Source organism: Orbicella franksi, chromosome 15 (genome assembly GCF_964199315.1).
Source record: "Orbicella franksi chromosome 15, jaOrbFran1.1, whole genome shotgun sequence".
NCBI lineage: Eukaryota > Metazoa > Cnidaria > Anthozoa > Scleractinia > Merulinidae > Orbicella > Orbicella franksi.
The window spans coordinates 3,548,958-3,667,058 of NC_138159.1; the positions used below are offsets into that span (position 1 = coordinate 3,548,958).

General features: G+C 37.9%; 13 protein-coding genes across 14 annotated transcripts in view; 6 read left to right on the forward strand and 7 right to left on the reverse strand.

Annotated features, from left to right (window-relative positions):
* The window catches only part of LOC145470542 (uncharacterized), a 12,598-nt gene extending 470 nt beyond the window's left edge, over positions 1–12,128 (forward strand). The window contains exons 1-15 of one of the 2 annotated variants that reach the window (XM_081454350.1): positions 1–47; positions 1,104–1,207; positions 2,028–3,110; positions 3,590–4,098; positions 4,694–4,915; positions 5,254–5,440; positions 6,075–6,365; positions 6,948–6,992; positions 7,254–7,286; positions 7,726–7,812; positions 8,210–8,314; positions 9,107–9,157; positions 9,418–9,459; positions 9,916–10,206; positions 11,192–12,128. The exon at positions 1–47 is cut by the window's left edge and continues 470 nt beyond it. In XM_081454350.1, coding sequence (XP_081310476.1) covers positions 1,147–1,207; positions 2,028–3,110; positions 3,590–4,098; positions 4,694–4,915; positions 5,254–5,440; positions 6,075–6,365; positions 6,948–6,992; positions 7,254–7,286; positions 7,726–7,812; positions 8,210–8,314; positions 9,107–9,157; positions 9,418–9,459; positions 9,916–10,206; positions 11,192–11,265 — 3,081 coding nt within the window. In that variant the 5' untranslated portion in view covers positions 1–47; positions 1,104–1,146 and the 3' untranslated portion in view covers positions 11,266–12,128. The remainder of the gene's footprint in view (positions 48–1,103; positions 1,208–2,027; positions 3,111–3,589; positions 4,099–4,693; positions 4,916–5,253; positions 5,441–6,074; positions 6,366–6,947; positions 6,993–7,253; positions 7,287–7,725; positions 7,813–8,209; positions 8,315–9,106; positions 9,158–9,417; positions 9,460–9,915; positions 10,207–11,191) is intronic. The other variant, XM_081454351.1, reaches the window with a different exon arrangement.
* A 113-nt stretch (positions 12,129–12,241) lies between these two features.
* LOC145470575 (high-affinity lysophosphatidic acid receptor-like) lies at positions 12,242–13,704 on the reverse strand. The gene has a single exon (XM_081454382.1). It carries the CDS (start codon positions 13,563–13,565, stop codon positions 12,648–12,650), a length of 918 nt encoding a protein of 305 aa, XP_081310508.1. The 5' UTR covers positions 13,566–13,704; the 3' UTR covers positions 12,242–12,647.
* Positions 13,705–15,498: 1,794 nt separating this feature from the next.
* On the reverse strand, positions 15,499–16,702 carry LOC145470569 (uncharacterized). Its single transcript, XM_081454376.1, has one exon. It carries the CDS (start codon positions 16,637–16,639, stop codon positions 15,683–15,685), a length of 957 nt encoding a protein of 318 aa, XP_081310502.1. The 5' UTR covers positions 16,640–16,702; the 3' UTR covers positions 15,499–15,682.
* A 19,567-nt stretch (positions 16,703–36,269) lies between these two features.
* Positions 36,270–37,322, reverse strand: LOC145470520 (uncharacterized). The gene has a single exon (XM_081454325.1). The coding sequence runs from the start codon at positions 37,320–37,322 to the stop codon at positions 36,381–36,383; it is 942 nt and encodes a 313-aa protein (XP_081310451.1). The 3' UTR covers positions 36,270–36,380.
* A 16,733-nt stretch (positions 37,323–54,055) lies between these two features.
* On the forward strand, positions 54,056–63,078 carry LOC145470589 (uncharacterized). Its single transcript, XM_081454398.1, has 10 exons — positions 54,056–54,437; positions 56,797–56,911; positions 57,360–57,473; positions 57,584–57,697; positions 58,265–58,378; positions 58,489–58,602; positions 59,171–59,284; positions 59,395–59,505; positions 60,077–60,454; positions 62,232–63,078. Exons 1-10 carry the CDS (start codon positions 54,063–54,065, stop codon positions 62,870–62,872), a joined length of 2,190 nt encoding a protein of 729 aa, XP_081310524.1. The 5' UTR covers positions 54,056–54,062; the 3' UTR covers positions 62,873–63,078.
* Positions 63,079–63,142: 64 nt separating this feature from the next.
* Positions 63,143–65,833, reverse strand: LOC145470571 (high-affinity lysophosphatidic acid receptor-like). Its single transcript, XM_081454378.1, has one exon. It carries the CDS (start codon positions 64,450–64,452, stop codon positions 63,514–63,516), a length of 939 nt encoding a protein of 312 aa, XP_081310504.1. The 5' UTR covers positions 64,453–65,833; the 3' UTR covers positions 63,143–63,513.
* A 655-nt stretch (positions 65,834–66,488) lies between these two features.
* Positions 66,489–67,990, reverse strand: LOC145470570 (uncharacterized). Its single transcript, XM_081454377.1, has one exon. It carries the CDS (start codon positions 67,854–67,856, stop codon positions 66,903–66,905), a length of 954 nt encoding a protein of 317 aa, XP_081310503.1. The 5' UTR covers positions 67,857–67,990; the 3' UTR covers positions 66,489–66,902.
* Positions 67,991–69,012: 1,022 nt separating this feature from the next.
* Positions 69,013–70,414, reverse strand: LOC145470574 (sphingosine 1-phosphate receptor 2-like). Its single transcript, XM_081454381.1, has one exon. It carries the CDS (start codon positions 70,119–70,121, stop codon positions 69,192–69,194), a length of 930 nt encoding a protein of 309 aa, XP_081310507.1. The 5' UTR covers positions 70,122–70,414; the 3' UTR covers positions 69,013–69,191.
* A 14,610-nt stretch (positions 70,415–85,024) lies between these two features.
* On the forward strand, positions 85,025–86,499 carry LOC145470573 (histamine H2 receptor-like). The gene has a single exon (XM_081454380.1). The coding sequence runs from the start codon at positions 85,273–85,275 to the stop codon at positions 86,206–86,208; it is 936 nt and encodes a 311-aa protein (XP_081310506.1). The 5' UTR covers positions 85,025–85,272; the 3' UTR covers positions 86,209–86,499.
* Positions 86,499–90,533, reverse strand: LOC145470563 (uncharacterized). The gene has a single exon (XM_081454371.1). It carries the CDS (start codon positions 89,582–89,584, stop codon positions 88,589–88,591), a length of 996 nt encoding a protein of 331 aa, XP_081310497.1. The 5' UTR covers positions 89,585–90,533; the 3' UTR covers positions 86,499–88,588.
* Positions 90,534–92,633: 2,100 nt separating this feature from the next.
* Positions 92,634–97,183, forward strand: LOC145470565 (uncharacterized). Its single transcript, XM_081454374.1, has 2 exons — positions 92,634–93,435; positions 94,911–97,183. The coding sequence occupies exon 2, from the start codon at positions 95,242–95,244 to the stop codon at positions 96,208–96,210; it is 969 nt and encodes a 322-aa protein (XP_081310500.1). The 5' UTR covers positions 92,634–93,435; positions 94,911–95,241; the 3' UTR covers positions 96,211–97,183.
* A 1,978-nt stretch (positions 97,184–99,161) lies between these two features.
* Positions 99,162–102,070, forward strand: LOC145470585 (uncharacterized). The gene is made up of 2 exons (XM_081454397.1): positions 99,162–100,394; positions 100,927–102,070. The coding sequence occupies exons 1-2, from the start codon at positions 100,049–100,051 to the stop codon at positions 100,929–100,931; spliced, it is 351 nt and encodes a 116-aa protein (XP_081310523.1). The 5' UTR covers positions 99,162–100,048; the 3' UTR covers positions 100,932–102,070.
* Positions 102,071–114,017: 11,947 nt separating this feature from the next.
* Positions 114,018–114,962, forward strand: LOC145470521 (putative G-protein coupled receptor 45). Its single transcript, XM_081454326.1, has one exon. The coding sequence runs from the start codon at positions 114,018–114,020 to the stop codon at positions 114,960–114,962; it is 945 nt and encodes a 314-aa protein (XP_081310452.1).
* The last annotated feature ends 3,139 nt before the right edge of the window (positions 114,963–118,101 follow it).

A 118,101-nucleotide genomic window follows, 5' to 3' on the forward strand; every position in this document is an offset into this window, starting at 1 on the left:
GGCGGATCATCGAACGAAATGTTTTGTCTAGGACGTAGTTACAAATGGTGAGTGATTTGTAAATTTGTATCAGAATAAGGGAAAATATTTGCGATAGTATCTTGTTTTGTCACACGGCATCAGAAACCATAAAGTTATGTTTGTGTCTAGTAATTACGACATTCACGATGCAAAGAAAATGTCATAATTATGAAGTGAATATGACTTTTTATCACCTATAAAGGGCTCTTGGTCCGGGTTTTTATGGTCTTGATTTATGCTTTGTAAAGTTAACTTATATTTTCAGTTAGCCATGAGTTACAACAAAGCTGAAGCAGCAGTAATCTAAAAATTGATTCCTGATCCAGTTTTAATGACAAATCTTACAAGTCATCTTTCCGTTATTCATTTGTTAATTAGAGTAAATCAGAGTTTGTAAGATTCTTTAACAGAATTATTATTATATGCTTTCCGAACTAAATCTACCTGAGGTTCGCAATTTCTCTGCACTGTGTTGATGCTGTGCAGATGAATATATTATATTATATTATATCTTTTTCAAGGTCAGAAGAATTTGTTAGTAATGATGCTTTTTCTTTGTGGGTAATTAAACCAGAGTGTTTCCAAAGAATAATTTGGAAGAAAAAATAAACAAAAATAAAGCGATATCAGATTAGGATCCGGTAAAAAAATATAGATTCCAATTTCCAAAAATACAGATAGTCAATGATTATTTTCCTGTGGCTGTTTGGTTTTCTCGAAGTGTCTATTGTATACTTTAATTCGACAATTAAATATCGCTTGATATTTGCTGAAACATGGATTTATATAATGACTCTACTATGGCGGTAAAAGGGAATAACTGGCGATCCTGTTTGCCTTTTTTCATGGTTTGTTGCTCATTTTAGCCGGGGTTTGCCATCAGATTGGGCTGGTTACAAATCCTGAAAATTACCACCAGTTCTGTTTGTACATGTTGACACGATCTGACGAGAGAAACCTCTTGGGATTACACGAAGATTTTTTTGTCTTTCATTTCAAGTTTGTTAAAACCAGGATTTATTTGTGCTTTAGTTAGGTTCCAGGTTAGCGTTTTAGAAGTTGATTGTTGTTTCTCTTCACAGGGCGAAAGCCATGTGAGGAAACGGCAAGAAATTATAGCTTGTGATGAATAATTTACTGGCCTTATTGTCCATTTTACTGGTGGAATGGCCTCTGACAACATCAGGTAAAATCAAAAATCCTTTCCATGGAAACGGCCAGACTAACGGAGAAGAAACACCAATTTTAAAAAGACGTCTTTGTAGTGGTTAGAAACATACCTGCAGTTGCGATTCCCGCGTGCAATGCAAGGATGACACTGGTACTGCTTGGCACCAATATAATAGTCGGGTTGCATGGCAACTTCCACAACGAAACAAACACTGTTGGCCAACAGGCTATATACAACAAAGGAGTAGTCAACGTCGCTCTATATAGAGAAACTAATTGATTAAGGGCCTCCACAGACTAGACATTTAGTTGTTATCCACCGTGAAAACCGTAGTGTGTGAGATGAGTTGTCGACCACAAAACGCTAAATTTTTAGCTCTCGACAACTAAACAATTTTCAGTTTTTGAAACGAGATACTGCTTTAGTTGTCGACAACTACGTTTTGACCTTTTTTCCCTTGTGTGGGAATCATTGGTTTAGTTGTCGGCAACTATCGAAACATGACGCACATTTAGCATGCGTGTTGTGTTTTGAGCACGCATAGTGAACCTTAGTTCCTAAGGTCTCGCTGACCTGACTTAGACATCGACAACTAACACTCCAATGTGTGGAATGCTCGCATCTAACACAATTAGCTGTCGATAACTAAAAGGTTGTTGGCTACCAAGCGTCTAGTCTGTGGAGGCCCTTGGTGGTTTCGTAAGACCTCTTAATAACAACGAGATAATTATTTGTCGTTTTAAGGCCGTAAGAGTGGAACATATATTTAAACTTTTGCTATTGGAAATCCAGTGCAAGAAACCACAATTAAGGAAATCTAACTCAATTTTTACAGCTTCACCACGTCTACAAGGATCATACAAAAGTCAAACGTACCGACCATCTCCAAGGGCCAAGGATCCACTGGCACCAAACCTATTTACACCAAGAATTTCAAGGAACAATTATTGGAGTCTTCATTATGTTCCTACAAAAATCCGTTACGGTGCCTATCAAAATAGATACAATTCTAAAAGTATTCCAAGCAAGGTTGTTCTCCCTGCAAGGGAAACAATGCTGAATGCTAAAAACTTAGCTGCCAAATCATATTGGTCACAACGTGCAAATGGGAAGACAACGGCAACATTTCCATTGGCAAGGAAACGTTTACTTGGTACGAAAGGCCCTGCACTTAGCAAAAGCGAGCAAATATCGCTGCGGCCCAAGACTACGATTAAAAAGGCAACTCTCTCTTCTAATCCACGTTGGGCAAGGAGTCGTGGAGAGCATAAAAAGAAAAAGCAGTTTATAGTTGCCAACTGGGGTGGGTTAGGTTTAGGGAATGGACTGGGATTAGGTTTAACAGGCACGACAACGGACAGTTATGGCACGGGGCTTGCAACGGGACTAGGGACAAGTTACGGGGCAGGTGGTACTTACGGGACGGGTCTTTCTGCAGACTATGGTGCTGGCGTCGGGACAATGCTTGCCACCGGGTATGGAACGGGCGGTACGAATGTATTGGGTTCTAATGCGGTATTGGATGCCAGGCACAACTTTGGTTCAAGTTATGGAGATACAACTGGCAATGGTCAAAGCCAATCAGCATTGAGCGATCTTTCCGCTGCGGGACTGGACTCTTTAAGCTCAGCACAAACAGGTGGTAATTCATACGTTGGTTTGAACTCTTATGTGTCAAACTTAGCCGGAGGAGGGACATCTAACTTGAATTCGTTAAACTCAGTGAGCGCATATCAGAATAACGGCTTGGACGTCTTGGGAAACACTGCAAACACTGCTTCGACAGGTTTGACCGGGCTCGATTCATTGACAGGGGGACTCTCACAAAGTCAGCAGTATGGTGACGGCAGTGACAATTTGGTAAACTCTCTAGAAGAAAAACTTAACATGGGAGGTGGAAGCAGACAAGGAGTCGGCGGTGGGTGCACGTTGTAATAACATTATAATCTGTCTTACTTTGTTTTCTTAAACTACCCAATGCTTTCATTGAACTCGTTAATTCAAATTATTTGCTTCCTGTAGTAGATAGAAGTTAACATACTTAGCATATCCAATTGCACTTCAGCAAGAGAGAATGTAGGGTGGGATCGTTAATCTTACATATAGGCTTTATCCGCCACACCATGACACGAAATAGTTAAAAAATGTTTTTCAGGCGATGTGACCTACAGTGGTGAGAAAAGAAGTCTCATTATCTGTCAATGTGTGAGTTAATGTGCTTTAGCAAGTACACTAACACATTCTTATTGATTCTTGGATGGTTTAAGATTTGTTTTGAACAAGCGGTAATAATAATAACTTAGGTTTGTCTGTATGGGAAACATCAACCCACTACTTATTGAGGAAACCAAAATATGATGATGTAATATGAAATGTGTCTTTGTCGTTTACTTACAGGAATGGATCTTGGGATGGACGATCTAGGTGGCAATGGGATGTCCGACAATTCCCTGCAGCAGCTTCTGGGACAAATAATGGTCGGAGGGGGAGGAGGAGGTGGCGGTGGTGGTGGTGGTGGCGGGGGAGGAAGAATGGGAGGTGCTGGTGGACGTATGAGCAACAACAACGATAACATGGGAGGAGACTTAGGCAATCTTGATCTTGGATCACTGGGGCTTAATCTTGAGATGGGGAATGGGATGGGAAATAGGATGGGAAATGGGATGGGAAATGGAATGGGGAATGGGATGGGAAACGGAATGGATAATAGCATGGAGGGAGTTGGAGGGATGGGAGGCATGGGAAATAGTATGGGGAATGGAATGAATGGTATGGGAAATGGAATGGGCATGGGGCTGGGGATGGGCATGAGCATGGGAGGAATGGGGCATGGGATTAAAATAGGTGGAATGAACGTCGGGGGACATGCTGCAGGGATGGGAAGTCAGGATGACACCAACCAAGAGGTAAGAAGACCATCCATGCCAATAATTTAATCGTAAGATTACAGTGCTAGAATGTGAGGGAATACTACTGAGGCTGGAAGAAGAATAGATAACTCTTTTAGCTCGGAGCTTAAGATGTCGATATTTTCTTCAAGTTAGATACAGCTCCCTTTTAGTAACTAAGCAAGTTAACACTTTATTTAGTGAGGGTACCACTAGATAGCTAAACGCTAATAAACCTGTGGCCCTCAAACAATCAAAACATGAAAATACAAATTTCTAAAAACAGATCTGGCAACTTCGTATTTCGGTAGAGTCATTTAAAAAGGGAATCAGCGATTGAACTGAAGGCAAACGCTTTCAGTTGTAAATAGTTGTCTGAGCGAAGGTCGGGATGAAGTTGTCATGGCGCATAGGGTCTCAGGTTCAATTCTACCCTCTGGTAATAACGAAGGGTTAAAAATTTGTGATCCCAAACTATCGCCTTTGAACTAGCCTCCTTCCAGGTCAGAAATTTACATTACTACTTTTTAACATTAAATATACACTACACTAACGCCGCAGTACTTAGTCTCATGGACAATTGACCACCCAGATTATCTTTCTTCTGTTCTAGATGGAAGATTCCCAGCCTTCTAACGCGCCAGACGAGCAAAGTGTGCCAAATTATATGCAACGTCCGTTGGCCATTGCGCCCATCGTACCGGGTCAAACTGTGCACGCGCACGCAAGTGACAAGCCAAAGCGACCAAGCTACTCCACAGCTCTCTATTCACCAGCCGAAATGGCACTGAAGGTTCAAATAAAGGCTAATAAAGAGCATCAAAAGAAACTAAAGGTAAAGCAATTTTCATAAAGTGAAATGCAAAACAACCTGAATTCTTGTCTTTTTTAGTGTGATGGTGTTGAGCCTTCGCAACCAGACATTTTAATAGCTAAGTCCTATAAAACTTGGAGAGTGGGCCTTTTCTATTCAGGGTCCGAGAACTACTCCGTTAAAATATCCAGAGGAAATGAAGTGCCGAATGTGTTTACCTTTGATTATTTAACTCCAACGTTTATTAGGTTGGCTCCCTAAAAATCAAGTTCAGTGTTTTTAGCTCAAATTTTCACATCACCTTTAGAATTGAAGAACGTTAAAATAACTTCACATAACTTTACATATTTTTTCACCAGGATTTAAAAATGAAATTAAGAAAGCTTCGAACGAAGCTGCGAAAATTAAAATCCGAGTACCAATATTCCGAGGACGAGGAGCAATCCGAGAAGTCAGAGATGGATACACTTCAAGATTTGAAGAGGGCGACGGAACAGGCGATTAGGGAGCTACAAGTTGAGGCCGCTAAGGCTAATAAAAGGAAAGGTGAGCACAAATCACATAACAGGCTTATCAAAGAGTAGAACGAAAAAACCTACCTTAATTTTCTTGTCTACCACATAAAGAACAGCCAAAACGTTTTCCTGGAAAGTGAAATCTTACGATTAATGGACTAGATAAAGGGAAGAGCTCGAGCAAGGCAAGGATGACAAACGATGGAGTGACTTTACTAACTAAGCAGACCTCCCCAGTTGGTTGAGGCACCCAATTCTTCCCCTGGTATAGCTACGTCTCAACCTCGTTTCCAGGTTCCTATCTCTTCTTCTTTCGAGAAAGGTACGTTCCCAAGGAAGGAAGAGACAGGACTCTAATGACGTCACTAGAAAAGATCTTGTCGCGCCTCTGATTAGCTGTAATTTCGTGTTTGCGCCCGCGAACAGAGTCATCAGTATGCTCAGATTATACTGACACTAAAACCTACAGTAGTAAGGGGAGTGGAAATGGATTGCAATAAACGTTAGGCTATCGTTTGACTCAGAATGCTGTGGAGAAATTAAATTCTTTTAGGTACAGGTTCCTTTGTGTAAATGTGATCCCATACTATATTGAAAGGTGGAATCTTAATTTTACGTTAAAATGTTAAATGAAAATTTTATTTCAATGTCTTCGTTTTACACAGGTGTCAAAAAGCTCATTTATATTCACAAATTTCCTGAGCCCGGTGGGAGCAAACAGCCCGGCAAAGCAAATAGTCTAGCGGACCTGGGCACGGACTTGCTAGCCCTTGTCGAGACAGACAAACCAAATTCTGCACCAGTGAGTCCTAAGCCCGTGACCCCAAAACCGGCTCCTCCGTCCACCCAGGACGCGCAAAAGAAACAGCCCATACAGGACGATACACCTTCTCTCACAGAACTCGAGAAACAAGCGGAAATGGAAGTTAACTTTCTTACCAAGAAAAAAGACAAAGGTATGGTATGGTTTGCCCATTTACTGGTGAGCATCACAGTTTTTGTTGCTCTGTTATATCATTTTGAACTGGCGTTGTCTCTGTTGCATTGGGTGATGTAGCAGCTCTTGTAAGATCTTACATGAATGGCTGATACCCTTCAGGGACAAAACAACAGAAACAATGGCTCAAGATCTACAATAATAACAGCTGCTACAATAATACGACAATACCATAGCTTCTTCACTTCTTGTTTGCACAGCGTGTTTTCAGTGTGTAAATCTTTCATGTGAACGAATGAGAGCTCTACAGCTCTTTTCCTATCCATGCATATCAAACTTATTTCCACACTAACTGTTTTGCCACCGAATCGTCTTGAGAAGCTCTGTGGCAATGAGCGTTTAAGGTTTTTCCTTGGTAATTTGGTCAACGAAACCGACCATTTTAAACATTTTGGCAGTTAAAAACCAAACTAATCGTAAATATGAGAAGAATTTTGGAAAAAATGTTTTGGTGCATTCTAGAGACATTCGAAAACCGTCCAAAACTCTCCTCAATTATTTTGATACCCTTGGAGATGATATTCTTTTGTTGATTTTACAGGTAAACAGAATGTATTAAATCCAGGATTAAAAATAAACATTCCAGGTCAGTGTTTTATTTTAATATTGAAAACCGTCTAAACTGTCCTTGTTCGTACTCAGACCTGAGTTTTTGATTGGCTTCATTGATGTAACGGCTGACCAATCAAAAGCTCTTCTGAACCTTAATAATCTTTGACATCTCACTCTCATAAGATGGAAAAAAGCGCGATTCTGACCTCTTTGATAGAAGAACGTTTTAAAGCCAGTCTCGTCTCTTTGGCGATTACCTAACAAAATTAAATTATTGTTATTGTCTACATTGCAGAGGCAGCCGCAATCTCACCAAAAGAAACTCCAGGTGAGAAGATAATTTATAACGATACGATATGATTGTACGCGTCCTTCGATAATTTTTTAACGAGGCAACGAGTTTTGTATCAAGATCTTTATTTAGTCAGTACTTTAGACTGCGAGTAAATAATTTGGAGGATTCTCACAACATCTCAGTCGCGACCACTGCATTAGCTAGTTGTAATTGTTTCTGTGCAGTACAATTTGGCATTTGATGAGCTCTATAACTAGTTCATAATGCCTGTGACACTAGTCTCGAAACAATCAGTGAGAATTCAATGCATTAAGAAAGAAAGCCAGTTACCAACGGGACACGTAAAACGGAAGATTATTGACGACTGTAATACAGTCAAGACTCAGACAACTGTATTGTTTTAGTCTTTATCTAACCATCATGTAAAAGATATACCTAAGCAACTGAAATGTTCCTTATCTTGTTGCCCAAGGTTCCAAGGGAGAGACACGCATGCATGTATTAGGGGCCAATGATATACCAGTCCCTGCCTTAAAAGAGCATGAAACGTCAACTCTAAGTATGAAAAATAAATAGCTTTCTGAAGTGTTGTCATGTGGGAAACGTAATGGGTCTTGGGAATATATAATAGTAACGATGATTTATAACAGTAAAACCGTGACACTATGTTCTTTTCGTCAGCATCATCAGTCCTTGTCGCGCCTTGAGACGCATAAGGTCTTCTATGTTCTTTTAAAAAAGTTGTGGGATATATAAAAGTAAAATTCCTAATCAGTCGATTGATACGTAATCAATCATAGGGGTCAAGGAAATGTAGAAAAAGATCATCAACCATGCAAAAAATGGCACGGTTAAACCCATTAATCAAGATGACCATTGAGCAGTTAGAAAACATTGTCGTTAAAAGTTCAACAAAAAAGCTTTCTTACTGACAAATGTTTACCTCTTTGCCTCAGCACCGCATTTTAATATGCCCGTGAAACCGCAGGTCATAAAAACGCCAGGTGGTCAGCGGTTACTCAATCCAATTCAGCTTAACAACTTGGCACAAATACTTCCAGGTATTATATTTCAACCATCTGCTTTTTGCGCCTAATCAATTCATCGAATAATAATTGCATTCTTTCCTACTCTCGTTTGTTTACATTACTTGCAAAAAAATCTCGGACGATATTAATTTCGGACAAAAAGAGGGTCCGAAAATAAAACCGTCTCAACTTTTTAAACGTCCGAAATATTTACAGTACAGTATAAAGCTTTTAAGTAGTTCGAAAGCTCTTAGTTTCCATTTTGGAGGAATTCTAGTTGAGACAATGCTTGAGATATGTAATGGCTTGATAGAATTTGTGCCATTTTTTCGTTGGTGCTTCCGTAAAACCTGGAAGGAGCAGTCAAACTATCATTTTTTCAGCTGCTGTTTAAGCTATGCTTCAGCAAAGTGTCCGAAATTTTTGTCTGAAATTTGTCCGAAATGAGATAAAAAGTGTCCGGTGTCCGAAAATTAAACGCCCAAACTAAAACGTCCGAAATTTTTAGCAAGTAATGTACAGAAGTAAATATACTTCCCTTCTCTTAGTGCCGCATAGGTGTTGGTTAATGAAAAAGCGTAGCGTTGTAGCTTCCTTTCTGTGTGGCAATATTTGTTTCTTCGTCCTTCCCTATCCACGTTTCCTCTTCGCCCAGTTTAAGACCTATATGGCATGCGTCTAGACCATCTATTCATTACTGACTATAAATAACACTAAGAACTTGTAGTTAATCTAAAAAGTAATCAATATTGCAATGAGGCCAGAAACACCGGCAGAAAAAGACTGAAAACTTGCTAAACTTGATGTTTGTTTTGTTACTCTTAGAACCCATTGATAATACAAGGGAAAGGAAGTTTCAGCCATCTCGCCCACATGGTAAAGTGACCTAAGGCCAATTTCTCCTCACAGTATCGATAATCTTATAAACATCAGGTTATGAGAATAAAGGCAATCATCAAATAGAAGATATCCACCCTATATGGAACGAGATTCTCAGAGTTAACCTTAAAATAAATATACGATAATCAGCCAGGTGAATTATTAGAGGACATGAACATCTTTAACAACATAATTGTAAACACAAGACTAGACCTCTATTGTTCACCGGCGTTCAGCATTAACAACGTTTTTTTCAGTTTTCTCCAAAGGTGGCATGAACAGAACTAAACATGCTCCAGGTTAGTAGCACAGCATAGATTATTAAGCTTAGTAAGCCATTGACTTGATGTCATTTCGAAGTGGGTATTTGTATCTGTCAATTGGGGATTGCCTCACAAAGACTCGACAAGTAAAAGAAAGTCATTGTATTTGTGCCTGCTGAGTTTTTTATGACCTAGGTGGGTTTTCCTGTGCCAGCAGCGGTTTTTAGTCTCGTGCATACGTACAGATGGTCCTTTTTGAACGGAGACCACGAGGGCCACCGACTTCAAACCTCAGTTCACTCGGTTTTAACGGTTTTCTCAGTTTGTATGGCAGTTTTAGTTGCGTTTTTCCCAAGGCCTATACCTGTGAAATGTTTTGGTGGGGCCTCGTGTATTAAAGGACAAACGGAATAAACGTTGAAATTTTACGTAGTTGTATATGAAGGGTTTTATGGTTAGCCGCCGTTTGTATTTACAGTACTTCTCCCACAGATTATTTTAGCATCGGCTGTTGGCGAGATCAACCCGAGAGAGCGCTTCCTAGTCTGGAAGGAATATTCCCAATGTTAGATGGAAACGACTACATGTTACGCAAATATGCAATTAAAAAATGTTCAACCATCGCGAGGGTCCAGGGATTTCCTGCCTTTGCTTTGGAAAATGGCGGCCAGTGTTTAGGCGGTAAGGATATTCTAGAAACATACAACATGTATGGAGCCTCAAGCGCGTGCAAGCCAGATGGAAGAGGAGGACCCTGGAGTATGGAAGTGTACAAGTTTACCAGTAAGTAAAAAGCTTCTCAAACTCATTAATAATTCATCAAGTTAAAACAAAGAAAATCACAACTGCGAAAGAGGTTTGGATACCCGGTCTTAATTAGCATAGATTTTGACGATTTTACTTCTCCGTTTACTCCTTAGTTTTTGTTTCGATTAAGAAGATATATCAAACACTCAAGACAGTGTTTTATCCAAACATCTCGAATTTCGTCAAAAATACTCCGCTGCGCGTCGTCTTTTCAACTCTCTTCTCGGTTGTTGGATATCCCGATGAAACACTGTCTCTCGTGTTTGATATAATACTTAAAATACCACCACGGCTAAAATGGTCTAACATAAGCCGGTTACCGCCTATTGGCAAACTACTGAGAGATAGGTAGCGGCAACCATCGCTCGATATTAAACCCTCAGAGAGCGAGCATGACTTTGATGCATTGCTGTTTGGAAAGACAAGACAAGACAAGATATCACGAGTTAAGCAAAAATGTGATGAAATCATCGGTAGGTCATATGTTTAACAGATCATCCGCTGAAGAGGCCCTTGGTTCAGATCCTTCTCCCTGCTACTGCATGAGTCTATGCTTGGTGGTATCAAATTCAATTTCGCCTCATTAAATAGTCACATGGTTAGTCTTCCACCAGTTGGGATCTTTAACAAGTTCCTGCTCAAGTTATAATATTTGTTTTTGCTTATTTTTAGTGTCCCTAATTAGACAGAAGTGCTAAACACTTCGACTCTGAAATATAGTGATTTTATTTATTTATTTATTTTCACCACACCCTTGAGTAACAAAATATTTTACGACACGTTAAATGTACAGTACATTAAAATGATTTTTTCCCAACATTTTGCGCGCCTTCTTTTAACACAAAAATACAAAAATACATCGTTTTACCATTGCCTGTGGGTCTTATCTCTTAGAGCTGTATTGTCTCTTGTCTTTTTCCTTGTTTTTAGTTTCTGCATGATATTTTATTTTCCCTTACAGAACACATACCCGCTCGTCGAGGTGGAATTGCTCGTCTTCCAAACCCGAAGCGTTTCTTGGCAGGAAAACATTGACATGTAACACAAAATTTTTGTCAGTGGTTAACATGCGCACGAGCATGCGGGATAAAGACATCCCTTCAAGGGGATGCTGAGGGTAGTGTACATGAAAACAACAGCCTAAAGAAAATTATTAATTGGCTTGGTTGGTGTGCACTATATTACTATAAGATTCCTGCGTCTTGAAAAAGACTTCCAGGTTTTTAATATGGTATCCTTTTGCGAAAATCAAGCGAAAAAGTATAGTCGTGGGTTTTGTGGGCAGTAACTTCGAAAGATACGAATCTAGCGCACGATTTGTATACATCTTGCAACAAGGATAAAACAGCAATAGATTTTCATTAAATTTGTGGTGTTTATCTAAGTCCATTCATATTTCATATGATTGATTCGAAAGAAAAACATATTGGGATAACGAACCGAAATCCGAAGATGTTTATCTAGATAAGAATTGAATGAGCTTTCGGCTTCGCAATTAACCCAATACTGAGTATGTAATAGAAGTAAACCAAATATTTCATCAAAATAGATGAAATGATCTTTGTACTTTTGAATAAACATAATCATTTTTAATCTCTTAGAGCAGCAAAAAAGGAAATGCATTCGGATAAATTTGCTATACTCGTGTACTTTTTAAATACGCCAACTGTAGATTAATCACCTGTCAATCATTTTTCTTTGTCACAGATAATATACAGCGTATAAGTTATTAAACAAATTGTAAAAAAATGCCTGTAGATGACATTTTTGATTTAAATAATATTGCAATATAACTTTAAAAGGCCTGGGTTGTGGTGAGTATATATCTTTCATCTGTTTTGTTAAACACACCTCTCTCTCCCAATTAAAAAAAACTGTGCTCATAAAGTAAATTATTTTCCAGAACAAAATTAATTTCAAGTTGTAGGAATCTCTACTATAAATGAAAAATAAAATAAAATAAAGCCGAGAATATGTACGCACGGCTCCGACTAAGGAAGATGAAGACGGGTTGTGAACGAGGAAACTTGAAAGAAAAACCGTTTTCTTCAATATGTGCCATCCCTGCTCCCCTTTAAAGGGAGCAGAGGCAGTGGCGAGAGCGCTTGCCTCCCACCAATGTGTTCCGGGTTCGATTCCCGGACCCGGCGTCATATGTGAGTTGAGTTTGTTGTTGGTTTTCTACTCTGCTCCGAGAGGTTTTTTTTCCGGGTACTCCGATTTTCCCCTCTCCTCAAAAACCAACATTTACAAATTCAAATTTGATCCTGGAATGCACTGGCATTTATGAACGAGTTCTTGTGGGCTCCTTGGTGCTCCGTGGGTAAACAAATTACATATTTACCTTACATACATTTTGCATGCGCCGTCCTTAACGGACCTCCATCAATACGTCTTTTCGGCGATATGTAACTGTTTCAAACATTCTGTTGGAATATTCTCATTAATAGTTGTCTAACCCTAACTCGTAAATCCCTTGTTCTCCAACAATAGAGAAGAGGATTAAGAGCAGAAGATAGATAATACAAGGTGGATAAAATGTTTGTCAGGATGATTACTTCTGTAGTGTACTGAAAATCTTGATAAAATAACGTCACTTGAAGGAAGATTGCAGAGGGAAGGTAACAAACAGAAAACAATGCTAAGATGTAAAGTAGCATTATCACCGATTTATTGTACTTTGCAATGTCGATTGCTGCCTGGCCAAAGCCTTGATTTGGTTGGGTCGCTTGAATTTGGAGTTGGTGACGACGAATAATCTGGAGAACTTTAAAATAGAACACTGATGTTATTAGGAGACAGACGAAAACCACGATCCCCTCTGCACCATCCAATTTGTTGTGGACACAACCATCCAAAGACCGAGCCAAACGGGACGTAATGAAAGGCGTCGGTAGCAGACAGATGACCACATACGCTTTGAAAATACGGTGCGTGGTGATTGCAGTAGACCTGCGGCTGATGAGTAACCATCTCTCAACAGACATGACTGTGATCACAAAGATTGCGGTAAAACCTAAATAGCTACCAATCCCATGTTGGAAAATGACCATAATAAGGCACAAGCTTGGCGACCCCTTCTTCATAAATTCAACCAATACGGTAAACACAACAGAGACTGGTAGAAGTAGGAGGCCTGTGAAGAAGTCAGTGAGCGCCAGTCCAGCAAGGAGAATGTAAGAAGGAGTGCGGAGGGATGGATTCTTGTAGATTGCTACCAAAATGAGAGCATTACCAACCACGGCCACAAGCGAACTGACTGCGTTGACCACACAGGCTGCAACAGATACAGAGCGCGAGACGATTGCTAACATCGCAAAGTGGAAGGAGTCCATAAGATTTAAATTCGTACACAACCAAGCTGTCTTTTCTCGACGACTGTTGACACTGTCCACTACTTGTACATGAAAGTAGATACTTTTAACAGAAGATGTGGGTCTGTCGAAGATTTATCAAGCGTAGGTGCAACGACAGGTGTGATTGAAAGCAACAATATCTTAGAAAATACTTTGACATGAAAGATATTTACATGAGATTAGTGAAATAGATGACAGTTCATTTCAGAACGTTATTTGCAAAAAAATCTGACAAAAAGAATGAAAAGTATCATAGCTCGGACTCCGTTCCGGTGAAAGTTCGAGCAATAGGTGCAAAAAATTATTTACCTTAAATTTACTCTCAGCAGGTAACTTTTCGAATACTATTTGAAAAATCTCGCTGTTATTCATTTCTTTTAGTGACCCATGATTAAATTGTCAAGCATTTTCGAGAAACGTAATGCCAAACCTCGTAAAAACTGCATAAATTTTGGGTTATTTTGTTTTGAACTGACGTCAAGGGTCTGTTTTAATTCAAATGTGGATAATTTCAAATTTTAGTTTTCTCTCGTGGGGTCAGCTTGAGAGCTAAAATCTGTATTCAAAATAGTACCATCCTTTGTGATTTTTAATAACTTTATTTTTGTCTTTATTGCTCGAAAGTTCAGCGGAAATCCTCTTAAACATCTGTTCTCACCCGATTCAAAGCAGAGGGTGAAATAGATATATCTTGACGTATTTGAAATCGCTAAACAAATAACACACCTACGGTGTGCACGGATAATTGAAATGTTCAACAAAATTGAGTTTTCAGTGGGGAGGTTGCTATTCAATGTGGAGGTTACAATAATTTCATCCACTCAGCAGTCAGCAGATCGATACAATACTGGAATAAAGATTCAAACAACTGAATTTTTGTTCTGCTTTTTTTAATAATTTTTTCCTCAAATGAATAGATGTACCTTGGTCTGTTAGGAATCCCTTCTTTTCCTTTTAAGAGAAATAGGAAAGAGAAAGCCTCTGCGACCAGGTGCCCGTTTCTCAAATGCCGTAAAGTTTTCGCACCCGGAAAGCCATAGCAAAATCTTAAATCTTATGATTACATTGCCATTTTATCCACAAATTCTTCATATGAATAGAGGTTCCCTTCATACAAGAAGTTTCGGGCGCATAAACCTCTCTGTTTTTAGGGTTAGGCTTTGCGGACCAAAAAAGTTTCCGGGGGTTTCGGGAAACGGGACCCAGGTTAAATTTATTGAAGAGTCTGGTTCTTGAGAAGCGTCTAAGCGGCTTATTAAGATATTCTGCACGTTTTAAAAGTTGTGTCCCCACTTTTAAAAGCACCGGAAGAAACAGGAAGACTTGGACGTATTTAAACTCGCTAAAAATAACGCGCTAAAACATAAGCAAACGTAAGGTCAGGATAAGTCATAATTCTGCTTATTTCCGGAAATCATCGCTGCGAAATTTTATCAAGAGTGGCTTTGTACAGCACTTTACATAGCCATTACACGATCTGTCTTTTGCCTTGACAGCCTAAAGACATTATTTCAGGCTAATGATATGACTGAGCAGGCTGTCACAAAACAAAATCCCTGGGGTATGAAGGGCAAATATCCCGATCAAGGGATCCAGTATAAGTTAAGCAAAATTGAGAATGAACTTACCCGCAGTACTTTATTTGTTTTGAATATTATTTCGTTCGCCACGATAAATCATAATTGTCCACAATTGTGGAACAATCGGTGGAAACCATTTTTAAGTGTGGCTTTTTGAAGCGGTTTGCATAGCCATTTTACGATTTGTGTTTTGGCCGTGACGGCTTCAAGACATCATTTCAGGCTAATTAAATGACTTAACAGTGATGCCATCCCATGTCATCCCTCCTCAGAATTCGTCTGCCATCTTCAATGATTGCAAACTCTCATCAGACTCCCACAGCCGTGCGCTAACCCCTGGAGGAGTGAGTGATGCATTTGCATACCTACACACTCGTAGATGCGTCGCATCCACGGGTAAAAAAAGTAACTTATATACTAATCTGCAGAAAAGTAAGCCATGAATAACACTCATTTCTTGCAAAAAGTAAGTAAATCTTTACTTAGATTTCTACTTGTAAGTTGAGTCTTATTCATCTAGTTATCTTTACTGAATATCCTTTTGACCAACTTTCTCACCTCTTGTCGAATATCTGTCATTCTCCACAAATAAAGAAGAGGATTAAGGGAAGAAGATAAAAATACAAGGAAAGTTGACACGTAAAAAGACAATAGCACCACGCTACAATTTGTATGAAAAACCAACCCTAACCCTTGAGTGATAGCCATCGGCAAGTATCCTGTATAAAATATAACTACAATATAAAGGATCGAGAACACGGATTTCTTATATTTCGCTAAGTTAATCGCTGGTTGGGCAAAGTTTGGAGACGATCCGTTGACGCAAATTTGCTGCTGATGGCGACGAATTATATGGAAAACCTTTAAGTATGCCACTGTAGTGACAAAAAGGCAAAGAAGGACAAATAAAATATTAGTAAATAGATAAGCAAAGTCATAGATCTCTTGAAGGCGGTAAACAACAAACGGGATTGGACTAAAAAATAATACTACGATAATTCGATGGAGGCGACGCACTGTTAGCAATGATCGCTGACTCATATGCAGCCATCGTTCAATGGACATAAGCGTCATAATCAACAGTGTTAGGTTAAAAAAGTATTCGAAACAACTGTCGGCGATAATTCTCATTGTAAAGTAAACCGATGGCCTCATGTTTCTACCAGATAGCTTGATAAGAGAGTGTACCAATTCATTTGCAACTAGAAACGGCTCGGAAATGGTCCCAGTGCAAAAGTCAGTCAACGCCAAGCCAGCGAGCAGAATGTAAGACGGTGTTCTGAGTGACGGGTTCTTCCAAATTGCCGCCAAAACCAGACCATTCCCGACTACTGCCACTGGTGATAAAATGGCCATTGCCACCAAAATTGGAATAGTCACTTTATAGAAATCAAAGCTGTGTGTACCACAGTAAAGTGTAGATGTGTTTAAGGCAGGCTGACGAAGAAAAAAAGTTGTGTTGTTGGTCGACATGAGCACTCTTTTCAGTGATGCGAATGGAGTTTATACTAGTTTCTTCTTATCAAAGAGGTTAATATTTTGGAAGAATACTCCTGTGAACCTTTACCCATTTGTGGCGTGGGGGCGGCGATAGCAAGAACTGATTTCCCGACCTTACTGTCAAACAGTTGTAAATAAAATCTACGCCTTTCGTGTGGAGATTAAATGGCTCTTCTTAGAGGGGCGAAAATCAATTTTATAGAAATTACCATTCAATCGAAAATCAATCAATCAATCAAACAAGCAGAACGCACTATGTTTTCATTGGCAACGTACCTCACCTGGCAACCTCGTGTGAGATTAGACAACATATGGTCTTTCTTATTTTCATCAGGTAAACATGATCAGATGTAACTGTAAATATTGTGCGGTCAGGAGTGCAATAAAGTTCGTATATGCCTCACTCATATTTTGAAACAATGTTTATTACTTGATAAGCAATTTTAATAATGCATTCGGAAATTGTGTGAATGAAAAGCAGACAACATTCTGTATAATAGAAAGTCTATCATTCATTTTTTAGTGATCTGTTCACTTATCGGTGGGTTCAAAGTTAATTTCGTTTTCTATTAATTAGAACTACCTCCAGCAAAGATCAATCCTGGAGATCTCTGGCTTTCCGTCTTTTGCTAAAAAGGTCGCATTTTTGGGGGTTCTCACGCGAGTCAGTAGAAACGTCAGTATCTAGCCATGTAACAAACAATTGAATAAAAGCAAAATACATGTCGAGATCTCTTGAATAAAGGGTAATATTGAATAAATCCGAGAAATAATGATTGAAAGAAGCTTATTTCATGATTTTTTTGATGTATTCCAATTTTAAGCAAACTATAAGAGAATTAAATGAGATTGTTCTGCCATGTGGATGAACCAATATAAACCGGGAGAGCGAACGATTCAAAAGTCTGAGTGACATTCGTGCAATCACTCCATAATTAATGTATTGGCAACTAAAATTTTAATTAATTTTCAGCCACCTTGTAAGGAGTATACAGCTGTATATTTTGCTGAGGAACAATAACCTTGTTTTGAACTAAACTTGGCAAACGAATTAACAAAGGAGAAAAGCTCGTGATTCATTTATACTTGGGGTTAATATTTCGGTTAATATTTCTATTTTTATTGTCAGTCTTATTGAAGGTATTGCGATTAAATTTGCTGCGAAACTTTAGAGATTTGAGACCAAACCTTGTAGTCCTTATTTACGTTATCTTTCTTCTCCATTTATATACAATGCACTGAGTTCTAATGAAAATTAAACTCTTTGAATTGACTTCCATAACTGAGTTCGACATTTTTAATAAAGTGTGGAAAAATAAATTACATTGTGTTCCCCAGGACGTCTTCATAAACGGGTTGTGACTGTACAAAAACTCTTAACAACGCCGCCAATTTAGGACTGCAGTTATAAAAAAACAAAAACTTGTAAACGTAAAATTTATAGCCTAGAACGAGACGATAAACTTAGAATAAGACACTTTAAACACACTCCTTATATTGCGCCAAAAGTTATCATTTGGATCAATGCCATCTACTTTTACATAACTATATTCACGTTAAGATTTCAAATTTTCATTTTATGAACAGAAAACATAATATACATTCTAAGCGTTGAGACGTGTTCTCCAACGCAAGACCGACGTTTTACAATATATTTTACGTTCTACTATTTATTTGTATCCCAATTCTATTTTCATTAACTGCAAATGTGTTAGCAAGATATTTTTCGCCTCTTTGAAACGTGTCATGTGTTTTCGAAATATAAATACAATCCAAATTTAAGCTGTTACTGGAAATCAGCCTCACATATTTTCATTCAATCTAGTTTTCTTTACGCAACATTCTCCTAACCACCTGTACAACTTCGCTTCGAATATCCTTCATTCTCTACAAATAAAGAAGAGAATTAAGTGAAGAAGATAAAAATATAAGTACAGTTATCATGTTAAACGATAGCTTAATGAAGCCGTCATTTCTTAGGTGAAGTACTAACAAGCCAAGATGAATAAGAAAGGGAAAGTATGATACATAGAAAATAATTGTAATACACAGAATTGAAAAGACGGACTTTTTGTATTCTTCCAAGTTAATGGCTGGTGTGGCAAAATTTAAGGATGATTCGTAGGAGTGAATTTGTTGCTGTTGACGACAAATAATACGGAAAACTTTAAAGTAAGCTGTTGAAGTGACAGTAAAACAAACCAGGAAAAGTGAAAAATTGGCAACATAGTTCTTATATGAAAAACTAAAACCGCTTGTAAGACGGTGCACAACTAAAGGGATAGGTACGAGCAACAGTACTGCCAGAATCACTCGAGCGCGATGCACATTCACCAAAGATTGCCGAGCCATGTGTGGCCATCTTTCTGTGGACATGACTGTCACTGATAATATGCTAAGGTTACCAAAGTTCTCAAAACAGAGAAAGCCAATTGCAAATGTCATCGAATAATCCTTGCTAGGTTCCAGCAAGGAGATTAATTCATTTGTAATATACAATGGCTGTTATTAGTCCAGTGCAAAAGTCAATGATGGCTAATCCAGCGAACAGAATATAAGAAGGTGTTCTGAAAGAAGGGTTCCGCCAAATTGCTGTCAAAACCAGACCATTCCCCATCACTGCCACCGGTGATAGGAGGGCGACGGCGACTATAACGGACATAAATACCGCGAACATAGCGGAGCTGGGTCCTCTTGTATCAACGTTAGTGCCAGACATGTTCAACGAAAACTTGCAGAGAAGATAGGTCGTGTTGCTTGACATGGCTACTTTGTTTTCGCCGATAAGGACTGTGCTTTGCTTTTTAAAATCGAGCAAGTTGAGGTTTCTGAAGGAAGCCCAGTGTTGGGAAAACGGTGTCTAAAATAGTGGAGGTGTACGATTCTAAACTTGTGTAGATACCAGTCTTCCCTTATCTTGATTTTCTCTCAGTAGAAACGCACCTTGCCGATTGAATATTTGTTCCAACTATGACTGAATTCACCCGTCAGCCGTTTATTTAAAGCCCTGTTTATAACTAAGCAAGCCTCACGCATATTAGGTTCCCTAGTTTATAATGTCAAAGAATAAACAAATGATTGAAGTATGGCATCGAGCAACTAGACTGACAAAGCTGAGAAATTTATAAATAACTTTAAGATAAAAACGCGTTGAAAAAACTAAAATTAAACATAATAAAACATTTTCTCCCACAAGGCTTATTCATGCTTTGAAAGCCTTGTAGTACTACTTCATTAGGAATTCTGATACAATACGTACTTGAATTGATTAAGGAGATATACATCTTCCACTAGATGGAAAATTTCTTCAAAAGATGATTTGCACAACAAAGTCAGGTTGGTTTTAATTTAAAGTCCCGTCGATATTGAAGATCTTTGGCCCCTGTATTTTTCACAAACTTTCGGTTTTAAGGATTCCGTTATGAAGAGTAGCTACCCAGAAAGTCGTGTTTCGAAGGTTGTTGTTCTATTGTGTAGGGTGGTGTTCTACTCGCTTTTGATTCGTAACATTATTTCATGACAACTTGAGACAGCAATTCTTCGCAAAAAAAAAAAAAAAAAAATCAAAAGGGCTTCTCAATATGTACAGTTTCATTAAAAGAGCCTTCTTTATAATAAATTGATCGAGTCAAAGCTTTGGCAGGTCGTTTTCAAAAAGGAAATAATTAATGAAGGACATTACAATATATAAAAACTTCTCTTTCGTTATTTGGCAGTATGACATATATTTTATCAGTTCGCTTCAATGTGTACTCAAAAGGCATTTTCATTGCACATTTAGAATATCCATTGAAAATTCCGGTAGAACATCATTACTGCAAACGTAATATGACAATGTGTAGTTCATTTCTTCAAAAGATTTCCTGTTAATATAAAACCGTCACTGTCAAAATGGACAAGGGAGCCAATATAATTAAAGTTCGGGCAATTTCTTCACTGACATGTTGCAGTGTCACAAAGCCAATTTAAATGAGGAAAGCTAAGGTTTAAAGGACATGGAAAAAAGGCTTAGAAAAACGAAATCAGATACAAAATGCTAAAATGGAAAGGTAACTTTAACTCAAACATATAATACAGGAAATACAATTGAAAAAGGAATCTCTCAACAAGAATCATCCCACAATAGGTTTGTTAGCTTGCGTTCTTTTTAATTTAGTTAAAGTTTTGCACCCACAGGCTCTGTAGTCACTCAAGATGACTGGGTTTGTTTAGGAATAAATGATTTAAATAAATGATTTCATTGAAAAGTCTCCTCCTTTCCCTTATTGTATTTTATTTCAATGAGGTGATCGTAAGTACACATATGCCCGCTGTTCAGACTTTCATATGGTTTGAAATGGAAATATAAAGTAAAATTATGAATTACTTTAATCATACCCGCTTTGTTTCTTTTTTAACATTTTCTCCAACATATCCACATTGATTTTTCAATTTGTATTTATACGAACTAAGTCAGTTGTAATATTCATTTCCAGTGTCAAAACCTCATTACTTCATTGGATTATTAGAGATTAATCTTAACATTGCACCCCTGATGAAGGTCAGTGGACAGAAGCAACCGAAAATTTGTTAAAGAAAAACAGATCGGATAGCAAAAAACCTTAACGAATTATTAGGGACCTACACTACGTGTACATTCATACAGTAGCGCTGTACTTGTAATGTACGTGTGTAATTTACCTAATAGATTTGTTATTCATGCTTTCTTAGATTTCAAATGCTTCTCTAGGAAGAGTGTACTCATTTGTGAGGTACAACTTTCAATATTAGATACATATTCAAGTAAAGGTTCTAGATGTCTTTGCTGAGTATTATTTTAAACAATTTTGAGGTTAGATTTGTTAGATTTGTTATTCATGCTTTCTCGCATTTTAAATGCTACTCTAGGAAATATGTACTCATTTGTGAATACGATTTTTAATATGAAATACATGTTCACATAAAGGATCTAGTTGTCTAAACGAAATATTATTTTAACTAATCTTGTAATTTCATTTCGAATATCATTCTCCACAAGTATAGAAATGGATTAAGCGAAGACGATAAAAATACAAACACTACAGATAAATCAAGTAATGACGCTGTCAGAGAATCGTATTCACTTCCCAATGTTAGCGAGAGCACAAAGATTATACCAATGGGGGTGTAGCTAAGATAAAAAATCGCTAAGATATAGAGGACCGTGTGCACAGATTTTCTATACTTAGCAACGTTGATCGTTGGTTGAGCAGAGGGTCGAGATAAACAGTTGGGTTGAATCTGCTGCTGATGACTTCGGATTATTCGGAAAACTTTGGCGTAAGCTGTTGAGGTAACAATAAGGCAAGCTAATAGGCATGACATGGAAGCGATGTCTATCCCGGGATTGTTATGGAGAATGGGCAGTACGCGACATATTGGAAACGGCAACATAATGAGATGAAGTAATGCCAATGTAGAGTAGACGCGAGGCACTATAAGCAGAGAACGTCGGGTCATATGCAGCCAACGTTCGATGGACATTAATGTAATGATGGAAGTGGTCATGGGAATAAAGTACGTTACAGACCCGCTGGCGATTGCTACTACTGTTGGGTTAACAAGCGAACGTGATAGGTTTATTAACTCCATCACAGCGTAAAATGGCTGAGATATGAGTCCTGTGCTGGTCAGTAAAAGCCAAGCCCGCGGGCAGAATGTAAGATGGTGTTCTGAGAGACGGATTCCTCCAAATTGCCGCCAAAACCAGAGCATTTCCGACCACTGCTACTGGCGATAAAATAGCGACAGCAATGGAAGCTGACCAAGTTATCATGATGTGAGAAGAAAAGCTGTGGTTCTTCTCGTCATTTTCGAAGTTGGATGCATTAGAATAGCAGGCACAGGCCGTTGTGTTATTGCACATGGCTTTCTTACTCGTAGGGTAAAAGAAAGAGAGGCTGTGTCAAATTCACCTGGTGGAGGACTGCAGAGGCAGAACCTCAGGGTCTAAACCTTAACTTGGATCAAAGGACAGACAAGACTGAAGAAACTGGGTGATGCCCTATCTTCCTCTTTGCGAAAGGAGTGATGATGATGGCGAACTTTCTCCCATGATATGAATTTGGGTTAGTTTAGCAGAAGAAAACTATCCCCAAACTTCTTGTTAACCGTTTTCAAACTAATAGTGGTATGTACCGCTCATAGGCAAGGTTTATATTGAATTTATCTTCTTTTCTGTGATTACATATTTGCCTATAAAAAGATGAAAACAATAACGCTAAAATTAATTTTAAAAAGCATCTGTCATTTTAGCTCAGTATTGTGTTGAATTTCAATTCAATAAGGTCGAAATATGAACCTTGAATAATTGAACAATTAACTCTAGTCAGTAATCAAAGTAAGAATGTAAAGGAAAATTTGTCATTTATGTATGTACTTATAATCAAGATGTTTGCGGAAAGAGAGATTGTAAATATCCATATGTCTGCTGTTCAGACTTTCATATAGTTTAAAATTGAAAGGCTACGTACTACTTTAATTATGCCAAAAAAAAAGATAACTCGTCTTGATTTTTAAAATTGTCGTCGACAGATCCACATTAAAGTTTTCAATTTGTATTTATACGAACCAAGTCAGTTGTAATATTCAGTTCCATTATCAAAAACTCATTACTTCATTGGATTATTGGAGACGAACCTTAACATTGCAACTCTGATGAAGGTGGGCAGAAGCCACCGAAAATTCGGTATAGAAAACACAGATCGGATAACAAAAAACTTTAAGGAATTAGGGACTTATACTACATTCATACAGCAGCTTTGTACATGTAAATTAAGTGTGTAGTTTACCTGATAAATTTATTATACATGCTTTCTTACATTTTGAATGCTTCTCTACGAAATATATGTACTGATTTGTGACTTACGACTTTGAATATTAAATACATATTCGCATAAAAGATCTAGTTGTCTTTGCAGAGTATTATTTTAACTAATCTTTTAATTTCATTTCGGATATCGTTCATTCTCCACAAGTAAAGAAATGGATTAAGTGAAGAAGACAAAAATACAATCATTAAAGATAGATCACGTAATGACGACGTCAGAGACTTGTACTCACTCCCCAAAGCTACCGACACCGCAAAGATTATAAAAATGGGGGAGTAACTAACATAAAAAATCGCTAAGATATATAGGACCGTGTGCACAGATTTTCTATACTTAGCAACGTTGATCGTTGGTTGAGCAGAGGGTCGAGATAAACAGTTGAGTTGAATCTGCTGCTGATGATTTCGGATTATTCGAAAAACTTTAACGTAAGCTGTCGAGGTAACAATAACGCAAGCCAATAGGAATGACATGGAAGCGATCTCTGTTCCAGGTTCGTTATTGAAAACGGACAGTACGCGACATATTGGAGACGGTAGTATGATGAGATAAAGTACTGCCAGTGTAGAATAGACGCGAGGCACTGTAAGCAGAGAACGTCGGGTCATATGCAGTCAACGTTCGATGGACATTAATGTAATGATGGAAGTCGTCATGGGAATAAAGTACGTTACAGACCCATCGGCGATTGCTACTACTGTTGGGTTAACAAGCGAACCTGATAGGTTCTTTAACTCCACTGCAGCGTAAAATGGCTGAGATATGAGTTCTGTGCTGAAGTCAGTAAAAGCCAAGCCTGCGAGCAGAATGTAAGATGGTGTTCTGAGAGACGGATTCCTCCAAATTGCCGCCAAAACCAGAGCATTTCCGACCACTGCTACTGGTGATAAAATAGCCATAGCAATGGAAGCTGACCAACTTATCACGATGTAAGAAGAAAAACTGTGGATTTTCTCGTCATTTTCGAAGTTGGATCTGTTAGAGTAGCAGGCACAGGCCGTTGTGTTATTGCACATGGCTGCCTTTTTGCTAGGATAAAAGGAAGAGAGGCCGTCCCAAATCCACCAGGAGGAGGACTGCAGAGGATTAACCTCAGGGTCTAAATCTTAACTGGGAGCAAGCTGCGGGGCTTGTAAAGGACTGACAGGAATGGAGAAAGTTTGATAATGCCCTATGCGCTACTTGGCGTTTAAAGAACTGATGATGATAATGATGATAGTGAACTCTCTCCTATGATATGACTTTCGGCTGCCTTACCAGAGGAAAACTATCTCAGACTTCTTGCTAAACGTCTGCAAACGAATAGTTGAATGTACCGTTCATGGGCAAGGTTCATATTAAATTTCTTTTTCTTTTGTGATTACATATTTGCCTATAAAAGAATGAAAACAATATCCCTGAAATTAATTTCTACAAATGCATTTTGAAAGCTTCCGTAGTTGGAGACCTGTATTATGTTGGATTTCAATTAAGTCCAAATATGAACCTTTAATAATTGAATTGAACAATTAACATCGGTCAGTAAACAACGCAAAAATAGAAATGAAAATTTGTCATTTGTGCATGTACTTAATATATATATTTCACCAAGCCTAAAAGCGGAGCTCGTGGGCCGGGTTGTTCAAAGCCCGATCAAGCTAACCCAGGATAAGCGAGAATTTTGATCTGAATTTTGTAACTTTGCGTTAAGATTTTTTGTATATTGTTTAGCTCTCTATTTTGAGTTAAAATAATCTCAAACTACACAAAACAAAAACAGTGAAAAACATTTTTGTACAACAAGTTCACCTGACATAAGCTGCTATCCAACCGAAAACTAGCACTTGGTCAGCGGTCAACTTTAAAAAAGCACGAGGCCTCGATGAGCTATAAACTCGAGCCTGCGATATGGTCACCTGAAACTGGTCAGCGGATACCTTGTTTTGACAGGTGTAAATTGACCATAACAGGGATGTCCAATGTCAAAAAAAGGACGCTATAAACCAAGGCTGCATGTCTCTGTCAAGCTATTAGCTGGAGTATGGCCGTCATCTTGGGCAACTCCGCCGCCGCCGCCATCGTCGTCATCGTTGTGCGTACACTCCCACGAGCAATACCGCTAGCCATGATAACCATGCATGAAAAAATCAATTTATGGGTTTCCTTTTTTTCCTATATGGGTGTGGTGCTCCCCTTGGCGGTACGGGCCGCCCGAGCTCCGCTATAATCAAGTTTAGACACTGAAGTTAACTACAATTTTTTTTTAAAGCCTCAGGTATGGCTTTGAATACAAACTGCAATTTGCTATAATCAACAACAACGGGTTGCCGTTTGTTAAGTTATAACATTATTCTTTTGGAATTCGCGTTATCTTCCAATAAAATCCATTTAAAACTAAGTGGGCTCATTAGATTGTGTTTAAACCTCGAGAGGTTTAATACATAACATATGCGAACTAGTAGTAGACAAGAAATAACTTTGAGATAAAAACACACAATTTTAAATTTGCATAACATGTTTCCAATGACCCGGCAACAGCCGTCTTCAGTGCAATCCCGTGTAATTTTAAAAATACAAAACAGGCATTATTTTTTCCTCTATTCAGTAGATAAGGTGTTAACCGAAGTTCAAGAATTCTTGCTGGATTTTTAGGGCCTAATTTCATCATATTCCGGATAGAACCGAACCATAACTTACTTAGTAAGTAGTATTGGCCGATAAAATAAAATATGTTGCTTTTGTGATACTAAGAGATCTCTCAGGGGATCAAAAAAAGTGGGAATTAAATGATTTGCTAAGGGAAAAGAATTTAGAAGACTTGAAATCAGATTTTTTTTATAACAATCATTTGTTCCAACACGGTCACGTTGAGCTAAGTCATGGCATTTGACTTACTTTGGCCATGTACATAATTACCTTTAAACCAAAGGAAACCTGAAAGTAGGAGTTAACTAAGATAGAAAAACACCGGAGAGATAATAACAAACTATAAGAGAACAAGGATAGTTGGGGATGGAGACGATAAGTAGACAACAGGGATTACAAACGAGGAACTTGAAAAATTTAGGCTAAACTTTTCAAGACGTGAAGCCGTGACGTAGCTCCTTTGACACTTAATCGTGCGTCACATTTCATTCCGTTATGAAGACATTGCGTACAAATCTGATTTTTGATAATCAGAATAAAAGTTGCGCAACAAGACTTCATAGTGAGTTGAAAAGCGTTGTTATGAATATTGCCACCCATGTTACAGTCTGTGACGACATGCTGCGCGAAGTGGACGTGAGTTCTGAACCTTGTGCAACATTTTGGTAACATGAGTGGTAATACCCGCGATAACGCTTTCAAGTAACATATCAAACACGGGAGACATTGTTTCATCGGGATATCCAAACACCGAGAAGATAGTTGAAAATGCGACGCGCAGCGGAGTATTTTTGACGAATATCGGGGTGTTTAGATAGCCAATGAAACACTGTCTCGAGTGTTTGATATGTCTTCTAAATCGAAACAAATACCAAGGAGTAAACGAACAAGTAAAATCGTCGAAATCGATGCTAATTAAGGCAGGGTGTCCAATCTCCTTCACGATTGCAATTTTCTTTGTTTTAGCTTGACGCATTTATGAGTTTGAGAACTTGCAATGCAACATTGTTGCGCAACTATTTGTAAAAAAAAAATGTTCTCATACGTACTTTGCCTTAAATTTGCAAGATTTTTTTCCTTGTGAAAATGTTTAATTTTCGCATGGAGTCTGATGTTTCGTGTTTTTTTTTTTGGGCCATGTGGGGGCTGAAACGTTCTTAAGATATTCTTAGTCATCATTTCTGGCATTTCACTGCATGAGTCAATGGCTACGTGACCAGCGCATACAACTTAATAAGATGTCCTATAATGATCCATGCAATAAGACGAGCTCGCTGTCTATGGTCATTTATCATTCATCATTCATCATTCATCATTTATCATCAAGTACAACGCTAAAAGCATTTCGATATTAGACTTTATAGACTTAAGTCTTATATTTCTCCAGAACTCATACAGCTATCTTTTTTTCTTCAAAATGTTGTCAAAAAATTTTCTTTAGTAATTCTCGGCACGATGTGTGTTTTACATTTGATGTTAAAACTAGCGTTGATCACACCTTAACGTTCCAGGCTCTTTCAAGAAAGAGTGTGTTCTAGTGCAGTAAAACTGATCCAGGACATTAGCTGCATAGGACGTTTTAATCATATTAAAAGTCATCATTGCATCTAAAACACATGCAAGCATTCTAGCAGGTTGTGAGCAGACGTTTCTGGGCAAGACAGAAATGCGATCTGGGGACACAGAAAGATCTAAGTGGGCAACAAGAGAAAGAAAGGTAGACAGGTGGGATATATATTACAAAGAGACCTGCAAAGACACAAATCGGTAAATTAAAAGGCGACAGGTTCCATTTAACCAAAATATTTATTACTTTAAATAGCTAAGTACGATCTATTTTCAGTGGAGTCCTTAGTTACCAAGTAAACAAACGGAAGTTTACAGTGTTACCTCATTGTCTATTAGACAGACTTGGTATGGGTATTGGTATAACAATGGCAAGCGTAGTTTATTATTTGCACTACGAGCGATATTGGAAAATTCTCTCAAAATTGCATAAGCCTTATTTAAGGACAGTGAAATTTGAAAAATTTTAATAATTACGAGTAACGCAACTATGACTCATATACGATTACTTATTTATTATGACTGGGAAAATTATGAACACCCGCACGTTAATTTGCATTGCAGTCAGGTCTTTTCGCAAATATCACGTAAGCTCGCCTAAATATCTTTCTGGGAATTCTAAAACAATCTTCTAAATATCACTAAACAAGTTTCTAAATATCTCGAAAAACCCTCTAAATATGTATTATTTTTTTCATGAAAAGCACCGATTTCGAATCGCTTTGGCCAAAATTTGCAGAATTTTCTTGCACTAGTAGGACTTGGGGAAGAAGTTTCATGCACTCAGACGTTTCCAGCGTCCCCCATTTAGGAAAATTGCCACCTTAGCACTTTCAATGGTATGAATTACATTTTTCGAGTTGGAAATCGCTGAGCTGAATTGTTTCTGGCATAGAGCTGAGTATTGTTTCAAGAATACAGCGAATATCCGGATATTTTGGAATGGCTTAATTACGGTGCAAATTAAAAATTAACGACAATTTGCCTACTTTCAGCCAGTCCCAATGAAGTAATTTTTTCAGTCATATAATACTAACGATTGATTGTGGCGAAAATCTTAGGCCTTTTCTCCCCTCGCTTTCGTCTCCCCATTGGCTTGAAGAGACACCGAAGAACTATACGTTATCGCCCAAGAACCAATACACCATTAGCTCGTGTAGAAGAGAGATCCTCATTGGCCCGCTTTAGTTTAAAATTCAACTGAAAAACTGGAAAAGCAGCAAACAATGTGAAATGCGAATAGGTCAGATATAGTTATCAAATTATATTACATATCTTAACTGACCACTCCCCCAATGGGGCTTTTCAGGGCCAATGAAAAACAAATAATGAAACGAATGGTCAACGGGTGGTCTCTTAAAAGCACTTAAGAGGAAACGTAAAGAAAATTCCACTCACTTTTGACATCACGAAGATAAAAGAGAGGCTTACAAAAATGTTACAATGTGGGTTGTGTTTCGCTCTCTTTCTACTATCTTCTGCAAGCGCAAAACAGAACGATCATCAGGTTTTTAATAATTTTTTCCTCAAATGAATAGATGTACCTTGGTCTGTTAGGAATCCCTTCTTTTCCTTTTAAGAGAAATAGGAAAGAGAAAGCCTCTGCGACCAGGTGCCCGTTTCTCAAATGCCGTAAAGTTTTCGCACCCGGAAAGCCATAGCAAAATCTTAAATCTTATGATTACATTGCCATTTTATTGACAAATTCTTCATATGAATAGAGGTTCCCTTCATACAAGAAGTTTCGGGCGCATAAACCTCTCTGTTTTTAGGGTTAGGCTTTGCGGACCAAAAAAGTTTCCGGGGGTTTCGGGAAACGGGACCCAGGTTAAATTTATTGAAGAGTCTGGTTCTTGAGAAGCGTCTAAGCGGCTTATTAAGATATTCTGCACGTTTTAAAAGTTGTGTCCCCACTTTTAAAAGCACCGGAAGAAACAGGAAGATTTGGACGTATTTAAACTCGCTAAAAATAACGCGCTAAAACATAAGCAAACGTAAGGTCAGGATAAGTCATAATTCTGCTTATTTCCGGAAATCATCGCTGCGAAATTTTATCAAGAGTGGCTTTGTACAGCACTTTACATAGCCATTACACGATCTGTCTTTTGCCTTGACAGCCTAAAGACATTATTTCAGGCTAATTATATGACTGAGCAGGCTGTCACAAAACAAAATCCCTGGGGTATGAAGGGCAAATATCCCGATCAAGGGGGTCCAGTATAAGTTAAGCAAAATTGAGAATGAACTTACCCGCAGTACTTTATTTGTTTTGAATATTGTTTCTTTCGCCACGATAAATCATAATTGTCCACAATTGTGGAACAATCGGTGGAAACCATTTTTAAGTGTGGCTTTTTGAAGCGGTTTGCATAGCCATTTTACGATTTGTGTTTTGGCCGTGACGGCTTCAAGACATCATTTCAGGCTAATTAAATGACTTAACAGTGATGCCATCCCATGTCATCCCTCCTCAGAATTCGTCTGCCATCTTCAGTGATTGCAAACTCTCATCAGACTCCCACAGCCGTGCGCTAACCCCTGGAGGAGTGAGTGATGCATTTGCACACCTACACACTCGTAGATGCGTCGCATCCACGGGTAAAAAAAGTAACTTATATACTAATCTGCAGAAAAGTAAGCCATGAATAACACTCATTTCTTGCAAAAAGTAAATAAATCTTTACTTAGATTTCTACTTGTAAGTTGAGTCTTATTCATCTAGTTATCTTTACTGAATATCCTTTTGACCAACTTTCTCACCTCTTGTCGAATATCTGTCATTCTCCACAAATAAAGAAGAGGATTAAGGGAAGAAGATAAAAATACAAGGAAAGTTGACACGTAAAAAGACAATAGCACCACGCTACAATTTGTATGAAAAACCAACCCTAACCCTTGAGTGATAGCCATCGGCAAGTATCCTGTATAAAATATAACTACAATATAAAGGATCGAGAACACGGATTTCTTATATTTCGCTAAGTTAATCGCTGGTTGGGCAAAGTTTGGAGACGATCCGTTGACGCAAATTTGCTGCTGATGGCGACGAATTATATGGAAAACCTTAAAGTATGCCACTGTAGTGACAAAAAGGCAAAGAAGGACAAATAAAATATTAGTAAATAGATAAGCAAAGTCATAGATCTCTTGAAGGCGGTAAACAACAAACGGGATTGGACTAAAAAATAATACTACGATAATTCGATGGAGGCGACGCACTGTTAGCAATGATCGCTGACTCATATGCAGCCATCGTTCAATGGACATAAGCGTCATAATCAACAGTGTTAGGTTAAAAAAGTATTCGAAACAACTGCCGGCGATAATTCTCATTGTAAAGTAAACCGATGGCCTCATGTTTCTACCAGATAGCTGGATAAGAGAGTGTACCAATTCATTTACAACTAGAAACGGCTCGGAAATGGTCCCGGTGCAAAAGTCAGTCAACGCCAAGCCAGCGAGCAGAATGTAAGACGGTGTTCTGAGTGACGGGTTCTTCCAAATTGCCGCCAAAACCAGACCATTCCCGACTACTGCCACTGGTGATAAAATGGCCATTGCCACCAAAATTGGAATAGTCACTCTATAGAAATCAAAGCTGTGTGTACCACAGTAAAGTGTAGATGTGTTTAAGGCAGGCTGACGAAGAAAAAAAGTTGTGTTGTTGGTCGACATGAGCACTCTTTTCAGTGATGCGAATGGAGTTTATACTAGTTTCTTCTTATCAAAGAGGTTAATATTTTGGAAGAATACTCCTGTAAACCTTTACCCATTTGTGGCGTGGGTGCGGCGATAGCAAGAACTGATTTCCCGACCTTACTGTCAAACAGTTGTAAATAAAATCTACGCCTTTCGTGTGGAGATTAAATGGCTCTTCTTAGAGGGGCGAAAATCAATTTTATAGAAATTACCATTCAATCGAAAATCAATCAATCAATCAAACAAGCAGAACGCACTATGTTTTCATTGGCAACGTACCTCACCTGGCAACCTCGTGTGAGATTAGACAACATATGGTCTTTCTTATTTTCATCAGGTAAACATGATCAGATGTAACTGTAAATATTGTGCGGTCAGGAGTGCAATAAAGTTCGTATATGCCTCACTCATATTTTGAAACAATGTTTATTACTTGATAAGCAATTTTAATAATGCATTCGGAAATTGTGTGAATGAAAAGCAGACAACATTCTGTATAATAGAAAGTCTATCATTCATTTTTTAGTGATCTGTTCACTTATCGGTGGGTTCAAAGTTAATTTCGTTTTCTATTAATTAGAACTACCTCCAGCAAAGATCAATCCTGGAGATCTCTGGCTTTCCGTCTTTTGCTAAAAAGGTCGCATTTTTGGGGGTTCTCACGCGAGTCAGTAGAAACGTCAGTATCTAGCCATGTAACAAACAATTGAATAAAAGCAAAATACATGTCGAGATCTCTTGAATAAAGGGTAATATTGAATAAATCCGAGAAATAATGATTGAAAGAAGCTTATTTCATGATTTTTTTTGATGTATTCTAATTTTAAGCAAACTATAAGAGAATTAAATGAGAGTGTTCTGCCATGTGGATGAACCAATATAAACCGGGAGAGCGAACGATTCAATAGTCTGAGTGACATTCGTGCAATCACTCCATAATTAATGTATTGGCAACTAAAATTTTAATTAATTTTCAGCCACCTTGTAAGGAGTATACAGCTGTATATTTTGCTGAGGAACAATAACCATGTTTTGAACTAAACTTGGCAAACGAATTAACAAAGGAGAAAAGCTCGTGATTCATTTATACTTGGGGTTAATATCTCGGTTAATATTTCTATTTTTATTGTCAGTCTTATTGAAGGCATTGCGATTAAATTTGCTGCGGAACTTTAGAGATTTGAGACCAAACCTTGTAGTCCTTATTTACGTTATCTTTCTTCTCCATTGATATACAATGCACTGAGTTCTAATGAAAATTAAACTCTTTGAATTGACTTCCATAACTGAGTTCGACATTTGTAATAAAGTGTGGAAAAATAAATTACACTGTGTTCCCCAGGACGTCTTCATAAACGGGTTTTGACTGTACAAAAACTCTTAACAACGCCGCCAATTTAGGACTGCAGTTATAAAAAAACAAAAACTTGTAAACGTAAAATTTATAGCCTAGAACGAGACGATAAACTTAGAATAAGACACTTTAAACACACTCCTTATATTGCGCCAAAAGTTATCATTTGGATCAATGCCATCTACTTTTACATAACTATATTCACGTTAAGATTTCAAATTTTCATTTTATGAACAGAAAACATAATTCAAGACTGAAGGAAAAACCTCTCTATATACATTCTAAGCGTTGAGACGTGTTCTCCAACGCAAGAGCGACGTTTTACAATATATTTTACGTTCTACTATTTATTTGTATCCCAATTCTATTTTCATTAACTGCAAATGTGTCAGCAAGATATTTTTCGCCTCTTTGAAACGTGTCATGTGTTTTCGAAATATAAATACAATCCAAATTTAAGCTGTTACTGGAAATCAGCTTCACATATTTTTATGCAATCTAGTTTTCTTTACGCAACATTCTCCTAACCACCTGTACAACTTCGCTTCGAATATCCTTCATTCTCTACAAATAAAGAAGAGGATTAAGTGAAGAAGATAAAAATATAAGTACAGCTATCATGTTAAACGATAGCTTAATGAAGCCGTCATTTCTTAGGTGAAATACTAACAAGCCAAGATGAATAAGAAAGGGAAAGTATGATACATAGAAAATAATTGTAATACACAGAATTGAAAAGACGGACTTTTTGTATTCTTCCAAGTTAATGGCTGGTGTGGCAAAATTTAAGGATGATTCGTAGGAGTGAATTTGTTGCTGTTGACGACAAATAATACGGAAAACTTTAAAGTAAGCTGTTGAAGTGACAGTAAAACAAACCAGGAAAAGTGAAAAATTGGCAACATAGTTCTTATATGAAAAACTAAAACCGCTTGTAAGACGGTGCACAACTAAAGGGATAGGTACGAGCAACAGTACTGCCAGAATCACTCGAGCGCGATGCACATTCACCAAAGATTGCGGAGCCATGTGTGGCCATCTTTCTGTGGACATGACTGTCACTGATAATATGCTAAGGTTACCAAAGTACTCAAAACAGAGAAAGCCAATTGCAAATGTCATCGAATAATCCTTGCTAGGTTCCAGCAAGGAGATTAATTCATTTGTAATATACAATGGCTGTGTTATTAGTCCAGTGCAAAAGTCAATGATGGCTAATCCAGCGAACAGAATATAAGAAGGTGTTCTGAAAGAAGAGTTCCGCCAAATTGCTGCCAAAACCAGACCATTCCCCATCACTGCCACCGGTGATAGCAGGGCGACGGCGACTATAACGGACATAAATACCGCGAACATAGCGGAGCTGGGTCCTCTTGTATCAACGTTAGTGCCAGACATGTTCAACGAAAACTTGCAGAGAAGATAGGTCGTGTTGCTTGACATGGCTACTTTGTTTTCGCCGATAAGGACTGTGCTTTGCTTTTTAAAATCGAGCAAGTTGAGGTTTCTGAAGGAAGCCCAGTGTTGGGAAAACGGTGTGTAAAATATTGGAGGTGTACGATTCTAAACTTGTGTAGATACCAGTCTTCCCTTATCCTGATTTTCTCTCAGTATAAACGCACCTTGCCGATTGAATATTTGTTCCAACTATGAAAGAATTCACCCTTCAGTCGTTTATTTAAAGCCCTGTTTATAACTAAGCAAGTCTCACGCATATTGGGTTCCCTAGTTTATAATGTCAAAGAATAAACAAATGATTGAAGTATGGCATCGAGCAACTAGACTGACAAAGCTGAGAAATTTATAAATAACTTTAAGATAAAAACGCGTTGAAAAAACTAAAATTAAACATAATAAAACATTTTCTCCCACAAGGCTTATTCATGCTTTGAAAGCCTTGTATTGCTACTTCATTAGGAATTCTGATACAATACGTACTTGAATTGACTAAGGAGATATACATCTTCCACTAGATGGAAATTTCTTCAAAAGATGATTTGCACAACAAAGTCAGGTTGGTTTTAATTTAAAGTCCCGTCGATATTGAAGATCTTTGGCCCCTGTATTTTTCACAAACTTTCGGTTTTAAGGATTCCTTTATGAAGAGTAGCTACTTAGAAAGTCGTGTTTCGAAGGTTGTTGTTCTATTGTGTAGGGTGGTGTTCTACTGGCTTTTAATTCGTAACATTATTTCATGACGACTTGAGACAGAAATTCTTCGCAAAACAAAAAAAAAATCAAAAGGGGTTCTCAATATTTACAGTTTCTTTAAAAGAGCCTTCTTTATAATAACTTGATCGAGTCAAAGCTTTGGCAGGTCGTTTACAAAAAGGAAATAATTTATGAAGAACATTACAATATATAAAAACTTCTCTTTCGTTATTTGGCAGTATGACATATATTTTATCAGTTCGCTTCAATGTGTACTCAAAAGGTATTTTCACTGCACATTTGGAATAGCCATTGAAAATTCCGGTAGAACATCATTAGTGCAAACGTAATATGACAATGTGTAGTTCATTTCTTCAAAAGATTTCCTGTTAATATAAAACCGTCACTGTCAAAATGGACAAGGGAGCCAATATAATTAAAGTTCAAGCAGTTTCTTCACTGACATGTTGCAGTGTCACAAAGCCAATTTAAGTGAGGAAAGCTAAGGTTTAAAGGACACGGAAAAAAGGCTTAGAAAAACGAAATCAGATACAAAATGCTAAAATGGAAAGGTAACTTTAACTCAAACATATAATACAGGAAATACAATTGAAAAAGGAATCTCTCAACAAGAATCATCCCACAATAGGTTTGTTAGCTTGCGTTCTTTTCAATTTAGTTAAAGTTTTGCACCCACAGGCTCTGTAGTCACTCAAGATGACTGGGTTTGTTTAGGAATAAATGATTTAAATAAATGATTTCATTGAAAAGTCTCCTCCTTTCCCTTATTGTATTTTATTTCAATGAGGTGATCGTAAGTACACATATGCCCGCTGTTCAGACTTTCATATGGTTTGAAATGGAAATATAAAGTAAAATTATGAATTACTTTAATCATGCCCGCTTTGTTTCTTTTTTAACATTTTCTCCAACATATCCACATTAATTTTTCAATTTGTATTTATACTAACTAAGTCAGTTGTAATATTCATTTCCAGTGTCAAAACCTCATTACTTCATTGGATTATTAGAGATTAATCTTAACATTGCACCTCTGATGAAGGTCATTGGACAGAAGCAACCGAAAATTTGTTAAAGAAAAACAGATCGGATAGCAAAAAACCTTAACGAATTATTAGGGACCTACACTACGTGTACATTCATACAGTAGCGCTGTACTTGTAATTTACGTGTGTAATTTACCTAATAGATTTATTATTCATGCTTTCTTAGATTTCAAATGCTTCTCTAGGAAGTATGTACTCATTTGTGAGGTACAACTTTCAATATTAGATACATATTCAAGTAAAGGTTCTAGATGTCTTTGCTGAGTATTATTTTAAACAATTTTGAGGTTAGATTTGTTAGATTTGTTATTCATGCTTTCTCGCATTTTAAATGCTACTCTAGGAAATATGTACTCATTTGTGAGTACAATTTTTAATATGAAATACATGTTCACATAAAGGATCTAGTTGTCTAAACGAAATATTATTTTAACTAATCTTGTAATTTCATTTCGAATATCGTTCATTCTCCACAAGTATAGAAATGGATTAAGCGAAGACGATAAAAATACAAACACTACAGATAAATGAAGTAATGACGCTGTCAGAGAATCGTATTCACTTCCCAATGTTAGCGAGAGCACAATGATTATACCAATGGGGGTGTAGCTAACATAAAAAATCGCTAAGATATAGAGGACCGTGTGTACAGATTTTCTATACTTAGCAACGTTGATCGTTGGTTGAGCAGATGGTCGAGATAAACAGTTGCGTTGAATCTGCTGCTGATGACTTCGGATTATTCGGAAAACTTTGGCGTAAGCTGTTGAGGTAACAATAAGGCAAGCTAATAGGCATGACATGGAAGCGATGTAAATTACGGGATTGTTATGGAGAATGGGCAGTACGCGACATATTGGAAACGGCAACATAATGAGATGAAGTAATGCCAATGTAGAGTAGACGCGAGGCACTATAAGCAGAGAACGTCGGGTCATATGCAGCCACCGTTCGATGGACATTAATGTGATGATAGAAGTGGTCATGGGAATAAAGTACGTTGCAGACCCGCTGGCGATTGCTACTACTGTTGGGTTAACAAGCGAACGTGATAGGTTTATTAACTCCATCACAGCGTAAAATGGCTGAGATATGAGTCCTGTGCTGAAGTCAGTAAAAGCCAAGCCCGCGAGCAGAATGTAAGATGGTGTTCTGAGAGACGGATTCCTCCAAATTGCCACCAAAACCAGAGCATTTCCGACCACTGCTACTGGCGATAAAATAGCGACAGCAATGGAAGCTGACCAAGTTATCATGATGTAAGAAGAAAAGCTGTGGTTCTTCTCATCATTTTCGAAGTTGGATACATTAGAATAACATGCGGAGGCCGTTGTGTTATTACACATGGCTTTCTTACTCCTGGGGTAAAAGAGAGAGAGGCTGTGTCAAATTCACCTGGTGGAGGACTGCAGAGGCAGAACCTCAGGGTCTAAACCTTAACTTGGATCAAAGGACAGACAAGACTGAAGAAACTGGGTGATGCCCTATCTTCCTCTTTGCGAAAGGAGTGATGATGATGGCGAACTTTCTCCCATGATATGAATTTGGGTTAGTTTACCAGAAGAAAACTATCACAAACTTCTTGTTAACCGTTTTCAAACTAATAGTGGTATGTACCGTTCATAGGCAAGGTTTATTTTGAATTTATCTTCTTTTCTGTGATTACATATTTACCTATAAAAGGATGAAAACAATAACACTAAAATTAATTTTAAAAGCATCTGTCGTTGTAGCTCAGTATTTTGTTGAATTTCAATTCAATAAGGTCGAAATATGAACCTTGAATAATTGAACAATTAACTCTAGTCAGTAAACAACGTAAGAATATAAAGGAAAATTTGTCATTTCTGTATGTAATTATAATCAAGACGATTGCGGAAAGAGAGATTGTAAATATCCATATGCCTGCTGTTCAGAATTTCATAGTTTAAAATTGAAAGGTTATGTACTACTTTAATTATGCCAGAAAATAAAAAAACTCGTTTCTCTTCATTTTTCTTCAACATATCCAAATTAAAGTTTTCAATTTGTACTTATACGAACCTAGTCATGCCCAGTCGTAATATTCAGTGCCATTATCAAACACTAATTACTTCACTGGATTATTGGAAACGAACCTTAACATTGCAACTCTGATGAAGGTGGACAGAAGCAATCGAAAGTTCGGTATAGAAAAAACAGATCGGATAACAAAAAAACCTTAACGAATTATTAGGGATTTAACACTACATTCATACAGCAGCTTTGTACATGTAAATTAAGTGTGTAGTTTACCTGAGAAATTTATTATACATGCTCTCTTACATTTTGAATGCTTCTCTACGAAATATATGTACTCATTTATACTTATGACTTTGAATATTAAATACATATTCGCATAAAAGATCTAGTTGTCTTTGCAGAGTATTATTTTAACTAATCTTTTAATTTCATTTCGGATATCGTTCATTCTCCACAAGTAAAGAAATGGATTAAGTGAAGAAGACAAAAATACAAACATTAAAGATAGATCAAGTAATGACGACGTCAGAGACTTGTACTCACTTCCCAAAGCTACCGACACCGCAAAGATTATACCAATGGGGGTGTAGCTAACATAAAAAATCGCTAAGATATAGAGGACCGTGTGTACAGATTTTCTATACTTAGCAACGTTGATCGTTGGTTGAGCAGATGGTCGAGATAAACAGTTGCGTTGAATCTGCTGCTGATGACTTCGGATTATTCGGAAAACTTTGGCGTAAGCTGTTGAGGTAACAATAAGGCAAGCTAATAGGCATGACATGGAAGCGATGTAAATTACGGGATTGTTATGGAGAATGGGCAGTACGCGACATATTGGAAACGGCAACATAATGAGATGAAGTAATGCCAATGTAGAGTAGACGCGAGGCACTGTAAGCAGAGAACGTCGGGTCATATGCAGCCACCGTTCGATGGACATTAATGTGATGATAGAAGTGGTCATGGGAATAAAGTACGTTGCAGACCCGCTGGCGATTGCTACTACTGTTGGGTTAACAAGCGAACGTGATAGGTTCATTAACTCCATTGCAGCGTAAAATGGCTGAGATATGAGTCCTGTGCTGAAGTCAGTAAAAGCCAAGCCCGCGAGTAGAATGTAAGATGGTGTTCTGAGAGACGGATTCCTCCAAATTGCCGCCAAAACCAGAGCATTTCCGACCACTGCTACTGGTGATAAAATAGCCACAGCAATGGAAGCTAACCAATGCATTACGATGTAGGGAGAAAAACTGTGGATTTTCTCGTCAATTTCGAAGCTGGATCTGTTAGAGTAACAGACACAGGCCGTTGTGTTATTGCACATGGCTGCCTTTTTGCTAGGATAAAAGGAAGAGAGCCCGTCCCAAATCCACCTGGAGGAGGACTGCAGAGGCTTAACCTCAGGGTCTAAACCTTAACTGGGAGCAAGCTGCAGGCCTTGTAAAGGACTGACAGGAATGGCGAAAGTTTGATAACGCCCTATGCGCTACTTGGCGTTTTTAAGAACTGATGATGATAACGATGATACTGAATTCTCTCCTATGATACGACTTTCGGCTGCCTTACCAGAGGAAAACTCAGACTTCTTGTTAAACGTTTGCAAACATATAGTTGAATGTAACGGTCATGGCCAAGGTTTACATTACATTTCTCTTTCTTTTGTGATTGCATATTTGCCTATAAAAGGATGAAAATAATAACCCGGAAATTAATTTCTACGAATGCATTTTGAAAGCTTGATTAACATCGGTCAGTAAACAACGCAAAAATAGAAATGAAAATTTGTCATTTGTGCATGTACTTAATATATATATTTTACCAAGCCTATAAGCGGAACTCCTGGGCCGGGTTGGTCAAAGCCCGATCAAGCTAACCCAGGATAAGCGAGAATTTTGGTTTGAGTTTTGTAACTTTGCGTTAAGATTTTCTGTATATTGTTTAGCTCTCTATTTTGAGTTTAAATAATCTCAAACTACACAAAACAAAAACAGTGAAAAACATTTTTGTACGACAAGTTCACCTGACATAAGCTGCTATCCAACCGAAAACTAGCACTTGGTCAGCGGTCAACTTTAAAAAAGCACGAGGCCTCGATGAGCTATAAACTCGAGCCTGCGATATGGTCACCTGAAACTGGTCAGCGGATACCTTGTTTTGACAGGTGTAAATTGACCATAACAGGGATGTCCAATGTCAAAAGTGGACGCTATAAACCAAGGCTGCATGTCTCTGTCAAGCTATTAGCTGGAGTATGGCCGTCATCTTGAGCAACTCCGCCGCCGCCGCCATCGTCGTCATCGTTGTGCGTACACTCCCACGAGGAGTACCGCTAGCCATGATAACCATGCATGAAAAAATCAATTCATGGGTTTCCTTTTTTTCCTATATGAGTATGGTGCTTCCCTTGGCGGTATGGGCCGCCCAAGCTCCGCTATAATCAAGTTTAGATACTGAAGTTAACTGAATTGTTTTTTAAAGGCCTCAGGTAATCCTTCAGTGAATGTTGTTTTATCTGCATTACAGTTCTGTTTGGTTTGATTATTTAATTTTATCCACCTTCTAGCCCGAAATAATTTCGTTACAGTAAATTGAATTTTTAAGGAGATTGATGGTAAAATATGGCTTTGAATACAAACTGCAATTTGCTATAATCAACAACAACGGATTTCCGTTTGTTAAGTTACAACATTATTCTTTTGGAGTTCGCTTTATCTTCCAATCTTAAAACTAAGTGGGCTAATTAGATTGTGTTTAAACCTCGATAGGTTTAATACATAACATATGCGAACTAGTAGTAGACAAGAAGTAACTTTGAGATAAAAACGCACAGTTTTAAATTTGCATAACATGTTTCGGATGACCAACAGCCGTCTTCAGTGCAATCCCGTGTAATTTTTTTTTTTTTTTAAAAACAGGCATTATTTTTTCCTCTACTCAATAAATAAGGTGTTAACCGAATTTCAACAATTCTTGCTGGATTTTTAGGGCCTGATGTCATCATATCCCGGATAGAACCGAACCATAACTTACTTAGTAAGTAGTATTGGCCGATAAAATAAAATATGTTGCGTATTTGATACTAAGAGATCTCTCAGTGGATCCAAAAAGAGTGGGAATTAAATGATTTGCTAAGGGAAAAGAATTTAGAAGACTTGAAATCAGATTTTTTTTTTATAACAATCATTTGTCCCAACACAGTCACGTTGAGCTAAGTCATGGCATTTGAGTTATTTTGGCCATGTACATAATTACCCTTAAACCAAAGGAAACCTGCAAATAGGAGATAACTAAGATAGAAAAACACCGGAGAGATAATAATAAACGATATAGGAACAAGGATAGTTGAAGATGGAGACGATAAGTAGACAACAGGGATTACAAACGAGGAACTTGTAAAATTTAGGCTAAACTTTTCAAGACGTGAAGCCATGACGTAGCTCCTTTAACACTTAATCGTGCGTCACATTTCATTCCGTCATGAAGACATTGCTTACAAATCTGATTTTCGATGATCAGAATAAAAGTTGCGCAACAAGGCTTCATTGTGAGTTGAAAAACGTTGTTATGAACATTGCCACCCATGTTACAGTCTGTGACGACACGTTGCGCGAAATGGACGTGAGTTCCGAACCTTGTGCAACATTTTGGTAACATGAGTGGTAATGCACCCGCAGTGACGCTTTCAAGTAATATATCAAACACGAGAGACAGTGTTTCATCGGGATATCCAAACACCGAGAAGACATGTGAAGGTGAATTAATCAACATGACACGAGCGTGGGACAAAGAAAAATTCTGAGTCCCCGACAGGAATCGAACCCATGACCTCCCGAACGCCGGGCGGGCGCTCTATCCACTGAGCTATGAGAACTCATGGAGAGCAAGGTCATTTAACTGAGTTCATATATGATAGGTCTCCTGCATACTGCTAGGATCAACGCTATCGAATTCATCGTGAGTAGTGATAAGTTAATAAAGATGGTGAATTTTAAGCTCGGTAATGAAATGTGAAGGTGAATTAATCAACATGACACGAGCGTGGGACAAAGAAAAATTCTGAGTCCCCGACAGGAATCGAACCCATGACCTCCCGAACACTGGGCGGGCGCTCTATTCACTGAGCTACGAGAACTCAGTTGAAAATGCGACGCGCAGCGGAGTATTTGTGACGAATTTCGAGGTTTTTAGCCAAACGAACGAGTAAAATTGTCAAAATCTATGCTAATTAAAAACGGGTATCTAATCTCCTTCACGATTGCAATTTTCTTTGTTTCAACTTGACGCATTTATGAGTTTGAGAACTTGCAATGCAACATTGTTGCGCAACTATTTGCAAAAAAAAGGTTCTTATATCTACTTTGCCTTAAATTTGCAAGATTTTTTTCCTTGTAAAACTCAGTGTGTAATTTTCGCATGGAGCCTGATGTTTCATTTTTTTTTAGGCCATGTGGGGGCTGAAACGTTCTTAAGATATTCTTAGTCATCATTTCTGGCATTTCACCGCATGAGTCAATGGCTACGTGACCAGCGCATACAACTTAATAAGATGTCCTATAATGATCCATGCAATAAGACGAGCTCGCTGTCTATGGTCATTTATCATTCATCATTCATCATTTATCATCGAGTACAACGCTAAAAGCATTTCGATATTAGACTTTATAGACTTAAGTCTTATATTTCTCCAGAACTCATACAGCTGTCTTTTTTTCTTCAAAAGTTGTCAAAAAATTTTCTTTAGTAATTCTCGGCACGATGTGTGTTTTTCATTTGACGTTAAAACTTGGGTTGATCGCACCTTAACGTTCCAAGCTCTTTCAACAAAAAATTGTGTTCTAAGTGCAGTAAAACTGATCCAGGATATTAGCTGCATAGGACGTTTTAATCATATTAAAAGTCATCATTGCATCTAAAACACTTGCAGGCATTCCCGCAGGTTGTGAGCAGAAGTTTCTGGGCGAGACAGAAATGCGATCTGGGGACACAGAAAGATCTAAGTGGGCGAGAAGAGAAAGAAAGGTAGACAGGTGGGATTTATATTACAAAGAGACCTGCAAAGACACAAATCCGTAAATTAAAAGGCGACAGGTTCCATTTAACCTAAATGTTTATTACTTTAAACAGCTAAGTACGATCCATTTTCAGTGGAGTCCTTAGTTACCAAGTAAACAAACGGAAGTTTACAGTGTTACCTCATTGCCTATTAGACAGACTTGGTATGGGTATTGGTATAACAATGGCAAGCGTAGTTTATTATTTGCACTACGAGCGATATTGGAAAATTCTCTCAAAATTGCGTAAGCCTTATTTAATGACAGTGAAATTTGGAAAATTTTAATAATTACGAGTAATGCAACTATGACTCGTATACGATTACTTATTTATTATGACTGGGAAAATTATGAACACAAGCACGTTAATTTGCATTGCAGTCTGGTGTTTTCGCAAATATCACGTAAGCTCGCCTAAATATCTTTCTGGGAATTCTAAAACAATCTTCTAAATATCACTAAACAAGTTTCTAAATATCTCGAAAAACCCTCTAAATATGTATTATTTTTTTCATAAAAGCACCGATTTCGAATCGCTTTGGCCAAAATTTGCAGAATTTTCTTGCACTAGTAGGACTTGGGGAAGAAGATTCATGCACTCAGATGTTTCCAGCGTCCCCCATTTGGGAAAATTGCCACCTTAGCACTTTCAGTGATATGGATTACATTTTTCGAGTCGGAAATCGCTGAGCTGAATTGTTTCTGGCATAGAACTGAGTATTGTTTCAAGAATACAGCGAGGAAAATAGAACGCAACTCCTTATATTTTCCGAGGAAAGGTAGATAAAAATTCTAAAGGTGCAATGATTGTCGTCGTTCGGTCATACTGAAAAGATTGCACTAGTCCAAAAAATTAATGGGTGGCTTTTTCATTATAAATATTGAAATGAGAAAATCTTGCCAAATCTAATGATCGGCGCGCGCGGGGTAGGGGTTTGCCCTCGGCCCCTGGTAATTGGCCCAGGGGGGTACTTCCAGAAAAGTTGAGTGGGGGTGTGCGGCCCACTTCCCGAAACCCTTACCCTCTTTATGACCAATATCTGCGTTTTTTGCTACCCTATTGATGACCTGACTAAAAATTCGATAGCCTATTCATGACCGTTGCGGCTGACACAGTTTAATTGCCCTGAACATACGTTATGAAGGGCTTTTGCTGAAGGTCTTATTGATAATGATGAAATAGTAGCTTCTGCTAAGAAACATACCCAATTCAAGACTAGAGTGCTAAAACCATACCCAATTTATAACCAAAATGGCCAAAATCGATACCCTATTTATAACCCAAACGGCTGAAAAACCCTACTCTTTGGGGCCTCACATACAGATACCTATATAGCCCATATAAGGAAGTACCCCCCTCCCGGGTACTTCCTTTCACGTTACAACTTGTGTGGCATTTTGACGAAGCTGGTGCAGCTTTCGTTGTATAAACGGCCCGATAAACGGATCCCGAAGTTTATTTTATGCGCTGTACAAGATACTAAAAGACAAGCATCAAGCATAAAACAGAAGTAAAGCCCATCATTCATCGCAAAACATAGTTCCATTCACGCGTGTCGTGTTCATTCAGGTTCATTTCCCAGCGAGGCAACCGGCAAGTGTTCGTTAATGTTGTTTTTCAAATTCGGGCATATAGCCCTCAAGCTCACAGTAGTCTTGGCAGTAGCACAGGATTCAGTTGCCATTAAACGGTAAATGAAAACATACGATTTTCTTCTTCTCGTAGTGCTACCTCTGCGGCAGAATTTATTGAAGGGTCAGGGCGACGGCTACGGTTAATTTCTGCAGACCGGCCGCGCCATTATTTACTTTTGGAGTCTTGCAAGTCTTGAGAATTGATCAACTTTAACGCAACCTTCACCTCAAAACTGGATCTAGAGTGTACAAAAGTATTAAAGGAAGCTATTTGCCACTACTCAGAAGGTCAAGAAACGAACCTGAACGGAAGAAGACGTATTTTCACCGAGTGCTAGGGTTATGCAAATGACTTTGACACGAGCGATAGCTATGTAAACACACTGACTGTGGCAGATTTTAATCTGTTCTCGCGTGCAATCCAAGGAGATGCCCACCGGTTTGAACTTATAGAACGGTTTATTAGGTATGAAATTTACTGTGATGCGCTTTTTAGGCTTCATTTAGACCCAACTTTTGAGATTTTTCCCGTCAAATTTGGCTAAATTTTAGTAGGTGATCAAAGGTCTCGGAGTAGGGTGTCTTCCAGCCTCGCTGGTAAGCTTAGAATTTTTCGAAAAGTTTCCATATTTCGTCAGTCAAAGTAATGAATGTACCTTAAAATTCGTATGAAAACGAAGTTCCTTGAGCTACATTTTAGGCGACGTAGCACGCTTCACAAAATCGGTGAATTTTACCTTTCTGATCACGGTCGGCAACCTCAGTTCGGTCAAAATTCAATTTTGGCTCGTAGCAAAGCAAAAATAAGGAATTGGAAAATAATAAATTGCTTTTTATATATATGTCTGGATTTATGAAAACCGTGCTAAGTTCAACACAACCACCCTGACACTTTTCCAAGAAAATACACAGGCTTTTTCACTCGATCAACCACAGGCACTCTGTCAACACACAGCCTACTCACCCACCTTGCTTGTGTCTGGCTGGCTGGCTGCCAGCCCCTAAGACTGCAGGACATCACTGGCCAATGCTGTCCTGCAAAGAAAATGAGCAGTTTTAACTGAGGAATGTGCCTCTCTCTGTGACCCACCCCACCCCCCTGGGGTTAGCTCCTGGTAGCCCCGCTTGGTATCAGCGCGTAGCCAGGTCCCAGGGCTATCTTCCCCCACCCTCCTTGACGGAAGCCCCCCTGGCTTTTCAAGCACCGCAAAGGCCTCCCTGCCGGCTATCGCCGGCAGGCAGGCGCGAAAGTTTTGCCCCAAATTTGACACGGTTTTCATAAATTTAAAATTTAAAATTAAAATTAAAATTAAAATTTTACCAGAAGAAAACTATCCCTAAACTTCTTGTTAAACGTTTTTAAACTCGTGGATACGCGAAGCGTAGAAACGTGTTTCTTGCGGGGACTCCGATATGCAAATGTGTCACTCACTCACTCACTCACTCACTCAGGTGTAGACACTGTTCGTAATTAGTCGGCCCGAACGAGAGCGCCCGAGCCCGACGCCATATTGGAATAGTAACCGTGCAGTCAGCGCGAGCCTCGCTATCGTGTTTGCGCGGTTACTACTCAAAGGATGCATCGTGCCAGCCCGAATTGATGATTTTGTAGCTTTTACACGACCATTAATGTTAGGTATTTCGCTAAATTGAAGTGGAGTTGACTTCGAATGTTCGAATTAGTACTACGGCCAACTTGAGCGCTGAATTTCATGAGCATTTGACTCGTCCAGGCGTTCAAAATGACCAGGAGATGAGCACTTGTTTGCTGGAAAGTGACCTACTAATGTGGTAAGCTTTGATGAGAATGTGTCTTACTCGAGGACCTTAATGAACTTATATGAGCGAAACGAACACTTCTCAACGAACGAAACCAGGACAAACACCGACACCATTATATAATATTGTAATTTCATTTTTATAATTAGTAACATCTAAACCTGAGGCCAGCCGAAATATTGTTTTGAATAGACCTTGTGTCAGCCTTGCAGTAGTGTTTGACTTATTATCGTTTTACTTTTCAAGTTTGGCTGCTTAGATCTCCTGTGAGATCCAATGTTCAATCAAGCTGGACCTTCGTTCAGAGCTTTGCAGCTTATAGTACTTACGTTTTTCATGTTGAGTAGACCACGTTCAACCGACATCGAGTTAAGTTTAGATTAAAGTTGTGTTCTCTATACTTGTCTTGTTTATTTTAGTATATTGATCTGAACTCTGAGTGGAATGTGAAATGCACATAAACTTGGAAAAAAAATCCCAGACACTTGATTTTGATAAGCTTAAATGATTTTTACCCTGTCTTGTGTTTACACTTTTGCTTCCCGATTGAAAAGATAACAAAGGGAAAGAAACACTATGTGAGCTCGTAGGAGCACATGTTTATGGGTGGACAGATGTTTTGGATCAACACTGAAAATGCTTGCAAAAGAGGCTACTTATTCTAATGTATTTTACGTGCAATATATATAGAGACAAGCAGTTCCACATTGGAAAGAAGTGCTGTCTCATAAGAAACCTTACCTATAGCCTTGAGTGAAATGCACTGAAGAAGGTCTGTAAGCTCGTACAACTTGAATACATGCAAATTTTCCCAGCAGGCAGACATACATCAACATCAAGATCTGGGTGTATGTATGTTGGGGGGGGGGGTGGCGGGCGGGGGGGGGGAGTAGTCTATTAATTTTTTTGGCAGGAGTGTCTTGTGTGACCCAAGAACCCTTAGCCTTTACCACTCCATGTTCAGCTGCAATTTTGCAACGGGCAACGAAATCCAACAAAAACAGCCTACGCTTTCTGAGATAAGTGCGACCTTGCGTGGTACGAACCCCGCTTGTTTTAACAGTCCTTAAAAATACACCAATAATTACAAGTTCGTCAACATGTTTCATCTCTAGATTACTTAATCCACGAGTTTGACCATAGGTCTCCTTTGATTCAAACTAATAGCGGCATGTACCGCTCATAAGCAAGGTTTATATTGAATTTATTTTCTTATCTGTGATTACATATTTGTCTATAAAAGGATGAAAACAATATAACCAAAATTAATTTTAAAAGCATCTGTCATTGTAGCCCAGTATTGTATTGAATTTCAATTCAATAAGGTCGAAATATGAACCTTGAGTAATTGAACAATTAGCACTAGTCAGTCAACAAAGTAAGAATATAAAGGAAAATTTGTCATTTGTGTATGTACTTATAATCAAGATGTTTGCGGAAAGAGAGATTGTAAATCTCCATATGCCTGCTTTTCAGACTTTCATATAGTTTAAAATTGAAAGGCTATGTACTACTTTAATTATGCCAGAAAAAAAATAACTCGTTTCTCTTCATTTTTAAAATTATCGTCAACATATCCACATTAAAGTTTTCAATTTGTATTTATACGAACCAAGTCAGTTGTAATATTCAGTTCCATTATCAAAAACTCATTACTTCATTGGATTATTGGAGACGAACCTTAACATTGCAACTCTGATGAAGGTGGGCAGAAGCCACCGAAAATTCGGTATAGAAAACACAGATCGGATAACAAAAAACCTTAAGGAATTAGGGACTTATACTACATTCATACAGCAGCTTTGTACATGTAAATTAAGTGTGTAGTTTACCTGATAAATTTATTATACATGCTTTCTTACATTTTGAATGCTTCTCTACGAATATATGTACTCATTTATGACTTATGACTTTGAATATTAAATACATATTCGCATAAAAGATCTAGTTGTCTTTGCAGAGTATTATTTTAACTAATCTTTTAATTTCATTTCGGATATCGTTCATTCTCCACAAGTAAAGAAATGGATTAAGTGAAGAAGACAAAAATACAATCATTAAAGATAGATCAAGTAATGACGACGTCAGAGACTTGTACTCACTTCCCAAAGCTACCGACACCGCAAAGATTATAAAAATGGGGGAGTAACTAACATAAAAAATCGCTAAGATATATAGGACGGTGTGCACAGATTTTCTGTACTTAGCAACGTTGATCGTTGGTTGAGCAGAGGGTCGAGATAAACAGTTGAGTTGAATCTGCTGCTGATGATTTCGGATTATTCGAAAAACTTTAACGTAAGCTGTTGAGGTAACAATAACGCAAGCCAATAGGAATGACATGGAAGCGATCTCTGTTCCAGGTTCGTTATTGAAAACGGACAGTACGCGACATATTGGAGACGGTAGTATGATGAGATAAAGTACTGCCAGTGTAGAGTAGACGCGAGGCACTGTAAGCAGAGAACGTCGGGTCATATGCAGCCAACGTTCGATGGACATTAATGTAATGATGGAAGTCGTCATGGGAATAAAGTACGTTGCAGACCCGCTGGCGATTGCTACTACTGTTGGGTTAACAGGCGAACCTGATAGGTTCATTAACTCCATCGCAGCGTAAAATGGCTGAGATATGAGTCCTGTGCCGAAGTCAGTAAAAGCCAAGCCTGCGAGCAGAATGTAAGATGGTGTTCGGAGAGACGGATTCCTCCAAATTGCCGCCAAAACCAGAGCATTTCCGACCACTGCTACTGGCGATAAAATAGCCATAGCAATGGAAGCTGACCAACTTATCACGATGTAAGAAGAAAAACTGTGGATTTTCTCGTCATTTTCGAAGTTGGATCTGTTAGAGTAGCAGACACAGGCCGTTGTGTCATTGCACATGGCTACCTTTTTGCTATGATAAAAGGAAGAGAGGCCGTCCCAAATCCACCAGGAGGAGGACTGCAGAGGATTAACCTCAGGGTGTAAACCTTAACTGGGAGCAAGCTGCAGGGCTTGTAAAGGACTGACAGGAATGGAGAAAGTTTGATAATGTCCTATGCGCTACTTGGCGTTTAAAGAACTGATGATGATAACGATGATACTGAACTCTCTCGTATGATACGACTTTCGGCTGCCTTACCAGAGGAAAACTATCTCAGACTTCTCGCTAAACGTCTGCAAACGAATAGTTGAATGTACCGATCATGGGCAAGGTTCATATTAAATTTCTCTTTCTTTTGTGATTACATATTTGCCTATAAAAGGATGAAAACAATATCCCTGAAATTAATTTCTACTAATGCATTTTGAGAGCTTCCGTAGTTGGAGACCTGTTTTATGTTGGATTTCAATTAAGTCAAAATATGAACCTTTTATAATTGAACAATTAACATCGGTCGGTAAACAACGCAAAAATAGAAATGAACATTTGTCATTTGTGCATGTACTTAATATATATATTTAACCAAGCCTAAGAGCGGAGCTCGTGGGCCGGGTTGTTCAAAGCCCGATCAAGCTAACCCAGGATAAGCGAGAATTTTGATCTGAATTTTGTAAATTTGCGTTAAGATTTTCTGTATATTGTTTAGCTCTCTATTTTGAGTTAAAATAATCTCAAACTACACAAAACAAAAACAGTGAAAAACATTTTTGTACAACAAGTTCACCTGACATAAGCTGCTATCCAACCGAAAACTAGCACTTGGTCAGCGGTCAACTTTAAAAAAGCACGAGGCCTCGATGAGCTATAAACTCGAGCCTGCGATATGGTCACCTGAAACTGGTCAGCGGATACCTTGTTTTGACAGGTGTAAATTGACCATAACAGGGATGTCCAATGTCAAAAAAAGGACGCTATAAACCAAGGCTGCATGTCTCTGTCAAGCTATTAGCTGGAGTATGGCCGTCATCTTGGGCAACTCCGCCGCCGCCGCCATCGTCGTCATCGTTGTGCATACACTCCCACGAACAATACCGCTAGCCATGATAACCATGCATGAAAAAGTCAATTTATGGGTTTCCTTTTTTTCCTATATGGGTGTGGTACTCCCCTTGGCGGTACGGACCGCCCGAGCTCCGCTATAATCAAGTTTAGACACTGAAGTTAACTAAAATTTTTTTTTTAAAGCCTCAGGTATGGCTTTGAATACAAACTGCAATTTGCTATAATCAACAACAACGGGTTTCCGTTTGTTAAGTTATAACATTATTCTTTTGGAATTCGCGTTATCTTCCAATAAAATCCATTTAAAACTAAGTGGGCTAATTAGATTGTGTTTAAACCTCGAGAGGTTTAATACATAACATATGCGAACTAGTAGTAGACAAGAAATAACTTTGAGATAAAAACACACAATTTTAAATTTGCATAACATGTTTCCAATGACCCGGCAACAGCCGTCTTCAGTGCAATCCCGTGTAATTTTAAAAATACAAAACAGGCATTATTTTTTCCTCTATTCAGTAGATAAGGTGTTAACCGAAGTTCAAGAATTCTTGCTGGATTTTTAGGGCCTAATTTCATCATATTCCGGATAGAACCGAACCATAACTTACTTAGTAAGTAGTATTGGCCGATAAAATAAAATATGTTGCTTTTGTGATACTAAGAGATCTCTCAGGGGATCAAAAAAAGTGGGAATTAAATGATTTGCTAAGGGAAAAGAATTTAGAAGACTTGAAATCAGATTTTTTTTATAACAATCATTTGTTCCAACACGGTCACGTTGAGCTAAGTCATGGCATTTGACTTACTTTGGCCATGTACATAATTACCTTTAAACCAAAGGAAACCTGAAAGTAGGAGTTAACTAAGATAGAAAAACACCGGAGAGATAATAACAAACTATAAGAGAACAAGGATAGTTGGGGATGGAGACGATAAGTAGACAACAGGGATTACAAACGAGGAACTTGAAAAATTTAGGCTAAACTTTTCAAGACGTGAAGCCGTGACGTAGCTCCTTTGACACTTAATCGTGCGTCACATTTCATTCCGTTATGAAGACATTGCGTACAAATCTGATTTTTGATAATCAGAATAAAAGTTGCGCAACAAGGCTTCATAGTGAGTTGAAAAGCGTTGTTATGAATATTGCCACCCATGTTACAGTCTGCGACGACATGCTGCGCGAAGTGGACGTGAGTTCTGAACCTTGTGCAACATTTTGGTAACATGAGTGGTAATACCCGCGATAACGCTTTCAAGTAACATATCAAACACGGGAGACATTGTTTCATCGGGATATCCAAACACCGAGAAGACAGTTGAAAATGCGACGCAGCGGAGTATTTTTGACGAATATCGGGGTGTTTAGATAGCCAATGAAACACTGTCTCGAGTGTTTGATATGTCTTCTAAATCGAAACAAATACCAAGGAGTAAACGAACAAGTAAAATCGTCGAAATCTATGCTAATTAAGGCAGGGTGTCCAATCTCCTTCACGATTGCGATTTTCTTTGTTTTAGCTTGACGCATTTATGAGTTTGAGAACTTGCAATGCAACATTGTTGCGCAACTATTTGTAAAAAAAAAATGTTCTCATATGTACTTTGCCTTAAATTTGCAAGATTTTTTTCCTTGTGAAAATGTTTAATTTTCGCATGGAGTCTGATGTTTCGTGTTTTTTTTTTTGGGCCATGTGGGGGCTGAAACGTTCTTAAGATATTCTTAGTCATCATTTCTGGCATTTCACTGCATGAGTCAATGGCTACGTGACCAGCGCATACAACTTAATAAGATGTCCTATAATGATCCATGCAATAAGACGAACTCGCTGTCTATGGTCATTTATCATTCATCATTCATCATTCATCATTTATCATCAAGTACAACGCTAAAAGCCTTTCGATATTAGACTTTATAGACTTAAGTCTTATATTTCTCCAGAACTCATACAGCTGTCTTTTTTTCTTCAAAATGTTGTCAAAAAATTTTCTTTAGTAATTCTCGGCACGATGTGTGTTTTACATTTGATGTTAAAACTAGCGTTGATCACACCTTAACGTTCCAGGCTCTTTCAAGAAAGAGTGTGTTCTAGTGCAGTAAAACTGATCCAGGACATTAGCTGCATAGGACGTTTTAATCATATTAAAAGTCATCATTGCATCTAAAACACATGCAAGCATTCCCGCAGGTTGTGAGCAGAAGTTTCTGGGCAAGACAGAAATGCGATCTGGGGACACAGAAAGATCTAAGTGGGCAACAAGAGAAAGAAAGGTAGACAGGTGGGATATATATTACAAAGAGACCTGCAAAGACACAAATCGGTAAATTAAAAGGCGACAGGTTCCATTTAACCTAAATGTTTATTACTTTAAATAGCTAAGTACGATCCATTTTCAGTGGAGTCCTTAGTTACCAAGTAAACAAACGGAAGTTTACAGTGTTACCTCATTGTCTATTAGACAGACTTGGTATGGGTATTGGTATAACAATGGCAAGCGTAGTTTATTATTTGCACTACGAGCGATATTTGAAAATTCTCTCAAAATTGCGTAAGCCTTATTTAAGGACAGTGAAATTTGAAAAATTTTAATAATTACGAGTAATGCAACTATGACTCGTATACGATTACTTATTTATTATGACTGGGAAAATTATGAACACACGCACGTTAATTTGCATTGCAGTCAGGTCTTTTCGCAAATATCACGTAAGCTCGCCTAAATATCTTTCTGGGAATTCTAAAACAATCTTCTAAATATCACTAAACAAGTTTCTAAATATCTCGAAAAACCCTCTAAATATGTATTATTTTTTTCATAAAAAGCACCGATTTCGAATCGCTTTGGCCAAAATTTGCAGAATTTTCTTGCACTGGTAGGACTTGGGGAAGAACATTCATGCACTCAGACGTTTCCAGCGTCCCCCATTTGGGAAAATTGCCACCTTAGCACTTTCAATGATATGAATTACATTTTTCGAGTTGGAAATCGCTGAGCTGAATTGTTTCTGGCATAGAGCTGAGTATTGTTTCAAGAATACAGCGAGGAAAATAGAACGCAAGGCTAAGCCAGAAAAAAAAATTTAAAAAAAAAAAAAAAAAATCATGAATATTTCTAAAATATCCCTGAATTCTAAATATCTTAATATTTTCTACATATCTCGAAAAGTTCTTAATATCCCCCCAAATATCCGGATATTTTGGAAAGGCTTAATTACGGTGCAAATTAAAAATTAACGACAATTTGCCTGCTTTCAGCCAATCCTAATGAAGTAATTTTTTCAGTCATATAATACTAACGATTGATTGTGGCGAAAATCTTAGGCCTTTTCTCCCCTCGCTTACGTCTCCCCATTGGCTTGAAGAGACACCGAAGAACTATACGTTATCGCCCAAGAACCAATACACCATTAGCTCGTGTAGAAGAGAGATCCTCATTGGCCCGCTTTAGTTTAAAATTCAACTGAAAAACTGGAAAAGCAGCAAACAATGTGAAATGCGAATAGGTCAGATATAGTTATCAAATTATATTACATATCTTAACTGACCACTCCCCCAATGGGGCTTTTCAGGGCCAATGAAACGAATGGTCAACGGGTGGTCTCTTAAAAACACTTAAGAGGAAACGTAAAGAAAATTCCACTCACTTTTGACATCACGAAGATAAAAGAGAGGCTTACAAAAATGTTACAATGTGGGTTGTGTTTCGCTCTCTTTCTACTATCTTCTGCAAGCGCAAAACAGAACGATCATCAGCTTGATGGGAGTCGTGGTTTAAAGAGAGGCGTTCATGTGCGTGGAAATCGCGTCTCGTACGGCCATTTTTCAGTGGAGAAGTTCCATCGTCTTCAAGTATCAGTTGGTTCATCGTGTGTAGTGAGCAGTTACAGAGACTGCGCTCTGAACTGTGTTAACACTCCGCCATGCTCTTCGTTTAATGTGGCCTCGTCTCCTCGTTCAGACGGAAAATACCGATGTGAGTTGTTAGACGAAGACAAGTACTCAGCAAACCCAGCCCAGCTGGTCAGCTCACAGGAATACCATTATTACAGCATCAAGGTATTTAACAGAAAAAAAATGACTAAAACTAACTTTGAAATTCCTACAAACATATACACCACCTATATATTTGAGAGGTACGAGCTTATTTTGATAGCTATAAATGGACTAAATTCGAAGAAAAAGTGGCAAGTAAGTAAATTTAATATCTCTTCGGACACAGCCACCATTTTTTTGCACGCTAAACTAGTTCCTTGAGCGGTCCGAATAGTTTGCAATACGGACCGCTAAGATGGACCGCTTAAGAATTAGTCTCAGCGAATTGCTTTACAAAAATTACACAGAAGAAAAAATATTTTTTCACTTCATATTCGGTGGACAATTCGGATTTAATTTCATGAAAGCCACTTGAAAAATGTAAATGAATGCTTATTTTAGCCTGAGCATGCGCGTTTACAGAGAATGAATTCTGATAGGGATGCTATAATTAATCAGCGAGTTTTACAGTTGTTAAAGATCCATTATATTAAATACTCTTTTGAAACACCTCTTTTGGTCGGTATTGGGCAATGGCGATCAAATTGTTTTCTTGTAACTTTATCCACAGACTTGCAAGCAATGGACTCAACCAATATTGCCTAATACAGATTCCACGCTAGTTCAATAATTTATTCGTATCACGTATCACCGATACCCATTTAGACCCATTTGAGTCTGCAGGCCACGAGCAACCCTAGTTATTTCCTTAGGTCGGCCAAGAGCTCGACGGATTAAGCAAAAAGAAAAGCGACTGCTGTTAGCCTGTGTTTTAACCTGCGTTTGGAAGATTACACAGATTTAAAGACAGGCAAGCTATGCAATAGTTTACACTCCTTAATTAACGCGATCTAACAGGTACTCAGATATTAAATTGCGTATTAGATACAACCGCGGAAGATGTAAAACACGGAACTTTGAAAATTGCATAATAATAGGAGACTTCACGAAATTTGTAAGATTTAAGTGACTTTATTGAAAGCCACTGTTACTTAAAAAGATAGAAAGAAGTGTGAAAAAGTCAACGTTCTGACGTATTGAAGATTTAGGAATAACAGAGAATCAGCCTTTTTTCCATGGTTTTTCTACTGAAGCTAGCAGTGGTGACGACAAGACCTGTCTATGTAGATAAATAAATACATAAATTAATGTGGACAAAATTTAGATGGAATGTTGAAACATTTTCTTAGAATCATGGAAAAAAGCTAGAAGAGCAAGAATTTATTTGTAAAAAAATTGCTGATTGCAAAAACGTTATAATTGAACAGAAGAAGTTTTAAGACGTTTATGTGCCTGACAAGGTTTCCAGCATTTTCAGCGCTTCGCCTTCGATGGATCATTACTACGATTTTTTGTAGTCGATACCATAAATGACCATGAAAAAAAAAAAAAAAAAAAATTCACCGATGACTGAGCATTTGTTGAAAAAGTACGCACCATAGTTTTGGCCTTCCAGAGTGGAAAATATGCAGGAATTATACTGTTGTTAGCCACCTTTAACTCTGCTAAAACTGTATTACAAGGTGTTATGTGCTAATATTGTTCCGAGTATGCTCTACCCGATGGTCTAATGACTCAGTTTCTCATTTCTAGCATCGAAAATAGCATATTTCCCTTACATTTGTCTCTGGTTAACTTCTGTGCATAGTCACGCCTCGTAACTTGGTTAGTTATGCAAATTTAAACCGCTGGCAGCTTATTTTGTAACCTGCTAAATATGATCTCTTCAGTTTTGACACTGAGTTTCAACGTGAAATGAAATAAGGCAAAGCAACTTCAAGTTAGAAAAGCTCAGTGTCCAACCAGTTTAAATTTGAACATGTAGCTTTTTAGGCTTCCTGTATAAGGTGGTCACTTAGCAGTAACGTTTAAAACACAACAAAGACCAGGATGTGAATTAAACCATGTCTTGAAATTTCCATTGAAATAATTTAAATTTAGATAGAGGACATCCCAGAAATATTAAGCAATTTTGAAAGAACCACTTCTTAAAGGGACACAATCCGGATAATTTGAGTTATTTTGGACGCGTACAAAATTACCTTTAAACTGAAGGAAACCTGAAAAGAGTAGTCTACAAAGATAAAAAACGCTAAAAGAGACAACGAAAAACAACAAAGGAACAAGGATGGATTATGATCGAGAAGATAGACACGGATTACAAACGACGAGCTTGAAGAATTTAGGCTAAACTTTTCTCGGTGAAAAACGTGACATAGCTCCTTTAGGATATTGAATTATTATTGACAATTGATTAACGTGTAATGCTTTTTTCTCCCTCAAATTCCATAAAAATACCATAAAGTATACCTGACGCGTTGCTGGAAGTTTGTGTACACATCCTCACTTTTTGTTTTTGCTTTGTTTTTTTTTTTTTTTACAGGCACCATGCTCAAGCTTACCTTGTCAAAACGGTGCAAAGTGCGTTCCCAATTATAGTGAAAATGAATACCAATGTGATTGTGTTCCTGGCTACACAGGAAGACACTGTGAAACAGGTAAGAGATATGGATGAAACTGAATATTTACTTCTTATATCCCGAGGAACCCCAGAAACACCACTACCTTGGATTAATTATTGCTGTGGCGCAACTTTGTAAAATATTGCGGAATGATCAGTATTATTTTCCTCGCAAGCGGGACAGGCTGAAACCCGCGACTTACGATAATGTTAGCAATGTTATCTGCTTTTTTGTATCTTGTTTACCCGTTTTTTGTCGAATATTGGGCGCGTGGTAAGTGCTAATGTTTTGCAAAAACTGTTCTACTTTAGCGAGAGAGCATGAAGAGTAAGAGAGATAATCCCCTTATAGCCTTTCTATCCAAAGGGGATACCTCTCAAGTTACTTTAAGTGGTGGATATTTCTCTCACCGCTTCGCGGCTCAGTAATATCCACCATTAGCCACTTCCACTGCAAGGAATAATTGTTAACTGTTGCTATTCAGATATCAATGAATGCTTGAGTAATCCCTGTTTAAACGGAGGGACGTGTGTTGACCAGGTGAATGCATATGCTTGTAACTGCAAACCTGGATACGCTGGAGTGAACTGTCAAAGTAGTAAGTACTTTATCTATTTTGAAATGTATGTTCAGCTGGCCGGCTTAGTTCTGCCGGGATTCCAGTTTTTGAACGATGTTTATATGTTATGTCATTCTATATTCATGCAGACATCAACGAATGTTCCAGTAATCCCTGTGTTAACGGAGGGACGTGCGTTGACCAGGTGAATGGATATGTTTGTAACTGCAAACCTGGATACGCCGGAGTGAACTGTCAAACTGGTAAGTACTTTATCTATTTCCAAATGTATGTTCAGTATACCGCCTTGGTACAGCTGGTCTTCCAGTTTTTGAGCGATGGTTACTTTTTAGCGCAGCTCCAGTGGCCCGAAGAGTCACCAAGCGGAGCACCATACTCATAGGAACCCATGATCTGATTTCCTCATGGTCATCTTCGCTAGCGGTATTGCTTTCGGACGCTATGCACGATGACGACGATATCACGCAACATGGCTGCCTTACTCCAGTTAATAGGTCGACAGAAGCATGCAGCCTTGGTTTACAGCGTGTATCTTTGATGTTGGATATCCTTATTATGGTCAATTGACACCTGACTAAGCAAGGTATCCGCTGACCAGTATCACGTGACCATGTCGCGGACTCAGACTTAGAGGTCATCGAGGTCGTGTGTCTTTTTGAAGTTGATCGCTGCTTTTTTTAAGGTGACCGCTGTCCAGATATTGATTTTGGATTGAATCGCAGGCTCAAGCTAGGTTTTATAGAGCCAGAAGCTCTGCTTTCAGGCTTAGCTAAATCTACATATTAAATTATGCATTCTGTTTTATGCAGATATCAACGAATGTTCCAGTAATCCCTGTTTAAACGGAGGGACGTGTGTTGACCAGGTGAATGCATATGCCTGTAACTGCAAACCTGGATATGCTGGAGTGAACTGTCAAAGTAGTAAGTACTTTATCTATTTTGAAATGTATGTTCAGCTGGCCGGCTTGGTTCTGCCGGGATTCCAGTTTTTGAACGATGTTTATATGTTATGTCATTCTATATTCATGCAGACATCAACGAATGTTCCAGTAATCCCTGTGTTAACGGAGGGACGTGCGTTGACCAGGTGAATGGATATGTTTGTAACTGCAAACCTGGATACGCCGGAGTGAACTGTCAAACTGGTAAGTACTTTATCTATTTCCAAATGTATGTTCAGTATACCGCCTTGGTACAGCTGGTCTTCCAGTTTTTGAGCGATGGTTACTTTTTAGCGCAGCTCCAGTGGCCCGAAGAGTCACCAAGCGGAGCACCATACTCATAGGAACCCATGATCTGATTTCCTCATGGTCATCTTCGCTAGCGGTATTGCTTTCGGACGCTATGCACGACGACGACGATATCACGCAACATGGCTGCCTTACTCCAGTTAATAGGTCGACAGAAGCATGCAGCCTTGGTTTACAGCGTGTATCTTTGATGTTGGACATCCTTATTATGGTCAATTGACACCTGACTAAGCAAGGTATCCGCTGACCAGTATCACGTGACCATGTCGCGGACTCAGACTTAGAGGTCATCGAGGTCGTGTGTTTTTTTGAAGTTGATCCTTACTTTTTTTTAAGGTGACCGCTGTCCAGATATTGATTTTGGATTGGATTGCAGGCTCAAGCTAGGTTTTATAGAGCCAGAAGCTCCGCTTTCAGGCTTAGCTAAATCTACATATTAAATTATGCATTCTGTTTTATGCAGATATCAACGAATGTTCCAGTAATCCCTGTTTAAACGGAGGGACGTGTGTTGACCAGGTGAATGCATATGCCTGTAACTGCAAACCTGGATACGCTGGAGTGAACTGTCAAAGTAGTAAGTACTTTATCTATTTTGAAATGTATGTTCAGCTGGCCGGCTTGGTTCTGCTGGGATTCCAGTTTTTGAACGATGTTTATATGTTATGTCATTCTATATTCATGCAGACATCAACGAATGTTCCAGTAATCCCTGTGTTAACGGAGGGACGTGCGTTGACCAGGTGAATGGATATGTTTGTGTCTGCAAACCTGGATACGGCGGAGTGAAATGTCAAAGTAAGTACTTTATTTATTTTCAAATGTGGCCAGCTTGGTTCAGCTGGGGTACCTTGCTCTCTTAGCTGAAAATTTCGTCTCTTAATTTTTGAACCATCATCGGTAAAACCATCCTAACTTGCTACTATTTTTTTTTCATTTGTTAAATGTTATCAGACTCAAATGAACATTGTTTTATTTAATAAAACAGAACTTTTATTACAAGTGCCCGGATGCAGGAGTAATGAAACATCTGAGAATACCTTCCTTTTAATTTTTTTTAATTAACTCAAAATAAAAGTTGAGACAATAGCTGGATTAAAGAATTAAGGGACGGCAGTCGGCAGTTTGATCATTCTTGCATCTTAATTTCTTTTAGTTTTCACTCTGTCTTTCTTGCGATAAAACTTTCACGTCGGCTTGCTTGCGGTTAGTTTCTACTCTGGTGTGACCTGGTTCATTTGCATGCGGCTAGGTTTCATTTATTGCTTAGGACAAGGTATATATAAGCCTTTGACTGAGACATCAGTTTCATAGTTTCTCGCAATTAGGGCTAAATTAACAACAGTGATACTTTATTGCCATTTGACAGCAGCGCAAGTGACTGTTACAAGCTCCCGTGCGGGCCTATCACTGAAACAAACCGAATTAAGCGGAATCCTGTTCTCAACTGAAAACAGCGACTACAACTACAACTCTGGCAGTGACTACTTATATCTTGATAACATGGACTGCCAGTGGAATTTAGCTTCCAGTACAAAGGTGGAAGTTACCTTCTTTAATTTCAACACTGAACCTAACGTCGATTACTTGTATGTGTATGATGGCGACTCCTCGTCATCTTCACTGATTGGCAAGTTCAGTGGTACGTCTTTACCCGCGCCCATCACGAGCTCATCGAACAAACTTTACCTCAGGTTCACGTCTGATGGTTCAGTTCAAGCCCGTGGATTTACAGCAGCTTACAGAGGTAGAAATTTCTTTCATTTAATGCCACACTATATTTGCAATACATACACATTAATTACAATTCTAAAACAACTACTTACTCTACTTACAGTACTACATTTAGTTACACTTCATTTCAATACTTGTCTAATGCCTATCTGCATATTGCCCAAAAGTTACATTACAGTCAATACAGTTCTAAAAATATAGTATAAGCACACTTATAAACAGATTGCAAATTAAGATACAGAGCCCATGCACAAATCCCACTTCTTATTAAATTTGTTCATGTTATAAACTTTTCTGTTTCATACTTAACTTTTGCCTTTAGTTTAAAGGCGTTTATAATAGGAGTCAGATTTCTTCTGCAATCCTATATATATGATTTAGCGACTAGTATCAAATAGTTCAGTAAAGGGTAATTTGCGTAAATAATGCCAATCATGACATCTTGCAGAGTAACGTTACAGAGGTAGGATGCATCTGTACCTGAGAGCACTATATCTTAGATGACCGTTCTTTTATTTTGATAAGGACCTTATTTACATTATTAATTATGGCATGTTCGATGACCAAATGGCTGGTATACGCAGTGGACTCGAGCGTTCCGGGTTCACCAGCTGGCCAGAGTCATTTTGTTGTGTTCTTGGCCAAGACTCAAGAGGTAACCCTGAAAGGAATTAATAAACGTCCAAGGGGAGAGGGAAGGACCCAAATACTCTTCGTTATTCTCTCTTTTAAGAATACTTCCTACCTTCGCGGGTGTCCTTCGAGAAAAAAATTCGTGCTCGCGCCAGTTTCAATAAAACCCCAGCGAATATATCAGAAGAAAGCTTGACAAATGTAGTCTACGATAAAAATACAATTTAAGCGAGTTTTTCTTTTAGGAAGTGTCAGGATTCGGTAAGGCATGAAACGACTGAGGGTTCTTCTATTGAATTTATAGGCTATCGGATGCCGCCATACGAGCAAAATGGCTGCACAGTCTTATTCACAAGGCATCAATCAACACAAGTGTGTCGGGCTTTTTCGATATTCTGATATTCTAGATATCCGCATCTAAAGTTGGATTAGCTAAAAACATGTTAGACGTGTTACGTAAATGGGCGCCACGGGAAAATATGCTAAAAATCCAAATTTCCCGACACATTTTCGTTTGTCATTATCCCTGGAATGATTTCACGAAAATCCGTCAAATCTGCATACCCTATAAATTCGCTCGAAGTGGATGTATTCCTGCCAAAATCAAATGCGACATTTATGCTCGTAATTGTTGGTAAACAACTAGTGCCACGCCAGGAGACTAGCTCGCCTTATGAAACCGCAAACCGATGGAACAACAGGACCTCCTAGCGTCAATGAAAATGGATCTAGGATTTACTGGGAAAGGCATTGTACTGTAATTAATCCCCGATTTTTTATGCCCTCGAAGGTGGGAAGTAACCTTAACTAAACTATATAATACTGGTAAAGTGGTAGTAGTAGCTCGCCCAGAATATTCAAGGTGTTGGCGTACGGACGAACTTACGGATAGTCGCATGACAACCAAAATTTGTTAGATCGGTAAGTTACCAAATTTTCTAAGGTATGGGGCTCCGCTTGCTCGCCTTCGGCGCGAAGGAGCTCAGCTAATAATAAAGTTATTGTTACTGTTATCGCTTCATGCTTCAAAAACTGGAGTTAAGCGCCTACTGGTATACCGGGTAGGCAACCTTTACGTTTACGGTTGGTTATACTTACAATCCACGCTTCGTAGTTATCTACTATATTTTAGTTTGCTTCTTTGTTTCGATTAATAGCAATAACAGATGGCGCCATCCGTCTCATGAATAGTGGCACACCATTAACTGGAAGGGTGGAGATATTTCACAACGGTCAATGGGGGACAGTTTGCGACGATAGTTGGGATATTAACGATGCAAACATAGTGTGCAAGCAACTTGGCTTCTCACAGGCTACCCAATTTTTTAGAGGCGCATCTCATGGCCAGGGTTCGGGGCCCATTTGGTTGGATGACGTAGCATGCTCAGGAAGCGAATTATTACTTTCTGAATGCAGCCACCGCGGATGGGGAATCAGTGACTGCGTTCATAGCGAAGACGCCAGTGTGCAGTGCTCTCATGGATCGTCTTTAGTGCGATTAGTTAACGGAGGAGCTAGCTATGGCCGTGTCGAAGTTTACCACGACGGAGAGTGGGGCACAGTTTGTGATGATAACTGGGATGAAAGTGATCCCAATGTTCTGTGCCGTCAGCTCGGGTTCTCCGGTGCCTTATCGGCTCCTTGCTGTGCAGCATACGGTGAAGGTTTGGATCCTATCTGGCTTGATGACGTCGACTGTGCGGGAGCAGAGTCCTCTTTGCTTGATTGTCCTCATGCGGGATGGGGAAAACACAACTGTGCCCATAAGGAAGATGCTAGTATTGTGTGCTACACTTAGATGATTAGCCGAGACCCGATTCAATAGCTTTGCCCATGAGTAATTCAGGAGTGTAGCTAGCATTTAAAATAATTCTAGGCCTGACCACCCTGTCCACATCTTGTGGAATCCTGGAAGACGTTCCATGAGGAATTTCTTCAGATAAACATCCCGGAATATGCTTTCTCCCTTCTTCACGTTCTAATGATTCTTTTTTTTTCATTTTTGACAGTATTTATGTTTTGTAAGCTTGACGCCTATCAGTCTGAGCTCCGTTGTCGTTCTTTTTTTTTAAGTTATAAGGGAATTGACGCAAGACGATTGCGGCGCTGAGGACAGCGTCGATTGAAAAAAAGAAGTCATATCCTTCTTAACCTTCACCCATATCTCTTGTGCAATTCACTAGCTGTTTGTCGCTGTTAAAGCTATCCTCAGCTCAGTATGTCAAGTGACTGGACAGAAATGTTGATAATTCGCCGTCGGGGCTCACGTTCTCCAGAACACGGATAATTGGTTATTTCAAGTTGTTGTTTTGGATAGGTCAGTTAGTAACTGTAACAAGTTTGTAACGCACGTGCATAGCCATTGTACTTCTCATTGAATTTTTACTTTGGTAGCGTTTTCGGTGCCATTGTCGTCGTGGCTTGTGTCAGTTCCCAAATTTAGTTGCCTTGAAGAAAGATCTTCTTAACCAATTGCCTGACTTCATTCCGGATATCCTTCATTCGCCACAAATATAGAAGAGGGTTAAGCAAAGGATATAAATGCACAAGTATCGTTGCGATGGTGAGAAATAAGCTAGTGAATTCATTTATCGGACGAACAAGCGCTAGCACCATAGCGATAGCTATGGGCAAGAAACATATATAGAAAGCAGCTAGAATAAAAAGGATTGTGTACACAGATTTCTTGTATTTCTCGAAGTTAATAGCTGGTTGGGCAAAGTTTTGTTGCAACTCGTTGGCGTGAATTTGCTGCTGATGGCGGCGAATTGTTTTGAAAACTTTAAAGTAAGCTACTGATGTGAGCGAAAGGCAAACCACCAAAATTGAAATAATAGCAACGCGAAATAAATAACTAAAGGTTTCTTCAACGAAAGTCCAAGCTAACGGGATAGGGATGAGCAACAGTACTACAAGCGTCACTCTGGTGGGACGAACAGTGATGAAAGATCGACGGGTCATGTGCAGCCATCGCTCAATTGACATGAACGTCATCAGCAACATCGTAACTTGGAAACAATACGCGCCACAACCACTGCTAATAGCTTTGGTTGTGATATAGGCGGCCGGCCGGGTCATTTTCTCGAAAAGCTTGATCTGATGAGTGTCTGTTAAGTAGATCAACCCATTTGCAACAAAAAAAGGCTGAACGAATAACCCATTGCAGACGCCAGTTAAGGCCAATCCAGCGAGCAGAATGTAAGACGGTGTTCTGAGTGACGAGTTCCTCAAAATTGCAGCACAAACAAGAGCATTTCCTATCACTGCTATTGGTGAGAATAGTGCAAGAAGAACCGTACATGAGAGAATTATTGGAAAAGGAGTAGAGTTGTTCTTGAGGGGAGAATTTGTTGTTGAATTAGTCTCGTTGTTGTTCATGACGATGCAGCTTATCGACAAAAAAAAGAATGATGACTCTTCATCTATGCTGTAAGAACGCTTTTAATTTTTATGTGTTAAGAACCTTTCACCTGGTTCCTATTAAGGCGTCTCATCGTTGAAGTAAATATATTCATCCTGCCTACAATACCAGTGCTTTTTAATGTGAAGCTTTGATGATAATTGATGGCTGGGCCTATTTCCGCTGATTTTTTCGGTGAACTAATTTACACCGCAGTGGCCTGCTGTCCAAAAAGAGATATTTGCTGTAATTGCAATTTCCTTTGCAAAAATGTGTTAATCTTAATCATTTTTCGATACAATGTGCCCCGGTGTCTTAAGTATGGATGACGCTATGCTTTTAAATCAACTTGTCGAGCTAAGATGGGAAAATAATTTGTGAGGATCTCACCTTTAAATTTAAGTGCAGCTTATATCTTAGTTTCATTGTTTTGCTCCGTAATTGTCTTTTAGGGCTTTAAGTAGTTTGCCGGAACCTTTATTAGTATTATGTCATAGTGTGTTCAGTTATAAGCAGGCTTTCACTTGAAGGCTATTAATGTGTAATATTTCTCTTCCTAGTGACTGTGTTTCCTGAGAACAATTTGAATAGCGGTGGGGCAAGTACCAAGTTTGGTAAAAACATTTTTGTCTCTCATTAGGTTTTTGTTCATAGACTATTTCTATCGTTAAAACTAAAGCTTTTAAATGTCTCGATGTCTTTCCGTGGGCGAGAATTGAAAACCGTGAATTGCTGGATTTTTTGTTACTTCTTTCGTTTGGTGCAGTTAATGTGCATTTATTCCAACCGAAAGTACAGTACGTTTCTCCGCTAGACCAATTTATTTCCTCAGAATAAATTGCATAGCAGTTAGGTGTCCTGAATTAAAGGAATATTTCTTCAACCGCATATCATGCTTGATCATGTTAACTTGTTTAACAAGTGTTTTATTGCTATGACAATGTAACAATGATTTTCTAAAAAACGTTTTTCTGAAAGCCCAATAAATTGGGCCATGTATAAATTTTACTCGTCGGTCGAAAGAGAAATCCCCATGGAAGCTTTAGCTAATAGTCGCTGTCCTATGATAATTTCAATATTTATTCCAGGTAATTAATAAATCGTAAACAAAGTTTATTCAAAGTTCTTGGTGCTTTTCAATCAAGCGTATTGATACAAATTTAGGTGTTTTCAAAACAGGTGAAATACACTAGTACTGGCACTATCTGTTGGGTGTACCGGGCTTAATCATAACAATTACAATTTCCTCAAATGTGATTGGTGTATAAACTGCTGTACTTTGCTCTAATTAATCTGCAAAGTTGTAATCGGACAGTGTAATCGGACAGTTGGGTGTAAACGGACACTTACATGAGCCAATCATGTTAAGTCCTCTCCACTTAATGCATCAATCATCATATTGATTAAAATCACTATAGTAACCAATTCAAGAGACTGACTTTGTAAAATTGTGGAGGTTTAGTCTCCGGTGACTGTTTTGAAAGAAACGTAACAGCCATTTTGCAAGCTATTCTCCATATTTTTAAGTTTTAAAATGACTATTGAAAGCTCTTTTTCAAATGAAACTTTTACTTTTGTGGGAAATTGTTATTGTTATGATTAATTGGTAACAGGACACCGTGTCATCCAATTCAGTCTGTAATCATACTCGTGATTAACAAATCGGACCCCCGCTTCGCGGTCGTCCGATTTTGGTAATCACTCGTATGATTACAGACCGAATTGGACTCCACTCAGTCCTATTACCATTATTAATCAAATGTAGGATTTGTTTAGTTGGAAGAAAAATATTTCGAAAAAATTTATTCAGATATATAGAGAATGTTGCACGGTGGCGATAAGATAGAAATTTTATGTTCGAATGGCAAGAACGAGTGAGTGCAGCGAACGACTGAGACATTGTTTTTTGCCAGGAGACCATAAAGTTGCTATCTTCGAGCCAACATGTAATGTTCTTTTTATCATATAGGCACATACTACAGAAGCGAATCGAAAGCACAAACTGTATATGAACTTTAGCTTGGCAGCTGAAATATCTTGAATATCTCACAATTTTTTGAGCATTAAAGAAACCCCTTGAATAGTTTTAAGCCGCATGAAGTTTCTATAATCATTGTGCAATGTTTGTCATTTTCGTGTTCGTTATAAAGAAGGATCTTATGTCGGCTTCAGTGAATTTAACTTCCCTATCACTCGCAATCTTTCAATCGTCTATGGCAAAGTTTGGCCTACGTCATCAATTTCCTTACTAGTGAGAATATGGAAAATACGCCAACACGGTCCCGGACGTAAATTCGTATGAATTTTACGAGTGGTGTATTTTACAGTAAAACGCTCGTGTCTAAATTATAAATAAGATTTTCTATCTAAGTTCAAATTTTCTTTTTCAACAAATGCCGCAGCATTTAACCGCGGCAAGCCTAACCAGCTAATTCCCTTTACGAAATACTCGTTTGAAAAGGAGTTTCACTTCATTTCGAATATCCCTCATTCTCCACATGTAGAGAAGAGGGTTTAGCGAAGCAGACAGAAACATTAACATGGAAGACACATTCAACGATATGACGACGAGTTCATTGATCAAAACTGTCGATATTCTCGTAGAGAGAGTAATAGGGACATAACCCATGTAGAAAATAACAAGGATGTAGAGGATCGAGAACACGGATTTCTTGTATTTCGTCAAGTTAATGGCTGGTTGAGCAAAGTTTTCAGACATTTCGTTTGCCCGGATTTGCCGCTGATGGCGACGGATTATTCGAAAGACTTTAAAGTAGGCTACTGAGGTGGCAGCAAGCAAGAATATTATACCTAAACCGCCAGCGACGTCTGTTCCAGATGTAGCAACTTGCTTCATTTTTTGAAACACACGAAACGCAGTTAATAGGATCGCAAAGACAAACAAGATCGCAACTATGAAGCAGGGTCGACGTACGTTTATCACTGATCTTCTAGACATGTGCAGCCACCTTTCAATGGACATGACTGTCGTGATAAATATTTTGATAGTTGAAAAGAACGAAGCAGAGCCATAAGCCATAACACTTATTGCGAACATTGGTTTGTTGTCAACGGCGCTCATCCGAGGCTGTAGTGCGTAGATCAACCAGTTTGTGACATAAATAGGCTGGCTAATGAGTCCAGTGCCCAAGTCGGTGAGAGCCAATCCAGCGAGAAGAACATAAGAAGTTGTTCTTAGAGAAGGTTTCCTCCAAATTGCCACCAAAATCAAACCATTAGCCACCACTGTCAGCGGCGACAAAATTGCGACGACAACTGATGTGGACAAAATTATTACGTAAAAGGCTGAACCATGACTTGGTGCTTCGAATTTAAAGTAGAAAGGATGTGGTGGAGGAAAATATGTCACGTTATTATACATGACGATTTATTCCCATAAGCAGAGGAGTAATTGATCTTCAACTTTCAAACTAAGCTGTAAAATAAATTTAGATCGTTTTTCACCTGCTTGTTCTAATTTTCATTTCGTTTTTGTCTACCTTTGTGTGCAAAGCTATTTCCTTAAGATAAAAGGCTCTCTTGGTTTGAGTTAAAATCTTTAATTAGTTCTTATGACTTTTTTGTCGGCTTAAACATCCTGTAACGTTAAGCTCTTAAGGCCATAGAAAATTCCTTTACTTCTTCCGTTGGGCCAATCAATTTTCCCAGAACAAAATGAATAGCAACTAAGCAACCTAAATTAAAGGTTTGCTTGAATCTCCTTTGGCTTAAGAACAAAATTTTTCACTGTTCTCATACAAGTAGTAGGAATAAAACTGAAATAAAATGAAAAAAAAAACGCACCCCCCCCTCCCTCCACAAAAAATAAAATAAAATAAAATAAAATAAAATAAAATAAAATAAAATAAAATAAAATAAAATAAAAAAAAATAAAAAAATAAAAAACATACGTGTACGTTTACCATATTTGCAGAACATGGTATAATGGCTCATATACCATGATGGCTAAGCCAATGAAAACTTTTGAATGCATAATCGAATGATTTCAATAATGTAAGTTATCTTGACATAGCAATTTTAGGCCAAAATAATCGCGCCTCGTGGAAATGTATATTTGTACTGTCTTTTGTGGCATTTCAATTAAGGGAATTGAGAAAGTTTTTCTCTTAATGGTTAAAACAGGACCAGTTAGATAAAAGAAATCAGACAAATTTGATTTTAACATGCATGATTGAAACTAGTTGCATCATGAACAGGCTTTCTCGAAAAAAATATTTGCAATAGTTTCATTTACACCGGTTTTCATTTTATACGGCTAAATCAATTAATTCAGCAATAGAAGTCTCGAACGTTTAGCAACGGGGATGGCTGATTTCGAACCTTTTTGACTAAATTGTGTTACAGCGTGGCTCGTTACATCGAGTAAAACCTCCTGTGTTTAGTCGGCTCAAATTCATCTTCATTGCAACGAGCTGTCTTTTTATTGCTAGTTATCTGGACGAAAGATTCCTTTAATATATATGTACTTGTACGTGTTTTTCAGAATAGGTGGCATACCCTGGGTGTGCACGGTTTGACTAAATGTAAGATTAGCTTAATTAGGAGAAAGTTCTTTATTGGGATAAACGTGTTTTTTTATCCACTAAGTTGAAATTTCCTTCTCGTATAAATGAAGGCAATAAATGCCAAGTTGTAATCTGAGTTATTTAAAAGGAGGAAACTTTAGTGATATTCAACTTGTTCTCCTTATCTAATTCTATTTGAGGAGTATTCGTTTGACAAGAAGTTTCACTTCATTTCGAATATCTTTCATTCTCCACAAGTAGAGAAGAGGATTAAGCAAAGCAGACAGAAACATAAACAAGAAAGAAAAATTTATAGATAAGACGACTAGTTCATTGATCAAAACTGTCGATATTCCCAAAGAGATGGCGGCAGGGATATAACCCATGTAGAAAACAACAAGTATATAGACGATTGAGAGCACGGATTTCTTGTATTTCGTCACGTTAATCGTTGGTTGAGCAAAGTTTTCAGACATCTCGTTCGCCCGGATTTGCTGCTGATGGCGACGAATTATTCGAAAGACTTTCAAGTAAGCTACTGAGCTGACAGTTAGCAAGAATGGGACTAGTGAACTGGAAATAACATCTACCACAGGTGTAGAAGCTCTCTTCAATCTTTGGAGCACACGATACACAGTTACTGGAATAGGAAGGAGAAATAAAGAGACAACAATGATAAAGGCTCGACGCACGTTTATCAGCGACCTTCTGGCCATGTGCAACCACCGTTCAATTGACATGATTGTCATAATAAATGCTGTACTGTGTGAAAAGAGCGTGACACAGCCATCGACCATAGCATAAGTTACAACCACGCTCCCTCTAGGTTTTAACAAGTAAATCAACTCGTTTGTGACATACATAGGCTGGCTGATGAGTCCAGTACCCAAGTCGGTGAGAGCTAATCCAGCGAGCAGAACATAGGAAGGATTTCTCAAAGATTGGTTCCTCCAAATTGCCGCTAAAATCAGGCCATTAGCCACCACTGCCAGGGGTGATAAAATGGAGACGGCAACTGCTGTGGACAGAGATATCCCGTGAAAAGCTGAACCATGAATTCGCGCTATGCTTTCAAACTTGAGAAGAGGAGGCAGGGCAGAATGAGTCATATTATTATCCATGACGGTCCATTCCTTGAGCAGAAGACAGTCCAGACTTCACACTTCCTGACTTAGCTGCAGAATAAATTTTGATCGATTTTGACCTGCTTGTTCTAGTTCTAAATTTCGTTTTTTGTTTGTTTTATTTCGGATCGTTTCATTGTTTCCTTATAAACGTTGTGATGTTAAGCTTTTAAGGCCTTAGTGTCATATAATTGTCATATTTATTTGCTGGGTCAATTTATTTCGCACAACGAAGTGAATAGCAGCTGCCGAGGACTTTCCCATAATATTATGATGACAAGAGGTCCATTATTCGAGCTCGGGCCACAATGGTGGTCATTCAACATGTTCACAGATGATTGGGCAGTTTTGTGAGACCATAATTGTTGTATCAACTTATTAAGACTGGTTATAATTAACCATCAAAATCTAAGTTCTGACAAGTGCTGAAAACTGTTTTGAGCCACTTTAAACCGTCTTTTATTTCTTGTCGCATGGCTACATATTCATTAATTAAATGCACTACATTATAACAACTTGAAAAAGGATGATTTCCCAAGCTCTACCAAAAGAGTGGATATATTCTTTAGAAGGCCTTTTTTTGCCTGTTTTCTTCTCACACAAGAATGTTTTTTTTTTTTTTTCTAGCTTTAGGTTTTTGTGCAGTTATTAACTATACTTTTATAACTATTTTATTATTATAACTATTCTATTATTGTTTATGATTTGTGCACCCGAGCTCGTTTCTCGAGAGCCCAGTAACTTTTCGGGCTCGCAAGGCCATTTTTAGATAATCTGTATCTAAAACCAGAGAGGTGTATACGACTGAAACTCCTTGTGTGAAGAGAACCTTCGTTCATATTAAGAATATCTGAATAAAACAGGTCTGTAATCATAAGATTTGAGATTCTGCTACGGCTTTCCGGGTTAGAAAACTTTTCGGGACCTTCGAGAAACGGGCCCTAAGGCCGTTATGAAAACCGCATATTTGCTGTATGCGCCCTGTTTAAAAATTATTATTAGTAGTATCTAGAAAATTTAATTCAAAAACGGACTGAATACACTGGGTTGAAAGGGTTGTAATGCCAAGTTGCTGAGATTTCGTTAAATGTTAATACGTTTTACTTTATACCGTGAGCTAGGACTTGTGATTACTGGGAAAGGTAAAAAGTGTAACAAAGTTCATTTACCTAGTTGCTTTTACAGAATATTCGTTTACGGAGCTGTGCCACTTCATCTCTAAGATCTTTCATTCTACATAAGAAAATCAGAGGGTTAAGTGAGGAAGACAAAAACCCTAGCAACGCAGACACATTGAAAAACAGCAACTCTACGTCAGGGTGTGTCAACACAAAGGATGACATAATTAGTGGTATCAGTATGGGAAGGTAAGATATATAAAAAATTGCTATGATATAAAGAATTGAACACACAGATCTTTTGTACTTCACAAGGTTGATTGCTGGTTGAGCAGTGTTTTGCGCCAATGTATTTACCTGGATTTGCTGCTGATGCCGACAAATTATTCGAAAAACATTGAAGTACGAAACTGAAGTAACCATGATACAAAGAATTAAAAGGATTACAGTAACAAATTGCGATTCATTTGTGTAGTAGTAGACTGCTGACGGCAGCATAAAGGACAGGAGTAGCAGAACAATAAAGCAGACTCGACGAACAGTAAGCCAGGATCGACGAGTCATGACCAGCCATCGTTCTATTGACATCAGTGTTATCACCGACACAGTAACCTGAACAAAATATGTGGCAAGACCGTCGCCGATAGCCTTTGTTGTCAGGTAAAACTTTGGCCAGCTGGTTGTGTCATGATAGTTAAACCGAGGATCTGAAAGGTAGATCAATTGATTTGCCACAAAAAAAGGCTGGGAGATGAGTCCAGTGCAAAAGTCGGTGAAAGCCAATCCTGCGAGCAGAATGTAACAAGGGGTTCTCAGAGACGACTTGCTCCAAAGTGCCACCAAAACCAGACCATTTGCCACCACTGCAACGGGCGATAACACAGCAATGGGAATCAAAAGTGACAGATTCACCACATACCAAGTATAGCTGTCGTGTTTCGCTTCACGGTCAAAATTAGACGGCTGGTGAAAAAATGCGCTTGTGTTGTTTGACATGGAGACTTCGCGAGTTCGACTCTCCCGTAGCAATCTTTTCTCACAAACAAAGCTCTTCTAGATAAGTTGTAGAGTTATGGAAAAGACCGGAATTTAACGTGTCCCATATAGCACCGAAAACGAAACCCGCTGAGCAAAGTTAATTTTACTCAGTTAACTCTTGTTCAAAGATAAGCCATATTTTCTGTGGAGAAAGAATGAAACAATGTAACGTACTTTTCCCTGTAGATTAAATGCTTTGTTTTGAATTATTTCTTTCAGGATGTATTTCAAAATTTAATGAAATGAACATGATTGAGATGACAGTATGGCACTGCTGAGATAATGAAATCTACAGCTGAAACTTAAATAAGTGAACTCGTTGTTTTTGCAACCAAGAATGAAACCCGTCAGTCACACACACATTTCAATTAAATCTTGAAATCTCAATTTAGTATAATTGTTTGATGATAAAGGAAGTTTTTAATTACTTTCGTTGATTGAAACCAAGCGAGCTTTGTGTAGCGGATTTCACTAGCTTGGCATCGATACAAAACGTCTGGTTATGTAGTGTCGATTTGTAATTATTTCTTGATTTTAAAAAAAGTAAAATAAACGCCTGCCTGCTAGTTATGATATTGTCAATTTTGGAATATCTCTCTATAAACATAAAAATTAATCAGCATAGGTTTTTATAAACTACGACTAAATTATGAGCATAGCTGGACATTGATTTAATTATATTTAACCAGAAAGGTCTGGAGTGATGGGGAATAATAACATCAAAAATTAATTACATGACGAAGATATTGGCGTTTTTTTTATTGATTTTCTGGGACAGGGAGGTGGATGGTTTAAGACAATAGAACCTTTGTGAACAAGAAAAGTAATCTTTGAGGCTAAACATGTAGCACCATTGCCTTTTCATTAACTATTGAATAATTTTTTGGAAGTTCTCAGACCTTTTTCTTTACATTCAGCGAGAAGTGCTCTACGATATCTAATATTACAAAATAATTTAAGACAAATGCTTTAAACAAGGACCTTTTCACTCGTCAGCCGCGCTATCCACCTTCCTAAATAATGTGTTTGGATTTTGCGGAGTCTTGAGCCTTTTTAAGAACAACAACGACTTCATTTTACAAATGAACTTAAACTTTAATTTTGTTTTCTTTTCTTATATAGAGTTAACAGAATTGCTTACCCCCGCAGCTAGGTCCAGAAATAATCTAGGCGGGGGCAGGGGTTCATATAAAAAAGAAAGGAATGAAAGAGAAAAGTAATGTTAATTTACAGCAACATTACAAAAGGTACAAGTAAAACAATGTAAACAACTACGGGAAACCGAAAACAAAGTAATAGTGTGATGTGTACATATATAAGCGACTAGAATACTATCATTAATAAACTACAAAAATTTAGATAACTTCTGTATCAGTTGGGAGACTTCAATACGCAGTATTGTGCCAAAGCAACGCAAGCGATAATCGTCGAATTTCGCACTTTGGTCTTGCAATATTTCGCCCATATCTCGTCGATATCTCGGCGATATATCGCGCATATAAGCGACGCGTTGTAACGATAATTCGACGAGATATCGTCGCTTCCCTTTGACATCTTAATACGTCAAGGAGTAGTTCCTTCATTATATTTAGCAATTTAAATTTGATTACTAATTTCACTGAATGTGGGATGGAGTTCCGGACTGAAACACCAAATGAAGCATTCATTCGTAGATGATTTGTTGAGGAAATTGTAATTTTTATGATTAAGGTAGTTATTAAAGTATGGTAAATAGTTAAGAAGAGACGACATGGGATATAGTGTCTTACTTAGTTTAGCAATAATCCTAATTGATTTACTATTTTTATGACAGATGAAGTCGATGTGATTCTTCTTTCATTCCCGAGATATTTGACGACGTCTTTCATTTCACGAACTATTTGTACACTTGACATGGGGTCAAGGATCGTAATTTGAGGAACAAAAAGCATAGTCTTTTGACGAGGGCGAAATTAACATAGTTATATTTCTGTACATTTAATGTCAGTTTATTAGCTTTTAGCCTTTCACTACCTTTGGCAAGCTCTAAACTAACAGTTGATTCAAGGGTATGCAAGTCTTTATTTGCATAAATTATACTTGTATCACCTGCAACCAAATATAAGGTAAATTCTGAAGAACATTTATAGATATCATTATTATATAATAAAAACATTAGCGGTCCAAGGACCGAGTCTTGGAGTACACTACAGAGGGTTTTCTCCCCATTAGAAATAATTTACGTTTACCGATTTCAACTGTTTTTTTTTGGCTAGCTAAATAAGATTGAAACCAAGTATTTACTATTCCTCTTATACTATAACTTTCAAGTTTAGCTAATAGGATACTATGGTGAACTGTATCAAATGCGTTTTTAAGATCAATAAAGATACCACCTGTATACTTTCTGCTGTCAACATTGCCTTCTATAGTATTGCGTGCTGTGTTTGCTTCGAAAATGGTATTGGATGTTATAGAGTATATTACTTTTGTCAACAAATTTAGTAAGATTGTTATATATAAGCTTTTCAAATATTCGATTATAAATGGATAACGGCTGGTGAAATAGGTCGATAATTTTCAGGAAGAGTATTATTGTCATTTTTAATAAGTAGAACAATCTTTGCGAGCTTGAATTTTGTTGGGTACAGCCCAGAAAGAATACTATATTAAATGCTTCAGCTAGGGGTATTGATATAATTGACGTTGCCAGACAATAGTCCTTGGTAGTACAGCCCTGGGACCGGTTGTTCGAAAGCCCATTAACGTTAGTTAATCAGAGTTCAAATTTCTCTCGAATAAAAGTGTTTTCACTGTCCATGTTTCCTGGAGTTTGACATTGGTCAAAGCCAAAATCGAAGGACAAAAAATTTAAAGAGAAAACGTCACTGAAAAGTTACAAAATTGAAATAAAAATTTACGCTAATCCTGGATTACCTTAATCGTGCTTTGAACAACCCGTCCCTGGTAGTTGCCTTGAAGTTAAGGATCAGTGTAGACCTCTATCCTGAGATTTCTTCTTTAAGCTGTTCACTGAATGAGCAGCCTCCTTTCCCCTACAGCTCGTTGGCCAGGATTGGGCACGCGAGGCACAGTTAACAGAGATGACTGAGTGATGAGCAAACATCATTTAACAAACATCCGAGACACCATGAATGTTTTAAACGAGGAAAAGGATGTTAAAGAATCAGAGACCAGAGCTGTTAGTGTACAGAGCTTTCTGGCCCGCAGTTGAAGTCGTGGATGCTCATCTTAGGGTTCGCCCAATTAGATCATTTTTTTTTTGACGCTCCAGTCCATTGGTAGTGAAAGGAATGTGTACAATATGCATTAGGTGTTCAGATTTGAGTTAATAGCTGATTATATACAAACGTTAAGCTTTTAATATTGATGTCCCTTAGCTGCTTTTGCAGAACATGCCTTTAAGCAGCGTTATTACTTCATTTCGAATATCCTTCATTCTCCAAATGAAAATAAGGGGGTTTAGCGAGGACGCCAAATACCCAAGCAAAATAGACACACGAAGAATTAACTCCTTCAAGTTGGGGTTCTGCAGAAGAACCCATAGTAAACTTATAGTTAAAATTACGGGCAAGTACGTTATATAGAAAACAGCTAGAATAATAAGAATCGTAAAGACAGACTTCCTGTACTTGACAAAGTTGATCGCTGGTTGAACGTGGTTTTGAGACATCGCGTTGGCCTGAATTTGCAGTTGATGCCGACGAATTATTCGAAACACTTTGAAGTAGGCTACTGAAGTAACAATAAAACAGCATGACACAAGTAAGATTATTATGAAATATGATCCTGGTCCATTCGGAAATACAAGTAACGGTAGCATAAGCAGCGACAGCATCACGACAATATAATTGACACGACGCGCAGTCAGCACGGATCGGCGAGTCATGTGCAACCATCGTTCAATGGACATGAGCGTTATTAGTAAAACAGTAATTTGATAAAAGTATTTAGCACAGCCATCGCCGATGGATCTTGTTATGGAATAAAACTTTGGCCATTTGCTTTTGTCTAATGAATTAAACTGATCGGAAGATAAGTACCGAGGCAAATCGTTCGCAAAGTGGTTGGGAGATGAGTCCAGTGCAAAAGTCAGTGAAAGCCAATCCAGCGAGCAGAATGTAAGAAGGTGTTCTCAGAGAGGGATTCCTCCAGATCGCCGCCAAAACAAGACCATTGGCTATCACAGCCACGGGCAGTAACGCAGCGATGAAAATTAAAAGTGACAGATTAACTCTATCTAATGCAAGGTTGTGTTCCTTTGCTACAGAGTCAGAGTTAGAGGTGTTGAAAGAAAGCTGATGAAAAAAATGAGTTGTGTTGTTAGACATGGAGCGGGCCGGAGTCTTTGATTTGATTTGAGTTCTCTATCCCTTTAACTGATAACAGAAATTATTTCATGATGGTCCTTTCGTGATATTTCAAATTATCTGTTTCTAATATGGTCTTATATACACTTCACTGTACCTAAAGGAAATCAAACGCATTAAAAATGGTACTGCATTCAAAACTGTGTTTTTGTGATTTCCAATTCATGTTGTTTTTTTAATTTTCGTAAATTAATAAAATGAAATTTCAACTGCAGTAGTGTGCCACTTGGATTTTAATAATGTTACATGAGTAAATAAAATCCATCAGAAGGACATAAGCTCAATTCATGTTTTGAAAGCTTATCACGGTTCTCATTATACGCGTGACGAGTAATTTCTAATGGCAGGAGAGATTTTAATTAAAAGTTCAAAGTCTTATTGAAAGCCTTTTTAAATTACATCGCTGGAGTCACGCGTACACCGTCCAAAAAACGAAACGCTCGCTTTTCAAAACGGTTTTAATCTTGGGCCGATACTGGATCGCTGTGAAACTGCAGCTTTTGCTCTTGTTGTTTCTTCTAAAAGCTTAAGAATCTCACCTGACGGCCTAATTAATGTAAAGACGACAGAATGTCGAATCATTACACAACGTTTTTTTTAAATGCGTTGCCGCTACTTTCTCGGTCACAGAATTAAACTATAATGATGCAAAAGTTGTCAAAACCAAATAAAGGCCTATAAAGACCAAACCCTTATGCTTAAAATCACTTTGTTTAGAACACGAGAGGAAATCCCACCATTCCTTCCTTTAAGCTAAGGTTAGGCAGCGCGTTAATTAAACACGGTATTTGACGTTTTTAATAATTTGAAACGCTGTATTTAAGCGTTCCCGTTTCAAAGTGAGCTTTTCTTTCGTCAAATTTATTTGTTTCTGACGGAAGATGCGAACTCAATTATTTCCGTTGAAGCTTCGTAAAATTCATATATTTATTTTCTCAAGAGTAAATGCAAGGGTAAATCTCATGCTAGATTTGATGAAGACAATCGTAGGATATCGACAAATGTCATAAAAACTTTATCAATCTTAGCTTATATAAACTAGCCAAACCAGTACCAAATTAATTAAAACTGGTAGATTGGTTTTGATTGATATCTATCAAGACGTTTTTTAATGGACTAGGAGTTGGACAAAGGGATGAATTTTTGAGTTAAATATGCTATCTTTTGATTGGCTGTTTAGACAGGTAGGATTCAAAAAATAAGGCAAACATGAGAAAAAGATTAATTAGATTATTCTGTAGAGTGCTTGAAATTATGTTGTATTTGCTAAGTCAATAAATGTGCTTTTAGTCTTTCAGTCAAAAAAGGGAAATCAATTTCCATCTCGCTTTGTTTGGATTAGATAACTAAACCGCACGACCTGCATTTTCAAACTGAGTAGAAATAAATGTATTATTAAAAACAATAGGTTACAACTTAAAAAGCTGTTGTGAAAATCACTTCGCAATGTCGTAATGTTGTGAAGATTCGCAAGTGAATACATGAACATCATGTATACTTCTCAAACTCATTAATAATTCATCAAGTTTGAATAAAGAAAATCATGACCGTGACGGTGTTTGGATATCTGATCTTAATTAGCATAGATTTTGACGATTTTATTTCTCCGTTTTCTCCTCAGTTTTAGTTTCGATTGAGAAGATATATCAAACACTCAAGACAGTGTTTGACCTGAAAACTCTCTTCTCGGTGTCTGGAAATGTGGTCAAACACAGTCTTTTGTGTTTGATATATGACAACTCACATAGTTGCGAGAACAAAGCCTAAGTTATTCAGGCTTGAACCTTGAAAGGGCTCTAACCCATATTATAAGAGTACTGCGAATAAATTTTCTTTAAGTATATGTATCCTAACAACACAGTTTCTTAAGCAATTGCCTTACTCCATTTCGAATATCATTCATCCTGCAAAGGTAAATAAAAGGATTGACTGACGAGGACAGAAAGAAAAACACATTAGACACCAGAAAAGCTAACTCCACATGTGAATGGTTTTGAAAAGAACTATGAACACCAAGAAAGACGAGAAACGGCAGGTAACTTAAGTAAAACAATAATACGATGTATAGGATAGAATATACGGATTTCTTGTACTTCGCTAAGTCTATTGCTGGTTGACCAAAATTCTGAGATGGTTCACTGGTTCGTACTTGTTGTTGATGATGACGAATAATTCGGAAAACTTTAAAATAGGCTACTGATGTAGCAAACAGGCAAATCAAGAGAACGGCGATGGTGATGATATTCAATACCAATCCATGCCTTCCCTTCAGGAGTTGAAAGGAACGTAATATGGGGGCCGGAATTGGAAGGAGAAACAAGACTGTTAAAGTGAAACGTACTCGACGCCCATTCACCAAAGATCGTCGAGCCGACATGTGCAGCCATCGTTCAATCGACATGAAAGTCATAACCAGTACGGTCAAGGCGATGAGGTAGGTACCACAACCTTCAGCAATAATCTTTGCGATGACAAGAAACGCCACAGAATCTTTAATTTCTTGAGGTTTCTTCAAACAAATCATCTCAGCTGCAACAAAAAAAGGCTGCGTCACTAGTCCTGTGCAAAAATCGGCAAAAGCCAATCCACATAGAATGATAGAGGAGGTTGTTCTAAGAGACTGGTTCGTCCATATTGTCATCAAAATCAAGGCATTTCCTGTCACAGCTATGGGCGACATAAGAGTGACAATCAGTGAAATTAAGAATTTAACTGCACTAAAAGCTGAAGTGTGGTCTCTGGCAACTCCGTCAAAGCCGCAAAGGCCGAGGAAGGAACTGTATAGAGATATTACAGTCGTGTTATTTGACATGGTGATCAGCTCTGAGAGAAGTATTTTTCAAGCACGTTTTTTTTTTTCTTAAGACAATATCAGAAGCTCAAAGAAATAAACAATTCGTTGTTTATAATTACTGTTTATTTTTTTCTAAGAGGGCACGGTAACGAATCCTGTAGTCTGATTGGTTCTTAAGACGGCCATGATTTTCCTACCTCTGATCGCATGACCACGGTCACGGCAATGCACGCGCGATGTATGCGTGGAAAAGGTCAACAATAATAAAAGTGATCTGAGGGAGAGGGAAAGAATAAAAAAAAATATATATATATTTACCAGCTTAGGTAGTAAACCTCCTTCCTCTTCTATCAGAAGAAGACTAAATTGTGTGCTGGCAAACCAGTTGTGTTCCGGATGTAACAGTTAATGAGTTGGAAACTTGATAGCGATTATCTCGATAAATGATCTGGGCGCTAAATGAAAATTTGAAGTTTCTGTCACTTTTAGTCTTCATGACTAAACAGACTTAATTTCGCCTTCTTATGGTTAATAAAGATCTGAATGCAGATGTGGGATTTAATTTCAAAATTTTACGATGGAGGAAGTAAGAAAGAGATAAGCTCCAATGAAAATTAAGGTTTTCCTGTAACGCTTTAAAAGTATGTTATTCCAAGGGGAGTCGTCTTTCAAGGCGCTCAAGACAAGAAAATGAACCGTATATGTAGATTAACAGTTACAACTACCACAAGAGGCTTTTGAAGACATGAGTGATCATCGCAGTTATATGCACAACTTTAGCAGTTGTGAAATTAAAGCCTGAAAAAAAAAAAAAAAACAAAAGTAAAAAATAAAAATGAAAAATAAATAAATAAGATAAAATAAAAAAATAAAAAAAATTCAGGCCTGAACGAGATTCCAACCCATGATCTCTGCGATACCGGTGCAGTGCTCTAACAACTGAGCTATCTAGCCAACTGGCAGCTGATCATATTGTGAGTTCGTTACATACCCGTAGGTGTTGACGAATGCAAGTGAATACATGAAAGATCATATATTTGAACTGTGGAGAAAGTTATGAAGACATGATTGATCGTCGCAGTTATATACACAACTTAAGTAGTTGTGAAATTAAAGCCTGAAAAAAAAAAAAAATTCGGGCCTGAACTGGATTCGAACCCATGACCTGTGCGATACCGGTGTAGTGCTCTACCAACTGAACTATCAAGCCAACTGGGAGCTGATTATTTTGTGAGTTCGTTAATTTTTTTTCAGGCTTTAATTTCACAACTGCTTAAGTTGTGTATATGATTGTGATGGTCAATCATGTCTTCATAACTTTCTCCGCAGTTCAAATATATGATCTCTCATATATTCACTTGCAAAAGAGGCGTTTCTCGGAGTCGTGGCACTCAAATTTGGACAGCACCGCCATCAACGAAAGGAAACCGCTCCATCTCGCTTACCTGCCTTTGATTAGATTCAAAATCAAGAAAATGACTGAGTTGAGAGACAACACACGACGCCATATTGGACGAGAACACGTGCTACTTTATTATGTAGCCCAGAGTGCAACGCGCACCCTAACAACTACGAACGGGCTTGTAGCGCGAGTAGAGTAACGAGCTGTGACGAATGTGGACAGAAGCCACCGAAAAATCAGAAAACCAAAACCAGATCGGATTTGAAAAACCTTAGAAAATGTCTAACATCGGAAGTAGTAATTTCAGTCACATGAAGAAACATTTGTATTTTGATTTTAGCGCTGTTCACTTTTTGCAGTTGCTCTTTGCTCTTTCAACCTTACCGAAAGGACACAACATTCAGCCTTTGTTTACAGTATACAGCTAAGAAAAGAGAATACCCTGAAAGGGAATCATCGCACACGAGGCTTTTGCGGATGTAATCAGTTCCTGGAGCTTTATATTTGAATCGGATTACTTTGACAGAATAAAAGAGGGTATAAGTAACGGTTGATTAAAAATCTCACAGCTGATAATCAAGCTCCAATATTCATTTCCAACTTTAATTTAAAACTACGACAAAACTGTGTACGTAATTGAAAAGTGGTCGACAAGATCTAGAGGTAGTAATAAGAAGGTTGTAAGTTAAATAAAACGCGCTGTTGTGATCTATTTAAAAACATGAATCATGTAAAATGTAAAGCAATAATCTTGATTCTGAATGCGAACCTTAACCGGCCGTTAACGGTGGTGACTGTGACTAAGGTGAACGTGTTTGAAGGTTCTTCTTCTATAGCTTTGAAATAATGAAATCTTTTGTTAAAGCAAACAAAAAACATTAAGTGAAATTTATCTTTCATTTTTTCACATTGATTTCCAGCTTGTCATGACTAACATTAAATATGGCAAGCAAGCAGCTTGAGGGTTTATTTGAGCTTTCTATAATTTGATGAAAGTGAAATATAGAAAATAGCCTGTGTTGAAAGACTGCGGAGAATTTTAATAGAAAGACTTTGCATTGGTAAATTATTTTTAATCATACAGCGACTGAATATTTTACGTTGTTTTATACGCGTAAGAAAGTTTTACGACGTTTTAATTTTGGGGCGCTTGTTTAATCGTCCTTGCTCTCGAAAAATCCGAAAAGTCCCCCAAATTAGAAACATTATCGAGAAGACCGTTGCCCGGCGTCAAAAAATTAATATTCTTGGCCAAACTATGAAGTATTTAACAAGCAAAAGGTAAACAGCCTTGATGTTTAATTCAATGAACTTCTTGGAGAAAAAGTTGAAGAACTGCTCAGTATCGAAGAATAAACAAATGATGCTTCACCCCCGGAACGACAAACATATATTTTTTTGAAAGCCACCTGAACATTTCAATTCGTTTGTTTAGTGAGAATAATTCATCAAAAAAACTGAACTGAAGATTAAAAACTGAAAAGCTGCTTTACGCGCAGATGTAGATGACAAGACCACATTACCAGTGTGTCCCCAAACCATAGTCAAGGCTAGTTTTGCCGGAGTTTTCTTTTGGAAGAGGTTATTTGAAGAATTCTCAGTTTGTCGCTCAGAACACAGCCATGTTTAACAACTCAACATGTTCTCCAGTATATAGTCCTTATAGCTCTTGTTGTTTCGATGGTACCACGAGGAATCAAAGTTCTGCTTTTCGTGCATTAACTCTTTCAACTTCAATTATTGTTGCCATTTTGTCTCCTGTAGCAGTGGTAGGAAATGCTTTGATAATGGCTGCAGTGTGGAGGAATCATTCCCTCAGGACACCTTCTTATATTCTTTTATTCGGTTTGGCATGTACTGATCTTTTTACAGGTCTCGTCACACAACCTGTGCATGTCGCAATCGAATGGATGCTCTTAAAGAATCCCCAGGAAACCGAGAAATTGCAGTCGTTCCTTCTTTACGGCAGGCCTCTTGTAGTAGTCTGTGGAAGTTACTTTGCTTTCTTAAGTATAATACTTGTGATTCTAATGTCAGTTGAAAGATGGCTGCACGTGGCTCGTCGACATTTGCTAACTGTTCGTCGTTGCTGCATCATCGCGTCAACAGTGTCCGTTCTCCTGATCCCTCTGGTAGTCTGTCTTACGTTCAAGGGAATTGATCTACTCAACAAGTTTGCATTTCCTCTTTTATTAGTTTGTCTTTTAACCACTTCAATCGCCTACTATAAAGTTTATCGAGTAATTCGTCGCCACCAGCAACAAGTTCAAGGAAACGAATCGTCTGAAAACTGTGGTCAACCTGCAATAAATGTGGCGAAGTATAAAAAATCTGTTTACACGGTACTGTACATCGTTGTAGTTTTTTATATTACGTATGTTCCTTCTGTTGTAAAGATCGGATTTTCCATTTTTTACTATGACCATTGTGTATTAGAGTGGGCTCAAAGGATTACGGTGGTGTTTTTATTTTTGCCTTCTTCAGTTAACCCTCTTATTTACCTCTGGAGGATGAAAGATATTCGTAACGAGGTAAAATTAAACACTTGTTTAAGCAACTAATCTATAAGGCAATGTAGAGAAAACCTGTAAATAGTCAAATTTTGGAAAAGATGTTTCTAACATAAGTCGTGAAGTTAACTAACTTGTAGGGAGCAGGAATACTTTCAGCGATAATCTCTAATTAAGTTGGTTCACGCTTAGAAATGTCAATGAATGGGCCGCGTAATGGTTGTGTTAGGAGCACGGTATTCGGGCAATGTACATCCCGACCTGGACCGTTGAACTTTTTTCTATAACTTGATCCTTCCACGTCCAAAGTCAAATTTGCTGGTCTTACTTTTGAGTATAAATGAACCCCTTGTGTGTAACTATCCGTCGTAGTAGTTGTAAAGTTGACACCTGTCTTATTCAGTAGTTTTATGCTACTAATACTGTGTAAAAATAAATCGTTAGCACTACTTTTTGCTAGTTCTGATCGTGTTTCTGTTATTTGGGTATTGTAAAAAAATGTAACATTAAATAACTAGTTTTCAGCCTTGAGTGAAAGGTGAGTGAAAGGATGAAAAGAATAACTACTTTTCATGTATAAGTAAAGCAGGAACTGATGCATTAGCGAAGAAGAGATCTTTGGAATGTTTGAGGAGGAGGACAGGGGAACAGTGCAACCAATGATACATGTAGCTTTGAAAATCATCAAGCGTTAGTTAAAATAAAAACGTTAATTCAATGAAACGTTGAATTTTCCTGTAATCCTTCAAAAAATGAACTGTGCATGCTCGACAAAGACGTATTTTAGGCTAAGTATGAAGGCTGAGTTACAAAAGCCAAAATGTAGATTGTGATTCATCAGTCAGAGAACTAAAACATGTAGGGAATATCTCCTCAAAGGTTTTCTTTTTTTCTATATTATGCAAAAACATACATGTAGAGTCTTTTCCCCTGAGCCTTATATCAAACCGATTAAACAAACTTCAGAATTACGTATATGTGTCTATGAAGCATGAAATAGATCAGAAAAGGGCTGTATGATAAAAATTTTGATCCAAGTTAAATGCCACTGAGCGAGGAAAATAAAAATTAAAAACTCACTTATGCTAGGCTTGATAGATTGATTTAAGAAGTAAGTTCAAAAGTAGACATCCACTGATATAAAATATTGATGTGCAACAAAAGGAAGATGGACAGAAATTAATTAAATGTCGTAGAGTTGTTAAGAAACGTCTGAAATTTAACCTCGATTCTCAATTTAACATAATCTCGTATTTAAGTAACTCTGCTTCTTTTTATTAAGCCTGATGGATAAATTCGGAACAAAGGCAAATATAGTTCTGATGAATATCAAAGATGAGTGCATTAAAATTTGTCAGCAAAGAGCGACTAAAGAGTAAACCATTGATTGTTCTCTGCCAGTGCGTAGAGACCAAATCAAAAGAAAGATCAGAAAACCTGTACTGTAAAGCAGCTGATTTAACAGTCGAGAAGCAAAGTAACTAAAACTTTTGTTATCTTTCAATCTTACAACATTTGAACTATTCTATTTTTATGGAAAGGAGAGAGAATACCAATTCTTTTTCTTTATAGGAAAGATAATCCCACGAAAATGAAAAGAAAAATATCAGAGTTTCTTCAAATGAAAAGCCACGCGACGTTTTTAATTTATGATACTTTATTAATTCATTTATTAGTGTTTTTCCTTGCATAAGCAATTAGAAATCCAATCAATCAATGGATCAATCAAAACTGTTACTGAAAAGGTGTAGATGAAAACCTCCGCACTCAGAGATCTCTTCCATTTTGGAAATTATTTATAGTACACATGTCTAGCAGGAAAAACGCGGCATCTTTGTCTAAGGTTAGCACTTCGAGCAGTTCCATTTACATGTTATCCATCAAGTTACCAAAGAGCAAGGTTGCAGTGATCACTGATGGCAATTACCACCAACGTCTCTATCCTTTGTAGCTTTGATGGCGTGACGGACAGGAAACAAGATCCTGCTTATGACGAAGCAATTTTACTACTTTCAATAGTTATCGCTGTTCTCTCGCCGATTACAGTGACAGGAAATGTTTTAATTGTGGCAGTAATTTGGAGGAATCGGACCTTGCGAACTCCCTTCTACATGTTCCTTTGTGGATTAGCTTTAACCGACCTATCCACAGGACTTATCACTCAGCCATTTTATGTTTCATCCCAGTTTATTTGTTCGGAGGGACCCCAGGAAATCGAGGGCCGTCAGACGTTTCTCTTTTTAGCGAGAGTAGTTACTGGTGGCTTTGGAAGTTACTTGATATACGAGACGGTCCTGATTCTCACATGCATGTCGATTGAAAGATGGTTGCAGATGTCGCGGAGATTCTTGTTTACCCAGCGTCGAGCGCGTTTTATTGTCGCTGGGATATTTCTCGCTCCGATCCCATTCGCTGTGTTTCGCACGTTAAACACCTTAACGGGTAGCTATGAACATGTTTTGACAGTTTCCTTCGCCTTTTTATGGCTTTGTCTCATTGCCATATCGTCATCGTATTTTAAGGTTTTCCGAATTATTCGATGTCACCAACAACAAGTGCAAGCCAGAGAAACGCGTCAGATTTCAGGTCAACCGGCGATAAACTTGGCAAAATACAAGAAGTCTGTGTTTTCTATTCTGTATATTGTGCTATTATTTTACATTAGTTACGCTCCTTTTATTGTCTTTTTCGGGATCTATCGCTCTCTCAGGGATCACTCTGTGGTAGAACTGGCTTATGTTATGTCGTTGACGTCTGTATTTTTGTCTTCTTCGCTAAATCCTCTTATTTATATTTGGAGGATGAATGATATTCGCAACGGGGTCAAACAACTGATTTGGAAGTACATGTAACACTAAAGGAGCAATGTCTTTAATTTGTAATGCTTTAAGATAATGTAATGCATAGAGGGAAAATTGTGAACTGAAAGAGGGAAAGGATGGGTTCAAAAAAGCAGCCTATGTCAAATATAAGGTGGCTAATGTAACTTCAAGTGTTGATCGGCTCGACTCTGTTTATTCAACATGTTGCAAACATGGTACTGTGGCCCTGTTCTTGTGAAAATTGGAAAGGTATTAATTGCTGAAATAATATTGTGTAATAATATAAAACACCAAAAATGTTCAAAATGAAATATATTTGGAATGGTGTCTTTGCTAAATTTATTATTCCTTATCGAAATGCATCAGGTGTAATAAAGGGCATTTGTTTTCCTTTGGTTGATGGATTTGTTCACTCACAACTGTAAATAACATGACATACACGCAGAGTAAGGTGATTACACATTGTACAGCTGACAAATCAGAGTTGTCCATTTACTAAGGTAATAATGTGTCATGGTAAACTTTATCCTCTCTAAAGACACTGGCACATGAACGATGTAATCAAACGCACGGTGGGAGCTGAACGAACGTTTCAGAATAGGGGACACGCTTGGCAATGAACGCGAGAAGAGAACCCTGCCGCATAAAGCTACATAAGCTTTGTTAGCCTGAGAACAGTAAATCCAAAAATATATCTGGGAAGTCAGTGGTTTCTCGCGACAATGTCCAAACGGGAAACGTAAAGTGTAGGAGTAATTTTGAAGATGGAGATTCATTCAGGACTGAAAGAGAAGAACCGTGCATGGTATGGTACCGTTTGACATATATTGGTGCCATCTTTTCATCTATATCTCAACAATGATTCGAGTCGTGCAAAAAATGATTCATTGTCAAATGCAAATAAGTTTCCAAAGGAAATCAATTACAAAGGAGAGCATTATGAGTTCGCTGTTTACCATTTATTGATAAGCTTTGTACCTTTCTATTTGAAATTAATGCTAATTGCGCACTCAAGGACCGGATATATAGTACACATGACGGGTCGGAAGGAGGAATATTAAAGCGGCGAAGTAGGTTCAAAGCAAGGTGGCTCTTAAATTTTGTTAAAGGCAATCTGACTTTTACGTTTACAATACAGCAGCTGTATACCCGCTTTTGGAGCTGAGTGTGCATTATCTTTTTGTAGATGCACGGTTGGAAATTATACAGCGGGATGTTTTCTTGCCAACACAATCACCGCCCCTTCTCAGATGGACATAATTTCGATTTTCACGAGATATTCTAATCGAATAGACTTCATCAGCCTCCAAGGTAATCTATCAAACACGAGAGATCGTGTTCTATCACATTTCTAAACACCAAGAAGAGAAATGAAATTGCAGAAGTCGAAGTGAATGGAATTGCGTTGAAGCACTGTTTAGAGTGTTTGCTATACCTTCTTAATCAAAACTACAACTAGGGAAAAGACGGAGAATCAAAATCGTAAAAATCTATGCGAATTCAAATCCGATGTCCAAACACCATTACAGTTATGATTTGTCAAAGTTGATGAATTATCAATGAGTTTGAGAAGGGCTGCAGGTCAACATCGTCGTCGGGTTGCGCCATCTTGGGGGCTTGATATTAATCACTATTAACACCATTACATTGAACACATCTCACGGAAAGAGCTATTTTAATTTCTTGAAGTAATCGAAATCTACAACAATAAATTTTTCTGAATATTTTAAGTTCGCCCTGCATAAGCAAGCTATAAGCTAACAGCTTCATTCTTTACATTCTGTGTACCGTTAAAATGTCTCGGTGTAGCCCTGCCATATATCATTTATCATTTCTTGTTACTGATTTTATTCGGTTTTAATATTCGACAAGGCAGTTTACAGCCAAAAATAGGCCAAGTTCGATATATTAATATTCTAACATGGCTCCGAGGCTTTCAGGTCAAAATTGCAAATTTTGTAAGTTTGTTTTGTCCCTCAATAGACCAGTTTCGATATTTTAAAATTCAGCCTAAGACAATAGACCTCAGCACGAGGCCATAAACTCTGTAGTTATTCCCCAGAGCCTCGTGCTGAGATCTATTGTCTTGGGCTCAATTTTAATATACCGAAATTGGACAGGACACTTGGATACAAAGAAAACAACACCAAATATAGGCGTTTGTCTCGAAAGCCTTTGAACCATGTTACTGACATTTCGAACATGGCCTATTGCAAAGAAAAAATGACAGCTTTGCATTTGAATATAAAGGTGATATTTGATATTATGTTTCAAAATGTTGCGATTTAGGTAAGATCAAATTTTACACTGACTTCCTGATATCGTCAACTATATGCATTTTAAAGTGTCTTAAGCGTATAGACCAGAAAAGTGTCATTTTATGACACTATACATTCATCTGAGTTCTCATTTAGTTGTCCACCTTACAAAATAGTTGCTTCAGCAACTGCTTTACACCATTGCGAATATCACTCATCCTCCAAAGGTAAATGAGAGGACTAAGCGAAGAGGACAAAAACAAAAATGACGCTGACACTGTAGAAAACAACTCTAATTGAGAGTCCTTCAACCAGATGGATAGTCCAAGGAAGAAAAGGACGAGCACGAAACCAATGTAAAATACTCCTAAAATATAAAGCATCGAGAACACAGATTTTTTGTACTTTTTTAAGTTGATTGCCTGATGGCAAAAGTTATGAGCCGGTTCGTTTGCTCGAATTTGTCGTTTGTGACTCCGAATGATTTGAAAGACTTTAAAATAAGCAAGCGTTGTGCTTATAGTACAAAACAGGAAAACGAAGAAAAAGGTGATAGCAGTAGCGAGTCGATACGTATTATTGAAGATGCGCAAAAAGTGAAAGACTGCAAAAGGAATCAGAAGAAGTGAGACTGCTACCATGATAAAATGGATACGGCGAACAGTCAGCAAAGTTCGGCGAGCCATGTGCAGCCATCTTTCAATTGCCATCAGTGTAAGAAGCGACACAGACAAGAAACAAATGTAAGCACCGCATCCATATGTAATAACTGCAGTAGAAATTTGGAATAAAGGCAGACTGTTTATCTTCTGTGGTGTTTCCAAACAAATAAGTTCGCCTGCAACAAAAAAAGGCTGGATGACGAGTCCATTGCAAAGATAAGTAAACGCCAAATAACGGAGAAGAACGTAGGTTGGTGTTTTAAGAGACTTGTTCTTCCAAATTGCAGCCATGATCAATGCATTCCCTACCACTGCCACTGGAGATAAAATTGTAGTGATCAGTAAAGCCGTGAGAGTTACTGCGTGAAACACAGAACTGCGGTCTCTTGCGACACCATCCAGGATGCAAAGCCTGAACGAATCATTTGTAAAAAGCTTCATCGTGTTATTGAACAGGGCGGTCCACCGAGATTGGAAAACGACCATCAGACGAATTTTCCCCTTCTCCTTTCACCTGTGGCCAACAAATAATTCAAAAAGTAAAAATATTCTTATCATCACCATGGAAGACATTTCTTTTTTGGATAAATTATGGATATGAACCAATCGGTAGGATTGGTTCAATCAGTATTTATTCGCCCCACCTCTTGCCACCAGCCACTTGATGTAGACTAACAACTTTAAATTATGCAGTTTTGGTTCACGCACCTAACTTCTCATCAGTAGGGAGTTAAAGAAGACGGCAACGAGAACGTCGCTAAACAAAAGATTTAATAAGAAATGCAGCGATTGTGCACGTACGTTATAATTGTTTGGTACATTTCTTTGCCGTCCCCTGCAAAACAACAACGCGAAATGCCCAAAGTCTGCGTCGTCTGGAGACATTTTTAATTCCAGTTGTACGCTGTGTTCAATACTCAGTTTTGGGATAGATTTGACAAAGAGAAACAAACGAATCGAAATGACTAGAGTACCGCAAAATTCTTAGGTAAAAATATGAATTCATTTTTTAGTCGACGTTGTCCATGGCGTCGCCATCGTCGTTACTTAAACTCCCTAATACCTATGAATAGCGCAATCTCTGTTTCAAGAAAGTTACATTGCGTAGATCATCAAAGGAGGGCGTAGTATTACGAAGATTTGTAAAACCAAAGTAGTATAATGATCAGAACCGTGCAGAACGTTTCGGTTAGACTAAAGCGAGTCAAAAAGATTCACTGATTTAAGGCGTGCATGAGGCGTGCACCTCATGTGTACCTTCGTGTACAGCAAAGACAACATGAATGACATGGTTATCATCGAGATTAATCGACTATTCAAGAAATGAATTATTTTCTCTTTGATGAATTTGCTCAGCGTAGGTACGGCACGTTCAGTCACAGCCAACATAGAATATAATGTATAATCAGCGCAAAGCGAACAAAATTAATTAAAAACTGCACAGCTGGGCAAGACAAAAACACTCAAATACGGTTCACATGCAATCATCTTGTAGTCGTTTATTTGAGTAAAATATATGAAAAATTGATTTAGACTGAATTGAAAATCGAGTTTTGTTTTGCTAGGTTTCCGATTACACAATGACGTGAAAAGCAAGTAAAGTAAACTTAATTAAAATCTTCAATTGAAGTTAGAGAAATGATGTTTTGGTTTCCAAACATTCAAGTGCAGTGCACCGTATTTGCATTTGCCTTAATATTAAAATACTGGTTTCTTTTCAGAATCCATCTTATTGGCATCTAAATTACGAAGTAATTTTGGTTTGCTTCCTACGAAATACCATTTTGCAGAGAAACTAAGGATTCGCCAGCTTATAATGTCAATTGAGTTTTTGTCCTTTACGAAGGGAAAATTGACAATAAATTATCCATCTACAGTACTGTTGAAAAATGATACAGATGGAATTGACCGAATTGCGGCAATTTCTAAGAATTTTGCGAAAGCGTTGCAAACTTTCGTTTTAGGCGACGTTTTAGCAATATTTCAGCAATACTTCGTTTGGCTTAAGACGTAGCCGTACTTAAAAATTTAACACTCGAAGCTTTACGCTGAATACACGTTATCCTGAGGGTTTGTTTGATGTCGGGAAGAATAACAATATTTCATTTCTGATCATTTGAGATTGATATATACTTTCGCAATTTGACTTTGAACCACTGCACACCAACTGGATACGTACGCTTTATAAATCACCAAGTGCGATGCGCGTTATTTATACAGTTGAATTCCGGTTTCTCGGACATTCAGTTTTTCGAACCTTCTGATAACTCAAACCAGAAGTCGTTTTACCTCCTCAGTCAAACGCTGTAATTTTCCCTTGCAAGTTCGAAAAATCGGGATTGCACTGTATTTAACTGTTTTCACTGTCAAAGTAATGCATCTTATATTAAATAAAACGTATCGGAATCTCGGCTTTAGGAAGAAAATTGCTTACTTTCATTGATTTTGTGGATTTGCAATGGACCACAGTACCGGATTGCTGTTCAGTTTGCACGCGAAAAGTAATTTACAAATGTACAGCCGTAAAATACTGCACAATATCATCTCCTGTCCTAGATTTGGAGTTAATAAATATAATAATAATAATAATAATAATAATAATAATAATAGTAATAGTAATAGTAATAGTAATAGTAATAGTAATAGTAATAGTAATGATAATGATAATGATAATAATAATAATAATAATAATAATAACAATAATAATAATTATTATTATTGTTATTACAAGAAGCTCTGTCACTTACCGGTGATATACAGAGAGGTCCTTTTCTAAATATATCATAAGTCACAAGATTAAAGGAATAAAATATGTTCTAAAACTAAACTAATACGGAGTTTTCTTGGTAAAATAATTGCTCTTTTCACGGTAGGCACAGAGGAAACCAAAAGGTGACTGTGTGAAAAACGTCCTGCGTTTTTATTCCGTAATACCGAAACTCTGTACCAGATAGAAATTCTAATTCTCTAAAAATTCTATGTTTTTAGTTTCTTAAGACTTTGGCATTTTTGGCGACTGAGAAAATGACGTCATGAATTAAGGGTCGAATTTTGGCCTTTAGTAATATAGGGCATGACTATTTGAAAGACTTTTTCACCAGGATCTCAAAACGAAGAAAAAATTGATATGTCTATCTACTAAAAAGATGTGACGTTTTGAAATTTTCATTTTACGAGATGAACCACAAGAACATGGTTTACCACGTGACCAAGAAATCCAATAAAGCAAGAGACGAGAAAAGCTTGTCAAAGCAATATGTTCGATTCTTTCGATTCCCACAAAAAGGTAAACGAATATATAAAGAGGAAAGTGAACTGACGGTTTCCTTTCAATGTGTCAATATCCAACAATAAATTCAAAAAACAGATGAAAGCACGTTTTTCGGATATAAGCGCAAGATCAGCGAAAAAAACGTGTTCGTGAAAGAACTTAGAAAAGATCAGGACATAAATTCCATGCCATAAAATTGCTTTCTCTTTCCACCGAGAGCGAAACAAAGAAAGAAGAAACGTAATAGTCGACTGAATATTTTGATTTAAATCAACGTTTATTTTTAATTAACAAGAGCTTTGTCGTCAACATTTGGATTGCTTTTCTAATCATAAAGCATGAATTATAAAGGTTGGTAACTCAGGAAGTCTCTTGGTAACCATGTCATGAAATGAAAGTTCATGATATCGTATCGAATTTAAATGTATTAAAATGCAGCTATTTGGACCAGTGTTTGTTGTTAATTCAAATTTAGATTTTTGAGCGTATGTATCCTTAAGCTTAGCCCCAACATTACTCAGTGGCTCAGTTTTAATAGATTAATTATGATACTTTCCTTGGCTCTTTTGTCGTATGTTTGTTGCGGTACGGAAGAAGACTGTCAGTTCTCGATTAACTAATTTCAAGTTAGTTATAATGAAAAGACCTACCAGTCATAAAGGATAAATATAGCAAGAGACACTACGGGGGTTTGTGTACACTTTATCTTGAATTCAATTCAGTTCTCGTTAATAAAAAGTAAACTCGAAACAAGCTTTAACAAGACATCAGTGTGGTCTACAAGAGACAAAAGATTATTTCCGCCTTACCGAAGAGTCACCGTTCCCTCTTTTAAAGTGCCACTGTCTGCCACAACAATATGTCTTCTTCTATTCCATATAGTTACTACAGTCCTTGCCATTTAGAGGGCGTCAACAAAAAGCAGACTGTGGTAATCGTAGTGACCTCCATCATCATTAACATTCTGTCACCGGTAGCAGTGATAGGGAATGCTTTAATAATGGCTGCAATTTGGAGGAACCAGTCTCTTAGAAGACCCCCTTCCTATATTCTACTGGGCTTTTTGGTATTTACTGATCTTTATTGTTTTGTCTAATGACTACATCGACCGCCTATATTAAAGTTTTTCGAATAATTCGTCGTCACCAACAGCAAGTTCAAGCACACGAGCCGCGCCAAAATAGTGCTCAGCCGGCAATAGACCTGGCGAAGTACAAGAAATCTGTCTTCTCAATCTTGTACATTTTAGGAGTTTTTTATATCAGTTACCTTCCATTTATTCTCTTTACTGGTCTCTCTTTTTATTACAGCCATTCTGATTTGGAGATGGCATTTATAATTTCACTAATGTTTCTGTTTGTGTCTTCCGCTCTGAATCCTCTCATTTGCTTGTGTAGAATGAATGACATCCGTAATGGGGCGAAACAATTACTACGGAGACTTGTTTGCAAGGAAACCTAGCGAGAGACGAACATTACAACAATATGATCTGTATGATTCATGTATACAAGATATAGTATTGTACAAGCAGGTTTACAGAAAGGACTCACTACAATGAGAATGACAATGACAATGTTAATGAATATATTATTTGTTCCTTTAAAGTCCTTTGAAAAAAATATTTCATTTTTAAGTGGCTCAGAACGTAAAGAATGAACAGAGGCCCAAAATTTGGGAAACCAGGAGTTTGAGATATAAGAAATATTTAAGAAACAGAACGAATACTTCTTTGTAGCCATTGTATGCAATATTCCTTGCATAATTTTATATCTATTGTTTAGCTTCTGAAATGTTCTCAGCGGACGGCGCGAGATTGGCAAGCTGTGTTGCCTGCTATATTTCCCTCTATATCATAAAGCACTGTGATAAAACACTCCGGACATGTGAGAACACTCGAGAAATGTAGAAAACGCTCGCCTACGGCTTGTGTTTTCCACATGTCCCTCGTGTTCTCAAATGCCCGTCGTGTTTTATCACAGTGTAATACACTTAGGCTTCTTTATTTGTTAAATATACTATGCTTTGGACCCAGTTTTCTTGCTTTTCTGTTGTTTTAATTTTTATCGCTGTTTTCACGCCTAAATAAAAGTCGCCAGCTTCCTCTGTGTACATGTATCCCATATTGATGTTTTGCTTTTAAAACAAGATGAAGATTGCAGTTCTATTAATTTCATCCCTCTGCCCTGTTTTTCATTCCTTTTATGTAAGCCGTCGCATAATTTATTGTATTGTAGAGATTGAAGAAGCCTTTACACACAAAATAGGGTCATGCAGAAAAATATTCGAAAGTCGGAGGTTATCTATAAATTAGTTTTACTTGCACAACGTGTTGATAAAAATATTTGAAGTAATTGGTCAAGAACCGCCTGAACAGAAATAGAACCAATATCTTCAACTTTTCTCGAAAATTATACGGAAAAAAAAAAACAGCTTCCGGACTTAATAATGCTGATTAAAACTGTTTGGTAAATGTTAAATTGCATCTAAGAACTAATGCTTTTTTGAAAACAAACTTTAATGATTAATCTCTTGGCACCACAGGAGGTGAGACTGAGGAAAAAAAAAACACAAAGTTTTCCACTGTCGAGATCCGAAACAATTGAAAGGTGAGGAAACAATATCTTTTTATTTGTTTTCCTTAGAAGTAATGCTAATAATAATGAAATTAAATGACCTTGACAGAATACAAATATTTGTCCAAGATTAGATTATATCTAGGAAACCTGTCCGTTATGACTTGGTACCAGAAGTATTGGAGATGCGGAATGGAGAAAGCTGTTCGTAAGGAAGAATTGAACGAGGTCACAAGGATTTATGTGCATCACAATTAACGAAAGAGAAGATTATCACTCGCCTCAGTCCGAGGGCCATCATGAGTAGTAACCTGACCGTGTCTCCAACACAGGATCATTTGAAGTTTTGCTACTTAGGCAGCGGCGTCCAAAACAATAGTTTTACATTTAACGCAGTAACTATTTCCACGTCAGTTGTCTTAGCTGTGTTGTCGCCGATAGCGGTAGTGGGAAACATCTTGATCATGGCGGTAATTTGGAGGAATCAGACTCTTAGAACACCATCCTACATTCTGTTGAGCGGTTTGGCTTTTACTGACTTTTGCACAGGATTTATCACACAGCCGTTATTTGTGGCAAGCAGATTTATTTGTTTTGAATCGTCGCAGGAAACTAACGCCCCACTGTTATCATTTCTGCCTTACACCATAGCTTTTTCTGCAGGCTGTTCCAGTTACTTTAATACCTTAACATTACTACTTATAACACTTATGTCTATCGAAAGATGGCTGCACATGACTCGTCGATCACTCTTAACTGTGCGACGTAGTTGTTTGATTGTGGCAGCATTGATGGTCCTTCTCATACCACTCGCAGCAGTTCATTTGAAGCACATCTTAAAAAAAATTTCTAATCCCGTTTGGACGACAGTATTTTCCGTCATTTTACTCTTTTGTATTATTACAACTTCGATTGCTTATTTTAAGGTTTTCAAAATTATTCGTCGTCATCAACTCCAAGTAACAACCAATGAAACGTCTCAGAACTTTGGTCAACCAGCAATTAACTTGGCAAAGTACAAGAAATCTGTGTTTACGATCCTGTATATTTTGGCATTACTTTTCGCTAGTGTCTTGCCTCTTCTTGTATTTGTTGTACTTTCGCTCTTTTCGTACAATCTTTCCGTGTTAGATTTAACATTTCAAATAGCGTTAACGTTTTCCCATTTATCGTCTTCACTCAATCCTCTCATGTACCTCTGGAGGATGAATGATATTCGTAACGGCGTGAAGCAATTGTTAAATCACCTTCTTTGCAGAGATGGCTAGAAAGTCGTGAAGCAAACTTGCTTAACATTATGAATTAGAGACCACTATTACCAAGTACAAAGGGTTTTTGAAAAAAAAAACCCTGTTCTCGTAGGTGTGTCAAATGGCTTTTGATAAAGGTCATGATGATCGAATGGATGAATTGGGTCGATCATCGAACGTGCAACGTTTTTAGACGAGAGGAACTGCTGATGCTGGCGATTTTGAAAGAAATTTGATGGAGAAAAAGTGATAAGAACACGCCAGGCTAGAATTTGGAGAAGCTGAGCGAAGATCTATCCAGTCATTGTCAATAGCGAAGCGCGCGAGTGACGTCATAACTCAGACAAACTCAGACAAACAAAACGGATTGGTGGAAGATTTGACGCCTTTTCAAGCGCGTAAGCAAGTGTTCCTAAAACAATTTTTCAAACAAAAATTTGGCGTTTATTTTCCTCCAATTTCTCTCAGAAAACGCTTACGTTGTCCGACTCTCGCGGGGTTCCAATAATTTGCATTCTATTTTTAGACTTTGTGCGCTTCGTTATCAAAGGAAGGCTTAGTATTACGAAGATTTGTAGAACCAAAATAGTAATGATCAGAAGCGTGGAGAACGTTTCGGTTAGACTAAAGCGAGTCAAAAAGATTCACTGATTTAAACTGGACTCCTTTTTTTGTTTTGACTCTTGAAATGTTGGAGTAATATGCCAGTTTGAGTCCGTTACCTACCTTACACTTTGAATTCTAAGCTGGTATAATAAAGATAAGATATCAAGTCTCAGATTAAAGCTTGCACCTCGTGTATACCCTCATGTACAGCAAAGACAACATGAATAACGTGGTTATGATCGAAATTAATCGACTTTTCAAGAAATTAATTATTTTCTCTTTGATGAATTTGCTCAGCGTAGGTACGACAAATTCAATCACAACCAACATAGAATATGATGTATAATCAGCGCAACGTCAACAAAAGTAATTAAAAACTGTACAGTTGGGCAAGACAAAAACACTAAAATACAGTTCACATGCAATCATCTTGTAGTCATTTATTAGAGTAAAGTATATGAACAACTGATTTGGACTGAATTGAAAATTGAGTTTTGGTTTTGGTAGCTTCCGATTACAGAATGACATAGAAAAGCAAGTAAAGTAAACTTAATTAAAATCTTCAATTGAAGTTAGAGAAATGATGATGTTTTGGTTTCCAAACATTTGAATTCAAGTGCAGTGCACCGTATTTGCATTTGCATTTATATTGGAATATTGGCTTCTTTTTAGAATCCATCTTATTGGCATCTAAATTACGAAGTAATTTTGATTTGCTTCCTCCGAAATACCGTTTTGCAGAGAAACTAAGGATTCGGCAGCTTATTTAAATTTTATTTTATTTTATTTTTCAATTTAAATTTTGTCGTTTAAGAAGACAAAAATTTGCAATAAATTATCCATTTAAAGTGTGTTGAAAAATAATGCAAATGAAATTAACCGTATTGCGCACTTTCCAAGAATTTTGGGGAGAGCGTTGCAAACTTTCGTTTTAGGCGATCTTTAAGCAATATTTCAGCAATATTTCGTCTGGATTAAGACGAAGCCTTACTTAAAAATTTAACACTCGAAGTTTTACCCTGATTACACGTTATCCTGAGGGTTTATGTGATGCCTGGAAGAATAACAACATTTCATTTCTGATCATTTGAGATCGATATGTACTTTCGCAATTTGGCCTTAAACCACTGCCCACCAAATGGATACGTACGTTTTGTAAATCGCCAAGCGCGATGCGCGTTATTTATACTGTTGAATCCCGGTTTCTCGGACAGTCAGTCTTTCAAACCTTCCGATAACTCGAACCAGAAGTCGTTTCCCCTCCTCAGTCAAACGCTATAATTTTACTCCCGATTTTCTCGTTTCCCTTGCAGGTTCGAAAAATCGGGATTGCGCTGTATTTAACTGTTTTCGCTGTCAAAGTAACGCATTTTACATTAAATAAAACGTATCGGAATCCCGGCTTTAGGAAGAAAAGTGCTTACTTTCATTGATTTTGTGGATTTGCAATAGACCACAGCGCCGGATTGCTGTTCAGTTTGCACACACAAAGTAATTTATAAATGTACAGCCGCAAACTACTGCACAGAATCATCTCACGTTCTAGATTTGGAGTTAATAATAATAATAATAATAGTAATAATAATAAAAAATAATAACAAACTTTATTGAGCACTTTTCCATACAAACTTGAATCTTACATGTATCTGGTAAAAAATTCAGAAATTCTGTTGTTCCTTAAGTTTCGGTAATTATAATAATAATAATAATATCAAAATAATAATAATAATTTAGTATCATTATTATTTTGATATTATCATTATTATTATAATTACCGAAAACTTAAGGAACAACAGAATTTCTGATAGTAATAATAATAATAATAATAATGATTATTATTATTATTATTATTATTATTATTATTACAGGAAGCTCTTTCACCTACCGGTGATATACAGAGAGGTCCTCTTCCAAATATATCATTAACCACATAAATAAATGAATAAAATATGTTCTAAAACTAAACTAATACGGAGTTTTCTTTGTAAAGTAATGGCTCTTTTCACGGTAGGCACAGAGAGAGGCAAAAGGTGCACTGTGTGAATAAAGTCCTGCGTTTTTATTCAATAATATTGAAACTTTGCACCAGATAGAAATTGTAATTCTCTAAAATTCTAAGTTTTTAGTTTCTAAGACTTTGGCATTTTGGCGACTAAGAAAATGACGTCATGAAGTAACGGTCGAATTTTGGCTTTATTAATATAGGATATCACTATTTGAAAGACCTTTTCACCAGGAACCCAAAGCGAAGAAAAAATGAAATGTTTATCTACTCAAAAGATGTGACGTTTTGAAATTTTCATTTTACGAGATGAACCACAAGAACATGGTTTACCACGTGACCAAGAAATCCAATAAAGCAAGAGACGAGAAAAGCTTGTCAGGGCCATATGCTCGATTATTTCGATTCCCACAAAAAGGTAAATGAATATATAAAAAGGAAAGTGAACTGACGGTTTCCTATCAATGTGTCAATACCCAAAAATAAATTCAAAAAACAGATGAAAGCACGTTTTTCGGATATAAGCGCGACATCAGCGAAAAAAACGTGTTCGTGAAAGAACTTAGAAAAGATCAGTACATAATTCCATGCCAGTAAAATTGCTTTCCATTGCATCCAACCGAGAACGAAACAAGGAAAGAAGAAACGTAAAAGTCGACTGAATATTTTGATTTAAATCAACGTTTATTTTTAATTAACAAGAGCTTTGTCGTCAACATTTGGATTGCTTTTCTAATCTTAAAGCATGAATTATAAAGGTTGGTAACTCAGGAAGACTCTGTAACCATGTCATGATACCGTATCGAATTTAAATGTATTAAAATGCAGCTATTTGGACCAGTGTTCGCCGTAAATTCTGATTTTGATTTTTGAGCGTATGTATCCTTAAGCTTAGCCCCAACATTAGTCAGTGGCTCAGTTTCAATCAGATTAATTATGATACTTTCCTTGGCTCTTTTGTCGTATGTTTGTTGCTGTACGGAAGAAGACTGTCAGTTCTCGATTAACTAATTTCAAGTTAGTTATAATGAAATGACCTACTAGTCATAAAGGATAAATATAGCAAGAGACACTACGGGGTTTGTGTACACTTTATCTTGAATTCCATTCAGTTCTCGTTATACAAAGTAAACTCGAAACAAGCTTTAAAAAGACATCAGTGTGGTCTACAAGAGACAAAAGATTATTTCCGCCTTATTGAAGAGTCACCGTTCCCTCTTTTAAGGTTCCACTGTCTGCCACAACAATATGTCTTCTTCCATTCCATATAGTTACCACAGTCCTTGCCATTTAGAGGGCGTCAACAAAAAGCAGACTGTGGTTATCGTAGTGACGTCCATCATCATTACCATTCTGTCACCGGTAGCAGTGATAGGGAATGCTTTAATAATGGCTGCAATTTGGAGGAACCAGTCTCTTAGAAGAACCCCTTCCTATATTCTACTGGGCTTTTTGGTATTTACTGATCTTTGTACGGGACTCATTACCCAGCCTTTTCACATTGCAGCCGAGTTCATTTGTATTATGGACTCCGAGGAAGAAAAGATGGAGCATTCGTTTCTCGCTTATACAAGAACAATTGCCGAAGGCAGTGGTACGTATTTTAGCTCCTTAACTCTATTTCTTCTCACATGGATGTCCGTCGAAAGATGGCTACACATGACTCGCCGATCTTTGCTGACTGTGCGTCGTTCCTGTATTATGATGACAGTTACAATGTTCCTTCTGATGCCCTTAGTAGCATTTCGCTTGTTGCATTTGTTTAGGAACACTCATCGCTTCGTCTCGAATGCCATTTTGTTCGTCATTTTATTGTTTTGTCTAATGACTACATCGACCGCCTATATTAAAGTTTTTCGAATAATTCGTCGTCACCAACAGCAAGTTCAAGCACACGAGCCGCGTCAAAATAGTGCTCAGCCGGCAATAGACCTGGCGAAGTACAAGAAATCTGTCTTCTCAATCTTGTACATTTTAGGAATTTTTTATATCAGTTACCTTCCATTTATTCTCTTCACTGGTCTCTCTTTTTTTTACAGCCATTCTGATTTGGAGGTGGCATTTATAATTTCACTAATGTTTCTGTTTGTGTCTTCCGCTCTGAATCCTCTCATTTGCTTGTGTAGAATGAATGACATCCGTAATGGGGCGAAACAATTACTACGGAGACTTGTTTGCAAGGAAACCTAGCTAGAGAAGAACATTACAGCAATATGATCTGTATGATTCATATAACTATACAAGATATATTATTGTACAAGCAGGTTTACAGAAAGGACTCACTACAATGAGAATGACAATGACAATGTTAATGAATGTATTGTTTGTTGCTCTAAAGGCCTTTGAAAAAAAATATTTCATTTTTAAGTGGCTCAGAACGTAAAGGATGAACAGAGGCCCAAAATTTGGGAAACCAGGAGTTTGAGATATAAGAAATATTTAAGAAACAGAACGAATACTTCTTTGTAGCCATTGTATGCAATATTCCTTGCATAATTCTATATCTATTGTTTAGCTTCTGAAATGTTCTCAGCGGACGGCGCGAGATTGGCAAGCTGTGTTGCCTGCTATATTTCCCTCTATATCATAAAGCGCTGTGATAAAACACTCCGGACATGTGAGAACACTCGAGAAATGTAGAAAACGCTCGCCTACGGCTTGTGTTTTCCACATGTCCCTCGTGTTCTCAAATGCCCGTCGTGTTTTATCACAGTGTAATACACAGCTTAGGCTTCTTTATTTGTTACATATACTATGCTTTGGACCCAGTTTTCTTGCTTTTCTGTTGTTTTAATTTTTATCGCTGTTTTCATGCCTAAATCAAAGTCGCCAGCTTTCTCTGTGTATATGTATCCCATTGTGATGTTTTGCTTTTAAAACAAGATGAAGATTGCAGTTCTATTAATTTCATCCCTCTGCCCTGTTTTTCATTCCTTTTATGTAAGCCGTCGCATAATTTATTGTATTGTAGAGATTGAAGAAGCCTTTACACACAAAATAGGGTCATGCAGAAAAATATTCGAAAGTCGGAGGTTATCTATAAATTAGTTTTACTTGCACAACGTGTTGATAAAAATATTTGAAGTAATTGGTCAAGAACCGCCTGAACAGAAATAGAACCAATATCTTCAACTTTTCTCGAAAATTATACGGAAAAAAAAACAGCTTCCGGACTTAATAATGCTGATTAAAACTGTTTGGTAAATGTTAAATTGCATCTAAGAACTAATGCTTTTTTGAAAACAAACTTTAATGATTAATCTCTTGGCACCACAAGAGGTGAGACTGTCGGAAAAAAAAAAAAAAAAACACAAAGTTTTCCACCGTCGAGATCCGAAATAATTGAAAGGTGAGGAAACAATATCTTTTTATTTGTTTTCCTTAGGAGTAATACTAATAATAATGAAATTAAATGACCTTGACAGAATACAAATATTTGTCCAAGAGAACTAAAGTGCATCGCTTTAACGGTGTAGAGGAAATTAAATTATATCTAGGAAACCTGTCCGTTATGACTTGGAACCAGAAGCATCGGAGATGCGGAATGGAGAAAGCTGTCCGTAAGGAAGAATTGAACGAGGTCACAAGGATTCATATGCATCACAATTAACTCGCCCCAGTCCGAGTGCCATCATGAGTAGTAACCTGACCGTGTCTCCAACACACGATCATTTGAAGTTTTGCTACTTAGGCAGCGGCGTCCAAAACAATAGTTTTACATTTAACGCAGTAACTATTTCCACGTCAGTTGTCTTAGCTGTGTTGTCGCCGATAGCGGTAGTGGGAAACATCTTGATCATGGCGGTAATTTGGAGGAATAAGACTCTTAGAACACCATCCTACATTCTGTTGAGCGGTTTGGCTTTTACTGACTTTTGCACAGGATTTATCACACAGCCGTTATTTGTGGCAAGCAGATTTATTTGTTTTGAATCGTCGCAGGAAACTAACGCCCCACTGTTATCATTTCTGCCTTACACCATAGCTTTTTCTGCAGGCTGTTCCAGTTACTTTAATGCCTTAACATTGCTACTTATAACACTTATGTCTATCGAAAGATGGCTGCACATGACTCGTCGATCACTCTTGACTGTGCGACGTAGTTGTTTGATTGTGGCAGCATTGATGGTCGTTCTCATACCACTCGCAGCAGTTCATTTGAAGCACATCTTAAAAAAAATTTCTGATCCCGTTTGGACGACAGTATTTTCCGTCATTTTACTCTTTTGTATTATTACAACCTCGATTGCGTATTTTAAGGTTTTCAAAATTATTCGTCGTCATCAACTCCAAGTAACAACCAATGAAACGTCTCAGAACTTTGGCCAACCAGCAATTAACTTGGCAAAGTACAAGAAATCTGTGTTTACGATCCTGTATATTTTGGCATTACTTTTCGCTAGTGTCTTGCCTCTTCTTGTATTTGCTGTACTTTCGCTCTTTTCGTACAATCTTTCTGTGTTAGATTTAACATTTCAAATAGCGTTAACGTTTTCCTATTTATCGTCTTCACTCAATCCTCTCATGTACCTCTGGAGGATGAATGATATTCGTAACGGCGTGAAGCAATTGTTAAATCGCCTTCTTTGCAAAGATGGCTAGAAAGTCGTGAAGCTAGCTTGCTTAACATTATGAATTAGAGACCACTATTACCAAGTACAAAGGGTTTTTGAAAAAAAAAAACCTGTTCTCGTAGGTGTGCCAAATGGCTTTTGATAAAGGTCATGATGATCGAATGGATGAATTGGGTCGATCATCGAACGTGCAACGTTTTTAGACGAGAGGAACTGCTGATGCTGGCGATTTTGAAAGAAATTTGATGGAGAAAAAGTGATAAGAACACGCCAGGCTAGAATTTGGAGAAGCTGAGCGAAGATCTATCCAGTCATTATCAATAGCGAAGTGCGCGAGTGACGTCATAACTCAGACAAACTCAGACAAACAAAACGGATTGGTGGAAGATTTGACGCCTTTTCAAGCGTGTAAGCAAGTGTTCCTAAAACAATTTTTCAAACAAAAATTTGGCGTTTATTTTCCTCCAATTTCTCTCAGAAAACGCTTAAGTTGTCCGACTCGCGGGGTTCCAATAATTTGCATTCTATTTTTAGACTTTGCGCGTTTCGTTGTCGCAGATATCTAAGAAGACGCGCTGAGATGCTTCTTGTTGAGGACCTATGGCCACCGAAGCAGGAGATGTGTCAAACACCAGAGACAGCTTTACACCACATTTCAAAACATTGCAAAGTTCGTCAAAAATGCTCCGCTGGACATGTGCTAATTTGGAAATGTGGGCTCTCGTGTTCATATATTATAAAAACAATAGTTATATACCCTGTTGCCTCCGTACTCGACCTATACACCTAGAAACCAAATTTCCTTATGGTTTTAGAATCTCTTTCGCAAACTGAATTTCCAAGTTCCGAAATGCTGACAAGATTGATGCCTAGATGTTGAATTTATACCTAACTTATGCAAACCTTCTGCGAAGAAGCAAGTGCTTGAATTAGCTTAGCTTCCTGACCACCAAATACAAATGATCATGACCTACAGGTTTTTTCACCTCTGATGTATATCACCCTTCGCGCGCTCTTACAGCATCCTTGCATCAGTTTATCTTGATTTTTTTTTATTTTTAATTTTTTTTAATATCTCATTGTATTATTTTTATTCAGGTTTTTACAGTTGGTGTGATATCTCACGATTTTTACCGACTTACCTAAGTGTAGATGTAAATGTAGATCTTGATGTTTGGTGAACTACTGTTCAAATGGGTCTGTTGAACCCCTTCCAGCAAGGAAATTGAAAGAGAGGCAAAACTAAGTTACTTTACTACTGTATGGCGAAATAAGGCGGATTGTGTAACATTTATAATGAAAAAGAATGGAATTCACTTTGATTATTTTAGGGTGCGTTTGTTTGGGAAAATCAAAGATTGGATTCTTCGATCCAAAACGGATTTTTTTGTTTCTTTACTAAACAGGTTAATCGAAGGTCACTCGGATCATGATAGATCAAAGGAACCGAAAAATCCTTGCCCAGAGGGGATTCTTCGGTCCAAATTCCTTTGATGCACCATGATCCGAGTGATCTTGAGCCCTATTTAAATCGATACCCTCTGTCAGACCCACTTTATAATTATTTCTCTAGTCCAGACCAATGTTAAAGGCAATGTTTACATGCTTTTATAGGTAGGATAAGTTCTTCTAATTCAAGACTAGAGTGCAAAAACCATACCCTATTTGAGACCAAAATGGCCAAAATCGATTCCCTATTTCTGACTAAAAAGGCTAAAAACCATACCCTTGGGGGCCGCACATACCAACATAGCCCACATAAGGGAGTACCTCCTCGCAGGCAATGACGCCACTATTGTTATTACTGCGTCAATCAGTTTGGTGAAAAAAGAACTTCCTTAAAATAACTAGTTGGTAAATCTAGGTCAAACAATATCTGTACATCACATTGCTGATTACTGTGCCCAAGGAAATAGCCAAAATCCCAGCCATCGAAACATTATTGTATTATAAACATGATGTACACCGGTAAAGACTAAAACTTGAAACGTTAAAAGCTATAATACTTGTATTTATTCACTTAAACGGCTACTTTAACAAATAAAACATTGAATTAGTTTTATAATAGGAAGTAAACTATGTACAGGCATGTTTAACTTTTCTCAGTGTTATCAGTCGACACCTACACAAATTGTTGACTAGAAAGTATTAATAGAAGTTGTCATTAAACGTTCGATGACATTTTGATACATTCTTCAGTTGGGAATTTAAGGTTAGGTGGTTTGAAAGGTTTCAATAAAGATGTTGAGTTTAAAGGCATGAGAAATCTGATAGCAGTTATGTATTCAACTGATGCATTTGCGAAAACAAAGCTTGCTTGTACAAGATTCGAACGTACACAGGACTCACCCATGATCTGATTGGTTAAATCGCTGATTGTTGACAGCTTTGAGATAAATATTTGACAGATCTTTACAGCGGCTTGTATATTTGCATAATTTTTACCTTGAGTGAGAAAGATGGCGTCTGCGTGCAATGCACAGTTTAGAAACGTAAATTCGAGGCAGCTTTGAGGAATTCTTCACAACATTTTATTCATATCTCTGGTTTGAAACTTGAACAGAAGCCATGCCTGGAAACTAGCTCAGAAGCGCGATGTTTTTGGCATTCGGGAATAGTTTAATCTTCCAATTGTTATCAAGTCTACTGAGACATATCAAAAACATCAATTTTTTTACCTTCTTGGCTGATTTGTAACAGGCTTATCACCAAGGGCGGATTGGTGCATCAAAAACAAAGTCTACTGGCTTCCCCTACGTATTCCCTACAAGATATCGCGATTAAAACGTAGCTTGGACTTCTATATTGTTCTTTTTACAGAGCAGCTAGCTTAATAATTGTTCAGTACACCCGCTCGTATATCTTTCATTCTCCAAACGTAAAGAAAAGGGTTAAGAGATGAAGTCAAGAAAAACATCATTATCGTCAACCGGAAAGCCAAAATTAATGTAACCCAGCGTGATTATCAAAACACGTAAACAGGCCAATCATGACAATAGCGGGCAAGTAGCAATGTAAAATACAGCTGAGATGTATAGGATCGTAAAGACAGATCTCTTGTATTTTGCCAAGTCTATTACTGGCTGGTCACAACGACGAATCGATTGGTTTTCCTGGACTTGCTGTTGATGTGCACGAACAATATGGTAAACTTTGTAATAAGCAAATGTTGTAGTGATAACGCAAACTGGCCAAAGCATGAAAACTGTAGCGTTGCTTATGTGTCCGTGGCTTCCCTTCTTGGCGTCTAAGAAGATAACAAAAGCCAGTGGTATGGGAAGAAGTATTAAGATAACAACTAGAAAACCAGTTCGACGACCTGTAACAAAAGATCGACGGGCCATGTGCAGCCATCTTTCAATCGACATAGGCGTTATAGTCAAAGCTGAAACAAACCCGAGGTAGTTCCCACAACCGATGGTGATGGTTACAGCAGTCTTAAGAAAAGATGAACCATCTAGATCTTCATTTACATCCTGAATGGGTTTCTTTAAACAGATGCAGTAGACGGCAACATAAAAAGGCTGAGTTATGAGTCCCATGCAAAGATCACTGACCACTAATCCACAAAGTGAAATGTACGAAGGAGTTCTCAGAGACGGGTTTCTCCAAATTACTGCCAAAATCACAGTGTTTCCAGCAACTGCCAAAGAAGACATAATGGCCAAAATTACAGAGATTGAGAGCGTCCCAGTTTTAACAGCTGAACTGTGATTTCGTGGAATACCGTCAAGGTTACAAAGGCTGAATTTGAGAGGAAGGACAGATGGGGGATCTGTAGTATGATTGGACATGTAGTATGATTTTCAGTGAACGATGTCAACGATTCCACTTCTTAGTTAGACTGAGGGCAGTCCTATGTACAAGGGGTCTTTGTTATCTTCTAATGCTTTCAACGATCATTCCACAATAATTAATTGAAAGATGGCTTCAAGTGTTATCTGCATGCAGATAGTAATCCATATCCATTATTGCCTGTAAAAGGTGTCTTTAAGAAAGGTTTACCTCATTAATTTGGTTATTTACAGCTTCTTAACAGTGAGTGAGGTATTTCGGGAAAATCTCGAACCGAGACCTTGCCGTATTCAGCGAGCGATAGCGGGGTCGTTACAGCAAGGCCGAGGTTTGAGATTTCCTGTAAAGACCGTACGTTCGAGGTTTATAAGTTGTTTATTATACGGCTTTTTGCTTTGCTTTTGCAGGCCCGTAATCGGCCCATGTGCATTACGGGAGATAATGCCATAATATTAGCCAATCAGAGCGCGCGTTATATCGGCTATAAACAGAAGCCGTATAATAAATAAAATTACTAACTATTTTAAAGCGTATTTATCCCTTAAATATATATGGCAGGTTAGGATTAGGCCCCACTTTGAAAATATTAGCTTTAAGAGTAAAGTCAAGAGAAATGTTGCGTGCATGGCCTCAAAATAATAACAATACAATCTAGAATTGATTCGCTGTTCTATCTTGAATACACTAATGCAACAAATAGCCTCAGGTTTTTATCTCTGATTTTTCTGTCGATAGTTAGAAAGTTCTTTGTTTCAAGGGATTTTACTGAAAATATATTCCTTTTCTTACTACAAAAACCTTTTCAGCTGTACTGATAAACGACTTCTTTAATTAATATATATTTCATACTCACTGTTGCAACAAAGGGGTCCTCAGCTCCATTTCTAAATATTGTAGATAGTAAAAATTTCGTTGTTTTCATATCATTTTAATGAGCTTACATCCGTTTGGTAGGTGTAAGAACTCTATTAGCAATGCTATTCTTACTCTTCCGCAACCAAACTATGTGCGTTTGAATCTGTAACGATCAGCACCAATAAATTATGTGTGTATGTATAATGGTATTTTTAAGAGTGTAATATACATGTTAACATTAATGAGACGTCTTGTAACACGATCATTTTTTATTTTCACCCTGTTATAAAAGTGATTACGACTGATCTTAGCCCGATTTAAACTTCGTTGATCAATCCCCTCTCTATGTGTCCCTTTCCTCACATATCTCAGTTTTTGTGTTACTTTTTAAATATTTCAATTTCCAAAACCAAAATTCATAAACAACTAATTTCTCCTGATAATATCAATACATTCTACAGCAGGTACGTGTAGAGAATATAAAACAGCACTAAAAAGGGAATCATCACCTTCGCAGTGCAAAGATATTTCGATTTTGAAATGTCGCCGTAAGATGTACTGAACCATTTTATGTGATTCGATGTAATATAAATGCAAGAAAATATTTTGTTAGTTCCATTTCTTGTAGCAAAGAATAACTATTGCGCTTTTGGAGAGCCTCTCAACTACAATGCATGAACTTGCAAAACTAAATGGAACAATATTTCCCTCTGCAATACGGACCTCATGCTAATTTGTCAACATTTAGTTTTTTTAGTATATCGAGAGTCGATGCAACATATAACTTCCAAAATGGCGCTATGTACTCTGATATTTACAACTGAAGAGTGAATTAGTACTATCTAATCACGAAGTCACACGTAGAATGTAAGAACGCGTACGTTTTCATGTAGGAATTCCTCCAAAACGTGGATATGATCAAGAGGTTTCCCATAGTCACAACAGGCAAAAACAAAGAACAACAATCGAGATGCCTTAAGTAACGTAAGTCGAAACATAACACGATGTAGCCGAATCAGTTAAGCTTGAAAGAGCAAGAAAGTGGCCACAGGCAAATTATTTAGCATGACAAATATAATGAAGGTTCAATTTTTCTTTCGCGTGCTAGTCTATTTATTTTCTTTTCGATATTTTGTCGCGTACATTAATTTCTTGCACCTCAACACAACACTCGCTCGCTCAACACAGTGTCATCTGTTCTGCCTTGACAGGGCAAAAGGCCGCCGGACAGGTTTCTTAATTAACTTTGGTCGAGCTTTGATGCAATATGGTGTTTCCATAGCCCAACTCGAGGGATCTCTCCTGTAGTGAAACTGAGCAAAAATGGAAAAAGGTTCACTAAAACGCCTTGAAAAACTAAAATTGTTAAATTTTACGCACTTACTTTACGCATTCGCTAAATGGCAACTGTTATCATCACCATCACTGGGTACTTAACAGTTCAGAACTCTCTGTTATCCGTTTCCAAAATTAATGACACTACCAAAAGGGTTGTTGTACAATGGCTATCTACGTTTGTATCTAAAGATGAACACACTTTATAGTGAATGTATACTTTTTAATGGAACCATTACAACTGTAATGCTAAAAGCATCTATTGAAAGTAGTTTCAAAAACCTGCGACATTCTTAATTACTTCCACCTTATTTGCTGAGGCAAACGACTTACTTCCAAAAAGTGATTTTAAGACATTTTTCAATACTATGCAAGTAAACTAACCAAGTCTATCTGTTTATCGACTGCCGTTCTAAATTAAATTACGTCTTCACTACATGAAGCTTTTTGAAATATCTCAATATAAAAAAATTTAATCAGCTTAAAACAACACATTTTGCATTCTGTTTATACAAATTACACATATCCTTGGTAAAATTGAAATAAACTGATCCTTATATGGTGCTTGCGTGGGAAGTGCAACAAATAGCACAAAAGTACTACCAGCTGAGTACACGGACTGCCAGAATATATATTGAGCCCGCCATAAATTATTAAGTATAAGTTGATTACATCCCTAGGGCTGTTCTTTTAGGGTTTCTCTCACGAAAATTGAATTCTTGTCAAAAGTTTGTGCGGAAAGCCAGCAAAGTCCATGGCAAATTTTACAGCATGCTTCCCATGGCCACCGCTCAAAACTTACATTGCTTGCAGCGTAGATGACACAGGACGGCTATGTGATCCCTTTGTATGCGCCTTTACTTTCTGGAGTTCAATCATCATTGTTGTTTTATCACCGGTGGCAGTTGCGGGAAATGCACTTATTCTGGCGGCCATTTGGAAGAAGACTTTTCCGAGAACGCCATTCCATATCCTACTGAGCGGGTTAGCCTTCACGGATTTGTGTACAGGACTCATCGCCCAGCCTTTCGTTGCTTCAAAAACCCTGGTGTTCTCAGCCAACCCCGGGATAGCCAAGGAGAAGCCAATGCTCGTACTGACAATAGAAGCCATTGGCGAGGTCAGTGCTACCTATTCTATTGCCGTCACAGTATTTCTTATAACACTGATGTCCGTTGAAAGATGGCTGCATATGTCTCGCCGATCCTTGGTTACATCTCGTCGCGGTTATTTCACCGTCACTGCACTGTTACTCATTCCAGTTCCACTTGTTGTCTTACAATATTTGGACATTGTAAATGAAAATGATGGACGCGAGTTGATTACTACGATTGTGACAATGATGCTCTTTTGCTACCTTACTACAGCATTCGCCTATTTCAAAGTCTACCAAGTTATTCGTCGTCACCAACATAACGTCAGAGTAAGCAAACCAGCCTAGAATATTGGTCGACCTGGAATCGACTTGGCAAAATACAAGAGATCTGTGGCCACCATATTATATATTCTTTCGTTATTTTCTCTGTGTTTCTTACCTTTTGTTGTCTCTGCTGGAGTGTACATTTCGATAGGCCCCAGTTCAGCAGTATATGCGGCCAGCAACGTTTCGTTGTCGCTTTTGTTTTTGTCATCTTCACTCAACCCTGGCCTTTACCTCTGGAGAATGAAGGATATTCGATACGGAGTCCAAAAAGTACTCTGTAGCCACAGATAAAGAATATCTAAAAAAAAACTCTTAAATCTGTTGATGTACTGAACATGTATGCCTCTGAATCGATTAAAAAAGCTTTTGGTCAGTTCATACTGTAAAATAATTGACAACAAATTTCAATTTCTAAATTTAATGACTTCTCCTATGATGTATTCGATATGTTTGTCGAACGAAAATGCTTAAGCCGTTGCCTACTAGCAACTTTCAACTCAATTTCTGGTGGTCAGTGAGAGAGAAGTGTTTCAGCGATGTGCGCTTATTGTAACCCCTTATATGATGGTACCGTCTAGTTAGCAGTTTCATCTCAGCACGTACAACATTTGTAAATATGTAGATAGCACTTCGGTTTCACGTAATGTCAGGGTAAACATGAAGCGTTCTTTGTTAATCGCATAATTTAGTTTTTGTATTCCTTTTTTCGTATTTCAGTTTCCAAACGAATAAACAAATAATTTCTCCTAATAATAACTCTCAATTTTTTGTTAAGCCCTTATATGTCGTGAGTAAAGAACAACATCAAATTGGGAATCATTATCCTCAGGTGGTAACGTATTTTCCGAAATAACGTTTTTTGGTTTTGGAATATCGCCGCAAAATGTACAGTAGCATTTCATGGAAATCAATGTAATACAAATGAAAAATAAAACCCTTTTCATTAGTCTCCTCTTACTACAAAGATTAACTTTGTGATTACTTTTTTGAAATCCTCTCACCTGCAATTCATCATAAACTTGGAAAACATGAATGGACAAATGATTTTCCCCTGCAATACCGGCCTCATGTTAATTTGGTGCTATTTAGTTTTAGTTTTAACTAAAAAGAGGCGCCATGTAGTTGCTATTTATAACTTTATGATATAACTATACTGTGCAATCATGAAGTCCATCAACCAGAATGTAAGAAGGCGTACGCGTATAAGGTTTCCCATAATCGCCCGGGGGTACTTCCATATATAAGGTATATGGGTATGTGCCGCTGTAAAGGGTATGGTTTTCAGGCAGTTAAGTCTGGGACAGGTTATAGAAATCAGATAGTCTATAATAGGGTATAATTTATATAATTACTGGAAAAGTGGCCGGTGTATAAATTGCTTAGTCTAGAACAGGGTTCTTTACCCGGGGTTCTGTTGTAGAAACTAAAACTCGAAAGTGACTTTGTAAGATATTGGTTTAGTTAGCTTATGTTGGACTACGATAGTGACAACGTTTCTGGATGGAAAATAGCTAGTGTGGGATTGGGTAGGGGTTTTCCTGTGGCTAGTCTAGAATAGGGTTGCAAAATCAAGTTGATCATGGTCTAGATTAGAGTAAGGGTTTCAATGTCTCAGCGGCAGACCCTTACCCAATAATAGGGAGCTTACGAATCGACGACTTTCGGACGACGGCGCCGTTGGGTCACCTTATAGTCTCGCGTCGTCGTCCTGTAGAAATTTGAATTTACGATTCGCAGTAAAGACGACGACGTTTATGCGCGACCGGCAAATTTTTATTGTCTCAGGAGCTCGAGAAAAAAAATACTCAAGACAGACCAACAAAATGTGCTAGCATGGCAGAAAAGAAAGCGCAGCTGTACGTCGAGAAAAATTTGGGTTCTAAAAGATTAGGCTGGCTATAAGACCACTCAAAACAACAGAGGAAAAAATCGCCTAGCTCTCTAGTTGAGCTATCTAGTCTTTGTTTCTAACTGTCGACACGAATGCTAAAACCTTTTAGTCCTTTCAAATTCATTGTACACCAAAAAATGTCTTATATTTCAGTGAAGCGTGATTAAAATGAAAGATTTTTCATACAGCAATTTGCTTTTCATTCACACCGTGTCGTGCTTTGACCGCTTTCAGTGTTGGTTAAACTCATAGCGTTCGCCATGGCACTGTAGAAGGTCGTTTCTTGAACGAAAACAGGCAAATAAAATTAAAATCAAACATCAAGGACATGCCCCTAATGTGATACTTAAATTATCTGGCAAAAATACCCGAAGTATCGAGGGAAAACTTTGAAAACTAACCTCACGGCCTCCTGTTTCCAAGACGCCGGCAAATCGCTCTCACCAACATCGTCGACTTTGGCGCGAAGCTGGGAAGTGCTCAGAAACGCATGCGCAGTGAGCATGTCACGCAATCTAACGGCGGCGTCGTGCGAAAGTCGTTGATTCGTAAGCTCCCTAATTTACAGAGGACGTAATTGCCACAGGCGAAGAAAACATTCAATGTAATAAGTACATTGTGTTCCATTAACGGTTACCAAAATACCAATCTCTGGATGATTAGACCGTTATCATTGACCGCATCATCAGATATTTTACAGCGCTCAGAACCGTCTTCTAACCCTTTGTTAAGTGCAATAACTCTATTATTAGCTATCTGCATTTGTAACTACAGCTGATCAGCACTGTAAATTGAATATATATATTTAATTGCGCCACGGCTGTTTGCTGAAAGGATCTTTCGAAAGTAAGTTTCAAAACCTGCAACATTCTAAATTAACTTCAACCATATTTGCTAAGGCAGAGGACTTTTCTTAAGAATTTGACTTTACATGACATTTTTCAATAATTTGAAAGTAAAATAAAGAAAATTATATGTTTATAAACTGTCACCATTAATTAAACTACGTCTTCACCATTTGAACTATTCAAAAAATATTTCAATAAAAGAAAGCATTTTAATCAAGGAAAACAACACATTTTACACCCTGTTTACACAAATAACGGATATCTTTGGTACATTTGAAAGAAACTGATACACACATGGGATGTACGTATGCGATGCAACGAACGTACTTCCAGCTGAGAACACGCACTGTGATGACATAAGCTGAGTTCGGTTTGAATAATGCGATATTATTAATTATGTAAAAGGTAATAACATCCGCAGGGCTGTTCGTTTAAGGTTTATTTTCATTGAAATTGAATTTCCGTCGAAGGCTTGTGAGCAAAGCCAGTTGGATCCATGGCAAATCTCACTGGATGTCCTCCACTGCTTAAATCGTACACCGCTTGTAGTGTAGATGACACAGGGCGACTATGCAATTCATTTCTATGTGTCTTTACTTTCTGGACTTCAATCATCATTGCTGTTTTATCGCCGGTGGCAGTTGTGGGAAACGCACTTATCCTGGCGGCAATATGGACGAGAACTTTTGCGAGAACGCCATTTCATATCCTACTGAGCGGTTTAGCCTTCACTGATTTGTGTACAGGACTCATCGCTCAGCCTTTTGTTGCTTCAAAAACCCTGTTGTTCTCAGCCAACCCCGGGATAGCCAAGGAGAAGCCAATGCTTATATTGACAATAGAAGCAGTCGGCGAGGTCAGTGCTACCTATTCTATTGCCATCACAGTATTTCTTATAACACTGATGTCTGTTGAAAGATGGCTGCACATGTCTCGCCGATCCTTGGTTACATCTCGTCGCGGTTATTTCACCGTCACTGCACTGTTACTCATTCTAGTTCCTCTTGTTGTCTTGCGATTTTTAGACATCATAAAGGAAAACGATGGACACGAGTTGATGACGACGATTATAACACTGATGCTCTTGTGCTACCTTACCACAGCATTCGCCTATTTCAAAGTCTTCCAAGTTATTCGCAGTCACCAGATGCATGTCCAAGCAAGCGAACCAGCCCAAAATATTGGCCACCCGTCCATAGACTTAGCAAAATACAAGAAATCTGTGGCCACGATATTATACATTCTTTTGCTATTTTCTTTGTGTTTCTTACCCTATGTTGTCTCTGCTGGAGTGTATCTTACAAGAGGTCACAGTTCAACAGTATTTGCGGTCAGCAACTTTTCACTTTTGCTTTTGTTTTTGTCTTCTTCACTTAACCCGGGCCTTTACCTCTGGAGAATGAAGGATATTCGAAATGGTGTAGAACATTTATTCTGTTAAACCAGCTAGGGAATATCAGGGAGAACTCTTTGTTTTGTACACGTAGCTGTGCCGACTGGAACATGTCTCTGAATCGACAGTTTTTTGTCTTATTCGTCAGTTTTCGACGGTATGGTTCGCGCCAAAAAAAATGGCATGGACGATTTCACATGTGTAATGACCTCTCCAATGATGTACTGCACTTGTAAATGAAAATATATAAATGATTAAATCTGAATTAAAACTGTGTGGTCACGAAAGAAACTTTCAAATTAATTTATGGTAGACAGCGAGTGACAAGAGTCACTTTTGCGTGTACGCTAATTATATGATGGTGCATTGTAGTTTACTACCTTTATGCATTGCAGTTACCACTTTCATCTCAGCACGGTTATTCTTTTAAAGAGTTTGTAAGTTTGGAAACGACTGTAGCACGCCACTTTCGCGTAATGTTAGTGAAAATGTAGAATCTATGTAAACTAGAACTTTGCAGCTTCCTATCTTAGAGTTGCATCTGTTCATGTTGTTTGCTCACCTTTAGTCATGCTGGCAGGGAGAATTACTTTTCTGGCTTGACTATTTTACTAATACTGAAATCGTAATCTGAAATAAATTTAATCTACCAGATAATACTTTTTTCAAGGTGTACGTAGCCCTTGTTCTTTCTGAAACTGTGTGTCTTTGTCGGTATGAGGTAAAAGTAAAGTCAGTGTAAGGTCGAGTGGTCCAGGCTTTCCCTGACATTAAGCGAAAGGGAGTATCTTTAATGGTAAACTAGATACCGAAGCCGAGTCAATGTTTTAGCGATCACAAGCTTTTGACGCTGTCACGGCGTCCTTCTCAAGTGAATGTGGTGGGGATCACGTGAGCTTGGGTGAACCAAGTTACGTGCCAAAACAACCCCGTATAGGACTGGAAGTTCAAAGTGAGCGTCAGGGACTGGCAGAGAATTTCCAAGGCCTCGCGAAGGAGTATGTTTATTCTCTCCTGTATGGAGGGTTCCCCTGTGAGCATGTAATTCGTCAATACCCATTTATAAACCTCCACGAAGAGATACTGTGAGAGCAGTGTTTTGTCCAAGGACGCAACGCAATGACCCTGGCCAGGCCAGGGTTTGAACATGTACCACTCGATCCGAAGTCTAGCGCGCTAACCATCATGCCACCGTAACATAGCGAAGATGAAGTCGATGAATCAATTATTATCTTACACTAGATTTCCCATTGAACCGGTGGACTCACACGAGGACCCGATCTACCCATGACAGTGGCTTAGCTAAGTTCTATTGTCACAACTTACACAGTATGTAATTAATAAACCTATTCATGGTGAGATGTTGTATTAGAGATCTTCTTATTGGTTTAACCTTGGTTTACACCTCGGCACCTGAACTCCAATGTAAACTTAATCAATTTTCCCCAGAAAATTCCTTTCTTCGCAGTTTCGTTTACTGAACATCACATGTGATCCGATAAAACTGCAAGTAACTGAGACAAATGCTCTTTTTACATCTATTTCCAGGTCTTGCAGCAAACATTATATTACTTATGTGATTGCGTTTTAGGAGAACCCTTCACCTGCAATATATAAACTTGCAATGGCTCTTTAAAATGGAACTCATCCTAATTCAACATCTATTTTTAGTTTATCTAGAGTCAGTATATATCTAGTGGTAAAGTGGAAAGATTGATTTTTCATCAAGATTTTCATCTACAATTCACATGTATGATTTATTTAAAGTATCGATCATCTGATTCTAATTCTGGTTCTGGTTAAGCTAACAAGATATAGAATTTAGTTGAAGGGCTCCTGACCTGAGTATTTCGTTGGTGTTGGTATGGGGACCATCCCCAAAGCTATCAGTAACATCATTTCCAACTACCGAACAACAACAACCTAGGCTACACTGTTATGTAGTAAAACGAGACTAGAGATCAGTTTGTAGGTACATGTACAGCAGAACCTGTCGATTCCATTTAAATGCAGCCAAGGGACGACAGAAGCAGGTTGCTCACAGATCCTCCTCCTAGAAGAACCTGGTGGTCGTTCAGTAGAATGGCATCTGCAAGCGATAAATTTAGATATGTGGCCTAGAAGAATAGCATCGAAGCTACGTCAGACATATTAACGCCCAGATCGATAATCAAATAATGGCATTTGTTAAGAAAAAATAATTAACCCAATTCGAAACGTTCTTTAATATAGGCCAAAAATGTTTTCTACAGTTGTCTAGGCATTCGAAGTTCTCAGTTCGACATGAAATTTCACTCTGTCCATTTGTTTATCCGTATCAGCAAGATAACTGTTTCACTCCAAAGGTAAAGACCTGGGTTGAGGGACGAAGATAAAAATACAAGGACTGCGGAAAAAGTTTGGGCCAAATCCATTCCTAAACTTTCTCTTAGACTAAACTTGACGGCGGTAATGAGAACATAAGGAATAAAACAGAAAGTAAGTAAGGCTACAATGTACAACATCGAAGCGACAGATTTCTTGTATTTCACCAGGTCTATTACTTGTCTACCAAAATTCCGAGAGGTTTCGTTTGCTTGCACTTGTTGTTGGTGGTGACGAATAACTCGGTAGACTTTGAAATAGGCAAATGACGTGGTAAGATAACAAGACAGCAACACGGTGATAATCATGATCTCAGTCGCAGTTCTATATCTTTCATGCACAGTCCATAAAACGCAATGAACAACAATGGGAATTGGAATGAGCAACAGAATCGCAACAGTGAAACATCCACGACGTGTTGTAACCAAGGATCGCCGAGACATGTGCAGCCAGCGTTCAACGGACATCGATGCTATCAGAAGGGTCGTGACGGAAATAAAGTAGACCGCACTGCTTTTCCCGATTGCCGATATGGTGATAAGTAGCGGCGTTTTGGTAACTACGCCTGGGTTTACCCAGTACATCAGCGTCGGCGAGACATAGAAAGGCTGGGCAATGAGTCCTGTGCACAGATCAGTAAACGCTAACCCGCTCAGAAATATATGGAACAGTGTTCTCACAAATGTCTTCTTCCAAATTGTTGCCAAAATCAATGCATTTCCCGCCACTGCCACCGGTGACAAAACAGCGATGATTGTGAAAGTCGCAAATGAACAAATTAAAGCCGTTTCGGGAATAATTGTTGGAGAAGGAGTTGCGTTAT

Coding starts and splice junctions, on each gene's coding strand:
- LOC145470575 (XM_081454382.1), bottom strand. CDS start 13,565: ATGGACTCCTTCCACTTTGCGATGTTAGCAATCGTCTCGCGCTCTGTA.
- LOC145470569 (XM_081454376.1), bottom strand. CDS start 16,639: ATGTCGACCAACAACACAACTTTTTTTCTTCGTCAGCCTGCCTTAAAC.
- LOC145470520 (XM_081454325.1), bottom strand. CDS start 37,322: ATGTGTAATAACACAACGGCCTCCGCATGTTATTCTAATGTATCCAAC.
- LOC145470589 (XM_081454398.1), top strand. CDS start 54,063: ATGTTACAATGTGGGTTGTGTTTCGCTCTCTTTCTACTATCTTCTGCA. Junction 54,438..56,796: donor ACCATTATTACAGCATCAAG/GTATTTAACAGA, acceptor TTTTTTTTACAG/GCACCATGCTCAAGCTTACC. Junction 56,912..57,359: donor AGGAAGACACTGTGAAACAG/GTAAGAGATATG, acceptor GTTGCTATTCAG/ATATCAATGAATGCTTGAGT.
- LOC145470571 (XM_081454378.1), bottom strand. CDS start 64,452: ATGAACAACAACGAGACTAATTCAACAACAAATTCTCCCCTCAAGAAC.
- LOC145470570 (XM_081454377.1), bottom strand. CDS start 67,856: ATGTATAATAACGTGACATATTTTCCTCCACCACATCCTTTCTACTTT.
- LOC145470574 (XM_081454381.1), bottom strand. CDS start 70,121: ATGGATAATAATATGACTCATTCTGCCCTGCCTCCTCTTCTCAAGTTT.
- LOC145470573 (XM_081454380.1), top strand. CDS start 85,273: ATGGCAATTACCACCAACGTCTCTATCCTTTGTAGCTTTGATGGCGTG.
- LOC145470563 (XM_081454371.1), bottom strand. CDS start 89,584: ATGGTCGTTTTCCAATCTCGGTGGACCGCCCTGTTCAATAACACGATG.
- LOC145470565 (XM_081454374.1), top strand. CDS start 95,242: ATGAGTAGTAACCTGACCGTGTCTCCAACACAGGATCATTTGAAGTTT.
- LOC145470585 (XM_081454397.1), top strand. CDS start 100,049: ATGTCTTCTTCCATTCCATATAGTTACCACAGTCCTTGCCATTTAGAG.
- LOC145470521 (XM_081454326.1), top strand. CDS start 114,018: ATGGCAAATCTCACTGGATGTCCTCCACTGCTTAAATCGTACACCGCT.